General features: G+C 40.8%; 5 protein-coding genes across 11 annotated transcripts in view; 2 read left to right on the forward strand and 3 right to left on the reverse strand.

The window, feature by feature from the left end:
* The window catches only part of LOC307030657 (transcription initiation factor TFIID subunit 4), a 128,775-nt gene extending 115,581 nt beyond the window's left edge, over positions 1–13,194 (forward strand). For both annotated transcript variants that reach the window (XM_079667210.1, XM_079667211.1), the window contains one exon: positions 9,725–13,194. In XM_079667210.1, the coding sequence (XP_079523336.1) occupies positions 9,725–9,898 (174 nt within the window). In that variant the 3' untranslated portion in view covers positions 9,899–13,194. The remainder of the gene's footprint in view (positions 1–9,724) is intronic.
* A 3,745-nt stretch (positions 13,195–16,939) lies between these two features.
* kctd15b (potassium channel tetramerization domain containing 15b) lies at positions 16,940–71,129 on the reverse strand. 6 transcript variants are annotated; one of them, XM_079663232.1, is made up of 5 exons: positions 70,986–71,129; positions 52,144–52,319; positions 43,426–43,570; positions 33,411–33,716; positions 16,940–20,405 (listed from the first exon to the last, which is right to left on the reverse strand). In XM_079663232.1, the coding sequence occupies exons 2-5, from the start codon at positions 52,305–52,307 to the stop codon at positions 20,247–20,249; spliced, it is 774 nt and encodes a 257-aa protein (XP_079519358.1). In that variant the 5' UTR covers positions 52,308–52,319; positions 70,986–71,129; the 3' UTR covers positions 16,940–20,246. The 6 variants fall into 6 exon arrangements, with proteins under 6 accessions (XP_079519358.1, XP_079519357.1, XP_079519356.1 ...); XM_079663231.1 differs by lacking the exon at positions 70,986–71,129 and adding an exon at positions 54,732–55,469; XM_079663230.1 differs by lacking the exon at positions 70,986–71,129 and adding an exon at positions 54,374–54,696.
* Positions 63,679–65,487, forward strand: LOC307030030 (uncharacterized protein). The gene is made up of 2 exons (XM_079666265.1): positions 63,679–64,136; positions 64,372–65,487. Exons 1-2 carry the CDS (start codon positions 63,841–63,843, stop codon positions 65,285–65,287), a joined length of 1,212 nt encoding a protein of 403 aa, XP_079522391.1. The 5' UTR covers positions 63,679–63,840; the 3' UTR covers positions 65,288–65,487.
* Positions 65,625–66,762, reverse strand: LOC307030031 (uncharacterized protein; the record flags this gene model as incomplete). The annotated part of the gene is made up of 2 exons (XM_079666266.1): positions 65,625–66,315; positions 66,633–66,762. 2 exons carry the CDS (start codon positions 66,760–66,762, stop codon positions 65,723–65,725), a joined length of 723 nt encoding a protein of 240 aa, XP_079522392.1. The 3' UTR covers positions 65,625–65,722.
* Positions 71,130–93,942: 22,813 nt separating the features above from the next.
* chst8 (carbohydrate (N-acetylgalactosamine 4-0) sulfotransferase 8) overlaps positions 93,943–144,179 on the reverse strand; it is a 160,409-nt gene continuing 110,172 nt past the window's right edge. Inside the window, exons 2-3 of the mRNA XM_079667212.1 lie at positions 102,902–102,939; positions 93,943–98,305 (exon numbers count right to left, since the gene is read on the reverse strand). Of these exons, the coding sequence (XP_079523338.1) occupies positions 97,094–98,305; positions 102,902–102,939 (1,250 nt within the window). The 3' untranslated portion in view covers positions 93,943–97,093. The remainder of the gene's footprint in view (positions 98,306–102,901; positions 102,940–144,179) is intronic.

Consider the following 144,179-nt stretch of genomic DNA (forward strand, 5'->3'; position numbering starts at 1 on the left):
GTGTAGCTGTTTTTATGGTTTATGTGGGTATTAAGATGCTCTGCAACTGGCCATTTTTGAGATTTGTTGTTCTTTAGCTGTGATGCAATTGGAAGTTGTTTGTTTTGAAAGTAATTCCCTCATTTTTTTGCCCTGATCAGAATGCTAGACCTCACTCTCATGCTTTTGTATTTTCCCTTTTATTCTTTCTGCTGTTCCCAAAATGACAAATTAACAAAGGCATGTACGAGACGAGAAAAAACAGATATAGCAAATGTGTTTCAATCTGCTTTTTCTCCTGAGAGCACAGTGACAAGGGCAGCCTCTTGTTTGGGCTTTTTCACCGAGAAGCAACCTGTGATGGGAACAAAGGCCGTCTGTGTGGCTGCCTGAACACAAAGTGGCAGTATTAGTCCATCCTGACCTTTGTGATTATCAGCGGGCTTAACCAAAACCCTTTTCATCCTTTCCCCTAGTTCTGTTAATCTTGGCTGCCTTGTCTGCTTCAAAGAGAGGCTCCGGCATATAATCTGGCTATGTACATCTGTGAATTATTATTCTAATTCTTTATACGTTTATTAGAGCTGAATAAACTCCACATCAAATACATCACTCGGGCAATGTCAGAAAGCCTGGGGCAAATCAGCCGACATCTGTTAACTCTTTCAAAATGGCCTCATCCAGCATGTCTGTGGGCGTAGAGGAGCGAGAGAAAGGAGCGAGAGAAAGGAGAGAAAGTCTCTGTTGCTGATTAATGGCGGCCGAGAGGAGAGGCGTTTCAGGCCGAGCGTGGAGATGAAGCGGGGCCGCACTCCCACGGCTGGGCTCCACACTGTAAACAAGGCGAGAGGGCCGATGCAGCGTTCCCCGACTGAAATGCGGCATGGAGGAGAACATGTGGGAAAGCTTTGCTTACTGGCGCAGAGTCAGTCAACCAGTCAGCAAGTCCTTCAGTCTGTAAATGAGTCAGAGAGCCAGGCTGTCCGTCAGTCAGCAGGTCAGTGAGGGCGTCAGTCAGCCAGCGTGTAAACTAGTTCATCAGTCCGTAAGATACTCCTAATGATGGCAGGACCATCAGAAGAACAAGCAAGCCACTGTAAATGTCTTTCTAGAATTCAACCTGATCACCAAATCATGGCTACCTAAGGTCTGCCATGCTATGTTGTTCCTCCGCTTCCTTCACTGGTTACCGGTAGCTTCCAGAATTTGCTTCAAGAAAGAGATCAGATAAGATAAGACTTTAATCATCAATAAACACAGCAGCACAATAATAATACAACTGTACACTAACAGTGCAGTAAAAAGAGCTATTCAATAACCACAGGAAACATAGACGGTCACATTACATGACACTTGTTAGACGCTTTTATCCAAAGCAACTTACATACTCAATACTGTGGGCAATCCCCACAGGAGCAGTTTGGGGTGAAGTGTCTCAGGGACACAACGACATGCTGACTGCAGTGGGGTTTGAACCTGTGCTCCCCTGATCCGAACACCAACGCACTAACCCACTACACCACACGCCTCAAATAATTAATGTAAATATTAAGAGTATTTAGTTGTGCACTAACCATAGTGGTCAATACATTGGTAGTGTCCTACCTTACGAGGACATTACTTCATCCACGATATGTTTAAAACACACTCCAGCACGCTCTCCTCGATGCTCATTGGCCAATCAGCTCACCTACTTCCTCACTGCGAGCAGGACTCATGTACAGTTCAACACAAACTTGCCAGGTTGCTATTCTGGCTCCAAAATAGTGCAACAAGCTCCCCATTGATATCACCAAGCAACATGTCGACACATCTTTCATTGCAGAGTAGAACCCACCTGTTTCTAATCTAAATGGAAGAGCAACATGTTGTAGCACGAAACATTTTTATCTTACTTCAACGCACTTGTGGGTTTTTTGCTGTTCTGAATGCATCTCCTCTTATTTTTAAATATGTATATTTGCATTTTAAGAAATGATAGGGTTACATAATAAAATGTCATACAGTTACGACTAGTGTGCATTAAATAAAGAATAGATTATTCATTAAAATTCACAAATTGAAGATAAGAAGAAAGAAACGTTCAATTCTGTAATAATACAGTATATAGTTAACAAATAACACTCAAATGTATATTCATTCTCACTCTATTTCTTTGTGTCTTTCTTGTTGCGTCTCTTCTTAGTTGACTGAAAAAAGATTTGGACAAAAGTTGAAGCTAAATGTGATGTTGACCTTCCACTGTCCAGCTTCATACAAATGAATCAGCATTATTTAGTTGCTAATTTCTACCCTGGTTTCAACTTTTGAAAATCAAACGACCACCACCTGGTTCCAGCGTCTTCACTTCTTTGTTTAGTTTGTCAACAGTCGGTCTGCGTTGTGCTATATGTGTCCTCCCCCCCGCAGCGCGAGAGTTTCAACGGATTTCTCCGCATCAAAGTAGTAACAACAAAAGAGTAATGTTGCATCATGAACAGCTTATCTGTTTCTGCACCAACACGGGGCGAGTCCTTATCGTCCAACATGAACGCTGAGCAACGTTTCCCCCCCCTCAGTTTGAGTTAACACAGTATGTTAGCCGGGGTGTCGTCACACACCACTACGTGTGTGTGTGTGTGTGTGTGTGTGTGTGTGTGTGTGTGTGTGTGTGTGTGTGTGTGTGTGTGTGTGTGTGTGTGTGTGTGTGTGTGTGTGTGTGTGTGTGTGTGTGTGTGTGTGTGTGTGTGTGTGTGTGTGTGTGTGTGTGTGTGTGTGTGTGTGTGTGTGTGTGTGTGTGACTTTGAGGAGAGGATTGCTGAGACAGCAGGTTGGCCTGTGCCTGGCAAAGTGGGCCATTAACCCACCGCCCTGAGGTGTGACCCGGGCCAAATCCAATATTGGCTCCAGCATCAAGGCACAGGTGCCACTCAGGGTTCAAAGCCACAGATCAGCAAGAACCCCCCCCCCCCAACACCACCACCACCAATCGACCCCCCGACCCCCTTTTCTCCTCTCAAACAATAAAGGACTGAATGTAAATTCCTCAAGACGCCTACAAGCATCGCTGCTGCCGCTGCACAATTGACGACAGGGAGTCAGACGTGGAGAGAGAAAGAGAAAGAGGGGGACAACATACATTATTAATCGAAAGTAAATTTAGCAAAATGGGATTTCATTTTAGTCCTCTCAAGCTCGAGGTGATTGTTGCTGGTCATCGGAGACGTGAACATGAAAGTGTGACCTGACGGCTTTGTCCTATGCAGAAATTCAGATTTCTCCGTAACTCTGAGAATCATAAACGTATAAGAAGCAAAGGATGAGATGTCCAAACATGGCGCTGTGACATAGAATAGCACAGAGAGCGAGTAGTTCTGATCGCTGTGATGTTCAGGAGCATTTCTTTATATTTTGATCAACATTTGTTTAATTGACCTTTAAGGGAAAAAGCCTTCGTGCATCCGAGGGTGACCTGCAGCTCTGACTACGGTGACTACGCTGAAAAGGAAATGCATTTACTCCCGTTTGGATAACATTAGATAGAAACTAATTCGAGGCTCTTTTAACATACTTTTCCTTTTCAAACAATGTGTTTGTTTGACATGGACAGTCAGAACATGTAATGCAATAACTCAAATACAGGATAACGCCAGCCTTGTCCTTTTTTATTTCATTTGTGCTGCCTCGAGTGAATAATCATCTTAGACGTTTATTATTTTACCCCGCTGCCAATAAATACGAGACGGGCTTATCAAGGTCAGGTGAGCGCATCTAAAAAAACGTTTTAGCTGGATGGCATTAGATTTCAGGATCCTTTTAGTTTTAATTTCTATGTCTTCTAACATTTTGGGAGGATATCGATAATACATTTTGAGGCGTTATCCTTTAGATCAGGGGTGGGGAACCTTTTTCCTCTCGAGGGCCATTTCAATTTTTTCAACATCCTCCGAGGGCCGTACGAATGATTGACCTCTGCTTAAAAATACTAAAATCACAGCCCATTCATTTGGCCTTTCTTTCATGCTGTGCAAAGAAAAAGCAACTTCTTAATCCAGATATCTCACCATGACTCGCGCATGCATTCACGTGCACGGTGTGGCATGACCACCAAAACAGAAAGATATTGGACACAAGACGTGTGCAAATGTATTTAGTTTCCTATCCATGTGGACATGATTTAAGTGGGGGGGGGGACCTAACCTCCTCTAGGGGGGTCAGGGGCATGCTCCCCCGGAAAGATTTCTTTTTTTAAATGTTGAAGTTAAATGCATCAATCTGGTGCACTGTGAGAGCAACATTAGAAGATCTATGGATACATCTCTCAACACCCATATGAAACAGAACTGTAAACCGATTTCTTTTTCTTTATGGATATTTTACAAATCACTCCCCTTTCAAACTGTATTCTTGTTTTGTTTTTGTTTTGTTTTGTTTTTGTTACTCTCATATAGTATTTTATAACCGTTTACTTCATTCTCTTATAACTATAATGATCATAAAAAGATGTGCCTTTCCCTCACTGGTTGGAGAAAAAGCTTCTTATATCTGTTAGCATAGCTAGCTAACCAGATGCTAATAACAACTAAGTTATTGACTGTATGATCAGTATGACAGATGAACAGATCGCCACTGGGCTTTCCACTAAAGACACAGCCACGCAAAAACTGCAGCATGTGTACAGCTCCTTATGGGTACTGCTTGGAGTTGCTGGAGTGGCGTTCTGGTGCTCACCATCAGAACTGCACCCCTGTCAGATGAAGACGTATACCACGTGATGACACGTTAGGCTCGTGTTGTGTTCAAGGACCCTGACCTTGGCCAGGAAAAACAGGCACTCGCTTTGTTTAATTTGTTTGCGGTCTAGATTTCTTTACATTTTTTCTTTTTTGCGTGTGTTTATAAATTACCTCGAGGGCCGTACCAAATGGTCTCGCGGGCCGTATACGCCCCGGGGGCCCGAGGTTCCCCACCCCTGCTTTAGATATTCTTGTGTGTTTGTCAGAGAATCCATAAATACATATCAGTTTATCAATAACATCTCTAAATATTGACGACATCATGTATAAGTAACCCTATTACATTAAAGTTGCTTACACCATGACTTCAATACTGTTGACTCATGGTCGGACCATTTATACATCTTTTTTTTCAAATAACACTAGCATTCATTTGCCAGATTCCCAGTCAGAATGGGCATATGTGTAATCTGTTTACTGACATCTGTCACACAACAGTCTATTATCCTAATTGTCAGCTACCCAAACACACTCAGGCGTTCTCTTTATGAACATGTGTGTGTGGTAAACCATGAAACATGTAACGATGTGTAAAGTCATGTGTCCGGCCACTTGGCACGTTGTCATGTGTGTCAACAAAACGTGGCTGAAGACCAGGAAGGAGACATCATTACAGACAAATTATCCCCCTCCTCTCCTCAGGATCCACCCCTCTCGGTTTTTCTCTCTGTCCCCCGCTCCAAACAAGTCAAATGTCTGAAGAGATGTATCGAAGTATCCCTGCGCGTTCTGTGAGATGGATATGTCATGTGACATAATGCCTCGGAGCGGCCATCACAGATAAAATGACAGATGCTGTTGTTTGCCTCATGGATCCCTCTTGGCTGATTTTGAGTCTTCTTTTTAGAGTAAGCTTTTGGTTTCAGGTTCATTTTAGTTTGATTTTAGATATTTATAGAATGTCTTTGTTGCGACTTATAACCTATTGGGATGACACAGATGATATACTTTGAGGGGTTGTCCTTTAGATAATCGGATAATTGATAAATACAATTGATAAGTAACCTTTTTGTATTAAAGTTGCTCACTGTGACCTTACACGCTGCCATCTTGTTTCTCGTTGAGTCTCAGACACACTTGCTGTGTAATTGCCGGCGACAGGGAAAGCGTTGTTGTTGATGTCTCGCTTTCCCTTTGTTAACTGACACTCAGCCATCTGCTTTTTGTATCGTCGTTCCTCCTCCACTACATGATTTCCTGCGTGTGTTGGCGAGAGCGATCGGTCTCCGTAGAAACCACAACAACAACAACAACATGCCCGTGTTTGTGTTGCTGGCATGTGGAGGACATATAAAGACGGAGAGTGAATTCCTGGACTGACCTTTCTGCCTGTATTTGGATCACTTACGGCAGACTCTGTGCCCGAAGGGTGTGATGCATTCTGGGAGATGTGGCACACTACCTGACCTGAGATATCTGGATATATTCTTTGTCTTTCTTTACCTCACAGGATATGTTTTGCTTTTAATTTCAAGCTACTGTACACTCATTTTAACGTACACTATGTTTAGTAGAATGGAATGAGGGAGTATTCTAATATATTTTGTATATTTTATACTGTAGATACTCCTCTGAATATAAGTATTTTTGACTATGAATATGTTGTTTTTATATTCTGTAACTTCAAATTTTCTTCTATTTTTAAGATTTTTTTGAATTTTTGTAGATTGACTGTGAACATGCTGCTGTGACAAAACAATGTCTCAACTTGTGATAAATAAAGTATCTATCTATCTACCCTCCACCTGCCTGTGGCTACTGCTGCCCATCCGTCCAGGTGGATGGATGGCTTTGATTGGTTCAGTCTGTCGCCCCGGTTACTTGTGAGTGGCAGTAATTGGCATGGCAGTCGGCAGGCCCATCTTTCACATGTGGTCAGCCATCATCGAGCTGATTGGGCCGCGGTCGCCCCCCCCAAAGGGAGGGCTGGTGTGCCCTGGGGGCGGGGCATGGAGAGCCTGTTAGCATGTTAGCATAACTGACCAGAGACCAGTGCTGGACTGATTGTAGTTAATACCTGGAAAATCAGCCAAGGCCAACGTCCACACATTTAAATCAGTTATACTCTGTAACCTTGATGTTACTCTGTCACCCTCTGTCTGAAACCAGAGCCCAGTCTGCTCTGATTGGTTCACTGGACGGCTCTGTTGTGATTGGTCAATCGCTAAGAGATGTCCCGCACTAGCCAATAGAAGCATACGTAGATGGTGCATACTGTATATGTTTGTTTAACACACATATGCCAAGAACAATTTATTTGATGAGGAAAACTGTTTTCTTTTGTGTCTAAATCTCTGGCCAGACAATCTGTGGATAACAATTAAAGCTAGTTTAACAACATTTCAACATCAATGTCAAGAACAATTGATATGATTAGGAAAGTGTACATTTTGTAGCAGTGTTTGATTACCACTGTTCTGATACTTCAAACAAATCACTGATAGCATTTAAAGCTACAGTAGGTGTGCTGTAGTTTGCTCTCATTGGGGGGAACAGTATCCTGGCTACTCTCACTCACCATGCGGGGTCAGAGAGTGTACCGAAGGAAATTTGAGACAAAGTTCGGTCATAGTGTTCACAAAGACAAGCACAGGAGGGGGTGGCTGCTGGAGGGGCTTTGGTTTTGTTCTTGTAAATCCATAGCCGTCATATGTTTGCAATTAAAGCCTGTCTGTGCTGTGTGTTTACAGAGCGGTGCAATCAATGTAATTGTGAGAGGGTGTTCCTGACTGAGACGTCTGTCTTATTTCTCTCTGCCTGGGTTCAAGTGGGCACTCGCTGGATTGTCGTTCCCAGTGTTTCTCATTTCCAAATGTAAATGCATCCCTTGATTTGTATCAGCCTCTGTATACACTCTCTTTCTGTCTCATTCTTCCTGGATCAAATACAAACAACCACGGCTCCATTTCAAGAGTCAGATGTCAGCTCAGATCTATGTCGGCAGCGTGGTTCAGTCAGAGGGAAATCTGTTCATTTACAAGAGGATGTAAAGAAACATGGAGCAAGCTTAAATAACAATGATGTCTTCCCTTCACTTAGCTTTTCTCGGCCTCAGTTTGTTTAAGAAAAAACGACTGCTGCACCTGAAGATCTGGACGTTATTATATTATCCGTTTGATCTCGCTGTGCATCAGGCATAACTTTACTTAATTGGAGGTGTGTACTTTGGTAGAGGCCACAACATTCCTTACTATTGAAACTGTCAATGTGTTAGCCATTCAACAACAATTACTTCATTTATAGGAAATGGGAAACATCGTTTTTTGCTCACTTCTGAACTGTTTCTATGCTTCACCATGGAAACTAAACCCTTGGCTGTGCCACACAGACAAAGATGTTTTTTCTTCCTCTAAAGGCAAACTGAGGACAACCTGCCTGAAGAGAGAGCGCAAGATACATGTTCTTTAGAAAGGAGAAATTGAAATTAGCAAAACCCAAACAAGTCACCAGTCATTTCATATTTCTGATAAAGAGCATAAGCACAAAAGCGTGATACATGAAGGGTCAATGAAAGGTTGCTGCAGTCATCAGTTGCAGAGCAGTGGGATGTGTTGTCTGATCATCACTGTACCACTGTTGATACAAATCAAGCACCTTCTCAGAATCTGAGTTTCTGAACAGCTTCAAATTTGTGTAATTCTTCCATGTCGGAATTTTATTTCAAGTTTATTTCAAGCCACAAGCTCTGTGAGGCATATGTATTTGACACTATAATCACTGAAGACAATATGACCCTCTCACCTACATCCGATCCAGGATTTTTTATTTTTTTATTTAATCGTTTATTTGGCAGGTATGGAAGAGGATTAGGGCCACATCAAAAAAAAATTGAGGAGGATTTGAAAATTAAAAAAAAAAATTGTTCTGAGATTAAAATCAGAATTCTGACTTTTTTCTCAGAACAAAAATGAAAATCCTCCCAAAAAAAAAAATCATGTGGCCCTAATCCTCCCCCGTAGGCAGGGACAAAGCACAGTAATGAACACTTACGGGCTGTCCACGTAGCAGCGTGCGTTGAAAGCTTCACCATTCACTTTGAATGGGGTGACGTCACTTTTCGCCAAACTGCATTGTGGGAAGCGACGCGGAGCTTTGCTGGCGTGGCTCGCTGCAAAAGTTGAGCAATGTTCAACTTTTGAAGCCTCGGCAGAAGCGTCAGCCAATCGAATCATATGCCAGTACAAGCTCTAACCAATCAAACCGCTGCTTGTGTGTCAGGGGCGGGAGATTCATGTGATTGGTTGTTGGTCGAGTTTCAGAACCGCCCACCGGCAAGCTTCAACGCATGCCGCTGTGTGGACGGGCCGTTAAAACATTCAAATGTATCAAGCGTAACAGTGCCAGATTTTGCTTTGAGCTAATTTCCCTCACATAAAACATTTAAGAAAATAACATTTTACAAACAAATACATGATATGCAAAAGAGCCAGAGCAGCACACACTAAAGTGCAGTTAGTGGTGATTGCCCGTCTGTTTGTTTCTCAACCATTCTTTGAGTTGACCTTTGAAGTTATTGAGAGTGGGACAATCCCGTATCTCAGTTGGGAGGCTGTTCCAGAATGAGCTGCCTTTAACGGAGAGGACACTTTGATTTTAAGAATTCTAGTACACACAGTGCTGCTGTCTAACTGTATTACATCTTGGGACACTGTATCTTGATTTGATGGTAACAATTCATACTCACTGTTCAAAACATGGTTAGGCTCAGGTATGGTATGTTGATTCAGTGTTTCTTAAAAGGTTGACCTACAATCTTTGAGCAAATGTTCATTTGGTGTAGCAGTTTTGCCGTTGAAGCAGTGGACACACAGTTGTACTATGTGGTGCTGCAAGCATTGTGCAGCATTGTTTCTTGAACCCTTGTCAAGAATTTAGGGCAATAATAACCCTTGAAACGATGGATTTCGAAATGTAAAGAAACCAGTGTTTAATCCCCCATCTCACCTTGTGCCCTCTGTCTTGTCTTGCAGGTGTCAGGCAGCTCGATGGGCTCCCCGTCCGGCTCCTCCGCCCCCTCCTCCTCGTCGCGTCAGTACGCACGGCAGCGCATCACACGCGTCAACCTCAGGGATTTAATCTTCTACATGGAGCAGGAGAGAGAGACCGCCCACTCCCTCCTCCTCTACCGCGCCCTGCTCAAGTAGCCTCCCCCCCCTCCCCCCGCCACGTGCCTTCAGATCAGGTCTAATTATTCAGTGTCTCCATCTGTACTGTAGTGACGTTTCATGTAGCTTTTAATAAAGAGAGAGAGAAAGAAAAGTACAAAAATAAATCCATGTTTTAGATTCACGATGAGTAGTTAGGTCATTGAGTTTAAAGGCGGCTGACGGGTGCAAAACGAACAAAAACGATTTCCATTTGGAGAAACGCGCAGTTTCAGAAACATGGCAAATATAAAACCAGCATTAAGAAAACATTCACCAACTTGAAGAAACATGCAAAGCGTTTACTAAATAGACCCTCCAGAAAAAAACGCGGGCTAAAATCCTTGATTATGCAATTAAACATGTGGAGTTTTTATGTGATTTTATGCTGTGAAATTGCGGGAAGTTGCGAAATATGCTAAATATGCGGGGAAAAGAATAAAAAAATTTTTAAATATTGGGCTGTCTTATTTATTCTCTCTCACACACAACCTGCCACTAACGTTAAACCCCTTTCCTATTCAATTAAACACATTCAATGTTTATTTATTGTAAAAGCAATTGGGCTATTTTAATCTCACACCCCCCCCCCCCCCCCCCACACACACTTCTCCGCCTCATTCTGTTTTCATTTACTCGTTCGTTATCTGACCAGCTTCAAGCTTGTAGGCTACTCACTTCGTTTCTTGTAGCCCTCTAAAGGGTTCTGGAGGTTGATGCCTCGGTGAACGTGAGTTGTTTGGCTTTCTTGTCCGCAGCAGCAGAAAGCATTTTCGAATGTTTGAATGAATCAAAGCGGGTCGTCACCGTCGATTTTCTCTTATGCTGCAACACACAGTTGCACGGGGTGCAGAATAGTTTCCCCCCACTTGTTGCCCGGTCTTTAGTTGAAATGTTCGTCGGTAAATGAGATGGATTAGATTTTTTCATCTTGGTGTTTTCTCTCTCGTGTGAGCTCCACACGTTCACTCTATACAGTGTTGTTTACATTCTGTGATGCGCGAGCTGATGACGTCACGTCAAGACGAGTTAACTTTTTTTTCTCTCAACTTTGTGTGGAAAAATGCGGGAATTATGCGGCCTTTTAAAAATCTGCGCCATTTTGCTGATTATGCGGTAAATTCTGCGATCACAGAATCGCGTTTTTCTGGAGGGTCTAACTAAAAGAGCTGCATAAATGACACTCTGCAAGGAACCCAAAACCAAACAGAAACCAGGGGACACTAAAAAGTGACGCACACAACTAGGACCAGAGCGATTGTTGACATTCAGGGATTATAAAATTAGTCAACTGTCGCAGAGTTGGTCTGTTTGATAATTGTGATTGGTCAGTATATTTGAAATGACTAGGTTAGCTACGTTAACTAGCTAACAGCAGATCTGCAATATGTCTGCATTGTGATCACATGTTTTAAATATGCTGATACAACTTACATTTTAGGTAAGTTTCCATTGGCAGTTACAGTTGGCCAACTTTATTATCCCTGAATGTCAACAATCGCTCCGGTCCCAGCTGTGTGCGTCACTTTTTAGAGTCCCCTGGTATCCGTTGAGGTTCTTGCATCGTTTTGTGTTTCCAGTGCTTTTAGTAAACACTGCGCTTGTGTTTCGTCAAGTTGATTTAGATGTTTCTTCATTTGCATGTGTTTTTGCACATTTTTGTATTTTGAATTGTAACGGAAATGTATTTTGGTCGTTGTACCACCTGTCAGCCACCGTACGTATGGAATTCGTTGTGTTGGATTTGTAATAGGAAAAAAAAGGGTTTTAAATGTTGCAGGATATTTTTATTTAACATCGTTGGCATTAGCTTCAATAAACCACCTCAAAGTAAGGACTATTTGGCGGAGATGAATATATTCACACCTCGATGCAGCCTACGATATTCTCCATGAGCTATTTGTTGAGCACAGTTCAATGAAAGTAGCTGAACTCATCAAATAAGAGATTTACGGATTTCTATAATGAGACATCGTTTTGATTCCAAATAACAGCACCGCGTTCAATTTACTGTAGACCTTATTACATTATTTTCCATGTTGATCACGTTCTCTTTGTAGGAAGTGGAATATTCCCTGTGTCAGTATTAGGATGTTTTGTAAAATGAGAATCAGACATGACACAAAGTCCCCGTGACCTTTCTGAAAAAGGTCATTAAACTAAATTATAGTCTATGACACATGATTGGTCACCCTTGTCAGTATATTTTAATTTACCCTCGCTGAATGTGAACTCTTTTTTTACGACTAGATGTTGTGTAGTGTTCGCTCACTTCTTTAAACACTTAGAAGTTTGGTTATTATTGTGTGAAACCTCAGATCAAAAAAGACATTCCTTTCTCCTTCTCGCTGTCCTACCTGCACATAATTGGCATTTCATTTCAACAAAAAAGCAGCTATTTTTCAGTGTTGCTAATGTGTCCTCATGTCCCCTTTAACCCCCTACCTACTTTGGTAATGACTGAATGAACAAAGCACTTCAACATGTTTTTATTTTTGATCCCAGATTAAATATCACTGCTGTAAATTCATATTTAATTGTAGAAGGAAGACGTTTATTCCAGCCTCAAATTAATTTGTAATATCCCAATTTGTTTCTATCTTTGTATAACCGACTGAAGAAAGGAAAGGGCCTGTCGCCTTGTCATTTTTCTTAATTTTATCGTATTCTGTAATATTGTCAATGATGTTTTCTTTCTATTTAACTAAATCTCTTGGCCTCTATGCAGCTTTTCTTGTCATCGGTGACATTTTAAAGAATTGTTGTTCATTTTGACAACACTTTTTTTACCTGACAACTCGAAGCTGTCGCTGCAACACAGCAAAGGAATTATTCATTTTAAATTGTAAACAGCGTTGCCAACTTCTAACAAAAGATAGTTATTTTTAACGATTGATATATTAATTAATATATTTTTTTGATTGGCTTTTAAGCTCAACATTCATATTTTCTATGTCCCAAATACCATGTTTTAAAAACAAGCACAACAATGATTATTGTGGTGACAAAAAAAAGATTTTATTAGTCATTTCTATTGTTTCTGTTTCACAGGAAGACATTTCTACTCTTATTATTACAGCTTTTTAGCCAAAATATTAGGATAATTTTACTGATGTAAACAGATGGGGAAAGGATGATTTGTAAATATTGTTTACAAAACTATGTGTTTATTAGAACCACGTTATTTTTGGTAAACTCTTGTACATATCTTGAAAATTTCCTGTTTGTGTGAAAAACAATACTTATGTATTTGTACCTATTTTGTAAAGGAATAAATAAGCTGTTGACTAAACTGAGCATTTGCTGACTTTGTCCATTTCTTCTTTTGTTTAACAGCACTCACATAAACAATATAATGAGGGAGGCTTAAGAGAGGTAGATAGTAATGAAGTACATTTACTAAAGTATCGTACGTAAATTTTGAGGTAATTATGCAACTTCATACTTCATTTTGGAGGCAAATATTGTACTGTACTGTACATGCAGGGCCGCCCCTGGCGAACTTGGGGCCCCAAGCGGACTTGGGGCCCCGACACCCCCCGTGACTTGGGGCCAGCGACATTGTGAAATGAGGCCCTGTGTACATGTATCTAACAGCTGGTAATGGCGGAGATACCTTTAATGACTTTTTATACTGCAAGGTATTTTAATCCATAATATTACGTTTCATAATCTATCATTCAGGAAAATCTATACCTGCAAAATAACTAATCTTGTCAAATAAATGTGGTGAGAAAAAAGCAGAATGTTTGCTTCCTAAATGTAGTGGAGTAAAAGTTCAAAGTAGCCAAGTACCTCACAAATGTACAGTACTTGGAGTAAATGTACTTAGTTACTTTCCACCTGTAATTTAACTGAATTTAAACACATTTTCCTACATCTGAGTCTTAACAGGAATAAAGAAAATGGAAATGTTCCTGAAAGATGACTTCATCACTGAGCAACATTCCCCTCTCTCTATTCCTCAGTCTTTAAAGGGAAAAGCTGTTATGTTTTTGCGAGACAGTTTTACTAAAGTCAACCTCTTATTCAGCCGTCTTCATTTCCATTTTTTAACATCGCAAATGCTAAAGTACAAGCGCCGCTGCTCAACTATGAAAAGTCCCCCTAGGTTTCTGCTGCTAATTAAGCAGAAGCATTTTCAAAAAGACCAAACTGTTTAACTCGGTGCAAAATATTGGAGTTTGGGAGCATATTGGTTTTTCTCAAGATGTCGTCCTATTCCTCAGCCGCTGATCTGGATTCAGCCCTGAAGACTAAACGCAGAGCCCCCATATGGTACAGTAAACTGGAGATATTTAACATATTTCATCAGTTCAATTACAGGACATTAAGAGATGCATTTACTGAACACAGCGAGATGTAGGGGGCTTTCTTGGGAGTGTTTCTGAACATTGCGAGGGTCTAAAGCAGGGGTGTCCACGTTTTCCATTTTGAATTGGCCCTCAGCAAATTAAAAACGTATAATGACATATGGCCCAGAAATGAAACCTGAGCTTGTCTTGTGTTGTACTTCTTAAATATATCTGTAAGCATGTATTACACAGTAGTGTTCATGTGTTAATAAGACTACTTTCAGTCAATTCAAGTTGAAAATATGTTCTAACAAATCTAAGTTGATAAGAAAAAAGCCCAATAACTTATTTACATAACTACCTTGAAATCTACCCTTCCTATTTCCTCTTATGATAAGCAATCTAAGGTTTCTGTTTTAAGGAATAAATCAAACCCTATGGAAAGCTGTGATGTAGGCTGTTGAATCAAGCATAATGTACTTACATTTGATTGATTGTGCTAACTTATAACTTAACTTATGAGGCAATATACCTCTAGTGAGTGGCCCAGCCCTTCGAATATTTTTCTGTATGTGGCCCTTGTGAAAAAAGTTTGGACACCCCTGGTCTAAGGACAGAGAGAATTGCTTTCTGTTCCCACTGTAAAGCCTCCTGAGATAAATGGGATATTTGTGATATTGGGCTATATGAATACAACTTGATTGATTGATTGGTTGGTTGGTTGATTGATTATCCAAAAACGTCAAGTACGCCAGTTCCTTTAACTTCAATTAGAAATATTACGGTCTTTAAACGCCCCGTTAGAAATAACAGTCCTTATTTGGAAATGACCTATACAGGCCATACCTATACAAAACATGTCTGTGACATAGCCATGCCTCATACTGCTCATACCCCTCTTTTGCAGCCCTGTTAGAGGGTGTTTCTCAATGTCGAGGACGCTTCCTTGGTAGCACAAGTCCCTCCGAGTCAGGTCCTTCAGAAACGATGCAAGAATCCTTCCTAGCCTCGGAAAACGAAGAATGGTGGAACAGCCTAACAGGTGTGCGTCATATGCGAGGCCCCGCCTTAAATGGAGCGCGATTTCCGCCAAAGATTTAGGAAATTGGTCCGTGCGCAAAGCATTGTGGGGATTTTAAGACCGCGGAGGATACACATGTGCAACCTCGAAATTTCCCGCAACGAAGGACGCCGGCCTCGGTAGAATTCTAAGCATCCTGGACATTGGAACAGTCCTTCGGCGGGACTCAATGACGTAGCATCCTTAAAATAGTGGCTCTGGAGCAGCTTTCCTTGACATTGAGAAACACCCATAGAAACGTGGATTTTGGGTCCTTAGCTTAAAAAAATTAAAAGAGGAGGCGGAGCTAATGCCTGATCAGAATTCGACCAGAGATAAAGTTAAATTCTGCTGTGATAAAACACCATCCTGTTCTAAACCACATCAAGGATTATTTCTGAAACAGTACGGAGCTCAAATGCTTTTTCTCTTGCGGGTTTATCACAAGGTGAGTTCCTTTTTTTACTTCCTGCTTTTCAAACACATGTGCTCTCCAGTGCAGGTTAGCTCTGAGTGTTAGCGAGGCTTGCTAATGTAAACAAAGACGAGATCGCGTCCAAAACACGTCAGGCATTGTTTCTGATAGCAACTTTCTGTGGGTCCGTCGCCGATATGACGTCATATCGGCAGCAAATCTGTATCCGCTCGTTGCACCCCGGTTTTTAAAAGATTTGGGTACGGAGGAAAAGAGAAAGGTTTTTATTTTCTGATGCTGCGTGAGTTCCCCGACACACCAGGGACACATCTTTATGTACAAAAGACATCAAAAAGTGCATTTTGCATGATAGGTCCCCTTTAAGTGGAAGAACAGAGTATCCAATTCAAAATGTACTTCAATTATCAAAAGTAAAAGTACTCATCATGCAGAACGGCTCTTATATAAAATATACAGTATATGTTTTGTATTATTATTTAAGTGTTTTCTTCTGTCAATATTCAGCCAATGTAAGTACGTTTTTAAATATTAGCTACATTATTTTTAAATACTGCATCATATTACACTGTATCATGTTGTGTTAAAGGTGCAAGTGAAATAAATGTAGTGGAATTAAAAGTACTGTATTTGCCTCCAAAGTGTAGTGTAGTAGAAGTATATATACAAAAACCATAGTAAAAAAATACTCATAAGTAAAAGAATGCAATTGGAAATGTTGAGTTAAGTGGAAATAAAGGTATTTTCAGCAATATGTACAGAAAAAGGACTCAGTATGCAGAATAGCTCTTTTTACATTATTATAGAATCTTCTGATTTTATTACCAACAAATACATTTTTATTGTCTGTCAATGTTGAGGCTATTTTAGTTACTTTAAATACTGGGTACATGTAATACAACATATCATACAAGGATATCATGTGTATGTAGAAAGGTAGCAAGTAAATATGAATGTGAAGTAAATGTAATGGATTACAAGTACATGTGCCTCCAAAATGTGGTGGAGTAGAAATATATGGTGTAGCATAAACTGGAAATACTGGAGTACAGGATGTCAAAATAATACAATACTTGTTAAATGTGCCTTTTAACATTCCTCCAATGCATAGGCATCATCTGAATCTCCAAAATCACCAATTAAAGCAAAATGAAGCTGTTTCATGACTGAAGTAAACGCTCAAACTACTACTACTTGATTTTTCCTTTTGAAAGGTAAGTGGAAGAACATGAGAGCAAGGAGACACCGGTCAGTTATACATCAGTACATCCTTTTATTATCGCAAATATGCAAGAAAAGTCAAATGGAGACACTGTAAATGAACACATGCCCTTTAATACCACAGTCTAATTGTTTTAAACACTTTAAATAATATACATTTGCACCTTATTATACCCTTTGAAATGTTTTAATCCATATGTACACAATGTAATGCTTTTGAATTATTTCCATTCTTCTTCTTTTTTTTTGTGACGAGGACTTAGAGGTCTCTTAAAAACACGAGGGTCCCGTTTGAAACCCAGAGTCCTGATAATTCAATATACAATAACTGTACAACTGACCCGCCTCAGAGGTGGAGTGAATGCCATGTAAAGTGGCTGAAACACTGACCAGCACTTCATCGAAAACGTGTGAACAATATGAAGTTCTCTTAGCTGTGTAATGAACCTGTCATTGAGTCAAAAGGTTTGGTTATTGCACAGAATGACAAACTCCAAAAACTGCATTTTCTGTTCCTTTTTCTCACTCCATTTAAGTTTTATTATAATGTGCAGCCCTTCAAATCTGTTAGACGTCCATTTGTGACTTCTCATTGCAACATCAGTGAGAAAGCATGCCTTTTTTCCTTCCTCCCAGATGTTTGGTTTAAATTCAACTCTGCTTCTTAGTTTTCGCTGAGTTCTCCACACACCAAACTGGCTCAAAGGTCTGTACGGCAACTTCTGATCAAATTTCACTGAGAGCTTTTGGAGAGCTCACCAGCAAACGGATTAAATGCCAATTTTGTGATTTGCAATTGCAACATCAGTGAGAAAACATGCCTTTATTCCTTTCTCCCTAAAAAAAAAAAAAAGGGTAATTCCTGCAGATGTTTGGTTTAAATTCAACTCTGATTCTTAGTTTTTGCTGAGTTTGCCACACCAAACTGGGTCAAAGATCCCAGGATCAGCAGCTGTACGGTAACTTCTGCTCAGATTGAACTAGTCTGGTTTAATCTCAGCTCTGATTCTGAGTTTTTGATGACACCCAACTGGGTCAAAGATCCCGTACAGTAACTTCTCCCCAGATTTGACTCATCAGTTTGTTTGTTGCCGTGTGGTCCAGTGAGCCGCGGAGTAGGAGGGCGATTTTTTTTACAGAAAGCAGGGCATGGGGATGACACAGCAGCAGGGGGTGAGAGCCGAGTTTCTACTGGCACCGCTGCGAGCCTTCGGGGAGGCGGAGGAGGGGGGGGGGGGGGGTGAGGATCGCTGTGAAGAGCCCAACATGCCTCTGAAACATGAAAGCCCCTGTTGACCATTCCCTTTGAGGCGACTGGATGCAAAGGCGCAGGCCACTGGCAGGTCAGAACAAAGATGGGCTTGATTGTGAGCGAGACCCCCGGGGAGGAGGGGATTTCTGCACTAACACCCAGCTCATCTTCCACCAATCACTGGCCTTATTTAATCAAACCATCCAGAGCAGATATTAGCACAGCACGGTCCAAAAACCTACCTCTGATTGTGACCTAAATAAAAAGCAACCCCAGTTTAACTCAAACAAAAGCCAGAGCTCACAAAGATCAGAATGGACTTTCTTTTTTTTATATATATATATATATATATATATATATCAGTCTTTTGGATTGGAAGAAACAGCATCTGTAAGTTACACACAAATACAAAGCATGGAAAACTTGGCCTTTCTTGTTTTCTGTCTTTGATCCAGACATGTTGAGAATAAGACCAAAAGAATGAGAGCAGGATAGAGTAAATGCCGCCCACTCGCCTCTTTGTGAGTGAGACGCTGATGCTCGGAGTTTACTTTGGGTTTTGCCGTACGTACATGTGACAAACCAGAGAAAATAATCTTGGCTTAGAAGTGACAATATTGAAACAAACAAGAGACTTTGGCTCTCAAACTTTGCACTGCGAGCTATTCTCCACAAAACCAGAGGCCCTGGAGGAACTCATGTTGGTATTTTTTGTATAATGCATTGTGTATTTGGCTATAAACTGCAAAAAGAGATGATGCTATTGTGTTTTTACAATCAACAAAATATGCACCTCGTCTCCTTTGGTACCTTTTCATTCTGTTGTAACGTGTTTTTGAGCAGCCTGACTTGGCGCTGGTCACGGGGTTCATCAAGTGTTGGCTGGGAAATGTTTAAGTGCAAAGAAACATTTAGAGTACGTCTCTTGCTGATCACGAGACATACTGGCTACCGTCCTCAAGTCTTTAACCTTCTCCCTCATCAAACTGGAATACACTTAGAGCTTGTGCAACATTTCAAATTGACGTAAACTTCTGCTGAATAAAAGCAAATGTTTCGTGCCCGTGAGAAAGAATCCGATCAGAGACCCGAGATATGTTTTAGAGCTAATAAGCAGAAATTCCAGAGCACGTTTTATGTGTGTTACACATCTGACTATAAACTATTTTGAAAGATCCAGGTTCTCTTCCTTCCCTCGTTTGAACAATGGGACTTTTCCCGGCTCTGAATGCACTGCCAGCCAGATCGCTTTAGCCACATAGCCTGCAGACATCTGAGTTTCTGCCTCTACTGCCAAGAAACGCTCCCTCACAAGCTCTCAAAGCCTAATGAATACAACGTTCATACATCCTTCATATTGGAGAAAGGAAAAAAAAAAAAAGAGACATTAAAAATAATCCTATTAATAATAATTGTTTACACCATGTCATGATAAGAACAGCAAAAGGAGCAAGAAGAACATACTTTAGAAACAACAATGAAAATTGTAATAAACAATCAGTTTGGCAAACGATGCAGCTTTCGGCGAGGCGACGCCGTCTGTAGCAAAGCCTGTAGGGGTGGGGGGGTGGAGGGTCTTGGGGGGATTTGGGGCCTTTTGGGGGACACGAGAAATTATGGGATTATGTCCTCTTCCTGTTATCATTAACAGCATCCTGTCTGCCAAAGCTTTATGTCCCACAGCAGGCCAGACAAAGTTGGAGTAGGTGTGTGTGTGTGTGGAGTTTTCTCAGTCCAAAAAGGGTCAGGATACCTTAATCATGAAGGAACCAGTCACGGTGCTATAAATTGTTCAAGTGAGCTGCTGTCGAGTCCATTTGTTTTCATCACAGTCTCTTTGGGAGTTGTTTAAACATAATCAAAAACTCTTGCTGCTCCTGCTGCTGCTTTCTTTCCTTTGTTTGGTACTACATTCCCCTCAGAGTTCTGCAGAGACGTGAGGTTAACAAGCCTCTGCTAATACTTAGGTATGTGGGGGGGGGGGGGCGGTGAGTGTCCTGTTGGAGGGTGAGGGGAGGGAAGGGAAGGTGGTGTGAGAAGATGGAAGGAGTATTGGTAGGGTTGACAGTCCCTTTTCCCAGGATGCTCTAGTCCAGGGGCTCCTGTTTTATCCTGATGGACGTGTTCATTGAGAGGCTTCGTCGGTCCTCGCGACACAACACGTACTCGCTGAACTGGGAGGAATCAACGCCGCCTCCACAAGACGCCGACACGCTGAAACCCTTCTGGAAGAGACGCTCCAGGACCTGAAGAGAGAGGAGAGAGGAGAGAGGACAGAGAACGCCATTAATAACAGAGCTGCCATATCAATGGAGCTACATTAGAATGAGAAGTGCTATTATTGATCGAGTTGAAGGATTCAAACTTTGTAAAGAAAAAGCTGAACATTTTGGAAAAGAGTTCAACACTTTCTAACAGTAACATTAGAAACATGGGGCTCACATTTAAAGTTAAAAAGGGTAAAGGGCTCAGACACCTTCTTGCAGAAAGTTAGATGAGTCTGTTGCTAAACATGAAGCTACCGCTAGCTGACGGCTAACTTAGCTTCACATAAATACTGGAAACAAGATAAAAGATACCTTTGATTTTCTAAAGTCAAATGGTGATCTGGAACCTTTTTATACAAATTAAACAAACAAGATACATTGTGTGAAAACTGCTGAATGTTAGAGGTTGTTGTAAGTGGAATTTGCCACCGTTCGAAAGAGCTAGCTTAGCTGTTAGCCTGCTGCTAGCGGTAGCTTCGTATTTGTTGTAAAGACTTGGGAGTGATTTCAATCCTCTCATCAAACTCTGAAAGCACCCGATTGAGCCCTTTCCCTTTTTTCCTTTAATGTGAATCCATTTATTAGCATGATAAATACTTTTCTGCATGAAATGTGGCTCTCCAGAATCAGAGTTGTTTCCTCGATGAAAATAATGACGACTTTTTAGAAAGTTTAATGATATCTCATTACCATCACTTAAAAGGTTGTTTTTTGTATTTCAAACATTAATCATCATCTAAAAATAGGCATAGATAGATAGGCATCACTTTATGACATCCATCCATCCTCAACCTCAGACCTTTGTCACAACATACACTCTCTGTGTCATTAACCTCCCCCTACCAATCACACGTAGACATGGAATAAAACCAGAGGGCTCTCCGACATCACACCACCTCTGCAATATTCATGCCGCTTGTGCTGGATTGGCTCCTGAACCGAGGGCATGAGCTCAAAGGGATGAGGAGAGCGGCGTGTGAGCGCGAGGTGTGTTAAAGGGGCTGCGTTGAGCCGAGCGCCGTGATTACTGGAGCTCCTAATTTGAGTAATGAGGCCGGGGTGAGAGGAGAAGGGAGGTCCGTGAGCTAAGGAAGCAGCAACGTGTTGGGAATGAGGAGCGGGAGTTATGGGCGATCTGTGTGAGGACAAAGTGTTGGAGCTGCCAGGTGAGATGTTAGCCCTCCAGTCTGCACACACACTCGTCCAAATGCAGATTCGCAAAACACGTGAACTCCAAGATCTTTTTTCTCTCCTTATCTGCCCTAATCCTTGTGGGATGTTGTGTTTTTTTTTGGAGGGGGTATATCTAAATCCCAGTGCGAGGGGTTCTGTGTATTTACTTATTCCCCCGTCCTTTTTAATGTAGTGTGCAGCGCATGGAAATGAAAGGTCTTCGCCAAGAGCTAACCCCTTTACTGCCAGACACAGAGCCAGAGAAGCTCACACAAAATAGATCGGTTTCCTCAGATGCCCACACACAAACACACACATGCACTAATGACGCAGAATGACCTCGCTAATTACAAGCGCGAGGATCCCATTGAGGGCTAAATTGGGGCAGTTAAGCCTCAAGGTCGAAAAGCAACATTTGCATAAACTAAAATAATTTTCTCAAGAATGCAAGCTTACAAATGATACCACCTAAACGCACACAAACTTGAAGAACACACGTGATCCCTAGCATCCTGATTAAACTGAAATGCAACCCGACATGCTGCTTGTAAGCATTAAGAGACCACTTGGGAAAAGTTACCCCCTCCTCTCTTCGTCCTCTGGCCATACGACGACGACAAACTCTGTAATTTGTGAGACAGAAGGGGCGGCAGACAGCTGATGGTGAGGATGGCTAATTAAGAGACCTGCCCAAGCATCAAACATTCCCAAACCCATGACAGACGACGAGGAGCCTAACGATTATGGAAATGATATTACATAGCCTTCTTTGATCATTGCATCACATTGCATTTCCCCCCCCTCCATCATCTCTTAAAGCATGTGGGACTGTCATGTTCGGCAATGAATTTGGTCACAGAGGAGAATGGCCTGATCAATAAAGATAGTCTGAAAAACACTTTTATCATTAATGCATGGCAACACAAAAGACTTTAGGATATTATTATAGATAGTTAACTGATTCAAGGATACTGTAATGACTATAAGAAGCCGTGAAAGAAACTTCAGTTTGACACAGTGAATTAGTGCCATGGGGGGGATAAACAGTACACTGAATAATTAAGATGTATCCAAGCAAAAAGGTTTTAATGTCCACGAGACATCGTCCTGAAATCAATCCCGGCTGACGACAGAAAGCAAAGCACCCTCCTAAAAAGCTGAAACACGGTGGCTCAGATCAGAACAACACACTGCAGGCTGCATGCTCCACATTTCTCTGCTTACTTCCCTGCCTCATTTGAGTGAAACCACAACAAAAAACGAGTTCCATGTAAGCGATCGGATTGGTTGAAGTTTCTTCCAAATCTCAATGATATCCATGAAGTGGAATTACAGCTAATTATTCCTTTTCCTGTGCAATACTTTGAACTTCTAGCATGGCCACAACTCTGGAAAGGTTTCCTCTGATTATGTCATTACGTTACTCATTTCAAAACAGGAAATCAGAATACCAGCAAACTTTGAAAAGTGGACTCTGAAATAGGTGCTAATAGGATTCTTCTACCCTAGTTTCTACCTCGACACTTTCTGTAGGTTTGACCCAGAACCCAACATAAAAAGGTTAAAGCTAGAACCACATGTGGGGATCTTATCCAGAGCCTTTCCACCTCTAAATGGTTCCAACAAGTCCATGAGTTTCATGAGTGTATGAAATCAGAATAATACACATTTAATGATTCACAGGGTCTCACCTATAACCCTACTCTAAAGGGTTCTATGAAAAACCATGTTGTATTTCTACAGATGTGTTAAAATATTGAGTTTGTCTTTCACCTTAAATCCAACATAAACACGTTATAGCTAGAACCATGTGTGGGGATTTTAGATGTGTTTTTGTTAGGGTTTCACCTATAACCCTATTCTTAAGGGTTCTATGAAAAACCACAGTTTATCCTAAAGACTAGTTTTACTTTAACCCAAGGTTTACAATCTCAGTTTCCGGGTTGTTGGAGGATGCTTTTCAACGTAAAGGAACAATTGTTTCTTCCAAAATGCGTCCATTGGATGAATTAGTACACATCCTTTTCCAAAAGGACTGTTAAAAAAACAAAATGGTTCTAGGCTAAACCTCAATCTTTAAGGAATAACCCGTCTCATCTCTAAGAGTGTATTATCACATGACAATACTTCACAAAAGTTCGCTCATTCTTCCCCAAACTTCTCGTCCTGCGTGTGATCGAAGCAGAAAGCTGAATAAAAGCTTCGTCCCCGGTGGTCCTTACACATTTGAAACATAATAAACCATTCTCACTGTTACCGGGTTCAATTGGCTGCACAGGGATCTGCCCCCATAACACACACACACACACACACCACATCTCAGAGCTGCCACTCAATCTGGGGTTGCAGTGGGGATGAGGAGGGGGGGGGGGTGGGGGGTACAAGAACCTCACGCCTCTAACCTCGCAGCACATTTCCAACCCAGGGAAGATGGCGGGGCAAAAGGAATCAAAGGGGAAAAGTCTCAGGGCTGAAAACCGGAGCACGATGTAATATTGATGGCTGCTCTCTCAGGAGAAACTTGCTTGAGTTGATTGACATGTATGACACTCGTGTGATGGGCCCCTCACTCTGGGGGGTCTCTTTTGTTTAACTATGCACAGTCTTTAATATGCGACGAGGAGCTCTAACTCTGCATCGTATCCTCCGCTTAACACAAGCATCTGGCACAAAACAGCCGAGAAGCTCCAACTCTTTTCTCCGAGCCATCTGCCAGCTTTTTTTAAAAAGGAATCACAAGCGACAAAAACACTTTGACAGAGTAATATATCCTTATGGCATTTGGGCAACATTCATCATGTAGCTGTGTTACGGAGGCTGAGCTCACCATTACAAATGGACTCTTTGATTTCAAGTTTCCCTGAGTGGTATATCCAAACACACTCATTTAGTTTAAGGGACTCTTGTGGTAATGCAACCTCTAACCCGGACAGTGCAAATACCCTCAGAGAGGAGAGAACGAGTAGTTTAAGGTCAAGTCATTTCCAAGAGACTTTAGGTACAGTCAGACTAAAGTGAGCAGGTTAGGATGAAAAACTAATCTACCTCTCATTAATAACCCTTTTGTATTCATCTGTGGTTTCTGTCATTTTGATGTTAATACTACCGTTACCAGTGGTGGAACATAATATGAATTATACTCAAATACATGAATTACAATTTTAAGCCCTTAACCTTTCACGTTATTCTACTTTAACTTCTATTTGAAGGCAAATGTCAAGTAGGTTGGAAAACAGCTGTACGTTTGATTTGGATTTTCTTTTCTTTTGGATAACCTTTTTATTTATTTCAGTCAGACAACTCACGTGTTTCTTAATATGTTTATTAGAAGCAGCATAGTTTGAGTTTGGCATCTAGGCTCGGGCCTCATCACTCCACAGATTTAAAAAGACCATTGAGTGATGATTAGATAACTATCCCCCGAGCCTACAGGTGGAAGCTGGGGTGGTGGTGGGGGGGGGGGGGGGGGGATAGGCGAGCAGCAGCAACATGAAACACAGCAATAGCAAGTGAACACAGCAGTGCAGCATTAAGGAGGCAGAGGCAGGAAGACCTGGCAGCTTCAATAGAGCGGCATGTTTAGGAGAATGTGATTGGTTGGTTGTTAGAGGGACGAGGTGCGTCACGTGTTAATGTATCATTGGTGCTCGAGTTGACTGTCTGAACTCGCTCGCAGGCTTCGCCCCATTTGTGGTTTGTGTTTATCTGGCTTTGTGGTGCTACAACTACAATAACCAGTTATTATTTTAAGTACTAAACGTTCCACTGTATAGTACTTAATACTATTTTAAACCAGAAAAAAGTAGTAGCTTGTATTTGGATTTTACTTTAGGAAAGAAATTAGTGTTTCTCTTTTCACCTTTAATTTATTATGACGTTTTACTACACTAAGTTTATTTGACAGTAATAGTTAATGCTGTGGGTATTCATTTTCGCGTACAAAATAAATGTCCAGTTTAAAAAATATGATGCCGTCTTAATAATTAGCTCAAAGCGTAGCGTGAAGTCATTATTACACCTCGAACAACTGCGACATTTAAATGCTGCTTACACAGTCATCCGTCATTATTAATGACCCAATAATGTAAAACTCAAGGGACAGTCTGAGTTATGAGTAATTATAATTAGTTTAAGTGGTTAACTGAATATATTTGCACTTTAATTTAAGTATGATTTTGAATAAAATAATTTTAATTGAAGAGAACAGGAGAAGTGCTGATATCACTTTCCTTCACTGATCTCGTCTGCTTTTTAAACGTGTTCCTTTCTAGAGTCAAGTGTGCACTACTCTTATTTTGACTTTTGATTTAACTGCTTAATAATTTTTAAAAATCAGCTCATTAATATGACTTTTTCCTCCAGTGTCATTTAAAGAGGACGTATTATTCTCAATCAGTATGTAGTGTCTCTACTTTAAAGAGTCCTCTCCTGTTGATGTTCAGGTGTATATCAGTATGTAGTGTCTCTACTTTAAAGAGTCCTCTCCTACTGATGTTCAGGTGTATATCAGTATATAGTGTCTCTACTTTAAAGAGTCCTCTCCTGTTGATGTTCAGGTGTATATCAGTATGTAGTGTCTCTACTTTAAAGAGTCCTCTCCTGCTGATGTTCAGGTGTATATCAGTATGTAGTGTCTCTACTTTAAAGAGTCCTCTCCTGCTGATGTTCAGGTGTATATCAGTATGTAGTGTCTCTACTTTAAAGAGTCCTCTCCTGCTGATGTTCAGGTGTATATCAGTATGTAGTGTCTCTACTTTAAAGAGTCCTCTCCTGCTGATGTCCAGGTGTATATCAGTATGTAGTGTCTCTACTTTAAAGAGTCCTCTCCTGCTGATGTTCAGGTGTATATCAGTATGTAGTGTCTCTACTTTAAAGAGTCCTCTCCTGCTGATGTTCAGGTGTATATCAGTATGTAGTGTCTCTACTTTAAAGAGTCCTCTCCTGCTGATGTTCAGGTGTATATCAGTATGTAGTGTCTCTACTTTAAAGAGTCCTCTCCTGCTGATGTTCAGGTGTATATCAGTATGTAGAGTCTCTACTTTAAAGAGTCCTCTCCTGCTGATGTTCAGGTGTATATCAGTATGTAGTGTCTCTACTTTAAAGAGTCCTCTCCTGCTGATGTTCAGGTGTATATCAGTATGTAGTGTCTCTACTTTAAAGAGTCCTCTCCTGCTGATGTTCAGGTGTATATCAGTATGTAGTGTCTCTACTTTAAAGAGTCCTCTCCTGCTGATGTTCAGGTGTATATCAGTATGTAGTGTCTCTACTTTAAAGAGTCCTCTGCTGCTGATGTTCAGGTGTATATCAGTATGTAGTGTCTCTACTTTAAAGAGTCCTCTCCTGCTGATGTTCATGATGATGACCATGTACATGCACAACACACATTATAGGAAAGGGACAACCTTAGGGCCTCTCTAAAGGAACTAGATACTTGTTTAGCCTGGGGATACTGGGAGTATACTGGGAATACACTTTTATCATGGTTTAGTTATCCAGAATAGTTATCCTACCACTTTAAATTGGCATGAATCTTTTGATATGAAAGTTAAAAAAACTATAGCCATTGCCGTCATTTATCCATTTATGTTTTTGCTTTCGACTGCGTCCCCGGTACAGAGAAGAAGTGTTAATCCGGGTGTAAAATAAATGTGGAATGCCCCCTTTAAAAGCTTAGGATGAAGTACCCAAGGTTTCTTACTCTTAACTACCAAGCGGTGCACTCCCAAAGCTGTGTAATGTTGGGGGATACTGGGAGTATACTGGGGATACTGGGAATACCCCCCCCTCCCTTACAATAACAGTGTTAACATCCCGTTCTGCCACTGAGGAGCAGCTGAAGGTGTTTGTGTGGCCGCGTCTGCTCTGAAGAGCTTTCTCTCTCTCTCTCTCCAGTCGGTGAAGGATTGATGGAGTGGCAGAGTGACATGTAAGAGTGTGTTGCGATGCGTTGCGACTCGTTGCGTTCCCGCCCGGCCGCAGAGGGACGTCTCTACGACCGCCTGGCTGTCACTCTGATGGAGGACGGATTGGCTGTGGTGTGATCCCAGCACTTCATCACGGTGATGAATGGAGCAGCAGCCCGGTGTGTGTGTGTGTGTGTGTGTGTGTGTGTGTGTGTGTGTGTGTGTGTGTGTGTGTGTGTGTGTGTGTGTGTGTGTGTGTGTGTGTGTGTGTGTGTGTGTGTGTGTGTGTGTGTGTGTGTGTGTGTGTGTGTGTGTGTGTGTATACACCTCTGTGGCTCTTTGGCTAAATGTTTTCTTCCCGTTAAGTGCCTCTGCCAGTCTCTGTTTCTCTCCGCTGGATCTACCTCACGGCGCAGGTGGTTCGCATTATTCCCTTAAATTCCAGTCATGACTTCATGGACAAGCTCTCGCCAAGGTGGGGTTGTTTATCCTAACATCTGAACACACAGGATGAAGGACTAAAGACGAGGCTAAATTAAAAAAAATTACTTTGTACTACTGTCAGAGTTTCCTTTACAGAAATTCTCTCTGTAGAAACAAACTGTTAGCGTTGTTATTTCTAACTGTACGTCCCCCGCAGCTCTGGATATTGACTGACTTGCACATTAGTCATTTTATTTATAAAACTGTCCAAATTGGTTATATCTTCTACAGTTACTCATATTTACTCATATTATTTATACAAAGTGTGTATACTAGTCTACTGGCTGTTATATATACACACTACGTTAAGTGTCTATACTTCCACTCATACTGTTAATAGAGATTATACCTATTAACACTTTCTCTGTGTATACACTCAAGCTTCTATACCTGTCATATTATTAATGTAAGTTATACATCTCCTGCTTCTCTTGCACTTCTGAGTAGATACTTACTGCATTTCCCATGACTTGTATTCAATGTGCAATCGAGGATAAATGTACAAAATTATGATAAAGTTTAATCTAATATATAATGTACCAGAAATCTTGAAAAAAGTCTACAATTTTTTTTTAAATATGCTTGAATGAGATTTTTAACTCACATTTATTTGACCTTAGGGATGTTATCTTAGAGGCCTTATTAAGCTTTTTGCCTTTTCCCTTTCCTATAGTGTGTTCTATAGGTTTGTGTGCATGTAAATGGTCTGCAAAGGCTATAAATCCAGTTTCTCAAAATGCAAATATGAACCTGAAAATGAGCATAAAAAGGGGTCCTTTAAGTGAATAAAAAAAAAAGATCAAAACGGAGAAATATGTTTTAGAATTTTGATAAGAGCCTATAAAAAGTGCTTCAAATATGTGAATTAGACGTTTCACTTTGAAGTACAACTACATTACTGACCTAAGGCATGTTACTTTATCTTTGAGTGAATAAAAAACAGATTTTAAACTCCGTTGCTTAGTGTACAGTAAAGTATTGGGAAACATGTTATCTCATTGTGACCGGAGTATCACAAGGTCTAGCAGTTTCCAGCCTCAGGCAACGCAGCAAACGTACCTTTACTTCAATAAAAACCATTTGAGACTAAAGTGAATTCTCCATGCCAGTGAGATATAATAAATTGAATAGGGAGTACATTTAAAAGCTGTCACATATCCATCTCTTTCCTGTCTTCAATAAAACCTCATAAATACTCTGTTCCAGACTTTAGGCAGGGTGTGGTTGTGTGTGTGTGTGTGGGTCGGGGTCCAGGACTGAAATCAGATCTTATTGTCTGGCAGGTAAGACGAGGATTACTTCCCTAACCTTCTCATACCTTCACGGAACAATGAGAGAGGACAGAATGAGAAAGTTGTTTAGAAAAATATCTGCTTACACCGTAAAAAACACATCCATCTGCTCCGTGTGTCCTCATCTACATCGACTCAATGAGCCGGACCCCCTTCTACTGCGCCTGCATATGTGTGAGGCGTTAAACATCATGTTGTTTATCTGTGTGTCTTAAAGGGGCCGCCAACAGACAGAGACACGGTGAACAGGAAACCGTACAGATCCTCTGTCTGCTCGCAGGATTTTCAGTCTACAGAGGAGCAACCTAAACCAAACCAAACTCATTTCAGACCATGTTAGTCAGACACATCCCATAACCATCCTCACTGGTAAACAGAGTAGGAAAATGTTTTGTTAGTTGATGCGGCCAATTAATTATATTGCAAGTCATTTAAAAATCTATAAAAGAAGTATAAACCGGTTTAGGCTGTTTGAGAAATTGTAAGTATGGTATTAAAAAATGCAATACGTGTATTTCAATCGCCCCGAGCGGTTTTATATTGGAGTCTTTTTATAAAAAAAACTAGCTGTGTCTTAAAAAGGAGTAAAGCGTAAATTATGCATATCATTTCCCCCCCTCTCCATTCCTCTTCTTCATTTATTCGCAGCAAAAACATGGCCGCAGTCCACGCCAGCTCTGTTCTGCTCGCTCAACTCTCCCCCTTGAAGGAGGTCTCTCACTTTGGGGGAGGTGGAGGTGTCATGGCGCAGTTACCTGCCTGGGAGAGGCGGCTGGGGGGGGGGGGGGGGGGGGGAGCTCCTACTGTATGTGTTGGCCTGTTAATGGCTGTTGGCACCGGAGTGTGTTACTTGGAGTGTGTGTTAGTTTCCCCCCCCCCCTCCCTTCCTAACTCACTCTCACAGCCAATATAGCCTATACTGTACACCCCCATTTACCTATATCAAAACACAATTGCAGGTAGAGCAGTTACACACAGTTTCATGATGAGTTTCCGGAGTGTGTTACTTGGAGTGTGTGTTGTGAGGCTGTTATGTCCCCGTCCCCCCCCCCCCCCCCTCACTCTCACAGACCTCTCGGGGTAACGCAACTGTAAAACTAGATTTCTGAAGTTTTTTTTTTTAATGTCTTACTGCTTCACTCAACTTAGTTTTTAAATGAGATCTCATTCAGAGTGTGTAGAGGCAAAGCCAAATCTGCCTTGAGTCTCCAGGTATGATGCACCAAACAAAAGACGTATTTAAAGAATAAATGTTTAATTTTAAGCAAAATATTTTGTGTCAAATAGACCCAAAAGCTGGCTATAACTACCAAACTAATACGTACAAAAAAAGGCTTATTTACTGACAGAAAGTGAGATCATGAAACTGTGTGAAACTGCTCTACCTGCAATTGTGTTTTTGTATATAGGTATATATTATAGGTAAATGGGAAAATGGGGGTGTAGCCCCACGGGAGGCTTCGTATATGCTTCCCATAACACAATATAATAATAATAAGGTTTTTAGCAAGACATTTAAAGTAAGATATGTCAGCTCCTATAAAGTGTTTAAAAAATAATCTACAAAGAGAAGCTCAGATTTCACATTGCCAAAGCCATGAGCCACTTGTAAGACGCTTCAATAGCCCATCTTAAAACTAAATTAAAAACAACATACACACCTGACATTACCTCTGACTGTGCCTCCATCAGAGTGGCTATTGTCTCAGTTAGTGACAGCAAGCTGTTATCTCTACTGCGGCAAAATGAATTACAACGTTTTAAGGTGCAATTTCAGCATTTACAAAATAACAAAAATAGCTTTTACACTGGCTAGTTATCTACAAATAAATCTGCAAACCAACACAGGATCTCTTGACTGATAGAGTGACAGTCTTATCTATCTCAGTGAATGCTATGCTTTGAGTTGAATATCAAGGCTCTGGTTGTGCAGTACAAATGCCATCCAGGTGTCTAAGTGTGCATGCAAGTGTTGAGAGATGGTGTGCTTGCTCAGCAAAATCCCTTCCTGGATAAATAAAAGTACAAATAAAATGGTCTCTACTTCGGCAACAGGCCGAGTGCAGAAACACACATCATGTTGACTGACTTGTGGAACGGTTTCTCGGTCCTACGGCTAACCTCAGAGACAGGACCGATGCCATAAAACACACACAGCAGCAGAGCAAACTTTAACAGAGGCAAAGCTACGGTGTTTAGACGAATATGCACAAGGGTTTCATTGTAGAATCACAAGGAGATCTGACTGTGCTTTTTAAATCATTAGCTTCACTTCCTTATGCAGAAAGGCTAGCTACAGTGAGCACCTCAGGGCAGAAATAGAGTTAATACTAAGAAACACTTTACTTGAAGTCCTATATACACACCGTTACGTTTTTCAGCACTATTGTATTACGCTCACATTACAAATGCATGCATTACATGATGTGTTTTGACATCTATTTCAACACCTTCTCTGTTGGGAATGTGTTACTGTACTTGCCCCAGGAATTACACAGAGTGTGTGTGTGTGTGTGTGTGTGTGTGTGTGTGTGTGTGTGTGTGTGTGTGTGTGTGTGTGTGTGTGTGTGTGTGTGTGTGTGTGTGTGTGTGTGTGTGTCCAAGCATTACGATACTTGTGGGGACCTAAATATGTTTACACAGTCACGTATGGGGACGCGCCTCCCTTGTGGGGACAAAATGGAGGTCCCCATGAGGGGAATCATTCATTTTAGGGTGAAGACTACTTGGTTAGGGTTAGGCATGTGTTGGTTATGGTTGAGGTTAGGATAAGTCTCCAGGAAATGCATGCAAGTCAATGTCCCCTGAAGTGATGTGTGTGTGTGTGTGTGTGTGTGTGTGTGTGTGTGTATATGTATGTGTGTATGTGTGTGTGTGTGTGTGTGTGTGTGTGTGTGTGTGTGTGTGTGTGTGTGTGTGTGTGTGTGTGTGTGTGTGTGTGTGTGTGTGTGTGTGTGTGTGTGTGTGTGTGTGTGTGTGTGTGTGTGTGTGTGTGTGTGTGTGTGTGTGTGTGTGTGTGTGTGTGTGTGTGTGTGTGTGTGTGTGTGAGAGAACTTAGTGCAGAAGTATCACTCGCCATCTGAAACATACAGGTACCAATGCACAAACTAAAAAAGCACTATAACAAATGGTGTAGTAGGTTTTCCTTTTACAGTTTAAAACACTTCATTTGTTGGTCAAGTTTAAATCTGATACCATGATGGTAAATGAAGCCTGAATGTAATGTTACATAAGACTGCTTTGAGATGTAGTGATTGCAACCCACACACACAGCAGGCCCTACAGTATGATACTTGATTTTCTCTTAGGACATCAAATATACTGTGTCTCCTGGACAACACGATGAAAACACTCTTATTTGTGTTGCTTCAATGCCTAATATGATTTACACAAAGGATGTTCTTGCCTAGACATTGGGTCATTTCCCTGCATAAGATTTGCTATCTGGTGAATCAGCTGCAGTTTTGTTTTGAGTGAACTTTTAGTTTTAATTATTTTTGATTTGCTATCACAGTATTAAACATGCCACACACACAGAGGAAGAAAACACCACCAAATATAGCGTGTGTGTGAGTGTTTGTGTGTGTGTCTGTGTCTGTGTGAGATATGTGAGAGTGTCGGTGAGAGTGTGTGTGTGTTTGTCTGTGAGAATGTGTGTGTGTGGGTGTGTGTGTGTCTGTGCGTCTGAGAGTGTGTGTGTGTGTGTGTGTGTGTGTGTGTGTGTGTGTGTGTGTCTGAGAATGTGTGTGTGTTTGTCTGTGAGAATGGGTGTGTGTGTGTCTGTGCGTCTGAGAGAGTGTGTGTGTGTGTGTGTGTGTGTGTGTGTGTGTGTGTGTGTGTGTGTGTGTGTGTGTGTGTGTGTCTGTGAGAATGGGTGTGTGTGTGTCTGTGCGTCTGAGAGAGTGTCTGAGAGAGTGTGTGTGTGTGTGTGTGTGTGTGTGTGTGTGTGTGCGTGTGTGTGTGTGTGTGTGTGTGTGTGTGTGTGTGTCTGAGAGTGTGTGTGTGTGTGTGTGTGTGTGTGTGTGTCTGAGAGTGTGTGTGTGTGTGTGTGTGTGTGTGTGTGTGTGTGTGTGTGTGTGTGTGTGTGTGTGTGTGTGTGTGTGTGTGTGTGTGTGTGTGTGTGTGTGTGTTACCTGCACGGAGTTGAGCCTGCAGTATCCGTTGAGGGGGAATCGGATGACGTGTGTGGGGTCCTGGTTCCAGCCGGCGTTCACAGAGTTGCACATGACGTCTCCGGTCTCGGGGAAGATCTCCTCGATGAGGACCTTCTCCCCACTCAGAGCGATCCTCTCTCCCAGGTCGGGGGTCACTCGCACCACCAGGCAGTCGCACGGCTGCATCGTCCTCCGCTGCTCTCGGTCTTGCTTCCAGCGCTCCAGCTCCTTGATCATGGGCATCAGCTGGTAGTAACGCGCCTCCTCGTACAGCAGGTGGAAGTCCTGCAAAGAGGAGGAGAGCAGTGAGTTACGGAGGTGGGAAGTAGTGGAGTACAAACACTTCGTTACTGTACTCAAGCACAGTGAGGTCCTGCAGAGAGAGGACTGAGGTCCAGAGGTGGGAAGTAGTGGACTTAAACTCCCACTGTACATTTTACATTTATTCTCAATTTCAAAGTCAAGTCAAAGTCAAGCACCAGACACTTTCTTTTACGCTGCTATGGAAAGTCTTGCACTAATGGTATATACATGTCTGCATAAACATTTTTATATATATTTGTTTTTGTATTTGGGATTGTTGGAAACGGTATTTCGATCTCTGTCTGTACATGCAAACTGAAAGATAGACAATAAAGTTGACCTTGATATTTTGGACTGTTTATTTCTAGTGTCTTAATTTCTCTTATGTACATTGCCTTGTCTTTTATGCTGCTGCAACGCAAACATTTCCCAAATTGGGATCAATAAAGTACTTATCTTAAGTAGTGGAGTACAAATACTTCGTTACGGTACTTAAAGGTGGGGTATGTAATTTTGGAGAAACCAGCTCGAGTGCGCTAGAATTTGAAAATACACAGTCGGAAAAAATCTGCCACTTCCTTCCAGAGCCCCTCCTCCAACACACAGGAACGCGCACATGACCAATGAGGGCACGAGATAAGTTTGTGCACAGATGGAAGGCTGACAGGCAGGTAGGCCATCCAGTTATTTTAGCTGGGCCGGCTCAGATGATTGGTCGTGCTTTTTACAGCGCCACGGCTTCCACAGATGAAATGTTTTTTAATGGATTTTTTGTCAAAGCACTTCAGATATTCATTGCTATCGGGATGTTAAGAGCATTCCATGGAATATAACAAAAAGTGTATCTCGAGCCGGTTTCTCAAACTTACCTACCCCACCTTTAAGTAGATTTTTCTGGTATCAGTACTTTACTCCTACTTATTTTTCTGACAACTTTCTACTTCTTACAGGTTGAACTCAAATACCTGTACTTTCTACTTCTCACATTTTCCAAACAGGCTGGTTCCTTTAGTCTGAATGTGTGTTTGGTGGCGTGATCATTATTATTTAGAGTCATTGCGTGCCTATTGATTTGAACACGATCCGTGTATCCATCATTTCCTGGTCTTCTCTAAAGAAGAGGGACCAATGAAAACGTTGTCATGTTGCCGTTGTTCAGCATGGAAACATTCATTAGCTAACAATGACATTATTGCTCTATTAATATAAAGGGAGGTCAGGTACTCTTTAAAACAGCTGCTAGTTATGGGTACTTTTTACTGAAGTACATTTCAAAGCCCTCTTTACTTTGGTAAAAGTAGAAGTACTGACTAAACTTCTTTACTCAAGTCAGAGTATTTTTAAACACGAGTATCCGTACTTCTATTTTATTAAACGATGTGTGTACTTTTGCCGTCTCTGGTGAGTTCACATCATCCTCCAGGCCATCTGAGTGACTCACACACTGCGAGGCTCTGCATTACAGTTCAGCTCCAAGGTCATCAGGACGAAACCCTCCACACATCGTGCAGCTTTAAGATGACAGAGGAACGTGTATTTACAGGCGATCCTGATGGCTTCCCCGCAGCAACTAATGACTAAGTGTCCTTGAGCAAGACACTTATCCACTAATTGCTGCAGGAGTGCTGTTCGGGCTGCATCTGCACTTTGACCCCTCCACATGAGTGAAACACCAAGCGTGTTGTACAGGCATGCACTAAAGAACAGAAACTATTTCCTCAAAACGCCCTTTATTATCTCTGAATATATTTAGAAAACATTCATATATGTGAGTCAGTCCTTTGTCCTTGCGGTCTACTTTTATGTTAATTGAATGGGTTTTTGTCCCTCATTGTAAAGCTCTATATGCTGCATTTCTTCTATGCAAGGTTCTATAGAAATACAGTTGCTATACTTGTAATACCAAAGGCACCATTACTGAGGAATGCACCATGTTTTCGACCTATTCACTTGTTAAACTAGTTTAGCAGTGTTTAAATATACTCAATATCATTAAAAGTTGATCTGGATACAAATCAGACAAATACCCAAATATAAAAATCCAACTCCAGTTTGTCCTTGTGAAGTTAAGGATGTCTAATCACACAAAGCATAACAGTTGGAGGTCTCATTCTAACCATGTAGTACATCTTCTGGAAAGAACAGGAATACACCCAGCTCCAGGATGACCTCCGACCAGCAGCTCAGCGCTAAATAAACAAAGCGTAGCCATGCTGCAGCTCTTGGCACGGCCCAGCTAGTAGCCTTTAGCATGTTTTAGCGCACCGACTCCAGAAAGGCTGTCAGTGAAGTGGGACGGTGCATTCCTGTGTGCAGACAGTCTGCAGCAGATTGCCTCTCCCTCCTGGGCAGGTTCTGCTGGAGGCCATTTGCCCCCGTGCTCCTGCCTCTAATTTCCCATAAGACCAGATGGCACTATCATTCCCCGCTACCATAGAGAATACACGGAGGAGGACGCGTGCGATTGGAGGCAGACGGGAAGTGAGGAAACGATATGTGCAAGTGAACATGAGGACACTGACTTTAATGTATTCCTCACATTGAGGGAGTTTTATGTTAATGAGGCCCGATGTTAAGCTCCTATTAGAACAAGATTTAATTAGGTTACACCTAAATGCTGCAAATCCTTTTTTTTTGCTAAACAATTAATAAATGTGTGTTCTGATTAGTGTTTCACGGTGACCAAATAGACAGGTTAATTCATTTTTAGTTTAAGAACTTCCATCACTGACATTTAAAGTGTTTGTATGTGACATTTCCTTCCTGGTTCCTGCTTTGTTTTAGTGCATGGACACTGCCACACCTCAGCATTAAAGGATTGTTGGTTACATATTTGTATGAATATCAATACATTATTGTTTGTTATGTGAATTGATTGAAACCTTTCTGGTTGGAAGCAAACTGCATTTCGTTTTACTCTGAGCAATGACACTAAAGTTGAATCTAATTTAATATTTGATACAGATAATATTTTGCTCATGTTGCAACGTCCTTAAAAAGTTAGACTTTGAGTGTTTACTGTGGAAACGTTCGTGGTGTTTGTGGGTTTTCAGCGCCCTCGTCTAGAAGTGCTTCCCCTTCTCTTCTCACCTCTCCTCACCTCTCCTGGGTGAAGAAACAGCGCATGGCAGCAAACAGCGTATTCATTAACCCCGCTGCTTCTCTCACTCTCTAGCCTTGAAAACTCTCCCTCGCAGCTTCAGCCCCACGTCTAAACTGCTTTTCATCTGAGGCGTGTGAGCGACACATCTGCACGAGCGTTGACGCAACACATCTTAAGCTGACGGTCTAATATTTAAGATTTCAGAATGCGAGAGAGAAGAGTACGGGGGTCCTTTTTCTCCCTTTTTTCTTCATCCTTTCTCCCCGTCTTTTCTCTCCTGGCCTTCTCGCTGCAGCTGACAAAACTCATACTGAGACGCCCCCCTTCAGGCGGCTCTCTGTATCAAAGTGTAGCCCCTCATCCTTCACAGGTCTGAAGCCATGGATGGATATGTTTTTAACAGGGGTCTGTCTGCGAGGCGCTTTAGTCATCCTGAGCAGCGTGGAAAACAACAGAGTAATCTTAAGCGTGAGGTGAGGATGAGAGGGAGACAACAGCTCCGTCCTGCTGAAACGCTGCCAGCTCTACGTGACAATTCATCCCCCAAACCCGTGTCCAGACAGCCCGTTTGAGCTTCAAAATAATGATCCGACCTGATCGCCCACCGGCAAGGCAACATCTCGGGGAAGGACAGAGGGATGGAGAGACAGAAAAGGAGAAAAAAAGGGTCCTCTATGAGGGAGGAAGACGACTGATGAAGATGTACGTTTTGGCGAAAGAAGGACTAACGCCACACGAGTAGTTCAGAGGGTGATGATTAAACAAGCCACCAACGGAAAATCTATGCGATTCTCATCTTTCATTCTCAGAAAACAACACATATTAGCTCTGTCCTATTTTTTTTTAGCATTCAAAAGCCAAAGTAACAAAGAGTTATTGATTGAAAGAGCAATATTAAAGGGTAACCGCGATGCAACAACCACAAACTATAATCATGGCTTCAATGTGACTGAGCACTGCTTAGAATAAACCCTAAATGTAAATGTTAAACCACTTCTGTTCTCCCTTGTGATATCTATATCAAATTGCGAGAAAGGCCACCGAGAAGAAATGTATCCGATTCTCATCTAAACAGCCACTGAAAAACATAACACATTAGCCGTTTCCTATTGTTTGTTAGCATTCAATAGCCAAGGAAACAAAGCATTATTGATTTGAAGCGCGTAAAAAAAAAAAAAGAGTAAACCAATGCAAAGACCACAAACTACAGTAATGGCTTTGATGTGATATTCTTGTGATTAATTATAGTTATAAGATATGGGAGAAAATGAATAGTGAGTATATCCAATATAGTTTCCTATTATGTGTTAGCATTCAATCGCTAAAGAAACAAAGCATTATTGAATTAAAGTTCGATACAAAAGAGTAAACTGACGCAAACTCAAACATTTAATTCCCTCAACGTGACTGAGCATTGCTTACACGCTCGTGATTAATTGTAGTTTGAATAATGAGATGAGGGAGAAAATTGATAGTGAATATACCCACAAGCTGACCGTTAAAGCACTTTGGTTCGTCCTTGTGCAGTTAAGAAAATCTAAATTGCCAGAGAGGCCACCAAATATATCCGTTAGCTGCTAATGTTAGCGGCTAACGTTAGCAGCTTCCTATTGTTTATTGAGCATTCAATAGCCAAATAAACAAAGCATTATGGATTTAAAGTGCGGTACAAGAGTAAAGCGAGGCAAACAACTAACTGTTTATAGCTATGTCTGAGACTGAGCATGTATTTTCCCTTGTGGTTTAATGTAGGTAAAATAACATTAGCTGTTTCCTATTATGTGTTAGCATTCAATAGCCAAAAAAACAAAGCATTATTGATTTAAAGTGCGATACACTGACGCAAACTCAAACATTTAATTCGCTCAACTTGACTGAGCATTGCTTACACGCTCGTGATTAATTGTAGTTTGAATAATGAGATGAGGTGGGGAAATTAATGGTGAATATTTTTGTTCCACTGATGTAGGCTGCAGCAGAATATCTGTTTCTATTCTGCTCAGACTTTCACATTGATTTAGCAAAGCACACAGCGCGGTGTCTGCCAGCAGCAGAACAGACCGAGGCCTCGGGCGACGGCAGGCTGATTGTGTTCAGATAAGGACATGCTCAATTCCGCCTCGCACTATTTGCATTTTCCCCCCCCCCCCTTCCTCCTCTCCCCGGCTTCACGCAAATTGAAAGGTATGCAGATCAACACAGGCTTATGCGAGGGGATCGTAATGAGTTGAAACAATGAGGTCCAATGCTTTCTCTCTGATTGGACTGTCAAGACTTCACCGTGATGGGAGGGGAGAAGCAAGACTCATTATTTTATTAATCTAACATGCTTCAATAGCAATATTTATTTTTACATTGGTCTTCTTGATGTCTTAATCGTTTAACCTTTATTCGAATTATGGCATTTTTATTACTATTATCTTTTATTTCTGTTGTACTTATATGTTCACTTTGTTTTATATTGTTGCATCGATTGACTCTTATCTGTCAGAGAGAAACCATTATATATTTTATTATCATACATTTGACTGCTTGTGTCTATTAACCTGATAACATGTTATATGTTGCTGCATGTACAGATTAACGAATAATCTGAGTGGAATTTCTTGTGTATTTTGAACTTGTGATGTGTCATTTTGTAAAGCACTTTGAGCTGCATGTGTTGAATGAAAAGTGCTTTTATTATTAAAACTAATCTGTACCGAATCAGGCCATAATTTGCTGGAAATATGCAGGGCTTTCATGTGGTGTTGTCTGAGGTCTGGCTCTGGTTCAGACTCTCCGTGAGGCCTGGAGAGTTTTGGGAGAGTTTTTCCCTGCGGCTCCGAGGCCTCGCCTTGTTCCCTCGCACAGAAAGAGGAACAAGTGCCAGCCTGGTGGAAAGGTCACGCGAGGTAAGGTGGAGTAGAAGTGAAGAGTAGAGAAGAAAAAAGCACCTAGGAAACAGTATCACTGGATAAAAACCTTCAAGAGCTTTAGGCAGAACTTATAATCATTCTGACAAAGCCACATGTGGTTGTGTGGATATGTATGAGGTGAGACTAACTTCCTAGTAACCAGGTTGCTTTAAGGCTGCACTGACACATATCTTTAAATCAACATCGCACTGTGACTAATGCACTGGACAAAATGCTGCTCCAGAAACAAGTAAATACAAAATGGCTTGGTAAGATCACTTAAAGTCAAGATGGGATATTTAGATAAATGAGATCTTGTAGCTGGGAAAACTTATTTTGAACTATGTTTGACCAGAATTAGGGAATGTGTTACAACAAGAGCCAGAAATGCTTAGATGTTTTCTGATGTGATTTTCCTGTAAAATAAGGTGTTTTTAAGAGACTTTGACTAAAAAAGATGCCTTGTTTAAAAACAAGACGCAAGTTATTAGGTCTTATATGAAGTGTAACGACATATTCTGTCTAGAAATTAGACAAATGTACGTGGCAAGATTTTACATTTTTGCAGTTTGTAAAATAGTTTGAAACTCAGAGGACGGTCATTCAGCTTGTCTTTGGTTTTACTTTGAGTTATTTTTGTCAGCTGTCCGTTTTATTTAGTCTTAGCAGTGTCTCAAATGTCCTTGGTATTTGTTGTCATATTTACTCTAATGCAGTTATACTGTAGTAGTCGAAGAAAATATCAATTTATTGGAGAAAAAAATGTGAACAGTATGTTTTTAACAGTTGATTACCCTGAACTTTAAGTGTAATTGAACTGAAAAACCAAAAAAAAAAAGTATTTAAAAAAAAAAAAAGTAATAATAATAATAAAAAAATAATCTTTTTATTTCGATTACGTTGTTTTCGGTGCAAGCCATAATCGTAATCGCGATTAAAATATGATTAATTGAGCAGCCCTACTTCAGATCAAAGCGATGTGTTAGTGCCATGTTAAAAAAGCAACACTTGAGGCCTTACAGTGAAATGGAGTAAAACTGAAAGGAAATATCGTGAATGCTAACGGTAAAAGATGAGATATTGTTTGCTGTGTTAAATATGGTCATCAGCACCGGAGAAAGAGTAACTAAAAGAGAAAGGAGCCCGTGCAGATCTGTCGACTAACAAGACTCGTCTACAAGGAGAAAAATATCACCTGGTTTTTCAAAAGCTCTGTTGTTGTTATTGTTACCTTTAACTTAGGTAATGTACTTTAATTCATACTGACTGTGCTAATTGTGCTGCTGTAGTCCAGTGGCAAGTACAGGAAATGGAGCATTACAAAAATTAAATCAATCATACGATATAATCTTTTCTTTTTGAAGCGCAATACAGAGATTTTGGTAAACATTTTCATTTTCTGTCATGTACAAACGACTTAGTCTTGTCTTCTTGAATCAACATCACTGCATGATGTCGTCACAGTTCAGTAGCCGCTCAGTCTCAGTGTTGTTTTCAGTCAAATCAAACATATTTAGTCCTAGTAGTGTTAACACATTTGACAGTTTATGTCTGTCACGCAATTTTACTGTTTAGTCAAATCTCTCAACCACCGTATTTTGAGAAGAAGACACTAATCTGAAGAAACAGCGGAGAGATAACACTAACAACTTCAGGTATTTCTTATGAACGGTGGAGACCAAACCAGAGCTAGCAGGAGAGCTTACATCTGTCAGACTTCAAATAAATACTAATGTTGACCCATGTCTAATAAATACACAACATGCTCTCAAACTACTCAAATACTGCCATTTTGCTTAACATACTTATTGATCAACATGTAAAGCTCACAACGTGGACATCTTTAGAACCAATGACCTTAAAATATATTGCATCCGTGGGAAATCTACAGCTACGCTATGAAATGTATAAAGCAGGGAAGCATTCAGTTTGTTTCTATTAGCTTTGGGTTCTTTAAAATATATATAATGTATTGTATGTAATATGCAATATAGTACTTTTATAAAAGTAGATTAAACAGAGGCTAGTGTGTGCATCTGTCTCACACAGGTTCCCACAGAGATTAAAGTGTGTGTACACGGGCTCAGAGTGTATTAGGTATTAAACTGAAGCAACAACAAACAGTTTTTTCTCAGAGTACCCCTCGACTCACAGCGAGACTTCCTGTCTGAGAGAGAGCAGTCATCAGAGCGGTGGGGGGGGGCGGTTTTACCTGGGCTCACCTCTATAGAAACCACTCTGAGTGTAAACAGCTCAGGGCTCACACACACACACATATCACAGGGTCACGCTCCAGTTAGCCAGTCTTGCGCTATTTCTATTTTATTTGTATCTACTTGATCTGTTTTATTGTGTTGCACTGTTGGAGGAGCCCGTGACCTAAGATTTTCATTGACACATCTACACTGTAGCTATGTACGTGTGACGCCTTGCATTTTGAATCTAGCCAGTTAGCATTTTCCACCACTGTGTTTGTTCCAGTGGTGGAGAGTAACTAAGTACATTTACTCAAGTACTGAACTTAAATACGAGCACTTACTAAAATGTTTCCATTTAATGCTACTTTATACTTCTTTCCCCCTACATTCAGGGCGCAAACACACGTATGGTGAAAAAAGAGAGAACTATTCAAAGCAACGTGCTATAATGTTATTTTTAACAACTTTTTTGTTACCGTCATATAGTATTTTATACCCGTTTTTCATATAGTCTCTTAATTTTTAATAACTAAAATGATCATATGAAGGTGTGCCTTAACCCCTCACTGAGCTGAGGTTATTTGAGCCTCTCAGTCCGTCAGGAGCTGGTCATAGAAAAAGCTCTTAATATTCGTTAGCATAGATGCTAATAACAACGGATCGCCACTGGGCTTACAACTAAAAGCCACGCAAAAACTGCGGCATGTGTACGGCTCCTTATGGGTACTGCAATATTTGAAGCGGCGTTCCAGTGCTCTCCGTCAGCACTACACCACGTGATGACACGTTACGCTCGTGTTGTGTTGTGTTCAAGGAACCTGTCCTTGGCCAGGAAAAACCGGCACTTTCTTGTTTAATTATTTTTGCGATCTTTTGAAGTGAGAAGTTGTCCGTCAGTCCGTAAAAAGTTAAATCATGCATCTCTAACGATTAAACCAGTGACGTAAGTTTGATATATCCAATATATTACAAAACTATACAAAAGAAAGTCAGAAAAATGTATAATTTGAGACTACAAGAAAAATGCTACTTGAAGCAACATTAGCATTCTGATAATGTCATCTAATAATAAATCACATCTGGATGCCATTTTTCAACAGATTGAGATTCTGTTACTTGTAATGGAGTACTTTCACATGAATGTAATACTTAGTAAGGATCTGAATACTTCTTCCGCCAGAGACCCTAACACTAGTTTCCTAATGACTGCTTATGCTTGCAGGTAATTGGTGTGTTGAATGGGAGGAAGTTGATTATAAAAACAGATCTCTGTTGTGGTATCAGGTCTATTGTGAAAACACGAAACCCACAAGAGCACTGTAAACATTAATAAAAATCACAATAGGTGTCTTATCTCGTGGAAGATCTTGTGTTTTCACATCACACGACTGCATGTCTGGGCAGATGGCTTTACATACTGTTCTGATGTTCCCCCGTTGTTTAAACTGATGGTGCGGACAAACAATGGAGTGTGTTGTGGCGCGGGTATTTACCTTGAAGTCATCTGGAAGGAGCAGTTTGCTGGTCCTGAGGAAACTGAGGATGTAGCGGAATATCTCTCCGTCCCGATCTATGAAGTAGTGCTGCTTCAAGCTGTCCAACACGATGGGCTCCGTGCCATTGAACAGACGACTGATTCTGAAAATTGAAAATAGACATACACACACATGCACGCAAGCAGGCAACCGCACACACACACACACACACACACACACACACACACACACACACAACAGAGTCAGCCAGCTCCCTTCAAATGCATGAAACAATTACCCTCCATTTATTTTTCAATTTTATTAGCACTAAGCTTGAAATGCATTAGCATCCTAGGTTGAAACAAGGGGCTTAAGGCACAGTTCCTCCATTTCAGACTTGTTTGAAGTGTCCCTTCTGCGGAGAGATTACAACAACACACACGCGTGCTGCTTGTACTTACAGAAATTAATAGCATGAATGTAGCATTACAGCTCTATTATTCCATCTGTCAGAGGGCTGGGAATGAAACGAGGTAAGAAACGGTGGAGGTCCACACAATAATGTAAGGGGAGAGAGACATTTCTTGACTCTTGTGAATTTAAAAAAGGGATTTAAACAGCTGCACCTCCACTGTGTGTCATTCTGACTGTACTCAATGCAGAGTTATGGTATCACATGCTGGGTTTCCTTTATATACATTTCACTATGTAATGCTGTGGATGTACATGAGTCTTTGAGGACAACCTATTCTTGCAGTGGCCTGTATTTAAGTTTGTTTTCAATCTAATCTAAATGTATACTCAAATGCATATTTTGGTGATATTGGACCACCATAACAAAATAAAATCAACATATTGGGACTCTACATCATATGCCATCACAAAAATATGTTGATTCTTCCTTTTTTATGATCTCTTATTATACATTATATATCATAGTATATATCCGTATCGATCAGGTTTATCAAGAGCAGTTCTTTGTTCCATTAGATGGCAAAGAAAATATTGAAAACACATCAAAATCATTTGTAAAAGCTGGATTAATGAAAATAACATTACGTACAGTAGATAATGTTCTCCCACTAAGAAACACTATTGAATAAAAAACACTAGTATGCATTTACCAAATATTATTATAAGGACTGTAGCGTCTTATTATATCATAGGTCAGGCTGACTGAGTAGTTATTTGTTCCATTGAACGAAAAAGTATAAAAAGCATCTGAAAAAACTACCTATAAAAGCTGGAATCACATCAAGATGGTTTTCCTATAGCTAATAATGAATTAAAAACACAGCATTTTCCAAATATTATCAGGACTTTGGCATCTTATATAGACACTTGTTGCTGTCTCAGTTAGCTCCTCCCCCTCCGAAGATGAAGGGTGTTAGAGTTGGCTACAGGCGCTCACCATTAAGAAACAGTCTATTGAATTAAAAACACTCAATATCATCAGGACTGTAGGGTCTTATTATATTATAGGTCTGGCTCACTGAGAAGCACATTGAAAGATAAAGTAAGTATAAAAATCATCTGATAAAATAACCCACATCAAAATTGTTTTCCGAGCTAATAATGAATGAAAAAACACTCGTTATTTGAGTGCATTTTCCAAATATCATCAGGACTGTGGAGACACTTGTTGCTGCTCGGTGTCCTTCAGTTAACTCCTTCCCCTCCTAAGATGAAGGGTTTGGTTAGAGTCGGCTACAGGCGCTCATCAAGGCAAAGAGAGAAAGGAATTGCTGTTATCTTTAAACTTTCATCACACCGTGTTGGCCTCCAGATACCTTTGGACAGATATTCATTTCCACTTGTCTTTGTGAGGTTCTCTTGCAGCGTATACCTGCAGGTCCCTCTCTCTTTCACTGACTGGACTCGATCTATTTCTTCATTCCCATTATGCTAAGTATACCTTTTTAATAGTTAAAAGCAGTGTTTTAACATCTGATATATTGGGGAAGGTTTGTTGAATTACATTTGTGTCCCAAAAGCTTAAATCTGTTAAAAGAATTCGCTTTTTATGCAACATTTCCCTCACCAGGAATGCCTTTGCGGTGCACGTAACCTCTCTCCACACATTTCCCTTCGCCTGGCTGAGGAACGCCTGGCTGTCATTATCATCACTTCCGTGTAATCTGCTCCTTAATCACGGTAACAGCTTCTACGACGGCTGACTAAGTTGCACGACAAAGAAAGCTATGTGCAATAACGCGCCGGCCAACGAACCCAGCACCGCCTGAGCACTGTTGTTGTCAAAGCGCATTAGAAGGAGAGCATGGGAGCCGCAGTGGGAACGTGAACAAACAGCGGGGGCTGGCTCCACTCATCTCTCTGCATTTACAAGCCTCTTACTTTGTAAAAGTGAGCGTGGATCTAATGGTTGTATCAGGTATCTCCTGACCCCGATGTGTCGACTCCACACACTGAAGCTATCACGTCAAATGTATTTTTCTTTGACTTGTGAAGAAGCAAAGATGGTTCTCCCTCGCTTCCACTCTTTCTTTCTCTTCCTCCGTCTCCATCCTTCTCCCTTGCTCGCTTTCTCTCTGGAAATCGATGCAAAATGCTTTATAAAAAACCAATACTCATCTCCCTGTTTCGCCCGAGGTGTTCCTTTCTCATATGGTCTTGCAATTCTTCCAGCTAGAATTTCACCATACCCCTCCAGGCTAACTCTGTTTTTCATCTCCACTTTTTTAAAAAGCAATTAAAATGCTGCCTGTTTTTCTTTTTCTTTCCCTCTCTTCTACTCCCTTCACTCTCGCTCTCTGTTGGTCTCCTCATTTTTACCCTTTCAGTTAAATCCCTGAATTGGATGGTTGGGAGGAGGGGGGTCATTTTAACAGGTAGGGAGAGAGAAAAAGGTGTTGGGGGGGGGGGGGGGGGAGGGAGGCATGCATGGAGAAATTAAGATACACACAAAAGCAGATTGATGAGGAGAAAGAAGAAAGGGACTAGACAAAGAAATCAGAAGAGAGAGGGAAAGGACGCAGAGAGAGAAACAGAACACGAGAAGAGATGGAGAGAGAAGTGGGAGAAGATACAGACACAACTCCATATGCAGAGAGGAAGAGTGAGGAAGAGGAGGGAGGGTGTGGGAGGTTATTGAGGACAGGAAAAGCTCAGATCTCCCACATAAAGTGAGGGCAGAGAGGGGTCAGGAGGTGGAGGGGCGTTCAGGTACCACTGATTCTACGGGAACGGACGCTAATGGGCGCCTAATAAAAGCAAGCAGCTCCATGCAAAGTGAAACAAACGCACCCGGGGAGTGTGTCCTGCCTCACATCACACAGTAGCTTTGGAGTAAGGCGGGTGTGAAGTTAAAAACTAGATTGAAAATGTGCTTCTTTTAAAAAAGGTGAGGCGAAAGAAGTTCCAAAACAAGGACTACTTTACTTTAGCTAAATATGTGGTTAGGGCTCGTTACAATCAAATCAGTTCATGTGTAATATTGTCTCTGTTATTTTGCAGCTACATAACATTACTGTTCCTGCACCAGAGCTACAATTAACTCTCATTATTATTTAATGTTAAGCGATTAAAACTAAACAGCTAATTTTACTTCAGATCACAGCGATGTGTTAGTGCCATGTTAAAAAAGTGGTTAAATATGTGATTACTATCAAATCAGATTCATGTGTAATTTTCATCCAGGTTTTTTACATTAAATATAAAAACAGCAACAACAATTGTCTTACATGGTTATCTTGGAACATATAATCATTTAAGGCTTTGTTGTCCAATATTCCCAGATGTGATTGCATTGAGAAAACTCAATTTCACAACCACTGATAACCGTCACTGACTCTTATCCCCACAAGTTGTGTTGCTAGCTATCATAGTGTCTGTCTGCAGATTGCCAAAACATTTTCTTGGTTATTTTGCAGCTACATAAAATGACTGTTCCTGCGCAAGAGCTACAATTAACTCATTATTATTTAATGTTAAGTGATTCAAGCTAAAAGCCAAACAGCTCATTTTACTTCAGATTAGGGCTGCTCGATTATGGCAAAAATCATAATCTCGATTATTTGGGTCAATAATTGTATTTGCAATTATTAAATGCGATTATTCATTGACTTTGAAAACATCCATTTATTGTAGAAAAAAATGTGAACAGCATATTTCTAACAGTTGATTACCCTGAACTTTAAGTATAATTCAACTGAAAAAAAAAAAAAAAAAGTATTTAAAAAAAAAAAAAAAAAAAAAAGTAATAATAAAAAAATAATCTTTTAATTTCGATTACGTTGTTTTCGGTGCAAGCCATAATCGTAATCGCGATTAAAATATGATTAATTGAGCAGCCCTACTTCAGATCACAGCGATGTGTTAGTGCCATGTTAAAAAAGCAGCACTTGAGGCCTTACAGTGAAACGGAGTAAAACTGAAAGGAAATATCGTGAATGCTAACGGTAAAAGATGAGATATTGTTTGCTGTGTTAAATATGGTCATCAGCACTGGAGAAAGAGTAACTAAAAGAGAAAGGAGCCCGTGCAGATCTGTCGACTAACAAGACTCGTCTACAAGGAGAAAAATATCCAGTGGTCTTTTCAAAATACTTTCCTCGTCTCTGAAACATTCCCCCTTTAATCCCCCAGCTTCTGTTGAACAGAGACTTTCCTCTGAGAGAGCGGCGCAGCGAGAGCATCAATGTTTCATGACCCCTGTCCCTTAATATGGCCCGCACAGAAGAAGATGAATAACCACACATTACTTACTAGACTAACTTTCTCTTGGCATGCTGCATTATTTAGGAGGCAATCTATTAAAAGTAATCATCAACTCTAAACTCTTTAACCCTGCTCTGTTAGTTTCACTGATGGAAAGTAACTAAGTACATTTTCGACTTATTGTTGAGTATTTTCATTAAGAGTGGGTCCTGTTATACTCATGTTCATGTCCCTTAAGTGTCTCTACTGGGACATGTCTCCATGCTTTAATGTTCAAAAAGCTTTTTTCTCATACTGTCTGTGCTGCAGCACCTCTTTTCACCCTCTGTCTGAAACCAGAGCCCAGTCTGCTCTGATTGGTTAGCTGGCCGGCTCTGTTGTGATTGGTCAACTGCTTAGAGATGTCCCGCCCCTTAGCCTATCACGTATAATGTGTTGGAGCGCTAGCCAACAGAAGAGCTACTGTAACTACGTGCACAATAGGGCCCCTTTAATGCTACTTTCTACTTCAACTCTAGACTATTTTAACACTCACTTATCTACAGTCTACATGTGGTCCACATGAACTACAATGCTAAGATGCTGTTACATGTATAACAGGTTAATGTAATAAACATAACAATATAAGACTCTGAACTTATCCATGAGTACTTTCACCTGATAACCCAAAATGAGTCATTGTCCTAATGAGTATTTATATGTTTTGGTTCTTTGAGTACATCATGATGCTTATACTTTTGTAATCGTACTTAATCATAACCAGGACTTTTTCATGTAATGGAGTATTTGTAGACCATACTATGCATACTTTTATTTAAGTACAGGATCTGAGTACTTGTTCTAACACTACTTAGTTTCCGGTTTTGCCTGTTTGACCGGACATGACTGAATGCAGCGTCTATATAAATATATATATCCCTCTCTCTATATATATATATAAATATATCTATGCGGCTTTGCCAGTGTAATTGTTTTGCTTTCTGCTGTCAGCCATTATCCTAATTCACACAAAAGGGCCCCTCCTTCCACGGGCTCCAACGGAAAGTGGAGCCCTGAGGCCAACTGTACACTGAGGAGGCTGGAAGAGAGAGAAACAGAGAGTGTATGCGCGTGTGTGTGTGTGTGTGTGTGTGTGTGTGTGTGTGTGTGTGTGTGTGTGTGTGTGTGTGTGTGTGTGTGTGTGTGTGTGTGTGTGTGTGTGTGTGTGTGTGTGTGTGTGTGTGTGTGTGTGTGTTTCAAAGTGAGAAAGTAACAGAAAGAGATAGAGAGAGAGGGGGCAAAGGAGCATGTGTGAAAGAGAAACACTCACAGTGGTATCCGGTCTTTACTCTCTCTGTGATAACACTGTTCGGGGGCTCTGACATGACTCTCGGCTTCATTTGTGTTATTCTTCTTCTCCCCATATGAATAACGTCTTTGTAACATGTGAAGCTTACACCGGAGCATTACGAAAAAAAAAAAAAAAAATGTACGATTTTCATGAACAATAGAGCTGGTTTTACACAAGATGTGTCATTTCACAATTTTTACTCCAAAATCTGAATATCATTAGCATTCTTTCATTAGAAAAACTGCTGTCTTGTTGCCCCTGGATACACCACCCTATTAACAGAAACAATTATAAACCCTTGTCTGCGATTGGCTTTATTTTTCGTGTTAGATGTCAGGAACAAAAGGGATTTCCTGTCAGCGGCTTCTGTGATTATCAAGACTTTAATATTTATATTACCAAGGGATTAAGGGGATCCTGTAGCCAATTTGGCAGGTTTTCAACAACCTGGTGAATGTTTACGCTGGCCCACATGGGACTGTCAGCTGACGCAGAATTGAGGAGTGTATCATGGAGTGAACGACACACTGCATTAGCTTTAGGAGGAAATGTACAGCATGGAAATCAGCGGAGAACAGAGATCATTACTTCTCCTTTCAGAGCTACCTCCGCTGGTGTCACCTTGTTTGAGCATGGAGCTAAAAGCGTGATGAAGTGGGAGGGTGGATTACCAACAGCTCTTACACAACCGGAATCATGATGACTAAATCTTACAATGGACACTGATCATGAGAGAATCAGATGCCTCAGAAAGCAGGAGTTCCTTTCTCTTCCTGTCCAAACAAATACAAATTGAGATAATAGAAAGCAAGTGCTTGAGGTTTCAAAGTTTCCCTGAAACACCAGCCATGTTTCTATTTGAGACACAATCAGACAACTTTTCAAACATAGGGATATACTCATGAAAGTCCTCATGCTTTACTGTATCTAGTGACTGGAAATCAACCTCTAAGTTTGACCATAAATAATGACTTTAAATAAGAGGTTATTGTTGCAAAAGCTAGGTCTAAATTAGTCAGAGAATCTGTATTCAACACCCAAATGAGGTAGATTTGATCAGAGTCAAAGCTTTTATGATCCACACATTTATGTCATGTTTCCCTCCAAGGATCCCTCACAGCACTCTGATCTACTGACCAAATAGACAGGCTATGATAGGGGGCGCACGAAGACATGTTTGCATGTAAATTCACCACCATTAAAATCCCAATTAAAAACATGTGAAAGCATCTGCACTGGCCAGATTGACAGCAGCTGAATTTCCAAATGCAAATGAAAGCAGACAAAAAAACAAAAGCCCTGGAGGTGTATTAAAAAATAATCATGACTAAAACAAAGAAAAACAATCAAATTTATCGTTTTAGAGCCATGAGAGTTTTGAAATAATGAGACATTTCCCCAAATTGTTCGAAAAGACATTACAGTTGTGAAGTTGTGCTAATGCCAGGCAGCTAAATGACTTGTTAACAGCATAAATCCAATGAATCCTAATTAAGAAAAACACCAGTTCAATTATTTAATAACTGATTTAATGACTAAAATGCTAAATTAAGCTGTTAAATAGAGATATAGACTAATTCAAATCAACTTGAAGATTTAATTTGGAAAGGATTCCCATCATAAAGTAAAAAGACTGTCCCCATTTCATGAAGATCTCACATTTAAATCAATAGATACACTATTCAAATGGCTATAACAAATGATATTGATGTGAGATAAATAGGGAATTAATAACAAACTAATGCACATCAGAGACGTGTCTTACCTAGTTAGTGTAAGTGAAGTTAGATGCATGGAGGTCTCACATTTAAAATGCCAATGAATTGTATTATTGGGACAAACAGGGGAAAGTAATCACTAGAAGTAATGCATAGAGTGACCTGCAGTAAGTAAGTTAAGTTAGAGTCTCCAATTCTCACAAATAAATCAACATATGCCAATAACTCCTTAAATTGATGTTCGATAAATACGATTAATTACTAAAACTCTTTTAGTGAAAGACATGTCGTATGGAGTACATTAGTTAAGTTCGAGTCTGAACTTCATGAAGTGTCACATTTAAATCACAATATAAACTCTTTAAAATGACAATAACTCAAAAACTCTGATAAATAAGGACATTATTTACAAGAACTGATGCATTCAGTATGAGAGTGTGTCCTGCGTGGAGTAGGTAAGTTAAGTTAGAGCCTCAAATTAATGAAGATGTCACATTTAAATCAAAATATACACTTTTTAAAAAGCCAATACATTAAAAAAAAACTCTGATAAGGAAAGGAATAACGAGAACTGATGCATTCAGTATGAGAGTATGTCCTGCCTGGAGTAAGTAAGTTAAGTTAAAGAAGACATCTCAAATAAATCAACATATGCCAATAAATCCTTAAATTGATGATAAATAAGAAATAATTAATTTAACTAATGCAGTGAGAGACATGTCTTATGGAGTAAATTAGTTAGTCTCAACTTCATGAAGATTTCACATTTAAATCACAATAGGCTACTCTTTTTAAAATGCCAATAAGTCATAATATTGTGACATAAGATACATTAATATCCTATGCATAGGAGAAACTGTCCTACCTGAAGTAAGTAAGTTAAGTTAGAGTCTCACATGAATGAAGATGTCACATTTAAATCAAAAAGAAACACTTTTTTAAAATGCCAATAAGTCATAATATTGTGACATAAGATACATTAATTTCCTGTGCATGAGAGACGCGTCTTACCTGGAATCTGGGTACTTGGTGAGGGTTGCCAGGCTGCTGGTGTACATGTGTCCCCCGACATCGATGTGCACCGGGGCGTTTGATTTGGTCAGCTGAGCCGGCAGAGGGATCCCCTGCGAGGCCAGAGGAGAGACCGGGGACCGGGTCAGAGACAGCCGAGACATGCTTCTTCCCTCCTGAAAGCAAGTGTACAGAAAAGCCATGGGAGTGGTGGTAAGCATTTGGAAAAAAACACACAACAACACTATGCTGCTGGTGCACCGTGGAGCAGAGCCTCTCTGAATGCTATCAGATCACTTCCATGTCTGTCTGGTCGCATATTTAGCCTGGAAATTATTGCCACCGCTCTAATTAAGTATGTTTGCATCTTTTCATGCAGCACCGGAGGCGAGGATAGGAGGATGCTTATTAGAGAGAGAGAAAGAGAGGAGGGGGAGAGAGATGGACAGATATAAAGACAGTGAGAGAGAGGGAGGAATGCTAGGTGTCAGCCTCCAGGGGAATAAAACAAACTGCTGCTGCAATATTCTAATTAAAGGTCGCCGTATGTGTTAGACGTGATGCACCCAGACACCAAACCACCAATCTGAGAGCCAGAAAACACGACGGGGGTGGGAGATGAGGGGGGGGGGGGTAACTTTTCTTCTTCCTCTTTGCACACGTACATTCAAAAACAAAAGAGGTGATGGCTTGTTTTGTCACTTGACTTCTTTCACCAATAATAGATAGTCGAACACGCGGGAAAAACGCGCCAAAAGCACCACTTTACTGTCTACAGTAACAGGCCCAATCATGAAGCATTTCTCTCCATAAACGAGTTGACAAAATGTCAGAAAGATCACATTTTGTGCCATATAATATGACCTCGTGGTAATCTAAGTGCTCCAGCTTTGGGGAACTGATTTGAGATATGGTGCACGCTGAGGTCAGCAGCTGGGTTTGATTAGCTGCCGAAATGTTTGATGAAATCTATCTTCTTTAAAGACTTCGATATATGGTTCTGGAAAAGCAATGGATGCATTTGGGTCCAATTTAGCAGAGCGTTTTGTTTTCCAACATTAACGTGGACGCATTTTAGTGCCTACAAAGTGTAAAACACACAACAGGAGAGGATAGGATCTTTCTTACTTTAAGTTTCCCTAACGATCAGTGACTAAAGGTCACATTGTGTTATCATTACTCATCCGTTCCCCTGCAGGCGCTTTGGTCTGAAATACAGACCTTTCCTGACGCAACACACAACCAAACTTTGAATATTACTTTGAGCTCCACTGTGCAACTACACAACAGATTGGGGTAATAGGATTTCACCCTCCAGTAAATCAGCAGAGTTGATCAGTAAGTGTGGTTGCATATTATGGGCTGTTTGTCCTGCCTTATATGATAAACCAGAGGCCGGTGTGAAAGGCCAGATCAGCCCCTCGGCTCCGAGAGCACAAACGCCGCTGGGCAAAAAACGAGACAGGAGGGTTTTCCTTTTTTTCTCAGGGTGTTGCCTGGTTTACAGCAGTATCATGTTCATTTAATACGATTACAGTAGGACGGGATTACATTTCAAATCCCAGGAAAAAGAGGAAAAAACTTGTAAAGACTGAAGAAGTTTGGGGTCCCAACACCGGTATCCCCCCTCCTTCACTCCTTACCAATTCAACAATACATGCATAATATAATCGGAACAAAAAAAGAGAAAAATGCATATAAAGCTCCGAAATAATCATAATTTCATTCAACATCTGTCTCATCAAATCAATCTCTATCTCCCCCTACACAATCACACACACCATACATGACACATTCCTCCACAAAACACCGTAAAAGCATCAAGTTTCCCCTGCCTCCTTCCACTGACCCTCATAAAGTGTTGTAGCCAATTCCATCCTTTAGACATCCAAATAATATTAAAATCCTCTGCGTACACGATAGAAATACTACGCACACGGAAATGTTAGAATGGGGAACAACCCGGTACAACATCCCACTCCACACGATGTGCTCTGCCTTTAATTCGACCAATGCTCAACATGGCGTCTTATTCCATGCTGTACAATTAAAATCAGGATCCTGACACGTGTGATTCATCAGGCGCTGGATAAAAACTGCGAGAAAGAAAGGGAAAAGAGGAAGGTAAACCCCTCTAGTTTCCACGTTGCTCATTAGCACCGGTTCGACTATTCGACAGGCTGCACTGTGCGTAAACACATCAGATTATGTGAAAAAATGTTCACCATACCGTTTCAAACATCGTAGGGAATCCAGAGGAAATCCGTGCCGGCGGTCAGTCCCAGCTCCTGTCCGCGTAAAACCCCGGAAAATCTCAAATATTTTTCTCCAAATGCCCTCGAGTCTGTGGTACACTTACACCAGCATCCAGCTCCGGCACGAACCTCTACGCTGCCGCACCGTAAAGCCAAGTGTTTGCTGTGTATCCCAACACAAAGCTGCCTTCTAAAAACACACTACAGGCTGTGGCCGGGCTGGACTGCTTTTGCGAAAGAGTCTCTGTGGCTTTAAAGGGTCTTATTGCAAGGCTGGCTCGACCTGTCCTCAGCGAGCTTCTTTGTACCAAAGCGCACAGGAAGCATCCTTACCTTGTACATAGATGAGATGATCTCCTTCCTCTTCTGTGCTCTTATTTTGGATACGCGTAAAATTGTGCGCTCTTGTTGGATTCCTGCTTCGTTTTTTCGGCTTCTTCTTGTTCTTGCTTTTTGTTGCCTAAATGAAACTGCCCCTGTGGTTTGTTATGAGAAGAAGAAAGCCAATAATCCGTCTCTAAATAACAGAGCAGAGCTGAAAAAGAAAGATCTTGCTCCGGGCAGCCCAAGTGCCTCTGGGCCAGGGATTAGGCTACAATTAGCTCAACTCCACTCTCTCGCCCAGGCAATTCTCTCAAGGAAGAAAAAACGTGATATACCCCCTCCTTATTCCCGAAATTATGACTGCAAAGATATAATAACTTGTCTAATTTTTACCCCAGCTAAAGTAGACGGGTTCCCTTAACGGTGTGAAGTTGTAGGGGGTTGGAAACCTAACAGGCAACTGTCGCTCAATGGATTTAGAGCAGCAAAAAGCAGATTTTAATCATTGTCATTTCGTCTGATGTAATAGTTCCCCAGGCAGTTCCAGCTAGTAGGCATACATTTCCATCTCCATCTCCAGCCTGGATCTAAAGTTTAAAGCCATAGTCCTTCACTCAGGCAGCATGCAATAAAAGGCGCAGTAACTTGTTGATAAAGTCCCAGTAGGAAAAATATGTTGAAAATGAAAAGATATCCTTGAACCAATATCTTTCACGCGGTGATTTCCCCCCTCTGTCTCTCCCTCTCTCCCTCTCTCGCCTTAATGTCTGGAGTTGTAACACCAAATTTCCTGCAGGCCGTTAAAATCAAATGACGTCTATGGACATGCATGCTGCTGCAGAAAGCGCCCTCACAACCTGCCTGCAGCCAAATGCGCCATTTCAATTATAGCGCAGGGCTTAGATGGAGATATTGCCCAGAACAACCCCCGCCCTTCCTTCACTCTCAAATGAAAGCAGTCAGCCTCCAGACTTTTTTTTTTGTTGGGAAAATAAGACGCTGGATGACAATTGTTATTTTTTAAACATATAAAGACACCATGCAGGTGATGATGAAGCGCGTAAAAGTGATGTGCCAAATTTGGTGAAGGATAAAGAGGGAGACAAGCAGGTGCTCACACCAAGGAGAGCATTATTTATTTATTTGAATGTGTGTTTATTTGCGGGTAAATAACTGTGAATAATTGATGCAACATTGAGCCCAGTAATTACTCTACCAGCATCCTGAGAGGTGGGAGGCTCGTTTCTTGATATTTGGCGCCAACCAGTGTAGGAACTTGTTATTGGTCCACAGAAAATGTAGTTTAACTTTTTGGGAGAGGTCTCTATTGTTTAAAGACGAAACATATGATATCTTATTGATCCTGTGGCATTTTAAATGGTCTTTTATTTTCTGTTACCATAATACTCCAATAATATACTATTAATCATAAGGATGGATCATATGGAGGTTAATTTAAACATGTACATTTAGTTACCTGTGAAATCATGTAATCTAACTCATTTTAAGTATCTCAATAAAGTAACCTGATTACTTTCGTGACCATTGGATTACTTTTAATATTAAACACCAATACATTTTAGCGATATTATTTTAGTTTAATACATCATTTGAATACACAACACAATCTTTTGTTTAATAAATGACATGTCCACATATATTGAATTAAAATACGTTATATAAAGAAAAATAAGTTAAGTGTTGTCATGAGGCTTGTGGAGTAACGGATTACATTTAACAGGATTACGTAATGAGTAAGGCAGGTTTTCCTATAAATAAAATATATTTTTAACCTAAATATCTTGATTTCTTCATTTCTAAGGTGACATTGTCCTGTAGTTTTTCTAATAAAACACTGAAGCATACTTTTGATATGTATTTCTCTTGTGTTTATTTGCATTTGATATTGAGGTCATCTATAAGTAGGCCTAATCAGGTTAAATTACGTTATATTGTGATACTCAGATTAGGTTAATGCATTTTCTTTATAGGTTACATTTTTAAATTAACCCAGTGCTTATATGTCGTTCTTAAATGTTTTTTTAATATTGTAATCCTGCTAGTTACCCCCACTTAAAAAATGTAACACTAATCTGATTACATATTTTTCGTTTAACTGTAAAGAGAAAACAGCTAACTCTTATTGCATCCTGATTATTCCGTTACATGTAATCCGTTACTCCTCAATACTAGAAGTTACGGTACCTTCCTACATCTAAAATGTCAATAATTCTGATATAAAATAAAGTAGTGATACTGGTGGTTTCGCAGCAGCATAGTGGGAGTGTGAAAGCGTCTCTCCTTGAAGCGGTTCAAGTCTTTGTAATTAGAAAGACTCCGCGCCTCAGAGCGATCCCATCATCCCTCGCGGCACAGATTTGTTGTTTCCAGAGGTACGAACTGCAGGGGGAACTGGATTTTTTTTCTCATTAAAGGAAACAAGCCCCGAGTTAGTTCAATTACATGAAGTATGCAGGGATGTTGTAAATTTAAAGATTTAAATAGCTTACAAAGTGGCCCCGGGCCCCATCAGTTAATTTCCTTAATTTATGGATTTTAGCGGAGTGTCTATGTCGAAGGGAAGAAGTAGGTCATCTTCAGGATTTGCATTCGGCTTTGAGATTTCACAACAGATCGAAACATTTGTTCTTCTGACCAGCAGGAGCAGGTGGAAGGAGAGGAAGTAGTGTTCCCTCTATAACTGAAACAAAAACGTCACCATGAGTCAAAAACATTGCTTTTCAGTGGAGAAAGAAAATGCAGACGGTTGTAATATTTGACCCAAGTAATGAGATTATTGATGTGTTTGTCTCCTTGAGATAACCGCTCTAACCTGGCATTCATTAAAGGATTGTTCAACCTAATTTCCCCAAAATTGTAATGTTTGCCTTTCTTAAAGTCAAATCCATATAGATGTTTGCTTAATTTTTAGGTAAAATGAATAAGCAGCAAAAAGAAAGATTAAACTGCGTAGATGAAAGGAACAACTGTCCTTCAGACAGCATTATGTAAATGAAGGGTATGAATTAATGCATGACCTTAGAAGAGTAATAACTTTGCCTGTAGGTTCAAAAGCAGGTGCTAATAGTGGGGTTTCATAAAGTGGCTCAAAGGAGGACAATATTATTCCTTTCTCTAAGATACTTTGTCCTTACACTAACACATTAAAAACAATTCCCTTCCCTATAGTGTGTTATGGCTAGCAACCCAACACATTGTACGTGATAGGCTAAGGGGCGGGACATCTCTAAGCGGTTGACCAATCACAACAGCTAACCTATCAGAGCAGACTGGGCTCTGGTGTCAGACAGAGGGTGAAAAGAGGTGCTGCAGCACAGACAGTATAAGAAAAATTAAGAGCTTTTTCCACATTAAAGCATGGAGACATGTCCCAGTAGAGACACTACATACTGATATACACCTGAACATCAGCAGGAGAGGACTCTTTAAAGTAAAGACACTACATACTGATATACACCTGGACATCAGCAGGAGAGGACTCTTTAAAGTTGAGACACTACATACTGATATACACCTGAATATCAGCAGGAGAGGACTCTTTAAAGTGGAGACACTACATACTGATGTACACCTGAACATCAGCAGGAGAGGACTCTTTAAAGTAGAGACACTACATACTGATATACACCTGAATATCAGCAGGAGAGGACTCTTTAAAGTAGAGTCACTACATACTGATATACACCTGAACATCAGCAGGAGAGGACTCTTTAAAGTAAAGACACTACATACTGATATACACCTGGACATCAGCAGGAGAGGACTCTTTAAAGTTGAGACACTACATACTGATATACACCTGAATATCAGCAGGAGAGGACTCTTTAAAGTGGAGACACTACATACTGATATACACCTGAACATCAGCAGGAGAGGACTCTTTAAAGTAGAGACACTACATACTGATATACACCTGAATATCAGCAGGAGAGGACTCTTTAAAGTAGAGTCACTACATACTGATATACACCTGAACATCAGCAGGAGAGGACTCTTTAAAGTAGAGACACTACATACTGATATACACCTGAACATCAGCAGGAGAGGACTCTTTAAAGTAGAGAAACTACATACTGATATACACCTGAACATCAGCAGGAGAGGACTCTTTAAAGTAGAGACACTACATACTGATATACACCTGAACATCAGCAGGAGAGAACTCTTTAAAGTAGAGACACTACATACTGATATGAACCTGTAAATGAGCATGATATGGCCCCTGTAATGTATAACGTTTGAAGTAATACACAATGCTATACAACTCTGTACGGCCCTGTACTTATATTACGTTCTACTGAGAAATACTCAAAAATGTAACCTCACTTACATATGTCAATCATAGTCCAATTGCTGCATTTATTAAAAACACAATCCAACACTTAATTAGATCTAAATTCAGTGGTTTGTAACTAAATGTGTGTTTTTGTGTTGTGTGGAAATACAGAAGGCCATGCAGGGTCCTACATTGAGGAATCAATAAATGCTGCTTTTTCCATGTACACATAATAATGCTAGATAACAGGAAGTGAGGACATAGTACCATCTGCTGGTTAGCAGCAACACTGTGAATGATCACTGTTTTTATGGATGCACTCATGCAGAAAGGTCGAGCTGTTTATGTCCGGGGTTATAGGTTTAGTTTCCATGTGGTCCCTAAAAAGCATGTATTTACCGGTGCTTGTTAGTGGCCCTAAATGTCAAGTCAATGTTATTTATACAGCCCTGAATCACATATTTGCCTCAGGGGGATTTACAGTCTGTGCTGCATACAGGGGTGGAAGAAGTACTCAGATCTGTTATTTTTAGAGTAGAAGCACTCATATGAGTTCTGCTAATAAAGTAGTTTTGATGGTAAGTGTTGTTATGGAAGTCAAAGTACTTGTGATGCGTAGTGTCCCATTTCAGAATTACATGCCTGAAATATGATTAGATGAAATGATGAGGCTATATAGTGTGTAAATGTGTTTGATACGTGTGTGGACCTAAATCAAGAATGGCTTATGGTCTTGCTATTCTCCTTAAGACGTACAGTATACTGGATAAGTAAAAACTCCCCCCAAAAAATCCTTTAACAGAAAAAATATTAAGACAAGGAAATGTAGAAACATCTTGATAACACATTCGCACCATTTAAAAAATATTCACCAACTTGACAAAACCTTTACAGCATTTACTAAAAGCACTGCATAAACAAAACCTTGGTTGCTGATTGGCTAATGGTTACACAAGACAAAACATCGTTATGACATCATAAAGTGGCCAAAATCTGATCAGCTCATTTTCAGACAGGTTTTTATAGAAATGGATCAAAAAGAGAGAGAATCTTTGTTCCTGAAACTTTCAGAGTCTCTTCACACAGAGGGGACACATGTTGATGTAGAAGAGACATGAAGAAGAGGGGACACATGGTGATGTAGAAGAGACATGGAGAAGAGGGGACACATGTTGATGGAGAAGAGACATGAAGAAGAGGGGACACATGTTGATGTAGAAGAGACATGAAGAAGAGGGGACACATGGTGATGTAGAAGAGACATGGAGAAGAGGGGACACATGTTGATGGAGAAGAGACATGAAGAAGAGGGGACACATGTTGATGTAGAAGAGACATGGAGAAGAGGGGACACATGTTGATGTAGAAGAGACATGAAGAAGAGGGGACACATGTTGATGTAGAAGAGACATGAAGAAGAGGGGACACATGTTGATGTAGAAGAGACATGGAGAAGAGGGGACACATGTTGATGTAGAAGAGACATGAAGAAGAGGGGACACATGTTGATGTAGAAGAGACATGGAGAAGAGGGGACACATGTTGATGTAGAAGAGACATGAAGAAGAGGGGACACATGTTGATGGAGAAGAGACAGGAAGAAGAGGGGACACATGTTGATGTAGAAGAGACATGAAGAAGAGGGGACACATGTTGATGTAGAAGAGACATGGAGAAGAGGGGACACATGTTGATGTAGAAGAGACATGGCGAAGAGGGGACACATGTTGATGGAGAAGAGACATGAAGAAGAGGGGACACATATTGATGTAGAAGAGACATGAAGAAGAGGGGACACATGTTGATGTAGAAGAGGCATGAAGAAGAGGGGACACATGTTGATGTAGAAGAGACATGAAGAAGAGGGGACACATGTTGATGTAGAAGAGGCATGAAGAAGAGGGGACACATGTTGATGTAGAAGAGGCATGAAGAAGAGGGGACACATATTGATGTAGAAGAGACATGAAGAAGAGGGGACACATGTTGATGTAGAAGAGGCATGAAGAAGAGGGGACACATGTTGATGTAGAAGAGACATGGAGAAGAGGGGACACATGTTGATGTAGAAGAGACATGAAGAAGAGGGGACACATGTTGATGTAGAAGAGACATGGAGAAGAGGGGACACATATTGATGTAGAAGAGACATGAAGAAGAGGGGACACATGTTGATGTAGAAGAGACATGGAGAAGAGGGGACACATGTTGATGTAGAAGAGACATGAAGAAGAGGGGACACATGTTGATGTAGAAGAGACATGAAGAAGAGGGGACACATGTTGATGTAGAAGAGACATGGAGAAGAGGGGACACATGTTGATGTAGAAGAGACATGAAGAAGAGGGGACACATGTTGATGGAGAAGAGACATGAAGAAGAGGGGACACATGCTGATGTAGAAGAGACATGGAGAAGAGGGGACACATGTTGATGTAGAAGAGACATGGAGAAGAGGGGACACATGTTGATGGAGAAGAGACATGAAGAAGAGGGGACACATGTTGATGTAGAAGAGACATGGAGAAGAGGGGACACATGTTGATGTAGAAGAGACATGAAGAAGAGGGGACACATGTTGATGGAGAAGAGACATGAAGAAGAGGGGACACATGCTGATGTAGAAGAGACATGGAGAAGAGGGGACACATGTTGATGTAGAAGAGACATGGAGAAGAGGGGACACATGTTGATGTAGAAGAGACATGAAGAAGAGGGGACACATGTTGATGTAGAAGAGACATGGAGAAGAGGGGACACATGCTGATGTAGAAGAGACATGAAGATGAGGGGAAACAGGTTGATGGAGAAGAGACATGAAGAAGAGGGGACACATGTTGATGTAGAAGAGGCATGAAGAAGAGGGGACACATGTTGATGTAGAAGAGACATGGAGAAGAGGGGACACATGTTGATGTAGAAGAGACATGAAGAAGAGGGGACACATGTTGATGTAGAAGAGACATGAAGATGAGGGGAAACAGGTTGATGGAGAAGAGACATGAAGAAGAGGGGACACATGCTGATGTAGAAGAGACATGGAGAAGAGGGGACACATGTTGATGTAGAAGAGACATGGAGAAGAGGGGACACATGTTGATGTAGAAGAGACATGAAGAAGAGGGGACACATGTTGATGTAGAAGAGACATGAAGAAGAGGGGACACATGTTGATGTAGAAGAGACATGAAGAAGAGGGGACACATGTTGATGTAGAAGAGACATGGAGAAGAGGGGACACATGTTGATGTAGAAGAGACATGAAGAAGAGGGGACACATGTTGATGAAGAAGAGACAGGAAGAAGTGGATTTTGCATAATCGGTGACCTTTAACTAAAATATGAATTTCTTGTATTCTAATCAAATTCTTTTCAACAATCATGTTTTTTTGTTCTCAAAATCTCACTTTTGAAGTGATTTACATAAAAGCCGACGCTGTGTTTCTGTAATCCACGTGTCCCAGGTCACCTTCACACTGTACTTCTGCACCGAGGTGAAAACAGCCCACTCTGCGTACAGTCACATCTTCCCTTCTAAATGCGGGGCATTTGCAAGAGTCTCTTTCAAGCATTTCAAATCAGATCAACACTCCTGCTTTGCCCTCTGGCGTGTGGAGAAAGTTGCAAAAGAACATTGAGAACTTGCTTTTGGTAATCTGCATGCCTGCTGGAGCCCACTGTCAATCGCTGCCTTCTTCCAGCCATCTGACATTCTGCTTGATGTTGCTGTGTGTCTGAGGTGCAGCAGCAGCGACACTTATTGTTCGTTATTTCAGAGACAGATCGAGACACAGAGAGAGAGGGAGAGGGGGGTGTGGGTTTATTAATAGACCGTGTGGGGTTGTGATGCACACAAACACCTAACAAGCACACTGCAGACTCCCTCAAGTGCTTAATGCCGGCAATTAAGTTTCAGAAAAAGCTGAGCACTAAGAGAGTGTGTACTTTCTGTGTACTTTGAGAGTTGCTGTTATGAATCACTTTACAAGTAAAACTGCAATGACCCTGCTGCTGTCAAACTATCTCTTTGAACATCATCTGATACATAAATGAACCCCCATCACAGTAGACTTGTAGGTCGATACTATAACTATATATCAATGCTCGAATTATACATATAACTATAATTCAACCATTGCAGAGTTATTGCATAGCGGTGTAGTGGAAAGTACATTTACTCAAGTCTGTACAAATTTGAGGTTTTGTTGGCTTCGTTTGTGCTTTTTACTAAACCGTTCATGCTGCTGTATACTTCTACCCGACTAAAAGAGAGTTATAAAGTACTTTTTTTTCTAAAAGCTACATTTATCTGACATCTGCAGCAACACTGAAATGCTCGTTGATCTATGGGCACTTGTAAATGTCTATAACTATGTAAATGTATCCTGTAAATATAGTGTATGATGTCCTTTATTGTTTTATGTTTCATGTGGAACCTATATGCTGCAGGTCTGCCTTGAAAAAGAGATCTATGATCTCAATGGGACCAATCTGGTTAAATAAAGGTTTGAAATTAAATGAAAAACACACAAAATCAGCTCATAAAATATAAAGCATTTCATAAAATACAATTAGCTCCTTATTAATAATCCAGTGATATTATATATTATAACACAAGGGCCATTTCCTGCATTGAATATGTTTCACCTTCACACTTACGGTACATCTACACTACAGGCATCAAAAAATCTTGAAGCTGGGCGTGTCTGAAGCTTGGCGATTTCTCGCGCCCAAAGCGACCAACAGCCAATCAGGAATCTCCCGCCCGCCCCCGGCATACAAAGCGAAAAAAAAGCCCTCTTCTTCTCCACTATTGCCAAAATGGATGCCGGTTTTGTAGGAAGGGTAGCGTTGGTTTATGCAATGTCTCGCAGGAGGCCACGTATTGTGCGTCGCTGTTGGGTACATCCGATACTCAGAAAACGTCTGCAACGGGGGGAATACCACGTTCTTGTCCAAGAGCTCCGCCTGGATGGTGTACTGTTTCAGCAGTACTTCAGGATGAGCAAAGACGTGTTCAACGAGTTGCTCGGGAAAGTGGGTCCACTGATTGCAAAGGCAGACACCCGTATGCGTTTGTCAATCCGACCCGCCGAGCGACTCGCCATCTGCCTACGGTACGTTTTGTGTATTTCTACTTCTTTAATATGACTCTGTATATAAAGAGAGAGAATGCATGCAATGGATGAATTATGAATGAAGTCTGTGATTTAGTTCAGATGAATGACATTAATTAAGATAGCTAGGTAAACACAGTATTGTGTGTGTGTGTGTGTGTGTGTGTGTGTGTGTGTGTGTGTGTGTGTGTGTGACATTTTTTTTTTTTAATCATGTATATTACTTTTTTCTCAGGTACCTGGCAACCGGTGACTCGTACAGGACCATAGCATTCAGCTATCGGGTCGGGCATGCAACAGTGGCTGTCATCGTGAAGGAGGTTGCGAGTGCCATCTGGACCGCGCTGGTTGAGGAGACCATGCCAGTACCACAGACGGAGGACTGGAGAGCCATCGCTGCTGGGTTCCAGGAGCGCTGGAACTTTCCGAATTGCGTTGGTGCCATTGATGGGAAGCACGTGGTGATCCAGGCTCCGGCAAATTCTGGGTCCCTCTACTTCAACTACAAGTCCTCCCACTCCTTGGTACTGCTGGCTGTCGTGGATGCCCAGTACCTCTTCACGGTAGTGGATGTCGGAGGTTTTGGAAGGAGCAGCGACGGTGGGAGCCTGCGAAATTCCGCTTTTGGAGAGGGCCTCCGAGATGGCAGTCTGCAGCTACCAGCTGACAGCGTCATCCCAGGAGCAGAGCGGCTGGGCCTTCTTCCCCATGTGTTTGTTGGGGATGAGGCTTTTCCGCTGCTGGACAACCTGCTGCGTCCATTCCCTGGACGTCAGCTCACGCGTGAAAGGAGGCTGTTCAATTACCGCCTCAGCCGGGCCAGGTTGGTTGTTGAATGTGCGTTTGGCGTCCTTGCATCACAGTGGAGAATGTTCCGGCGTGTCATCAACACCAGCCCGGAGGTAACAGAGTTGTGTGTGAAGGCCACCTGTGTGTTGCACAACTTCCTCCGCAGGAAGACAATAGGAAAGCCATCACGCACACCTGTCGTCCCTGTAGTCGCAGAGTCGAGTGATGACGCTCCAACCCTGCGCGATGCACCTAGGATGGGCTCAAACAACGCCACACGCCGATCCATCCAACTGCGGGAGACCTTCTGCTCCTATTTGAATGAGGAGGGTGTAGTGTCATGGCAGCATAAAGTTGTGTAGGGTCACCATGGCTCCTCCAAACCAAAAGCTCTTTTAAGAGCTACCCATTTTCTTTAAAGAGCAAATATTCCAAATGAGCCATTTTAAAATCAAACATTCCTAATAAACATGTTTCTTGAATTGATATTATTATATTATGAGATGACTAACAACCTTTTTCTTTCAGCCCTGTTTTTACTGATAAACCACTCATAATTTCAATAGGTTTTCACAAGAAAAATTACAGAAGAAAGCACATATATATATATATACATATATATACCGACATACATGAAGCTTCTGGTATGTTGCAACTGACAAACCACATGAACAAGTGAAGAAACAGTATAGTCATAACATACTTTAATGTTTTATTTGGTAATGTTGTGAGTGAAGTGTGTGTGATGAGTGTAAAAAAATGTAATGTGGATCAGTATGTGTGAAAAAAATTTTTAATTATAAATTGTCCTGATCCACCTCAAAAATTAGCTGGTGTATCCCGAGGCGGACTCTTGCCCTCTGTCCCCTTGTCATCAGCCTCATGGTGGGCAAGAGGCTCTTAAAGAACTGCAAGTCCTCGTCCTCCTCCACCACTGGTGGGGTTGGCTGGGCAATTGCTGGGTAATTGCTGACAGCAGACAGCAGACTTCGTTCAAACGAGGACATCTCCCTCTCCCTCCCCCGTTTTTTGCCCCGGACCTCAGCATTCTCCTCCTGGCTGGCTGCTGCTGGCTGACTGGTGGGCTGACTGGTGGACTGGCTGGTGGACTGGCTGGTGGACTGGCTGGTGGACTGGCTGGCTGGCTCACTCTCTACCTGGCTCTCTTCCTCTTCCACCAGGGTGGATGGAGGCAGGGTCTGCCGGGGGACATTGCTGGACGTCGCACGGTCTATGATGAATGGGGTTAAAAACCCCATCACTGCCATGAAACGCCAGGGTTTGTACCACCCTGCAGACCCTGCCCCGCTTCTTTTTGCCTCCTTCTCCATATTCTTCTCCTTGCGGAACCTGTCCCTCAGAGTCTTCCATCTCTTTTTGCACACATCCTCTAATAAAATGAAATAAAATAATAAAGTTAATAAATAAGTTAATTTCTTGAATTTACTAAATTATTCCTCCAATAATGAATGCTATTTTTATGCTACATGCTGGCTAAATATACTGTCTATGCTTGATAGCTGTGCATGTATTATACGTTATGTTATATATTTTGCTTATACTTATTATATTATATATATATTATATATATTATTATTTTATTATTATATTAATATATATTATATGTTATGCTACATTACTAGCTGTCCATTCAATGTTAAAAAGAAGTAAACTGGATATAAACTCCCCAAAGAGTTGAAAACCTACCAGTTTCACCAACTGTCTCTGCCACCTCCCGCCATGCCTGGTTCCTCCGGTTTAGGTCCCGGTATGTGAACAGAGTACAGTCATACAGTACTGGGACACTTGCCACGGCAATGATTAATTTATCCTCCATTTTATGACATATGGAAAATAGTCAAGACCTGCGGTATCAGCATACACGCGGTTTGATTGGCTTGCGCTTGTACTGGCGGGAATTGCATAAACGGGATTTGATTGGCTGATGCCAAGCATCAAGCCTCAAAAGTTGAACAATGTTCAACTTTTGATGCCGATAGATGCTCGTGATGCTTGCAAAGCCATGCCATGCTCCCCACAATGCAGTTCGGCGAAGATTCAAAATCTCCTACGTCACCCCATTCAAGTGAATGGGCGAAGCGTTGAAAGCATTTTTTGATGCCTGTAGTGTAGATGTACCGTTAGAGATCAATTAACTGCTATTATTTCTATAATTTGGCATTGCTACTTTGGCGTGAGTAAATATATAAGTATGTCTATTTGTATTTTAAGATGTTTTCCCCCTATATATGTATTAAAGAGGTAAAGAGGGGGTCAAATAATCAGTTTTGAGTTACATCTTAACTCTCCAAGGTCCCATGTCATGCTTCTCTGGTTATTACCCGTCCCCTTGTGTGTTATGAAGCTTTTTCTGCATGTAAACGGTCTGCAGAGTCAAAACCCCTCAAAGTACACCCTGTAGGGAGTAAAACTCTAACACAGAAAAGACCTGTCTATGCTGCCCCAGAACGCCTCGTTGGAGATTTCTCTTTTTCCATTGTTTGCTTCCTGGGTTCTGTGACGTGTGAACACCCAAATCAACAACAAATGACCAATTCACGGAGCACCTCACACACCAGGACCCCTTGGCTAACTAACAGGGGCCGTTTCTCAATCGCGAGGATGCTTGCTTGGTAGCACATGTCTTCCGAGTCACTTGCTTCAGAAGCTAGGCAAGAATCCTTCCTGGCATTCGGAAAACGAAGAGCGGAACAGGCTAGCAAGTGTGCAGGTGTGCGTCATATGAGAGGCCCCGCCTTACATTTTCCGTCACAGATTTGGGGAAATTGGTCCGTGCGCAAAGCATTGTGGGGATTTTAAGGACGCGAAGTCTACCCATGTGCAGCCTCGAAATTACCCCCAAACCAAGCACGCGGCCTCGGTGGAATTCCAAGTATGCTGGATATTGGAACAGTCCTTCGGCGGCACTCGATGACGTAGCATCCTTGAAATATTGGCTTGGAAGCCAGTTTCCTCGAGATTGAGAAACGGCCAGAGAGTCCCCATTGACTTGCATGGAGCTCCTTCGTAGGTAATAGACGAGTTGGGATTGCGGAGAAATGCTCTCCACAGACCCATTCTCACAGCGTCATATTTTTCTTACTCAATATCAAGCCACACTTATTGTTTTTACTTCATCTGTGAGTGTTTGTGTGTGCTCAGGGTGAGTGTTCCGCCGACCCGGAAACCTGTCCGCTCCTCGCAGCAGCAGCCTCGCAACGTTCCGACCAATGAGCACACTGGGCTCACAGGGAGGGGGGGGGGGGGGGGGGGGGAGCTCCAACAAGCCGTTTAGGACAGAGAGTGAATACCTGGTGAATACACATACTACACAGAGATGCTGTATGAGAATTTGGAAAATTGCACAATTTAAATCTATTCTAGTAGACCTCAACAATGGAATTATGATCAGTGGAAATGGCCATGACATGGGACCTTTAATTAAATGCTGAGTTCTGACTGAAACAGATATAATTTATTAGCTAATTTCCCAGCTATAGACGTAAATTCTGATTAAGAACAACCTTTAAAAAAGTCCAATCTTTACATCTCCTTTCCACTCTGACGGATCATCAACATCTGTATCAGTAGCTGAGATTTGGTTAAAGAGTCTCTTCTGCTGCCATCCTGTGGTCTGAGGCTCTAATCACAGAATATACACGCAGTAAGTGAGAGCTCAGCACCTGGCAAGTAGGCCTTCAGATAAAAGAGGCCTTTTACATGTTTGGAGGAAGATCGCAACCAAATGTTGTGGGCCAAAGAAGTATAATGTTTAAATGTAAGGAGAACTTTCAAAAATATTCCCAGAACATAAGCGTATCTTTATCGGGGGGGTTTGAGAGAGAGGTGATACTATGGCTTCGTTTTGTGTCCGTTGTCAAATCCTTCTCCTAACAGCCTCTTAATCTAAGCGCAATACTCTGTGAAACCCTTCAAAAAGCCTCTGAAATGTGTTATTGTGCTTCTGGCTGAAACCAGTCTTACACATATCCAGCATCATGCTTTGAATGTGTGAACAGAGGGGGGAAAATGGCCTTTTTTGCTTTTTGTTGCTGCGACTATTTGCTTAAGCAGTAACAACGTGAACTGTGTGATGCCTCCAATCACATCTGGTATGCATCACATAGCGTGGCTCGGGGGGGAAGTCCCTGGCACCGGAGAACCCACAGTCCTCATTAGAGTGCATGTGTCACGGTGGCATCAACCGCCAGCCTTGACTTATGCTTTACATGAAAAATCATCCATCACAACACTGTCGACAGGAAACACGGAGCACGTCTTGAACGGTTTGAGCTTGTGTTTGGCGTCCTCAAGGGCCTTTTTTTCTCCCGTCTTCACCCATGTTGTTGGGACTAGTAACGGCCCGAGACTCAGACTGGAGTCCCTGTCCTTTTGTTGTGCACTGAGCTCTCTAACAGGGACGGGGTTTGATGTGTTTCTTCTGAAGGAGCGCTTGCTTTGTCAACACTGAGGCCTCGGCACTGACACTATGGAAGCTCGACGCCCCGGGGTGACAGCGAGGGGGAGGGGAGGGTGGGTCACTGCACCCTGGTGAAAGAGGAAAAGAGAGGCGATGGGAGGGGGGGGGAGGGTGCCAGCTAGTGTGGCCAGAGCCCAGGGCGAGAGGAGGGAGGAGAGGGGAGACTGCCTGGTGGGACTGAGGCTGCTGGCTGATGACATTTTATGGTCACAACATGCAATCCCACCCAAAATACAGCTTTCATAAACTGAACACTGGTGCGGCTTTTTGTTGCAGCCACACAAAGAACAACGCAGTTTTACGTGTCATCATGTCCTTTGAGTTTCACTTCTTTAACAATAGACAAAGCAGTGGGTGGGCAAAATATTTCTAAATTCTGACCATGTGAAAGAATACTAGACACTTTCTAAAGCAAAAAGAGATCAAAATAAAAAATGTTTTACTATTAATTTTTGATAAATTAACTCATATGCTTTTTAATATTCAAAAGTACCAGCTCGATAAATTGGTGGCACCTAATTAGGTACTTTCCTTAAGTTATTCTAGTATATGCCACATTATACTTCAATTTCACTACTTTTGGAACAAACATATTGTACTTTTGGCTCCATTAATTTGACAAATAAAACAAATGTTTAAAAAAAAACATACAGTTCAGTACATAAATTAAACAACGTATGTGCGTTTATAAAATACCATACATGGTGAACTAATAAACTTTGGTTTCTAACCTTGTTGGCGTATAATGCAGAGCTAACGGGGTTCATTAGAAGTTAGAGTTGTGAGCTCAACAAAAGGTCTCACAAATAGATTAAACTAGCAGACAGTCGACTAACGGCAGCAGTAAAATGCACAGATGCAACAGCATTAACAATGTAACAATGCAATATATAACATGGGATTTTTCTACAGTATTTGACTTTTGAGTGTTTGAATACATTTAGCTGATAATAATCGTTACTTTTACCTATGTTTGAATGCAAGACCTAAACGCTTAATGCAGTATTTTGATATTTTAATGCAAACTTCAATACAATATTTGAGCACCTCCTCCATCCCTGGATAAATACTGATATTGCACCCGTTGTTGAAATTATTCAGTCTTCCTATAAGTAGCATTTTTCTACATTATTTCACACAACAACCAGAGCCAGCGTCTCTGTTTCTGTTGCATATGGTGCTCCGCCTGTTAACCCATGATATATGTGTTTGTTTGCAGTGAAAGTCGCTCTCAGTGTGTTCTCCGTCCTCCAGAGGGGAGACGGAGCCGGGGGCGAAGATCTCTCGGGTCGCCCTGATACAGAATGAGACAACGAGCCCCAAAGACACGCTTTCTTTCACCAACACTTTGTGTTAAGTGGCCATAAGTAACTCTGGGTTTGCCTTGTGCATGCAACCAGAGTTTATTCTCTCACACATCATTATGGGTCACCCGTGTGTGTGTGTGTGTGTGTGTGTGTGTGTGTGTGTGTGTGTGTGTGTGTGTGTGTGTGTGTGTGTGTGTGTGTGTGTGTGTGTGTGTGTGTGTGTGTGTGTGTTCCCCTCTGTTTCAGCTCTGACCTCATCCTGTCAGTTCCTACCTCTGATATGGAGCATTACTTCTGTGAAGCCACTGTTCAGACGTCAGCCACAAGAGGGCTTGGATCTTCTTTCTGTTCGTCTGGACGTATTAATCCTCTGGTCGCTGGGTCTGTCTCTTTTCTTTGTCTCGTTCGAAGACATGTTTTCACTGTTAAATGATGACAGTAGAAAACAAAAAAACAGGGTTTAATCTCAAAGTATTTTATTTTCTTGAGTTAAAGATATTAAATGATTTGTATTTAAAGCTGTGCCGATCAAAATGTTAAAATGAAAAGCTATGAAATGTAAGACGGTCACTTGACATTAAAGCAACACATATCACCTGGCTGCAGTTCCCTCTCACTACAGAGGACTTTCGTGTCTTTCATCTCATTTATTTTCGTCAAGGACCCCTAACACTACTGATTAGGGGGCTGCATTGGGTTAAAATCACCCCTATAGTACATCCTGTGTCTTCCCTGCCATACCCACCCACCATCAAAATAAACAATTCTGATCAGTGGAGGAGAGGACAGAGTCATGAAGTGATCCAATGGTGTCGCTGCTATTGATGACCGTGTGAAGGTCTAAAGGCAAAACTATTAGATTTAATGATTAAACCCAGGCTGTTGAGTTATAAGGTGGTATTTTGGTAAAGATTAAATCACCTTATTTTCAAGCAAGAGGGTCAAAGTTCAAGGTACAATGTTATGATGATGTCTCAACTGTATGCATTTCAACATGTTTCTCAAGCCAAATACGGGTTGTTCAGCACAATTGTAATATGCATCTATTCCCAGCAAAGGGTATTATTTCCTTCTGGGAACCCCTCTTAAAACTTTAAATCCCCCCCCTTCAAGTTGCTGTTGGTTTCTTCTCTACTCTAATCAACACTATAGGCCACAGCAGACCGTTTTCATCCATAAACCTGCTGTTCATAACTGCTAAGATCGAAATGCAAAGCAAACCAAGTTAGAAACTATCTGGTGAACATCGTGGAGCATTTAGCAGCTAAAGAGACAGATATTTCCCTCAGGAGCCAATGGAAAGCAAAGCAGATGTAAGAGGATACAAACTGGCCAGAAACATTTAAAAGACTGAAAATGTTGCTCCATGGACACTGCTCGCCAACACAATCACCATATCAACAAGGGCTGGGAAACACAAGAGGCCACACGACAAGATATTATCTCGATACTTCTTACAGCAATGTCATTTAGAAGCAGTTTTAAACATTTTGCTTAAACAGTGTATTATGCCTACAGTATATTGCAACTGCACCTTCTCAACTTTCCTATAACCTCACCAGTAGAAACAGAGAGCGAGCGGTCACCAAAGAGTTGATTTGTATTTACCATATTACTAGTTTGTTTAATAAAGTATCAATACTTGTGTGTTAATACAATATTTCCAGACAAACTATTGTGGTTTAAGCTCCATCGATATATTACGTGACCAATATTTGACCTCTTTGTAACAAATTGTCCATTTTGTGCCTACAGCTTAAACTCCATCCACCAAGTGTCTTAAGATCAATTACTGGGAACTATATCGTTGAAATGTACGATGGAAATTCAACATTAGTTTTCTCATTGGAACTCAGCTAGAAACCTCTCTATCTGATCCATTTCTTTACTACAAGTTCTCCCCGGAAAACTCTGTCACCTTGTAAACTCTGTCTCTGGATTCATCATCTCCAGAGTCTAATGAAACGCCCTCCGCTGTGTTTCAGCCGCTGAGAGTCGGCGTGATGCACCTGCCTTCTGCCAGCCTACAGGCGCTCCAGATAACTCCTGTCTGATTAGCTCCTTAGGAGGACATTGTTCCAAAAGCAATTCACTCCACTCCCAGTATTAATTTAGTCCCGAGAGAGAGGCCCATCCATCGTGGGCCTCGCTGAGGGTCCCCCCTCCGGCCTGCTAATAGCACGGCACCTCCTGGCCTGTCACTATAAGTGATAGTCTCTCTCCAAGTTTGTTGCCTCGTTGTATTTCTCCCATCAGGCACTGCAACCTCTCTCCCTCCACTTCTCCCCTTCAGAGATTGTCGGATGGGTTTCTAACGGTTCTTGGCAAATCAAATACTCAAACAGAAACAAATAGTTTTTGTCGTCTGAAACTGAGACTCCTTTGTATACTTCGGTAACATAGGGACATCACCATGTAACACTCTTCTGGCTAAGGGGCGGGACATCTAAGCGGTTGACCAATCACAACAGAGCCGGCCAGTCAAACAATCAGATGATCTTTTGTCTAAACCTAACCAGTCATTACACAATGCTAATCATGTTGCATTGTGGGTTTCTACAAGTGTGATACAAGGCTGATTTGAAACCAAGTTAATTAATGAAACGTGTCATGTTACGTTTCATTAATTAAATAATCTGTGGGTTTGCAAAAGACCCACGAAACAAACATTTATTTAAGTGACTTTTTTGTCAAATTAGGTTTAAACTGTCAGGATAACTCAAGTGCAAATTTGAGTGAAACAAAATCACACATTTCTAGAGTAAAAAGAAAGTGGCCGTTTTCTCCACTTCATTATTTTCCTAATCAAGCTTCTGACAATGTTTTGAAATAAAGAGATTGTCGTTGGGTTTCTAACGGTTCTTGGCAAATCAAATACTCAAACAGAAACAAATAGTTTTTGTCGTCTGAAACTGAGACTCCTTTGTATACTTCTGTAACATAGGGACATCACTAGGTAACACTCTTCTGGCTAAGGGGCGGGACATCTAAGCGATTGACCAATCACAACAGAGCCGGCCAGCCAAACAATCACATGATCTTTTGTCCAAACCTAACCAATACTTACACAATGTTAATCATGTTGCATTGTGGGTTTCTACAAGTGTGATACAAACAAGGCTGATATGAAACCAACGCATTAATGAAACTTGTCATGATGTGTATCTGTCGGTTTGCAAACGACCCACGAAACAAACATTTATTTAAATGACTTATTTGTCGAATTAGGTTTAAACTGTCAGGATAACTCAAGTGCAAATTTGAGTGAAACAAAAACACATTTCTAGAATAAAAAGAAAGTGGCCGTTTTCTCAACTTCATTATTTTCCTAATCAAGCTTCTGACAATGTTGCAAAGAAAGAGATTGTCAGTGGGTTTCTAACGGTTCTTGGCAAATCAAACACTCAAACAGAAACAAATAGTTGTTGCCGACCATGAGGGAGAATTTGAACATCTTAACCATCACAGTAAAGCTATTGGGAGGCAACATGGTATAATTCATGTTGATCATTTGCTAATACAAGCAACTCTGATAATCGGACAAATACTGAATTACAAACTAGTGTGATGTCTTCTGAGTGTTTCTCCGCCAACAGATCGTTGCCATGCTCAGAGTTGGAAGGCATTGGGAGGAAAAAACAATAACGCTGCGACACAAATAAATATATAAGCCTCACACTCTTTGCTCCCATACCACTGAAAGAAATAAGAGAAACGATAACCGTCTCTCCTACATATCAATTATGATTTTGGGTGATTGGACACCTTACTTTAACAATGACAGGAAGTATATACTGTACATACCCTTTGGATTAGGAATTTCATTTCAGCCCTACTTCATGTGTGTTTAAGAGTACATATAACAACAAATGGAAAACGGTTTTGATGAAATATTTGGTTTATTTTATGCTTAAAAAATATAGTCCAAACGCTGCGACACAAATAAACTATAAGCCTCACACTCTTTGCTCTCATACCACTGAAAGAAATAAGAGTTTGTTGCCTCGCTGTGTGTTTTGTTTTCCCATCAGGCAGTGCAACCTCTCTCCCTCCACTTCTCCCCTTCCTCTGTAGGCGGAGGTTCAGGGCAGGTGTCTTCTCCGTCACTTCCATCACTCACGCTGGGGGTGATTCATCGAAAAGCTCGCCTTAAAGAGAAACAGTGGCAAGCCTCTCTTTTTTGTTTTGGGATGTTTGTGAGAGCTACCAGCAACAAGGATATCATAGAAGAAAGTGAAATAAAGCTTTCAATGTTGTTGAGTTTCTACAAAGTGAGTATAACTTGAAGGTGTTCTCTGATGTGGGGTGCACCTTTATTGATACAGAAGCTAAGATGTTTGAATCAGCAGGGGGCCGCAGCTGCTTTATGGGGAGCACAAAGTGTTTCCTCCATGTTTAATGTTTCTGTTTGAGAAGCTGTATGGTTGGAAATAGGGGAAGGAGGAGACTGTAGCTCTTCAGGTGTTAAAACATTTATTTTGTTAAGGGATTAACTTCAATTTGTGAGGCATTCATGTCGAAAAGTACAACCAATCAAATGCAACTAAATGGCCAAAATCCAATAGAGAGGCGAAGTCCCTCCCTTTCCGGGGGAGCTCCATGGAACCTTATTTCGGAAAAAGTATGTATTGAAGTCAATGGGGAGAGAAAGATTATCTCTCGATCCCGTTTGAATTGTGCCACGAATTACACATATGATGTTTGTCAATTTAAAAGATAATTTTGCAAGTCAAAAAAATAAAAATATGTTGTAAAACTGTGAAGTAACACATTCTTTGTGTGAAACCGCTCAATGAACTACAACTCCCATCTCGCACCACACACCAAGAGGCCGTCACGTTGGCACATTTCACTTCTTTCTTTCAGAATGAGGCGGAAAGTATTAAAAGAGGTGAAAATCACTCCAAGTCTGGGCATGTTGAGAGCTGTACATACACACAAGGGGAGTTAGTCGGTTCCGTAAGAGCCAGCATGCGGGACCGGGATTCTGGGATTTGTAGTCTTTCTAGTTGCATGTTTTTCATAGTCTTATATTTCAACAGTTTCACGACAAACTGTGACTTTTTTGACATGGAAATTATTTTTTAAATTGACAAACATCATATGTGTAATTCGTGGCACAATTCAAACGGGATCGAGAGATAATATTTCTCTCCCCATTGACTTCAATACATAATTTTTCCGAAATAAGGTCCCATGGGTCGGAAGTAGATGGGCGGGACTTCGCCTCTCTATAACATTTTCGGCAATAGGTGGACATTCGTTTAGTACCCATTGTAGCCGAGTCCCCAGAATTTTATTTTTGGCATTCAAGGTTTCTGTCGACCACGGATACTTTAAATGTAAATGTTTTTGCAAGTGATGTAGGAAAACGAGTGGAGCTCAGAGTAACTGACTTAAAGGGGCCCTATTATGCATTTTTGTGCTTTTCTGCAATGGCTAAAATCCCTGTGTTCGTGAGAATTTTAATATCTTGGATATTACAATAAAGTTATTGGGAGGCAAAATGGTAAAAATCATGTTGATCATTTGCTAATACAAACAACTCTGATCATCGGACAAATACTGAATTACAAACTATGTGATGTCATCTGACTGTTGCTCAACCAACAGATCTTGCATCGTTGCCATGCTCAGTGTTGGAAGGCATTGGGAGGAATTACAAACATCGCTGTGACACAAATAAACTAAAAACACACACCTCTCATGCCACTGAAAGAAATAAGAGAACATTTAACAGTCTCTCCTACATATAAATTACGATTTGGGGTGATTGAATCTCTTACTTAAATGACAGAAACTACCTTTGGATTTTGAACTTCCTACTCGATTTCCTACTTTAATTCATGCGCGTTTAAGTGTATATATAAAAGACATGGTAAAAAGTTTTGATTAACTCTTTGCTGTATTGTACGCTTTGGCTCTGTGAACATCTATTCCAAATTTGGTGACATTGTGTCTGAATGTATCTCTGAAAATAATCATCACAGACAACTTTAGAGAAGCCTACATTTCACTATTTTCGGTTATAGGAAGAATCCAAACATCAAGCACAACAAATCCTTTTGGTGTGTAAACTATTTGAGTACAACCATCCTTTTTTAAAACTAGGCTTTTTTTCCACTACTAAATTGACAAATGAGTGTTATTAGCATTAGGTCTGTTAATCATTGATTTATCTCCAAGACAGTAGGCGTTACCACTAATACATTCACATGAATAACTTAATTATGAAAATGCAACATTATAGTTTGATCCAGTCTTCTCCAGATGATGGTGTTACAGATGTGTGTGAAAACATTTCAACTAATCTTCTCAAACCTCCTTCCTCCATCAGCGTCACTACCATACTTGTCAACCCTCCCGATTTTCGCGGGAGACTCCCGATTTCATTGCCCTCTCCCGGTTTCCTCCCGGGGTCATATTTCTCCCCCATTTCTCCCGATTTCTGACAAAATCAGATTTACACACGACTGTTTCCACTCGGTCTTTAATACAGCTACACCATTGTTTGGTTTCCATGGTAACACGTCTCTTCAGTAGCGCGCGCAACTCAAAGTCTGAGAGGGTGAGGCAGATATTCACAGAAAACAGAACAAGAATCGACAACTGCTCTACTCTCTGCTCACTCCTTTCCTGTAAAATACAGGTCCAGCCCACACATATGCTCCATCAAGGACGGTGCTACAGGCCGCAAGTCAGTGCACTTACAAATACAATAAGCATGTTAATGTTAATCTAACAGCTCCGGCGATCCACTAGCACCCCCCCTCCCCCCCAATTTTGCATTTTGAAATTCTCCCGATTTCTGAGGTCTAAAGGTTGGCAAGTATGGTCACTACCCAGATGTTCTCCTCAAATCTTGATGCATTTTTACATAAAAAATACATCCTAAATATGCCGTCATTGGAGAGGTTTTTTTGGTCGGGCGGCCATGTTGTTTACATATAAAAAAAGCAGAGATGAGGATAATCAACCAAAACGCTTCAGGTAGAGATTTAGCCCCAAGGTTAAAGCAGCGCTCAGCCTGCAGCGGCTTCATTATAGATCCTATGGTTATTGATTGGTGTTCATTAAAGCTTCTGCATAATTCATTCCAATCCCAGCATATCACTTCATTAGAGGACTCGCAGTGGCTTTCATCTGTGTTTTAGTGTCAAAAGGAGGCGGTGGTGACTGTGGCAGCAAATTGGGTGCCACGACATTACACTATACTGTATGTGCATTAAAGAGGGCAGAGTACTACCAGAAGCAGTACCAGTGTTGGTGCTTCAAACATTTCAGATGCAGTACTGCCATCATGTGGTTATAAACAGCATCTCTACAGTGTGAGACACAGCAGGGCATCCTAGCTTTCAGTAACAGAACTTGACCAACACCGTATACCTTCTTTGGACACGCAGTTGCACATATAGATATATTTCTTTATTTATATGTGTAAATATACAGTGTATAATAATAAACTTAACGTCAAACAACACACCACCGACACCCTCACAATGAGCCAACAAAGATGGTCCGTCATCCTTAAACTCAAAGGACTGTATGTTTCCCCCCCTCTTCTCCTACTACTGTGACAAAGCATTATCCAACCCGTCCTCATGTACTGCCCCGCCTGCTTTTTCAATATAATCGCTGTCACCAACCGGACCAAACTCACACACACTGCTGCCAGGGTAACTGGACTCCCTACACCCAACCTCACAATACTTATCAACAAGGCCATCTCACGCGTTGCAACCACAATAAAAACTGGACATCACACATCCGCTTAAATCAGTACCTCGCCCCACTGCCATCCGGGCGTAGGTACAGAACACTGAAATGTAGAAAGGGTCACTTTGGGAAAAGCTTGATTCCTGCAGTCATTGCTGATTTAAATAACAGGCCTCACTGAGTGTAACCGCCATGTGTGTTGTCTGTGTTATTATTTATATATTGTATGTAAATAGTGTTTGTGTACAGTGCTTTAAAAATGAATTTCCCCATCTAATATAATCTTATCTAGTAATTATCTAAATTCGTATCCGTATACATGTAAAATCAGCTACTCTGTGATTTACCAAATCCCATTGTTGGATTTTTGTATCTATATTCTTACTTATATTTGTATTCTTATTATCATTGTTTTTCACCTGTCATATCCTGCATTTCTCACCACTGATGTGCAATACATACTATTTACTAATGTTATTACTGCTGTACTTTGTATTAGCACTCTTTGGTTTTAATTCAAATTAACATGTGCTTGCCTCTTTATTCAATGCGTTAGTCACAATATCAATTTCCCTACTTTGGGACACAAAGGATTTCTGAATATTACTCCGATTGCTGTTGGGTTCCATTAAAGTTCATTATCTTATAATATAACAACACACGTTAACTGCATTTGTGTTTTCTCAGATACACACATTTGAAATGGTCTACTGTGGTGACCACGTATTGATACACTGGTTCATAATTCACACATGGAACTACAATTGGGGTTTTGTTTCCACACGGACCTGTTGTGTGTTCCTTATATATATTGTGTGCCCTCCTGGCTCTTCCTCTTGTCCTCCCGGGCTGCGACCCGACAACATGTCCTTTGCAGCTCTCTATTAAAGACAACTTTGCACCTTCGATGCACCGCCTCTGACTCCCTATCTCTCGGCACTACATTGGTGACCCTGACATATAAGTCTCGCAGAAGTTTCCGAGACGGACCCGAACACGGCAAAGGAAACTCAGGTTTCTTTCTCGAAATGCCAGGGATTTTTGGAATCGTCCGTTGCTGCCACCGGCACGCGGACTGAGGCTCGGTACACGCCTCGCAGAATGGCTGGGGACGTTGCTCGCCATTCCCGCATCGGTCTTCCAACCAACAGGGAGACGATGCACGACCCGCTGGGTAGGGATGAACCCGATTGCTACCTCCTGGGGCTGTTTTCTTCTGCTCGTGCGGCTGCACGTCCAGGCTGCGCTAGCCTTCGACGACTAGCAGCTAACCTCGTTAGCTAACGGCTACGGCTAGCGGCTACCGACGGCTGCCAGCTAGCGGCTAACGGCTAGCTGCTAACGGCTATCGACCTTTTGAGTTTTTTTTTTCGTTTTTTTTTTCTCCCTGGTGCCTGAGAGGAGGTTCAACCATGTCTGGTCGGCCTCGTGTGGATCCTCTCACGATTTCACCTACCTTTTTTGGACCGTGGACAGTACGGCCCTTTTTGAGCTTTTTCTGGTGCCTGAGAGGAGGTTCGACCATGTCTGGTCGGCCTCGTGTGGAACCTCTCGCCGTTTCATCACCTCGACGGCGGCTTCTGACGCCACCCGCGCTCTCATCGGCGCCTGGGTGGCACGCTTCTGGACCCCGTCTCGCCTCGGCGGTTTCGGACGCCGCCCATGCCTTTATTGGCCCGTGGGTGGCGCGCTCCGGGACCCTGCCTGGCCTCTTCCTTCGCCTCGGCGGTTTCGGACGTCGTCCATGCCTTCATTGGCCCGTGGGTGGCGCGCTCCGGTACCCTGCCTGGCCTCTCCTCTTACCGCGGCTCACGGTTGGCCTCGACGGCAGCTTCGGACGGCGCTCCGTCTGGCTTCTCCCCTGTCCACGGCTCCTTCCTCCCGGGGTGACTGCTCCTGCCTTCCTGGGATTCCGCTCCGTCCTTCCGGAGGTTTCATGCCCGCCGCCGCCGTGCCTTCGCCTGCGGCCGGGCAGCGTTTTTTCCTGCTGGGTTCGCCACGACACCTACTGCAGCCCCCTTACAACGGCCCGTTCCGGCCCGCCCCCGGTGGGGGTGCCCTCGCCCTCGTTAGGGTCCCTACCCTCTCATGCGGCCTCCTTTCGTCGGCCCGTTCCATGGCCCGGTCCTCAATTGCGACCCCGCCCTCCTTGGCCCCTGTGGTGCTTCCTCCACGGACGCGAGGATTTATTTTGCCATATTTGAATTCTGGGGGGGCTTGTGTGGTGACCACGTATTGATACACTGGTTCATAATTCACACATGGAACTACAATTGGGGTTTTGTTTCCACACGGACCTGTTGTGTGTTCCTTATATATATTGTGTGCCCTCCTGGCTCTTCCTCTTGTCGTCCCGGGCTGCGACCCGACAACATGTCCTTTGCAGCTCTCTATTAAAGACAACTTTGCACCTTCGATGCACCGCCTCTGACTCCCTATCTCTCGGCACTACACTACTCAGTAAAACACATTTTAATCATTCTGTAGAAAGTCTCCAGTTTGAGAGCAGTTAAACACAATCAGTGTACAATTTAAAGCGAATGATGGCATTGAAAGTTCTGCTGGAGCACATAAGGGAGAAATTAAATAACGACAGATTGAGACTTTATTTCTCTAAAGCCATTCTCATGATATTATCGCAGGCTCCGTCCTGCCAAATGATAATAAGTGCTTGTTTCCAGCAAGAGACGAACGGGGCCAACTCAGTTAATCAAACGAGATGTTCAGAAAGCACGTGTCCTCAGCAGGACTTTGAGATTTCCTCCCTAAAATTATTTCCCACTTGTCATTTTGCTTTGCTTGATTAATAACAGAGCGCCTGCAAATCATTTTAATGAGGTTTATATCACAGTGCCGAGCGTGCCGCAGCGCATTGCCAAAACAAACAGGGGTTCCAAGTGAAAGGGGGGGGGGATTAACCTGGCATGCACGGGACTCAGAGAAAGTTTTGTGTTTGGCGCTTGGGGAAATATGAACTGCCTCTCCAATGTGGCTCCAACAAACCCAGGAGTCGACCATTTAAGTAGTTTTTGTTCTGCTAATGGCATTGATGCAGTTGTTGCCATTGTGTGGGAGGCTTAGTGTGAAAGTGTTCGTCAGAAAACCAGCAGAAAGCTGTCATCAGCCATGGTAATGCTGTCTCTAAGGCAAACATGAAGATTAACTGAGGAACCTATACTCGAAAAGAATTTTTTTACAGTCCTCCCAACCAAGCCGAGGTTGTTTATCACTCTGGGAAGATGTTTGGTTGCCTTCCTCGTATGTCTGCTTTGGGCCCTTAAGCTGATTTAGCTACACAAGCACGTCGTCTTCAAAGCATGTCAAGATTTTCCACGCACACTAATGAGGTGAATGGATGGCTTTTGTTTTCTTCCCAGTTTTTAACTTCCCCCCAAAGTGCTCTCATGACTTATACAAGAGCTGTTGCGGAAATCAGCCTTCAGCGTTTAATCAAATTTCAAACTCTACAGAGTGATCAATTTGTGCTGCAATATTTATCTGCCACACAAACAAAGAACATCATGTTCACAAATGCACACAACGACATCTAAAGAAGGCTGAACCAATGTCATTTTGGAAGTAAAAATGGGACTGTGACAGATTTAAATGCAGGTGGAGCGTGTGAGAATCATACAAATCAGAGCACAATCAAGCTCCAAACAATACCTACTCTGATCTCTTCACAGAATGAAGATGAAGGAAATCATTTCTCTCACACCTTGAGGAATAAAAGCCCTGATTTGAAAAGCAAAATGATTGAAGTTCTAGTACGTTATTTTTTGTTATGTGGCTTTGTGAGGTTATGTTAGGACTCTCACCCTCAGGGGGCTATATCCTCAATGTCAACTCTATTGGGGGGGGGGAAGTAGTGAAGTACAAATACTTTGTTACTGTACTTAAGTACATTTTTCTGGTATCAGTACTTTACTCCACTACTTATTTTTCTGACAACTTTTTACTTTCTACTTCTTACATTTTGAACCCAAATACCTGTACTTTCTACTTCTTACATTTTGAACTCAAATACCTGTACTTTCTACTTCTTCCATGTTGAACCCAAATACCTGTACTTTCTACTTCTTACATGTTGAACACAAATACCTGTACTTTCTACTTCTTATATTTTGAATCCAAATACCTGTACTTTCTACTTCTTCCATTTTGAACACAAATACCTGTACTTTCTACTTCTCACATTTTCCTAACAGGCTGGTTCCTTTAGTTTGAATGTGTGTTTGGTGGCGTGATCATTATTATTTAGAGTCATTGCATGCCTATTGATTTGAACACGATCCGTGTATCCATCATTTCCTGGTCTTCTCTAAAGAAGAGGGACCAATGAAAACGTTGTCATGTTGCCGTTGTTCAGCATGGAAACATTCATTAGCTAACAATGACATTATTGTTCTATTCATATAAAGGGAGGTCAGGTACTCTTTAAAACAGCTGCTAGTTATGGGTACTTTTTACTGAGGTACAATTCAAAGCCTCTTTACTTTGACTTGAGTAAAGAAGTTTAGTCAGTACTTCTACCAGAGTATTTTTAGACATGAGTATCTGTACTACTTGAGTCAAGGATGTGTGTACTTTTGCCATCTCTGCGTAGATCAGACTGGATCTAGAAATCTCTGTTTGCAAACTGTGACTGAACTGCCATTTGTTCATGTGCATTTTACTGTAACAAGCTAATGTTAAGAGATGAAATGAAAGTATTATATGAATACTGGTAAATTATGCGAAGGTCACACAGTTGCAGTTCAGTTTATTACGGTTCAAATTAGTCACAAAAAATAGGTAGGCCTACAGTATAAATAAAGCTTTTAAAACCCATTTTATTTAGCCTTTAACCTGAACTTTTTTACAGCTTATGATTCATATAGTATAAATAATGACCCGATTTTAAGTGGTACACTTTCTCATTTCAATTCATTTTAATATTTCACAAGTTTTTTTTATTTCTGTAAAACTATACCCATTTTCTTTGTTATAAAAAGCTTAAATTAAATAATGCATGAATGCTTTTAATTAGAAAAAAAAACTAATCCCAACTATATGTCAATTAGGAGCTCGTCATTAACTGTTTCTTGCAAAAAAAGTAACCTGAAATCATCCGTGTGATTTTTATGGTCGGATATTTCTAATTTTAAAACATTTCGAAATGGGATCAAATTTGACCACAGGACAAGAGGAGGGTTGAATATTACATTATAATTCAATATAACATTATACAGATACATGCAAAACTAAAGCACATCAGTGTGTTATTGCTGCTTTAAAAGACTTCTGAAATGCTGCCTGTGTTTATCATTTTGTAGCAAAACACATTATAAAAATGTGTTAAAGGTAGGGTAGGTAAGAATGGAGAAACCAGCTCGAGTGCGCTAGAATTAGAAAATACACAACCGGAAAAAATCTGGCCCTTCCTTCAGACTTCCTTACAGAGCCCCTCCTCCAACACACACGAACGCGCACATGACCAATGAGGGCACGAGAGAAGTGTGTGCACATGGAAGGCTGACAGGCAGGTAGGCCATCCAGTTACTTTAGCCGGGCCGGCTCAGATGATTGGTCGTGCTTTTTACAGCGCTACGGCTTCCACAGATGACATTTATTTTATGTATTTATTGTCAAAGCATTTAATTTATTCATTGCTATCGGGATGTTAAGAGCATTCCATGCAATATAACAAAAAGTGTTTCTGAAGTGAATTACCTACCCCACCTTTAAATCCTTATGGAAAGAGTTTATCTTTGACTTATAAGTGTTGTGTATTGTGTGGCTTGTGTGTAGGGTCTTGACACTTTAAGTCACATTTCACAACACGTGTGCAAGTAATTACAAAAAGAGTTAAGGGCACCAAATTGCTTCCAAGACACAATTACTGCAAAATATATCCTGCAGTGAAGCTTAACACAAGCTAAACTTGTCTGCCTGTTTGTTTCTAACTATACTTGGGTTAATACTCCTTCGGATGAAATGCAAATACCTCGGTGTAATAATGAAGTGTGTTAAGAATCACTGTTGGTAGAGTCGAGTAGTACTGCTGAAATGTTGTGAAGCTACTGCTCCAAAAACAAGTTAAACAATGAAAACAAGGTGTTTTCATTTGAAATAAGTACAGTAACAGTCTGCCAATAGAACAAGTGAAAATGTGCTTGGTAAGATTTATTGAAATAAGAACGGGATATTTAGATAAATCAGATCTTGTAATTGTAACTAATTTTGAACTACATTTGACCAGAATCAGGAAATGTTGTGTTACAATATAAGCTGCAAATACTCAAAAGTTAGTTGTAATAAATATGTAAAGAAATATGTGTTTCATCTGATATTGATTGAATTAACAAGATGATGCATTATCTAAAAACAAAACCCGATATCTCACTGCAGTGTTACTTCTGAAGTTATTATATCCTATATCAGGTGTAAAGACATACTGACTAGATATTAGACAAATATACTTTTTTGTCGAGTTTTCGTAGTGCAACTAGGCTATCAGACCTGTTTCAAGTAAATGAGGTAGCATACTGAGCTACTGAGATGCTAACAAGATAAGCTACTCTAAAGAAGGTTAACCAACATGCAGCTACATTTAAGAGCTTATGTCTTCATAATTTAAAATACTATCATGGTGCTGAGAAAATACTGCACTACTATTGGATACATTACTGACCCCCTTTGTTTCTCTTGGGTTATCCCTCCTTCTTTGTCTTTATTCTCAATATTTCAAAAATAAAATCAGCATTTTCTACATATTTAGGAACTTTATTTAATGATAATCAAATCAAGTTTTCTCCAAGTATGCTTATCTTACAGAAGACTCATGTTGTCAACATTCAGTTTTCCCAGCAGGGAGCCCCCCCCCCTTCCCGACAGTTTACAATCAAAGATGCATTTGCCCGACAATGCAAACATGTTGGTGTTCCTTGCTCTAAATCTTTGAAATACAGATTTGCAAATGGCCTGTTGAGGCATCTGGGTCTTTGTATGGACAGTGGACTGTACACTTGACTGTTGTTTTAAGGAGTTTGTTTTTGCTTGGGCTCATATATATATATATATATATATATATATATATATATATATATATATATATATATATATATATATATATATATATATATATATATATATATATATATATATATATATATATAACAAAATGTATTCTTTGGGATAAACCCCTTGAGATGCACCATCTCGTTTTCAAGGGGGTCCCGACAATCGCAACAACTTACAGACATACATAAACAAAAAGCAAAACATGACACACAAGACAAACCACATACAGTCTGTTCAGTGAAATTCAAGCAATGCACACAATCATTACACTTTGAGACAGTCGAGCAAATCAGTTTCATCAATATCAGTGAATAACAAGTGCAGACCGGTTGGAAGTGAGATGACAATGCATGTTTAAATATACCCAATGTTGCAAGAGATCTAATAGCAGCAGGTAAAGTATTCCAGTCTGTTGGGGCTTTGAACATGAACGCTCTTCTGCCAGTCAATTTTTTAGCAGAGGGGACAGAGAAAAGAAATCTGAACAGAATGTCTAACTTGATGATTTGGTGAGTAGGGTACAAAATACTGCTTTAAATAAGGGGGATAGTTAAGATAAATGCATTTAAATATCAGCTGGAGCCAATGCGTGTGTCTTCTTACATTTAAAGAAGGCCATTTAAGTTGGTTATACATTGTGCAGTGATGTGTACGAAAAGGACAACCAAGAACAAATCTGCATAGTCTGTTGTAGGCTATGTTGAGTGGAGCAAGATCTGATTTATGTGCATTTTGGAAGACAACATCACAATAGTCCATAATCGGAAGAATAAGTGGAGAAGCAATTCTCTTTCGGACACTGAGCGTAAAACAATTGCGAGAGCGAAGTAAAACACAGATTCCGTAATTGACTTTTTGTATTACATGCTTTATATGTAGTTTAAATGAAAGTTCAGAGTCTAGCCTTACACCAAGGTATTTAAAGCTATCAACTTTATGCAGTGCCATCCTTACATGTTATTACTACATTAGGTTTGGATTTGAGCTTCTGCCTGGTACCAAAGACCATGGTATAAGATTTTGTTTTGTTAAGCAGTAGTTTATTGTGTATATCCTGTAAGATATTAAAATCCGATTGAAGAGAGATCTGAATTTGTGAAAAATCTGATTTGGATGTATATATGACAGTGTCATCAGCATAAAGGTGAGTACAACAATTAATGAGACAAGAAGATAAATCATTTATGTAAATAGAGAACAGAAGTGGACCCAGAGTTGATCCTATATATATATGAGAGAGAGAGAGCTCTGTTTTCCAGCCTGAGTCTATTTAATTGATTGTTTTGGTTGTGTGTGATTTTAATTAATTTGTTATAATTAAATGTAGGCTATTTTTTTTATTTATTTGAATATTATTTCACATTTAATTTGCCATGTGGAATGTTTAATCAAAAGTTCTGTTTGAAAGGATGTACTTGAATTATTATTATTATTATTATTATTATTATTATTATATATTATCATTATGTCAGTGGTCTAAAATGGTCTTACAACGGTGAAGACAATATTACCGTTTATCGCAATAATTTCCGGAAAAATGTATCGTCCAACAAAATGAATTATCCTGACAGGCCTATATATAAATATAAATATAATGGCACTGTTCTAGCGGTAAACACTTAAGAAAGAACATGTCAAGCTATGTGCTGTATCAGAAACAATGCGCGGCGTGTTTTGGGAGTAATATGCTGTGTGTTTACATTAGGAAGCATGCTAACACTCAGAGCTAACCATGGAGCTAACGCTGTAGGCTACTGGAGAGAATATGTCTAACGTAATGTCCTTGTGGTAAACCCTGCGAGAGAGAAAAGTTTGAGCGCCATACTGTTTCAGAAATAAAGCTTGGTTAGTGGTTAGGAGCATAACATGGCATTTAATCACCGCAGCATTTAGCTGAGATCTCCCGGTAGCAGGGGAAAGCTGCGTGATGCTACAAAGGGGCGTGGCTAGCAGCAGAATCAGCCTGTTTGCAACAGGGCTGCAAAAGAGGGGTATGAGCAGTATGAGGCATGGCTACAATGGGTGATCTGTTTGGTAATTTAAGCAAAAAACTTCACAGACATGTTTTGTCTGGCCCTACAATATATGTTTCCAATATAGCATATCCACTTTAAAGTTCACCCAGTTTTGCAGACTTTGAAATACATGGGATTTGAAATGAGATTTATCTACTCACCATTCAACCAGAATCACTTCCTGGTTTGAAATGTTGGGGGTGTGGCTTTATACCCTCCTTAGCCAATGGCCTGAGAGTATTTATGTTTGGGTTGTGACAGGAAAACAGGGAACAGCATTATTAACATGTTTACAATTTCCAAAATGAAACCAACTTTAAATCTAAATCATTTGATGTCTGTATAAAAGTAATTAAAAATATAAAAGATAAATGAAAATGTTAGTTACTTCACAAAATATGACTGTATCCAGTAAAATCTTCATGATTCATGTTGTTATTTTAAGTACATTTTTCTGATTATTCCTACATACTTTTGCTCAAGTAACATTTAAATCCAGCACCTTTACTTCTAACACATTATTTTTATAGTGTGCTGCTTTACTAAGTGAACAATCTGGAAACGTCTTCCTACACTGAAGTAACAGTCAGTGGTACACTTAATAAAGTGGAGCATAGGAAAACACATGTCTCTCTGTGTCTGCTAACATTTAAACCGCAAGACGTCGATATGTTGATGTAATACATTTGTAAGCGTTATTGTTGGGAGTTTTTAGTTTAATTTGTGTAAGTAGGAAATAAACAGAGAATTAAATGTGAGCTTGTGGATATATACAGTATACACTACCAGTCAAAGTTTGGACACACATTCTCATTCAAAGGTTTTTATTTATTCTTGATAATTTTCTACATTGTAGATTGACACTGAAGACATCGAAACTATTAAAGAACACATATGGAATTATCTAGTAAACAAAAAAGTGATGAACAATCCAAAGTATGATTTTTATTGCATATTCTTCAGAATAGCTCCCTTTTGCCTTGATGACAGCTTTGCACACTCGTGACTCAAATAAACAAAAACCGTTGAATGAGAAGGTGTGTCCACACTTTTGACTGGTACTGTGTGAAAAGATTGGAAGTTAATAAATAACTGAAAGGTCAAATCCATCCTGAAACCTTCAAGCATCTCTTTACAGCTGCCATCTTGCACCACTGCCAAGTTTACACAGAGGAATCCATCGCAGAGGAGCCAGTGACATGACCTGTATTGTGTCTTCGTCAACACTTTCTCTGTTGTGACTATAACACTTAATTGTTGGAAGCAGACCTGAGGAAATTGAAAATGGTGTTGTTGTTTCTCTTTCCTACGTCGTCTAAAACCAGCAGCTCCATGAAAGGAGTTCCTCTCTGGGATTCTTCAAAGGCCATCCTGGGAAATTTTGGAAAGCCACGACAGCAGAAGTAGGTGAAGCAGACTGAAGGAACCTGGTGCGCCGAAACATTAAACAATCACAAAATCTCCCCCGGCGAACATCACAGACTGATGACACATCACTGACTGATGACACATCACAGCGTAAGAGCCTAACAGAGAGGATTACTTCAAATTGAAACCAATTTCTTGGCAGCAAAAACGCTATTGCTCTTTTATCCCTATATCTTTTGATACTAGGACACATTCACCAGTTCCAGAAAGAAACCAGCTCACTGCTACAGAACCATGATTTCATCTCATGATTTTGAGGACATTTTGGAGCTACCTCAAGCTGGCAATTTGGGTGACTAGCAATTGAACCTGCTCTATAGTTTTGTAACTTCAATTCAATCCAGTAAAGCTTCCCAGTGCCAACAGAAGCTCTCTGTTGGCACTGGAAAAGGTTTGAGCTCCATGCTGTTTCAGAAATAAAGCTTGGTTAGTGGTTAGGAGCATAACATGGCATTTAATCACCGCAGCATTTAGTGAGATCTCCCGGTAGCAGGCGAAAGCTGCGTGATGCTACAAAGGGGCGTGGCTAGCAGCAGAATCAGCCTGTTTGCAACAGGGCTACAAAAGAGGGGTATGAGCAGTATGAGGCATGGCTACAGTGGGTGATCTGTTTGGTAATTTAAGCAACAAAAAAAATTGGTACAGAAGCTCTCTGTTGGCACTGGACATCTGTACACTACACAAACTGGAAATCTTGCCAAGTATATTTGTCTAATAGAATATGTCTCTACTCCTGATATTAGACATAATAACTTCAGAAGTAAAACTGCAGTGAGATATCGGCTCTTGTTTTTAGGCATCATATTGTTAAGTCACACAATCTTATTTTGAGTTGTGTCTCAAATGAAACACATATTTTTTTACATACTTAATAGAAAATCACCAACTGACATCAGAAAACAGAACACTTTGGAGCATTTGCGGCTTATATTAACACAACATTTCCTGATTCTGGTCAAATATAGTTCAAAATGTGTTCTCCCATAATCACAAGATCTGATTTATCTAAATATCCCTTCTTATTTCAATTCTCTTACCAAGCTAATGTTCACTTGTTCTATTGGCAGATCTTGTACTTATTTCAAGTGAAAACACATTGTTTTCATTATTGTTTAACTTGTTTTTGGAGCAGCATTTTTTCCAGGCATTTGTTTAGATTTTTGGATGCCAATCCCTCTTGTAAGAATTGCGCTGATTTCCTTGACAAAAAGCCAATTGGATTTTTCCATCAGTCTTTTTTAATCTAATACAAAAGCATGACAAATGAACACTCACATGGTTTTTCTACTAAATCTGATCACCAGAATAAAAAAAACATCAAGGCCAATAAACAAACAAAACCACTGTCGCTTCATAGCTTTCATGAAGATACTAAGCTGAAGGCACTCTTATGTTTGGTGTGATGAAGTGTAGTGGTCTCATTTAGTCACTTGTTAGCAACCAAGGCAAAATAACGCTTTCAATTACACAAATGATCTTCTCTTGAGCCAGCGCATACTTTGTTTCAGGCATTGGACCAAAACCCATTGACTTTTAGATGGAAACCAGAAAAAGACTACCTTATTTCTGTATTAAAAACACATTTCAGCAGAAGCACACATGAAAGGCTTCTCAATTCTCTAATTTCCCTTCCTCGACTCCCCGATCCTCAGAGGTGAACAGATGTGTTTCAAAGAGGCGTGATACACGGCCGGACTTATCTCAGCCACTTAGCTCTGCATGCATCCCCTGGATATTATCCTACTTATTTGATTCTGAAATTGTATATATTTATATAAATATATGTGTGTGTGTGTGTGTCCGCATCTGTAGCCTATTATTGTCTCATTATACCGCACTGTGAATGAATTAAAAGTAAATATATAAGTCATCATGAACACATCTGTCCATCAGACAGAGGGCTGCTGCCTCCTGTCATCATTAATGGACGTCTCTTTAAAATGACCGCTCAGAGGAGAGGAGTTGTCATTTATCTAACTGCCTGCTGCTTCCCCTCCTCTCTCCTCGGTTCCCCTCCTCAGACCTCCGCTCGCATCTCCTGTGGGCGGGACTAAGACACGAGGATAGGAGTCGAGGAGGGGAATTAGAGAATTGAGAAGCCTTCATGGTGTTAGTGGGACCAGTAGTGGTTAAATAAAGTTATAAAACGGACAAGTCAAATCAAGCAATCTGATTGGTTCTTAGCCGTGATATACTGAGCGTATACCACGGGTAAATTGTAGTTACTTTTCACAACAAGTCAGTATCCCTCCGCGTCTGAGAAATACTGTATACAGTTGGGCTGAAAAGCAAACTGCCTGCCTGCTTCGCGTCTGGCCGAACCACGCCCCTTAGCTGTGATATAATGCGCATATATCACGGCATGTCGTGAGCTATTGCTTAAGTATACAAAATCAGTTGGTTCGTACACTATAACTTTCATCCTGACTTCATCCTTTTTGTGGAGACCTTCATGTTCCCGAGAGGATAGCTTTTAACAACACCCTTACATGTTTCACTTATGCTTTGTGTAAACAGGCTTTTGCTGCATCACATTCTGGCTCCTTCACAGCTCCTGAAAACAATGAATTCCTCCATTCAAATAATTTTGGTTCACTGCGTTTGCTCCACCATCTTTATGCCCCAGCTCTACTGTTGCTGCAGTAGCTTTCTGAAGCATGACATTAACTTGTTTATTGACTGTGTTTATTGGCTATTGACTTTAAATGAATTCTTATTCAGACTTTTCATTTGTTACGGATGTTGTCTTCATAGTCAAAGCAGCTAGTGAGAGACACAATGTTTAGACCAATTGATGCATGGCAACAATGTTCTCTTTTCATAACAATTAAGCCCCTTTAAATTGAATTGAGAAGAAGAGATGTGTCTCTTTCTCTAATCCTCCTTTTACTGGCTCCTTATCTCTCTCATCTCCAATAATGTGTTTAACTGGAGCCAAATTCACAATATAGTCATTCTCATTTACATATTTTCAGTTACTGCCATCAACAGGATGATTGTGAAATTGGATCTCACAAAATACTATGTTGACCAGCAGGCATTAGCGAGCTGCCGCAGCTGCAGATAGCATCATTACTGCACGATCACGCCATCATCAGAGTAAATAAACAACTATATTGACATTTAAAATGAGTGATCACAGAAGAGCTTTGAAACCACACACATTTGTCACATTGAAGTAGGGCCAAAAAGCATCTGTTGCCACATAGAAATGAGCTGTGAATGTGTGCTTATGTTGGTGAAACACAGAGAATGTTGGTTTGAAGTCAATGGCACAGCTATCGGATGGATTGCCGTGGCATTTGGTTCAGACATCGATGTCCCTCTCAGGATGAATTTAAATGACTTTGTTGATCCCCTGATCATTTATTCAGCTCTATTATGAGGTTACTTGTCCAATACTTTGGTTAAATTATCTGCAAAATTGTCCCATAAACACCAGCTGCACCATGTGATGAATACAGTGGGAACATTAAACCAGTAATACTGCTTTTTTTTAATATATTTTGAATGAAAATAGTCACTTATTCAAATACACAGAGCCAAAGCTAAGCCCAACACTACTTATTCACATGCTGGAGTTCTTTGAGGAGGCCCTGTGATGCTTTTTGGGGTTTTCCTTTAAAGGGTTTTATAGGTTTTGGTGCATGGGCTAAAATCCCTGCCTGAAACACCTCCATTGGACTCCTCTGTATACTTCTGCAACAAAGTGACATCACTACGTAACTCTCGCACTTCTATTGGCTAGCGCTCCAACGCATTGTACGTGATAGGCTAAGGGGCGGGACGTCTCTAAGCGGTTGACCAATTACAACAGAGCTGGCCAGCTAACCAATCAGAGCAGACTGGGCTCTGGTTTCAGACAGAGGGTGAAAAGAGGTGTTGCAGCACAGACAGTATGAGAAGAATAAAGAGCTTTTTGAACATTAAAGCATAGAGACATGTCCCAGTAGAGACACTACATACTGATATACACCTGAACATCAGCAGGAGAGGACTCTTTAAAGTAGATACACTACATACTGATATACACCTGAACATCAGCAGGAGAGGAATCTTTAAAGTAGAGACACTACATACTGATATACACCTGAACATCAGCAGGAGAGGACTCTTTAAAGTAGAGACACTACATACTGATATACACCTGAACATCAGCAGGAGAGGACTCTTTAAAGTAGATACACTACATACTGATATACACCTGAACATCAGCAGGAGAGGACTCTTTAAAGTAGAGACACTACATACTGATATACACCTGAACATCAGCAGGAGAGGACTCTTTAAAGTAGAGACACTACATACTGATATACACCTGAACATCAGCAGGAGAGGACTCTTTAAAGTAGAAACAATACATACTGATATGAACCTGTAAATGAGCATGATATGGCCCCTTTAATGTATAACTTTTGAAGTAATAAACAATGCTATAGAACTCTGTACAGAATAGTACTTATACCGGGCCGTCCCTCCCTACAGGCCGATCATGCAGACTGCGTGGGGCCTCATCTTGCGGAGGGGGCCTCACCTGAGCCGGAAATGTGGCGCACTTATGCGCTACAATTAGTGTGGCACGGCACGGTTTCGCTGCTGCGAGGCCCCCCCGTCGACACTCGCGAAACAGAGGGCCTCATCATACAATTTGCGTGGGGCCTCATGTTGGCCAGGGCCGGCCCTGTGCTTATATTACGTTCTACTGAGAAATACTATTAAAAAAAAATAGAAACATTTAACCTCACTTACTGATGCAACAGAATCATAGTCCGATTGCTGCAATTATTACAAACACAGTCTAACTCTTAATTAGATCTAAATTCAGTGGTTTGTAACTAAATGTGTGCCTTTTTGTGTTTGAGTGGAAACATGTCCCAGTAGAGACACTGAATACTGATATGAACCTGGAAAGGAGCATAATACGACCTCTTTAAAATACTTTTTAATCACATTGGATTTGAGTTACACTAACAACGCAAGTGGAAGAACACGAACAATGAAAACACACATTGAAAATGCTAAAGACAATTTATTAGTAGACACTCATCAGCCAGAAATAATAACCTCCTGTAGAATGTCTTCCTGAAATACACCATTTGATTGGCAGTGTAAAATAAGGCAAAGGGCTTAAGATCATATTTTATACACTTTTGCACCGACAATTAACAGTTATACATTCACTTGTTACTGTAATTACGCTTTTGATAAATCTGTCCATACACCCACATACCAAGAAAACTTTATTAGCAGGGGCGGGGCGGGGGGGACGGAGTATTTGCAAGAGTAATACTCGTCTTAATGCAGTAGCTTTTTGCTTTTGGCTATACCTAGCTACATAGAATCTGACCACAAACTAAACAAGGATTAGATTTTGGAATTGCAAAAGCCAACACAGTATACTGACAAAAGTTTATACAATTACCATCACCGTGAAAGGGTACTACCACCAAAATTGTTAAAGATTGATTATAGTGTGTATAGGGTAGTATTTTGTTACATAAAACACATTTCCAGTGAGCTGCAAAGCGTATAGCTACTATAGGGGAGACTAGCCATAGGTTGTTCCCAGCGTCACAATTAATAACGTTTGCATCGTGCCCTCTTAAAAAATATCCTCCTACTCACTTTGGTTGTTGCCGGGCTTCACACTTTGACTTGATTTAAGTTATTAAATGTATTTTCAATGTATTTACTCCAATATATTAATTTGCATGTTTGATTTTTGTATCATAGTCATCATATGTGGTCACTCTTTCATCACACTCACTGTACAGTAAGCTTACACCAAGATTTAAACTCAGATCTTTGGGGGACAAACCTCGCCTTTCAGTCAATCTAATCTTGGATGTTTACAGTACGTGATCATGTGCTGGATTGTCCTTTTTTAAAACCTCATTAAACCTTATTGTATCCAAGACATCTGAGTCTTAGAAAAAGTGTTATGAGAGCCCTAATTTAAAACCGTTTGAGTGCTCTCTGCGCTGATTTTACTTGTGCACATCGTCAGGTGATCTGACCTGCATGAAGGAATAATTCATGAAATAAAGATTCTACTTTTCGTGCCAGCTGGGAGGTGTGTTGGGAATTTACCTTAGCAGTGTAGCGTGTTACACACACACACAAAATACTATACCTTCAAATTGTGTCTATAAGCAGTTGTGTTTACAAGTATCCAAAAGATATAGGAAACAAATTGTAAAACATACACATACACTAACACACTCTCTCTCTCACACACACACACACACACACACACACACACACACACACACACACACACACACACACACACACACACACACACACACACACACACACACACACACACACACACACACACACACACACACACACACACACACACACACACACACAGGAGTTGCTATGTGTAAAAATGTCATGGTGGTGGAATGCAGCTCATCTGTACAGGGTCTATTTTCATATTGAGAAGAACAGATCAGGGGTAATAATTACAGAGCTAATTTCCAAAAATGCATATATCCATTATCATTTCAAAAGAAAAACTATTCATTAGTTACAACCAAAGCACAGAGGGGAATCAATTCTTCAATGCAGTCATTACGTTTCCTCAGAGTTAGCATGTGGTTTGTAGCTGGTGGATATTTCGTTTTGGAAAGAAACTCCTCTGGCACACAACAACTCTACACTGGTATTACTGAAAGAACAACAAATGACATCAAAAAGGAAATAAATGTACTACCTTCACCATAACCACGGAATATATACTGTATATTTTAGAAATACATATAAAAATATAGAGTCATCTGAATGCCCATTATACAATTGTACACAGTAGTGTCAGAAAAAAGCCTATATGGTGGTGTAGAGTAGATGTGTTACATACAGAGGGTGGAGAGAGGCTGATGGTGTGAGAAGTGATAGCTGTTCAGGGCGTGTTTAGTTTGCACACACTCTTTAAAAATATCCAAATCGTACATTTTAAACTGTCAGAAAGTCTGTTTTTGTGTTTTTTTGCTGTTGACTTTTACCCATTTGCTTGCCAACGCCATCAACATAATCTAGTAACTGATTGATTACCAAGTCTGTAACACTGATAGGCATTAGTTAATATTGGCAGCCACACATAATACCCTGTAAATACCTGGATGTCCTGCATTAAACTACAACCACCCAAGTAAATACCTCTTAGTGACCTACAGCACAGCACATGTATGTGTTAGACAAAAGCACAACGTTAGAAGTACAAAAATGCTACAATAAGTGCACACAGCTTCGGAGTGGGCCACACTTGACAGATTTATACAATTTATAGTGTTTCATTTTCTTAAAGTTTAGCATCAGTAAAACCATTCACATGAAATACCTGCATTAGTATTCATTGATACATAGAGGTATAGTTATGCCCAACATACTGTAAGTCAAAAAGAACATGATTACATGAGTCCAAATTGCAGGTTATTGCGTTGATTATTAGATGACCTCATCTGATTTCAAACAGGAACCGTGCCCACTATTGTTTTGAATTATTTACGGTTGTTCTCATAAATTGTATGTAGTTACATCTGGAACAAAGAATGATTTTTTCATAAACTTTACATTCAAGTTTTGTTGCCGGAAGCGAATCAAGTTTCTAAAGAAGTTTATTTAAAAATGACTGGATGCATTTAACACTGAACGTCTGAACATCTGAACAGAAAAGCTCAAATAATTATTGGTATCTTAAAGGTAGATAATAGGGGCTCATATAACATACTGTTTTGTATAAATCACTTCTGACTGAAGCAATGTGATAAAAACCCAAGTGGAACCTCAAATCATAAAAAGCATTTGAAAATCCGATTTGACTTACAGGATATTAGGCATCATTTTAAAGCTTTTCACAAGCATAACATTTATCAATTTAATATTCTACCTCACCATGTGCTAGAAAACAACTTCCTACAAGGGCAATTTAGGGTATTTGATAGTACAAGAAACTTTCATCTCATAGTCGTCCATGACAACGAAGAATCTTGTAGAAATGTTTACACAAAAGGCAGCTTCTTGAAAAATTCGGAGGAAGTTCAGTCTCTCTGATGCCTCCGCTTAGATCCATGTGAGCATGTGAATTATGATTTCTATCATGGTAGCGATGAAGACGTGGAATGTAACTGTGATTCAAGAGTTGATAGGAGTTAGTTAATATAAATCTTTAAAAGGTTTAGTGTAGTTAAACATCAAATAGTCTGTGTAGTAGAAGTCATAGATCCGCTGTCTCTCCAACGTGCTGACCTGTGAAAAGTATTTCTCTGTGATCTGCGTAGAGGTCCTCTTATCGGCCGGGTTCCTATCTTTAAAATTTGGCAGCTTGACGTTGGGTGGCGCCCCAATCAATCGCAGGAGAAAGTTGGACTCTTCGTCCATGTTCTCGAACTTGCCGATGAAGTCGTAGTCTATGAGACACGGGTTGCACAGCTGGTTGGCTTGATCCCAGTGGATGTCCATTCCCACTGGCCGATGGACATCCAGAAGGTACTGCACAAACTCCTTGAACGTGACCCCGTTGCCCGTCTTCAGCGCTTCTAACGACGGGTTCACCCTGTACTTGGAGATGATGGGTTTCCCAAACATTGAGTGGTAGTAGTTGTTAGGGTTCTCAAACTTGTCCCGGTACGCCGACACCATTCTCTCCAAGGGTTCTCGGACAAAAATGACTTTGGTGTAAGTCTCCAGACGGTGCATGATTCCCTTTCGGTCGAAGGAGTTGAGTTCCTTGAGGTGGTGGCCGTCATGAACTGTGTCGTGTTTGATGCTCTGAGCATTGGGAGCCTTTCCCGCCAAAACCATCAGGGTCCTCTTCCAGTTGGAGCAGCCTGCCTTGGGCACCTGGCAGTACAACAACTTGTACTTGTCCTCCACGAAGAGGTTTCTCACGTGGTGGCCTGTGATGGTCTTAGAGATGCTGCTTTTGTACTTGGCGCACATCTCTTTCATCAGTTGCCGGCGCGCTTCCTGTATAGAGACGAGCTTTTTCCACTTATCAGGGGTGAAAGAGCCAGAAGCAGAAGGGGGGACGACTGAGGATGAGGACAAGGAAGCAGACAAGGAGGATGAGGAGGAAGAAGAAGAGGGCGAGGAATCACTTTTACTGTTGTGATGGACAGGGGGACTTGTTTTCAGCAGTTTGCGGTGTCTTTTGGAGACATGCAGGGAGGAAATATCCTGCTCCCGAGACACAGGGGTGGGCGTCCGTCTGCTCTGCTCTCTGGACCCAGGAGCAGCCGTCTGTTTACTCTTCTCAAAGTGAGGGAACTGCATCGGAGGGATCGGACTGGATATGATGACTTCTGTCGCCTGGTGGTCCTGGTAATTGTCAGATTTGCCTCTTTCTCTCTCTTGCGTCGAGAGAGTCTGTAAACAAATGAGCAAAACAGATTGTAGTAGACAGTAGAAGATATGTGTATGGACCATTCACATGTTTACATATACCTACACAAACATAGAGTTAATACTTTGTACCTAATCAGGTTGTAAATCCAGCATTTTTGCCTGAAACAGCATGTATTCCCACATCCTGCCTGCAGTACTCACACAGGCCACTTGGTGGTGCTGTTTCACTACAGCTCCACCAGAAACTAACTTTGTTACATGCTAATGTCACACACTATCCAATGCCATCCATGAGCTATCCATAAACGGTGCTGTAACATGAAATAAATGTCGTATAAACACCTAATGAAGAATGTAAATTGGACTCATCTACTGCCTGATTGCCATCAGATGATGCCTGAGGCCATTATGCATTCTGACATTTTATTTCAATTAAATGGTGTAATGGCATCATAAAGCCAATGGACTGGACGTATAATTTTAATTTTACAACAGCCAAGGTGATGGGACCATCATGAATCTTGGCTCATCCCCCCCCTGACTTAAATGGCCGTATAGTTTCATCTGCAGGGACATCTGGAGTGGGGGAGTGGTCCCTCCCTGTCTGTTTAATGTGCAGCAGATTTCTCCACAGCAGATTCTGCAGGCTTTGCGCTGATGTAAGGCTCTCATTGGTGCTGAGTATCAGAGAGGAGAGGCGGCGAGGGTCAGCTGAGAGCAGAGAGAGTACGAGCGCTGCATGTCTGACACAGAAACCTACTTCACAGAGTCAAACATCTCCTGAACTTATCTGTCCGACCCTGGGTGCTGTCATACATTAATAATGCTCTAATGCAGGTCAAGAAAAGTTACCCCCTGCAAAACTTGGAGCCTTAAAAATGTTTCTGTTTTTGCCGTTTTGGGTTTGTTCTTTCTTTCTTTCTTTTAAGGCATAAGGTTTTGGTGTTGTTTCATTTAGTTAATGTTAAGAATAAAGAATTTGTCTGCAAAGAGCAAAGTTGTGCGTCTGCAAAAGAATGGATAGACTGTTATCCAGTTACTACCAATGTTTACAAAGCTTAAATGTATAAGAAGTGGTTGAATGTATTTAAGTATATTTACACAATAATTGTCTTTAGTGCAAATTTGAGGTACATGTTCATAACCCTAGTATTTTTTACCAGTCACGTCATACGTGTACTCCACTACAGTTCAAAGCAGAGTCAAACATCAACTCATCTGTCCGACCCTGGGTGCTGTCATACATTAATAATGCTCTAATGCAGGTTCAGAAAAGTTACCTCTTGCAAAACTTAGAGACTTAAAAATGTTTTGTTTTTTTTGGCTGTTTTTGTTTTTGTTTGGTGGTTTTTCTGTTTTTTTTCTCAAGGCATAAGGTTTTGGTGTCGTTTCATTTTGTTACTGTTAAGAATAAAGAATTTGAAAATAAGAATTAGCGAAAGGAAGGGATAGTCATAAAACTGTTAACCAGTTACTACTAATGTTTAAAAAGCTTAAATGAATAAGAAGTGCTTGAATGTATTTAAATATATTTATGCAATTATTGTCTTTAGTGCACATTTGAGGTACATTGAACCGCTACAGTTCAAAGCTAAAGAGTATGTGTTTTATAAGCTAAGCTACCCAACAGTTTATACCAGAGTAGCCTTTTTCTTTTGATTGAGAGAGAATAAATAAGAACATGTTAGTAATTGTCCAATTTATTTAGAATAATTTAATGTTTTGAGGTGATTTGTTATTTGTTTTTAAATGTTATTATTTATTTTAGATTTTTCTGCATTGGGAACTTTTGCATTTAATAATTTGCTCCTCATGTTACTGACTTGTGCTTAAGTTATATTTTCAATGCAGAACTTTTACTTGTTGTGTACAGTGTGGGATAAGTATTGGTTTGACTTCTACTCAGGATCTGAATACTTTTTCCACCACTGTGATCAGGTGAGCTTCCTGTGACTTAACATTCATTTGGTTTATTTTGCTAATAAATGAAACTAACCAAAACAACAAGACAAGAAGCGACTGCTGAAGTTATTAAAGGACAAAAGTGAGATCAAATGATTCACAGACTACTCTCTAACTAACCAAACAATGAGTTTACCTAGCTGCTGTTTCTGTTTGTTTTGCTTGTATCTTTATCCGGTCATTTGGATGAACTTAAAAATAGATAAAAAAAGCTTTATATGATTATATGATAATAATAATGACAATAATGATAATAATTATGATTATAAATACTATAAGAATTACAATGACTATTATCATAATTATCAGTTCACATAAAAATAGGATGAGAAATGAAACTATCTGAACATGGACTTGTAGGAAATTATTTTAATTATTGTTTCTTATTTAGTTTTCACCCGGGAAGTGGGTGTATGTATGTATACGTGTACATGTGTATGTATATATAGCATTTTGTTTATCTGTGTGAGTATTTAATTACGGAATTATCTGTTTAAAAAAAGATATACCGTAATTTTCGGACTATAAGGCGCACCTGAATATAAGCGGCATACCACTCTCGGTTCCACTTTTACTTTTGCGCGCTACCTGTCTCACTCTTTTCCGGCCTCCAGCTTTTCCTGCTGGAGCCCGCCGCTTAAAGGTGGGGGTCCGCGGACCGGCCATAGAGATCATAGAGTTAAAGGTGGTGGACTGTAACCTGTAAAATCCATAGATTTAGGAGGTCCCCTAGTGGCCGTTAGCTGTAAAAATCCATAGATTAGCCGCACCGTTATATAAGCCGCAGCGTCGAAAAATAGGGAAAAAGGCGCGGCTTATAGTCCGAAAATTACGGTAATGACATGATGTTAATGAGATACGGGGATGACGCTGTTTAATCATAACTGGTTGTCTATTCATTTATTTGGTTTGTTATTTTATCTTTTCTTGAATATCATTGACCTCTGTTATGTATTTGTGAGTTTCTTTGTTTGTTTATTTATCGGCTTATTTGTTTGTTTATGTATGTTGTTTTATGTTTTTGGAAAATAAATAAAATGTATAAATGTTAATAATTTAGTTTTTGGGAGAATGGGTGGGATTAAATAAGTGTAAAAAACTCCACCGGGGGCTCTCGGGCTAAACAGGTTGTCTAATTTATTTTGAATAATCAAATGTTTGTTTCTTTATTTTATCGGCTTATTTGTTTGTTTATGTATTGGTTGTTTTATGTTTTTGAAAATAAATAGAAGATGTGGGATTAAATAAGTGTAAACTTCTTCCCACCCCTTCTCCGATGTGTAATTAAGTAGATCATTTGTTTATACATATTTAGAATCACTAATATTTCTGAATATCAATTTGACACTGCTTAATTTTGTATTGTATAATAATTCTCATGTTACATTTTTGTATGATTGTTTTACACATTCTAAATAAATCTAATCAAATACAAAAAATCTAACTTTATTTACTTCATCCTGCAACTGGATGACTAACGGGAGAGCTACCTCTGTATAAGCTTTGCTTTCTGCTTCTGCTAAGTTTGTTTGTTTTTTGGATGTATACCGTCTGGGTACCACTTAACAAAAAGACTACTCTTATAAAGGATTCATAAAGGGTTTCTAATTAGGTTATTACTTAGGTTATAAACACTTTATTAATCATTAAGAACCATTTATAAACCAGTTCTAACATAGTTTTCATACATCAACACAGGCTCACTATTTGGCAAGATGACTAACCCTTATATTGGCTACTTAGCGAGAATCAACTCAGTGAGTAACAGACGAAGTAAGCTAAGTAGCCAGGCTTAGTCATCTTGCCAAATAGTGAGCCCACATTTATCTGTACTGCTAAGTTTTATATTGGCTACCTAGCTTACTTCCTCTTCTTCATCAGCCAGCATCCTTGGTATCTGTTGTTCACTGAGTTTCTCCCCCTTTCCATCTTGATGTTTCTTGGCATCTCTTATGACCATTTATTTACAAGTTACTAACATTTAAAGTTGCCAAAAGGGAGCCTTATTTTAAAGTGTGAAACAAATCACCATTTATGAATGAGTTACTACCATTTCTAATAAGACTTAGCAGTACAGATAAATGTGGGTTCACTATTTGGCAAGATGACTAACCCTTATATTGGCTACTTAGCGAGAGTCACCTCAGTGAGCAACAGATACCAAGGATGCTGGCTGATGAAGAACACGAAGTAAGCTAGGTAGCCAATATAAGGCTTAGCAGTACGGATACATGTGGGCTCACTATTTGGCAAGCAACCGGTCACAGTTGCCTTGTTTATCTCATGTCTTATAAAAGCTTATTAAGGATTTATAAAGTGTTCACGACCTAATTAATAAATGAATTACAAACTATTCGTAAACCCTCTATAAGGCTAGTCTTATTGTAAAGTGGTACCAAACTGTCTAATTGTCGAAATAGTAGAATAAATAATACAAAATAAAACATCTGGAGGAACATAGTGTTGTTAAAGTGGGACTGTTTACTCAGTGAAGTCAGGCTGAAGGCAAAGTGTGAGGTCGGCCTCTCTTCACAGATACTATCAGACACGCTGAGAGCTACAAGGCCGACAATCACTACTTCTTTTTTTTTTCACTATAAATAACAGTTGGGAGCAACCTGCGGATGTGTGTGCAGAGACGGAGTAAACACGTACCTCTCTGGACTGCCGGGGAGTGCTTCCAAGCTTCACGCCTGGGAGAGAGAGGAGAGAGGAGACAAGAAAATCAGCACTTAGGTAAACAACATGTATTTTTCGTCCTTGAAGAAGAGAGTTGGGCGCCTCAGAAGCATCAGAGGCTGCAATAATTGAACACTTCCTATCACTTAGTAGACTCTTTTGATCCGTGGGAAAACCAGCAGTGCTTTACTAGTCCGCAGAGGGAAGACAGGTAGCTTTACCACGGTAATGAGATGCCACGAGCATGAAGAGTTGGTAAATGATGCTCAGTGAGGATAGACAGGGGAAGACATCTCAATAAAGAGGGGAATAGATGCAAGGAGGCAGTGTTAGAATCAAATAAGTACATTTACGCTAATAGACATTTGAGGTACTTCACTTTTTCAGTTTATGCAACAGGATCATTTTGCTCCACTACATTTTGGAGCTAATATTGTACTTTTGACTACACTGCATGTATGTGATAGCTTTAGTTACTTTGCAGCTAATACATATAAGCTATCAAACTTTATATAGAGTCATTCAAAGTAACCATACTTTTACCACAAGCAAAATGGAAGTCTATATATTCATGCATCACTAATTAAAATCCAATAATATATTAATATCTGGTTATCAAATGGGCTCAGTCTGTAGGGATTTGTAGGGCTTGGAAATCGAAGGGTCTTGTACCGATTGGACCAATTACACAGTGTATACTGATAGCTAGAGAGGTGACAGTTTGTCTCTTTGTCCCCTTCGCTCTGACACCTGCTACGACCCCCTCCAATCCACTAGGGGTCTCTGTCTTTGTGCTTCTGCTTGCAATATAAAAAATAATTGATTAATTAATTTGAATAACAATTCAAGTTAGTATTAAAGGCATAAAAAGACAGAAATGTATAATTCTTTCTTTAATAGAAATGTTTCTTCTGCCTGTAAAGTGTCCAAACCGGGCTTTTCTGGATAAGCGCATTTTTAAAACAGTCATTGTCCATGCCGGTTTCAGTTGGATTATTTGTCACAGTTGCTCCGATCAGATCGGTCTCCTCCATTTTGTAGATTATTTACAACTTTTGAATCCACATAAACACATCGGCAAAATCCGGCTTACTTTGAGCATGAGTTTTAAACAGTTTAATCCCTTTGTGAATTGTTTCCACTTCCGGGCCGTCCTTTCTTCATACAGCGGGAATCCAAATGAATTAATCCAGAGTCCAATAACCATCAAAGTCTCTCAATAGTGCTCCTTAGTTACGCTTTCATCCTTCTTTAACAACATACTTCACATTCATCCAGTTTGTGACAGGAGTTGTAGCATTTTTTAGGCTTTTAAACTTTAATTTAAAACCGTCATTTGGGGGGGCTCTTGGGACAAAAGGTTGGGAACCCCTGATCTTAAGTCATTAGTCTGATGAGCCACACCTGAGAGGTTTGGATAAAAAGCCATCAATCAGGGCGGGCCACTCTCCCTTCGGACACAGCTGCTGTTTTGTTTTGTTTCACACAACCATACATGTAAACTCTATTTACTGACTTTCACATTTCTTTTTGGTTTGTTAAGTTAAGTTTTGTAGTGTAAATAAACATGTTTTTTGTTACACGTAAACTCGTCTTGTCTCCCAACATTGTTGCAGCGTATGAGCCGGGTTCTAACAAATGGGGGCTCGTCCAAAAGGATTCCAATGTATTTGTATCTGTGCACGTTAATGTGTGTGAGTGCAGCTTTTTTGCTGATTGTAAGTGGTTTGATGAGCTGAGGCTGATTTCAGGAATCAGATCACATGTAGCTTATTAGACAGGTGCATCTAGTTTGTTTCAAGAGGTGGGTAATCTGGTTGTTCTGGGAGACATGGGCGAGAGTGGTGAGTAGTACTTTTGTTGGTTAATGTAAGCAGCTGTAATGAAATACACAAGTGTATAGGTCCTGTTAATGCATGTGTGTATGTGTATTTCAGGCCTACGTGTGTGGTGAGAAGTCATTTTGTTGGTTAATGTAAGCAGCTTTTATGAAATATAATGAAAAATATGAAAAATGATGTACGCTTCTGATGTTATGTAAACAATACAGGAGTGAAAATTAAATCTCTCCTTGATAAGTAGTTTTACTAAGTATATTTTGATGTTAACATTATTGTTCTTTTATTTAAACGTGGGGTAGGTAACTTTGGAGAAACCAGCTCGAGTGCGCTAGAATTTGAAAATATACAACCGGAACAAATCTGCCGCTTCCTCACAGAGCCCCTCCTCCAACACACACGAACGCGCACATGACCAATGAGGGCACGAGATAAGTTTGTGCACAGATGGAAGGCTGACAGGCAGGTAGGCTATCCAGTTATTTTAGCCGGGCCGGCTCAGATGATTGGTCGTGCTTTTTACAGCACCACGGCTTCCACAGATGATATTTTTGTTATGGATTTTTTATCTAAACACTTCAGATATTCATTGCTATCTGGATGTTAAGAGCATTCCATGGAATATAACAACAAGTGTATCTCGAGCCGGTTTCTCAAACTTACCTACCCCACCTTTAAGTACATTTTTAAATCAAACAATTTCACTAGAGTACACTTTACACTGCTTCACTATTTTAGTACTTTCCCCACCACTACTATGAAGAAGAACTAGAAGACAGCCCTCAAAGAGAACCAAAGTTTGAAAAAGATGTAGTTTGCAGACGGGAGGAGAGACAGGGGCAGATTGAGTTGGCTGAGCTTCCAGAGGACAGCCGCAGAGTGATGGAGACGTACAGATTGGTTTTGTGGCAGCCTTGGGGACAGGTACGATGTGTATTGGCAGATGTGCGTCAGCCGGACAGACGACATGTTTAGTGGTCTGTCTCCAGCTGGACATCTCCTTTCCTCAGGTCCCCCCGACCTGCTGATATATAATCAGGCTGACAGCTCTGAGAGGGGCTGCATGGCTGCTGATGGGGGGGAGCGAAGACACCTCTGCCTGAGTGGCCTGTCACTTCCAATTTGAGTTTGGAAGTGATAGGAACCTGCACGAGGGAGGGGTGCAGATGCAGGCCACAACCTTCCCTAAGTGATCAGCTCTGCAGAACCCTATCTCACACTTAGACACGCATCAGTGGGGAGGAACAGACCCGATGTTGTTCTACATTAGTATGCGCTGGAGAGCAGTGTCTGGCTCTGTGCATTGAATCTCCTCTCGTCTCCATTCTTCTCAACGAGACACTGGAGGAGGAAAATGAAGCGGATCGGGATAAGAAGGCGGCGTGTGACATTTTCTAATCTTGTTTTGGTGCTGCCGTGCCATTTGATCCCCTAACCCTTAATGATAGCTCGCGTAGGATGTGCATCTTTGATATCAATTTGCATTGGCACGAAGAAATACGCATGAATATTTATCACGACACACACTGATGCCATCGCTGGGGAGACACATCAACAACAACAACAACGATGTTTCATTGTCGTTCCGAACTGATGGAGCGGCACGAGCCCCTGGTAACCCTGACCATCTTGTCAAAATACACGCTCCGTCATTGATCTTGAAAAGCCAATCAGGGTGGTAATTGAAATCTCCGAGAAGGTTTAATTGGTTCCTTTTAAGAGGTGTTCGTCGGGCTGTTGTTACACGTTTGTCACAGCTGGTGATGTCTCGACTGTTCCCATTCAGTGTGGACCCTACAAGAGTAACACTTTTGAAATGTGTTTAGTTTAATATTTGACATTTGTGTTAGGGGCTATTACCATACAATTAAGCGAGGTTTGTCCGACCCGCTGTTTCCATATTTTAGATTTATTGTAAAAAGTCCAAATAGTATCCATGCATGACGTTCTTTTAAAAACAAAACAAAAATAAACAATTGAAATCGTGTAGCTATTGAGATTCTGTGCGATCATTTGCGTTTGTGGTGAACAGAAAGAAAGGCTGCCTATATTTCCCACCTCTTCGGAAACAAACAAAACACACACACACACACACACACACACACACACACACACACACACACACACACACACACACACACACACACACACACACACACACACACACACACACACACACACACACACACACACACACACACACACACACACACATCGGAAAATATTGGAAATATTTACTCGTGCTTTCTTTTCTATTTCAAAGTAATATTCGGTAACCTTTCCTGAAAGCGTGTTATGTAGCATCACCTATAGTTAAAAACATGTACAAACAAGGCACCATTTTTTTTAAATAGCTATAAAGTCCCCCCATAAAGAATGCAATCATGTTTGTGCTATTGGTTTTGCACATTCAGATACAAACCTGTTTTGTCTGCACCATTCAAATCTAAAATCTGAAGAAAAAAAAAAAAAAAAAAAAAACCTCTCATTTCTGTCCAGAGCATTTTAAAAGGTTTGATTTATCTGAAGCTGATGTTCTGAATTTGTTTCCTCAAGGTTGGAAAATAAATGTAATGTACTGTGCGTAATAGCTAACCTTCACTTTAAGCAAAAGAAAGAGTTCTATTATTGTAAATCCGGACCTGCTAATTGAATGATGAAGAGTTTGATGACGGAGAGGTTTCATGAGCAATGTGTCCTCGCACTATAGTCCCTGTTGTGGTGAATAACATAAAGGAACTTTGTTATACAACCCTGTGTTAGTGTGACGAATAAATACAACTTCTACCTTGTACATCAATTCGGTCTGATAGTGGGTGAATGTAACCCCTTGGCGCTTTTCGTTATGCAGCGACCCTGGAAGTTCTTTGTTAAATTATATTCAAGCCCAGGGCATTGAAGTGAGCGCACAGGACACCCAGCCGTCCTTCGGCACTCTGTGACAACGGTGTCTTGTTAAAACTGATTTGAAAGCGAATCTGACATGGCTTGATTTGATTTGAATACATTCTGTCTCTGAAAACACATTCCTCACTCAAGTGGGCAGCCAGAATTACATTTCATGAGAAGGACATGTTTCCATGAAACTGAAACAAGAAATATAACAATGCAAACTGAATTTCGGGGGGATTGTAAACATCATTTATCTCTGTAGTGTCTATTTGGTTGCGGGTAATAGTTGCTGTTTGATTGCAATTTCACAGTCAGTCAATTCCACTCAGCATAACTATGCTATTGATTTTTACTGCTGCACGCTGGAACGGTGATACATTGTAAAGACTGAGGGTTCATGTTGTGAGATACAGAAAAGTCATCCGAGTTATTTCACATATACAGTAGATGTAGCAGCTACAGTAAGTATTTTATAAAACTGATTTTCTAGAGATATAATAACTCACGACAAGGTCATATTCTTGTAAGGAGAATGCTATACAACTGTTATGTTACTCCATACTTTAACATGTGATTCTCTACAGCACAAATGGAGAGATTCAAGATAAATGCACCAAGAAGTGATTCTGTAATAGGAACAAAACTGTCAAACACTAAAGCCGAAGTATGGTGTGGCTCAGTGGATAGAGAGCTGGACTTAGAATCAGGGGTATAGCAAGTTCGAGTCCCTCTGCAGTCAGCATGTCGTTGTGTCCCTGAGACACTTCACCCCAAATTGCTCCTGTGGGGATTGCCCAAAGTACTGAAGTCAATGTAATGTATGGTGTCAAACTGCTTTGGTTTCTTTTGTTGGAAGCTAGAAAGTACGGTGGCTGACAGATGCAAACGCGCTCCAACGGCCCAAAACATTTCCATTGGGAGAAATGTGCTTCAGCTTCAGAAAGGATACAAATATAAAAATACACTGTGCCATACACAAGCAAATGAAGAAACATCTTCACCAACTTGAAAACACATTTAGAAAACATTCATCAACTGGAGCGCTAGTTGACTTCCTGTTTCATAACTGTAAGTGTTTTGTCTGTATATTTGAAATGACTAGGTTAGCTACGTTAGCTCACTAGCTTACAGATCTGCAATTATATCGGAAGGAATCTTGCAAATCATGCACATTGTTGAAATAAGCCAACACAGTTAACCTTTTAACGTTACATTACATGACACTTGTTAGACGCTTTTATCCAAAGAGACTTACATACTCAATACTGTGGACAATCCCCACAGAAGCAATTTGGGGTGAAGTGTCTCAGGGACACAACGACATTCTGACTGCAGTGGGGTTTGAACCTGTGACCCCTGATCCAAACACCAACACACTACTCCACTACGCCACACGCCTCCAACACAGTTAACCTTTTATTTTATTTTTTTGCCTGTCCTTGTTTGTCTACCCTCCCTCAAACTGTAAAGCGTCTTTGAGTTACAGAAAAGCGCTATATAAATATCATTTATTATTATTATTATTATTAAGGTAAGTTTCCAGTGACAGTGGACTAACTATATAATCCCCGAACATCAACAAGTGCTCCAGTCCCGTCTCTTTTTATTGTCCCTGTTTCGGTTGTGTTTTGAGTTTTATGCAGCGCTCATACTAAGCAATGTGCACGTCTCGTCAAGTTGATGTTTCTTCATTTTACATTTTTTATATATTATGTTTCGCCTACAGTAGTAAGTGTTTTGGGTCGTTCACACAAAAATAAAACCCCCTGCTTCAAGCATCTATCAGTAAGTAACCATCTATAAGTTACGCTTTGATTTGCAGGTGTTTCTCTGTCATTAGGGGCAGCTGAATTAAAAGCAGACTGCTCTTGAGCCGCTGTTACCCTCTAAAGTAACCTTGAGCTTCCACCTCTCCCTCTCTTGAATCCTCTGAATATTCATGCAGACGACCCAGTCTTTCTGCCAGGATCCATATGAGCGAGGGACACATCATTAGCGGATCCATTATCATCCTTACCTCTCAAAGACCCTTGTTCAACTCTCTAACAGAGACACGCATCAAACGCTCTTTTCCCTGCCACCGCCAGCAAAGGACAAAAACAATGTGAAATAATGAGCTTATTAAGTGAAGGATTGTGGCCCCTGTGTTCAGGAAGAACCTATTAAATGCAGACCGGGAGGGTGCTAGAAGCCAGACAAGGCGTGTCCTCCTCCACTATTCATGCTGCGCCACCATAAACCTTTCATTAGTCATTCTGCACACTGAGCCACTGTGACCCCAACCAGCTGCACCCCCTCTCCACCCTCACCTGCTCTCTGCACACCTCCTCTTGACTCTGTGTGGGAATAAAGGGGCTCCGAGGTTTATCACAGGAAAAACGCTTGAGAACAGAGGCATTAGGGTTTTAAGCTCTGCTCCATTGATGTTTTAACTTGTTGTTGTAAGAGATAAAACCACGGTTCAGTTGGGGTTGCAAATCCTCTCAGGACGGGGCCGGAGAGAGGAGGTGATGAAGAGGATGAGGAGGAGGAGGTGATGGGTGAGCAATTAAGGATTTGGGATTGAAGACGTGCTCACGGACGCACTACTCTAAAGTCCAAGCACCAAGCATCTCAAATGTGTCTGTACTACCATCTGAGGAATGTGAAGAGAAGCCCTTGGAAGAATCTCTTATGTGTTCACCACTCAAAGGACACGGTGGCCAAGAATGAATCAATAACAGGTCTTTAATCCAACCAATTAGGATGAAACAAACAACCAGGACATGAAGAAACACATTCCTCCCACTGTTTCAGAGACAGGGGCCATGGTGCCACACCTAACTCATTCAATCAGTAGGATTTAGAATTACATTAGATAATTGCCAACAGTGACTGTTGTCTAATTTGATGAATTTAGGAAATAATACGTCTGAACTGATGCATATGAAACACTGTGCATTGGAGTCCCAGGGGTTAATTACACAGGGTCAAGGGCGGCACAGTGTGAGAGGAACTAAGTCCATCAATTAAGTCCAAAGGTCTGTCAGAAACCTGCCAGCAACACGTCGTCTTCTCAGGCCAGAAAATATGCATTTTACATAATGTCATTTTTCTCCTGAGCGTATTGACTTAGGTTGGTTTATAAATAAAGCTGTATGGTATTGATACCTTGACACGCCTGTCCTGTAATGTTCTGATAACACGCCTTTATTCTGTATTTGTTTTGTGTTTAAAGCAAAGGGTAATTAATTACAGATTTAAGATTTGTTCAAGGCTGGGATGTACAGGGACTGAAATTCAGACTTTAACGTGACTGGCTTTCTTTGGCAGCAATTTTAACACTAATACAATTCTTCAAGTTGAAAATAGAATATGATGAAGCTGAATAATTTCAAGACACTTTGGAATAACTTGCTGACCACTTTCTCCTTAGTTTAGCGAGTCAGCACTGCACTGAATAAAAACAAAACCAGGTCAGGCAAACCAAGTTGAGCTGGAACAAAGTCACAGTAGGTACACTAAATATATATACACTGCCAACCTCTGATAATGTATGCACCATAACGTGCACAGTCAGCCACTACAACTAAATAGAGCTCACACATTCATGCACATTGTACACTCAATCTATTTCAAAATATATAATCAAAAACTACAATGCAATGTAAAATAATTAAGCCGATCGCATTCAAATAGAAATCCGGATCAGTCCAAGTTGGGAGGGGTGGCTTGTATCCCCCTTCAATATTGAACATATTAGATTGGCCCAGATTACGACTTTTCGCTTTAAAAACGATACATTATAGTTAATTAGAATCTGGTTTATAGTAAGTTTACACAAACAAGACATTTGATTTTGTGTTTGTTGGCCAAAACATACATTTAACACAATAAGAGGTATAAAATAATCTGCTCTAAAATATCAAATCTAATCTCATTAAGTGAGCTGATAAAGAAGTTTTGCTTTATTGAGGGGGTCTTGGGGGGTCCGAAAACCAGTCAGTATCTGGTGTGAGGGTTAGGATTAGGGTTAGAGTTAGGGTAATGTTGTGAATCGAGTGGCCTGTGTTCATCGTCCATACCATACGCCTGCCCATACCATAACCCCACCACCACCATGGGCCACTCGATTCACAACATTACCCTAACCCTAACCCTAACCCTAACCCCTCACACCAGATACTGACTGGTTTTCGGACCCCCCCCCCCCAGACCGCCCCAATAAAGCAAAAATGCACGTTTCAGAGTGGCCTTTTATTGTGGCCAGCCTAAGGCACACCTGTGCAATAATCATGCTGTCTAATCAGCATCTTGATATGCCACACCTGTGAGGTGGGATGGATTATCTCGGCAAAGATATCACTATCTCACTATCACAGATTTTTTCAGATTTGTGAACAATATTTGAGAGAAATGGTTATTTTGTGTACGTAGAAAATGTTTTAGATCTTTGAGTTCATCTCATGAAAAATGGGAGCAAAAACAAAAGTGTTGCGTTTATATTTTTGTTCAGTGTAGTTCAAAAGCTATTTTAAAAACTATCATACCATTTAGAAAAACAAAATAGATGATTGAATATTCACAAAAGTAAGTACAATAGGAGTATGACAAATGTCTTTAAAACATAAAATACATAAACAAGTAAAGGAACTAAACTTGAAAAAAAAGGACGATTTTACAAGTTCTTTTACTAATATACAATCAAAAAAAAAAAAGTATAATAAGAGTATCAAAAAATAACTGAACCGAACAATGTGCAGTATATCAGAATTTAAAATGTAATTAAGCCACACACGTTGATATGATACTATGACTTCACACTACATTTACGAGAGCCTGCCGTAAAATGAAAGTGGATTGTAAGTAGTTGTAAATAACTGTGTGTTTCAGTGCTGTATTCTTAGAAAGGTAGCCTCTAATACATGGAGGTAATTCCATGGTAAAGGAGAAAGTCATTTTCCAATCAGTGGCTTGTTAACCAGCTGTGTTTATTAACCTGCCTCCGTGACATTCCCCTGACCTCCTCAGTCCAATTTATTTTACTGCTCCACAGAGGAAAAAAACATGAGGACAGGAGTTATTAACAAAATCCATAAATTGCACAATCTTCACAATACCATGTTCTGCCTCCACCTCTGAGGTCAAGTGTTGGGAAGTCTCCAGGGATGTGCTCTCTTGTTAGATAATAATAATAATAATAATAAAGCTTTATTCGTACGGCACTTTTCATACAGCACATGCAGCTCAAAGTGCTTTACAAAATGACACATCACAAGTTAAAAAAAATAACAAGAAATTCCCCTCAATTATTTGTTAACAACTTTAAAAGGTACATGCAGCAAAATATAACATTTGATCAGGTTAGTAGACACAAGGAGGGATGTGCTCTCTTATTAGAACACCAGGAAACATCGGAGAGGCCAACTCAGTGGACATTTTTAAACACCAGCTAAAGACACATCTTTTTAGATTAGATTTGTTTTAGCAACCCCCCACTTGAAATGTTCTTTTAGTCTTTATTATTTACCTACCTTTATATTGTTTTATTTATTTTATGGGTCTTAAAGGATTTTATCTTAACTTATTAATCTAACATGCTTCAATAGCAAGGTCTTTTTTTATTTCTTAATCGTTTAACCTTTATTTGAATTATGGCATTTTTATTACTGTTATCTTTTTATTTTCTGTTGTTGGGGTTTTATTTGTTATATTGTTGCATCGACTCGGTCGTCTTGAGTCTTATCTGCCAGAGAGAAAGCATTATTATATATATTTTACCTCCTTGTGTCTATTAACAAATGTTATATTTTGCTGCGTGAACCTTTTAAAATTCTTAACAAATAATCTGAGGGCACTTTGAGCTGCATGTGCTGTATGAAAAATGCTATATAAATAAAGCTTCATTATTGTTATTATTATTATTATTATTATTACTAAGTGTTGGGAAGTCTCCAGGGATGTGCTTTCTTATTAGATGAAACTCAAAAGAAAAAGAGCACACCCCCCCGCAACCATAAATAACACATGTTTTGGCTCATAATTGTCGGTGGCACATGACAGGCTGAGAGCGCATCAACATTCAGTGAGATATAAAACCAGAGCGCAGAGGAAACTTGTGACGTGATGCTTTCACACCTTTGCACTATTTCCAGAACACTCTGCCTCCCTGCTCAGAGGCAGCTGCCGGGCTCATGCATCGTCACTCTCATCACTCCTGTGTGAGTGTGTGAGTGTGTGGGAGGTCAAGGACGGTACAGTATGCAGTGGTGTGTACATACTGTACAGGTTTTCTTTTGTAAAATATCACTCGTCACCGGCTTGAGCTTCAATCTCAGGATCCATGTATCTGTGATCCTCTCAGGAATGGAAGGAGTCATCACATACAGAGCATCAACTAGTTCCTGAACAGTGTCCTTCACATGCTGATATCCAAGAGAGGGAGTTACCCAGTCACAACATGGAGGAATACCGGTTCTTGTTATCATACATCCTGTCATGAAGAAAATACTGATTTTTTTCTCGAAATGTTGGCTTGTTTTCTTCTGAAAATCAAAAAATTCTCAAGACTTTTCCTCAAAATTCTGACTTTTCCTCAAAAACTAAAAATTCTGACTTTTCCTCAAAATCTAAAAATTCTGACTTTTACTCAAAATTCAGATTTTGTCTCAAAATTCTGACTTTTTCTCAAAATCTCAAAATTCTGACTTTTTCTAAAAATTCTGACTTTCTCAAAAAAATTCTGACTTTTTCTCAAAATTCTGACTTTTTCTCAAAATCTCAAAATTCTGACTTTTTCTAAAAATTCTGACTTTCTCAAAAAAATTCTGACGACTTTTCCTCAAGATCTAAAAATGTGGACTTTTTTCTAAAAATGTTCACTTCCTCTCAAAATTCGGACTTTCTATCAAAATTCTGACGACTTTTCCTCAAGATCTAAAAATTTGGACTTTTTTCTAAAAATGTTCACTTCCTCTCAAAATTCGGACTTTCTATCAAAATTCTGACTTTTTCAAATTTTTTTACTTCTTCTGAAAAGGATGACTTTTTCTCAAAATTATGACTTTTCCTCAAAATCTAAAAATTATGACTTTTCCTGAAAATCTAAAAATTATGACTTTTTCTCAAAATTCTGAGTTTCTCTCAAAATTCTGACTTTTTCTCAAAATCTCAAAATTATGACTTTTTCTCAAAATTCTGACTTTTTCTCAAAATTCTGACTTTCTCCAAAAATTCCGACGACTTTTCCTCAAAATCTAAAAATGTGGACTTTTTTCTAAAAATGTTGACTTTCTAAAAATGTTCACTTCCTCTCAAAATTCGGACTTTCTATCAAAATTCTGACGTTTTCCAAAAAATGGACTTTTTCTCAAAATTATGACTTTTTCTCAAAATCTCAAAATTATGACTTTTTCTGAATAGTTAAAAATATTAATAATCATTCGCCCCCAGTTTGAGCTTGAATCTCAGGATCCATGTATCTGTGATCCTCTCCAGAATGGAAGTAGTCATCACATACAGAGCATCAACTAGTTCCTGAACAGTGTCCTTCACATGCTGATATCCAAGAGAGGGAGTTACACAGTCACTAGATGGAGGAATAGAAAGCAGTATCAATGTTTACTTCAGATTAGCTCCACGTCAGAAATGATCATGCTTGTCATATGTCTCTCTCCATAGAGGCTGAATCATCATGTTAATCACATAGCTATCATATGCCTCAAACAGTCCTGATGCTCTTCTAGGTAATCACACATCCTGTCATGTTCACAGCTACAGTTGATACCTTTGTTATCATGTGACTCTCATGTTGGGAGAGGACATTCAGTGTTTTCACAACATTTTCTTTTGTAAAATACAGAAAAACTGTCTGATTCATTTGAAAGCTGTGACATCGGGTTTTGCGTTACGGCTGTATCTCAGAGTGATTAAATGATGAGAGGTAATGGGATTTTCTACCTTTAAATGGACATGCTTTAGCAATAAAACCATCCATATGAAATGTGGGATTGCCATTTAACGATAAAGAAAGAGCTCCTCTGTGGGGCAATAGAAGCTCTATGAATCCGTCTTTAAGTTGCTCCAATATCGAGCTTCTTGTGCTGTGCAATCTTCAAACTCTTTTCTCCTGCTGCGAACGCCGGGCACCGAACACAGCAGGGGGTGGGATAATGAACTCTGCGGATAGGAAGCTGCTAAAAGGGGGAAATCAAACTCAGAACTGATTACCGCTATGACAATTCATTTTGACAACGGTATATTCTCACAGGCGAAGATGCAATTCAAGGTTAGGCGATGCTATGACTCCTCAAGGCAGATTTCCATGGAAACAGGCGGTCGGGAAGCTGTGTGAGGGGTTTCTGTGGGAGGCGGATTGTTTTATTACCACATAGAAAAGGGGGTTTTGCAGCTTGCATGGAGAGGGATGTGTAAACAAATGCTACCTGTCAGCTGTGAGCCCAGGGTTAAGTGAATTATCTCAGCGAGACGGAGTGTAATTGGCAGATATCTTATTCAGATGCTGCAGAGCGCTTGACCCAGGTGAGCACACACTGCAGCTCTGTCTTTGGAAACCACTCCCTTGCCTGTGAAGCGTCTACATCATGCAGTGAGGGAAGATGTTATAAAGTTTTTCTGCTTGGAAGCTTGGATTTGGGGGGGAGTTCAAACGGTCAGGTCTGCAGGAGGAGCGGCTCGAAACTGAGCTGCTGCTGGTGACACACACGCACAGACAGACAGACAGACAGACAGACAGACAGACAGACAGACAGACAGACAGACAGAGACACACACACACCACACACACACACACACACACACACACACACACACACACACACACACACACACACACACACACACACACACACACACACACACACACACACACACACACACACACACACGCCCACTGTGTATTTGAGTTTGACACCCCTGCTTTAAAGACAAATATGTCACTTAGCTGCCATATATATATATTTTTTGATATTATGTTATACTTTAACTAAGTTATATTTATCAACCAATATCAGTCCTAACCAAAACATTAATATGTTAATTCACATAATGCCACTGATTTTTTACATTTTATGCATTTCATCAAACAGTGCAATGTTCCATAATAGAGCAGAAACAAGATTACATTGTAGATATATTGGATTTCAATGGGGACGCTCTGGTCCTTAAGGGTCTGAGTGTTTGGATACTAACTTCATCATAAACTTAGTAATAAACTTAATAAGGCCTTTCACAAAAATGACTATGCTCGAAAACCAAGTGACTTGTGCATTGATGTATGTGTGTGAATGTTGTTTGTATGTTGTACTTGTTTGTTATTTGTTTTCTTGGGACCCCCTTGAAAACGAGGTGATTCACCTCAAGGGGTTTATCCTAATAAAGAAATTTGAATATATATATTCAGTCCTGCAACACATAGCCGTTCACAGTAACCACAGAGGACGGCTCTACATTGATTTCAGCTCTGCTCTCAGTCAATTATTGCAGTTTAAGCAGCAGACTTAAGTAAAGATTGACACCCCCCCCCCACACACACACACTGTCACCATCAACATACAGGGCTCAGAGGAACGGAAGTACTTACAACTATTCTTGGAGTCTTTTTAACTCAGAAAATAGACGACGTTTTCATCAAATCTATTTTCTACCCTGGCATCGATCACAACAAACACATTGAAATCAACAAGGGCTGTCAACAACAACGTTCAATCATCTATAAATAAAGAGGCTGATCCTCACCATTTGCTTTCTCTCAACATAAACGAACAACTTCATAAAGAGGCCATTAGGTTGTGTGCTTCTGACACACATTTGCTTGAAACATGGACATTTTACATGTGTGTGTGTGTGAGTAATTTCTCACTATAATGTTGCTTTACTCTCTCCTGCTCTAAAGGCACGGACACACCAAGCTGACACCAAAGAACTCACACAGACGGACTCTGACTGTTGTGTCACCACGCGTCTCTGCATCTTGGCCATGTGTCGCACTCATACTTGCCAACCTTGAGACCTCGGGAGCATTTCAAAATGCAAAATGGGGGGGGGGGGGGGGGGGGGCTGATAGTGGATCGCCGGAGCTGTTAGATTAACATTAACATGCTTATATTGTAGTTCTAAGTGCAATGCCTTGCGGCCTGTAGCAGCATCCTTGAAGGAGCATATGTGTGGGCAGGAAAGGAGTGAGCAGAGAGTAGAGTAGTTGTCGATTTTTGTTCTGTTTTCTGTGACTATCTGCCTCACCCTCTCAGACTTTGAGTTGCGCGCGCTACTAAAGAGACGTGTTACCATGGAAACCAAACAATGGTGTAGCTGTTTTAAAGTCCGAGTGGAAACAGTCCTGTGTAAATCTGATTTTGTCAGAAATCGGGAGAAATGCGGGAGAAATATGACCCCGGGGGGAAACCGGGAGAGGGCAATGAAATCGGGAGTCTCCCGCGAAAATCGGGAGGGTTGACAAGTATGGTCGCACTGGAACACACCGCAAAGACTTCAGCCGACGGCCAAGTAGCACGTACGAACTGCGCATGCGTGAGTGGCAATAACTCTCCTTACCAGCAGGCGGTGGTAGTGTGTATTCGTCATTCAAAAGAGGCAACAACAAATAGCGTGTGCGTTCCATTTTCACTCTACAGCGAGAAGCTCACGGGGCTTTCCCCAACCTGTGCCGAGAGCTGGAGTCACATTAAATCTCAGATTTGCCTTCTTAATAGTTTGTTTGGGTCCCTCACTTCCGATTCGCTTCTCATGCACTGATTCGCAAGCTGAACAGCCAGTCAGAGTGATTTATTTGACCGACACTTTTTCGGCCAAAAAGGTGTCGGCACGGCTGAAAAGACACGACGGTGCGGGACACAGCAATCTGAGTAGGGCGTGTTGACGCTCATCGACGGTCAAAATCGGCTTGGTGTGTCCGGGCCTTTACAGCACAGGACGGCCTGCTTACGGCCCCTACGCACTTTTGCAGCGAGCACCGCGAGAGAAGTTACGTTTTGCTCCCACAATGCAGTTCGGCGAATCGTGACTTTACCCCATTCAAATTGAATGGGCAGAAGGGTTGAAGCGGCAACGCACGCCGCCGTGTGTAGGGGCCGTGAAGGCTCAAATAACCCCTGTTCCACTATATCTTTGTGAGAAAAATAATTTGCAATCAAAGGGAGAGGGGATAAAAAACACTAGTATGGAATTGGCTAACAAGTACGGCTGCACATAATATAGTGATTAGCGATATAGGGAAATGGTGACTAACACATATGCAAAACACTGGGATGCTGCATTTGGGATTTCTTTAAGTTATTTTAAAGATAGCAGTAGTAGTGTTTTGTTAATGAAGCCTTTAGTGTTCAATTCAATGTCAAATGTGCTCAACACAATGAGGTTGGAAATCATTTTCTTTCATTCAAAAAGCTGTTTTGTTTTATTGAAGAAGTAGACTTAAAGCCGCAGAAGAGCATGACTGATTACACTTGAACATCTGTTTATCCATCTCAAGCACCATTAGTATGATTATATTTAACAACATAATGGCACCTTTTATTCTTCTCATCCAGCCAAGGGAAACCTTTATTTCTATTTTCCATTATTCTTGGCTTAATGTGACAGCAACCTGATATCTGAAGAGCTTCTGACTTTGACTTGACCTTTTTAACAAATACAATAATTACAATCCTTTTTTTCTCCTTTCCACAAAGCCATTTCATTTGGAGGGGATTGAATGAGTTATTTGATGACCTCTTTCATTTCTCTTCCCCCCCCCCCACACACTTTTTTCATTTCTTCTAGATTAAAGTCAGAGCCAAATCCTTTCATTGTGACCTGCTGGCACTCTGGTGTTGGCTGAGGTGCTGCGATCAGATGCTGCTGCGTCTTCGTTAAGCCCCCCCTCTCCCCTGATCACCTCTATTTGCAGAGAGATTGGGAACTGGAATTGGCCCTGTCACTGTTTACCCTGGCCTCTCATTTGAGTTAGCTCCACGTTCTCCTGCACAGCCGCTGTTTTCCTGTCAGAGCACTACTGATTACAGCAGAAACTGATGAGTCCAGACATGTGAGTAAAACACAGGGTCCCGTGTGAATACTAAAGCATCGGCATACACATCAGTTACATTCACATGCAGAAAGGGGATTTGGGTTCAAATACAATCAATGGCAATCTACCAGTTTCATGTATGTGATGAGAGTTGTCGTGCAATCGTTGAAACTTATATTGATTTTGGGGCTATAGGCGAAAATATAACATCATCTAAAAAAACGTTCCTATTTGCACCAAAATAAAATGTCATAGATATCAAATTGCTTCTGAAAGGAGAAATATGGAGTTTATGTCACCTGAAGGAAGATGATAAATAAGAAATGGTATCACATTGAGTCGTCGCTTCTGTAAAGGACGTAACAAAGTTGCCTTAATCAAAAAGAACAACACAATTGGTTTCATAGTTGAATTCAATAAATAAAACTTTATTTCATGTTATATTATAATTGTTAAATATGGCATGATTTAATACAGTTTGTTTTAGATGTTAAACCAATATGCGTAAGTGTTTGTTGTTTCTTGTGCAGGAACTAATGTTTGTTCATGTACTGGTACTCAGTGGCGTAACTGTGGGCCCAGGCCCCACCCACATGCCCGTCTGGCCCACCCACAGCCAATCAGCATGTCATAGCTATTTTGACGTTCCTGACAAGCCCAGAAGGAAGTGCCACAAACTGCAGTTCCTCTAGTGTCCGACAGGGGATGGATGCAGAAAGGAGCCATTCCCATAGACCCCCATGTTAAAATGCCCAACTTCACAGCAGAAATAAACATGTTTCTAGCCTGGATCCAATAAAACCTATTCTGGATATAGTTAGATTCCACCTTCATGACAATGGAATAGGGAGTGCATTTTTTTACCGTGAGTAAATTAGTAAGTAAAGTACGTTTTGCCGTGAGTGAATGAAAGTCTTATTTCTTCTTGAGGTCTGCAGTGAACCGTGCTGAATACGAAAACACTCTCAGTGTGTGCCCACTGTGCGACTGTCAAGGATAAACAACCTGTGGCCGGCGAGCCAGTCATGTGGATGTCACACATTCTGAGGCCGCCGTGCCTATGTTTGTGTTTTCACTGCTAGTTTAGGCTTATGCTTAATTAGTGCATTAAAACATAAATAAAATCATTAATGAAGTTTCAGCTCATACCCCAAGCTTGATAAGTCTCCCCCACCTACATTTCTCCAGGCCCAGCCACACAATAATTGCTGGCTACCCCACTGCTGGTACTGCGTGTTTTGTTGATACACTGGACAACTCAACGTGACGTCTTTATTTGAAGCTCTGCTGAAGTCTGTGACAAAGTTATCATTTTGACAAGGTTATTTCACGACAAGCGGCCAACGAGGTATTTGTTTAATGTTTTCATGTGTCCTATTTTCATTTATATATTTTCATTCATATATGTGTAGCACACTATGCTAATGTGTTTGGCTGTGTGTAATTCGTTGTTGTAGTTCTCACGGCGTAACGGAAGAGGGGAGGCTACAAGATGAAAACTCCAAGAATTAAACGCCCGTTGTAAAGAACCGACCTGTGTCTGTGTCGTGAAGAGAGCTACACCTTCAGTACAAATGGGTTTCTAACTTAAGGAAAGAGCGAATTCACAGTTAAAGTCACTGATTAAATACGATTGTGAAACATCACTCAACTATCCGGGCCAATATGTAGCGATCCTACATGAACATTATTTAAAGGAGTACATATTTATCTGTCCACACTTTTTTATGAATTTAAATTGTACATTTTCAGAACAGGCAAACAATCTTGTGATTCATCCCATTTTTTGACAATATTAGAACTTTTGATTTGTGATTGACATGTAGTGTGTATTGTTTGCTTATTACCAGTTAGACAAAACAGACTGAGCTACTTTTAAGTACACAAAAAGTGCATTTCTGAAGCTGCATTGATTCTTGATGAGCTCTTAGCCTGCCGCCAAGTTGGGCCCAGAAAACAGCTACTTAACTTAAAGGGGACCTATCATGCAAAATGCACTTTTGTATGTCTTTTCTACATGAACATGTGTCCCCGGTGTTCCAGGGAACTCACCAAGTGTCAGAAAACACAACCCTCTCTATTTTCCTCCATACCCAAATCTCTTAAAAAGGGGCTGCAACGGATCTGATACAGACTGATCCAGATTTGAACACTTCTGTGACATCACAGAAGTGGCGCTACGGCTATTGGGCCAACTCCACCAATCAGGAGGAGACAGCCACGGACATTGCCGTTGGAAAGCGCTGGAGAACTTGTAGTACATATGCCAGGCCTGTAGATGGTGCTGTTCTCACAGAATCAGCCCATGATGCAAAGACAGTGTTAAATTGAGCGAAATGAGGAATGGCTAAAATGCATGATCTGTTTGGTATTTTGAAAAATAAAAAGTATAAATATGCCTTATATAGGTATGGCCCTACACTATATTATTCAAATATAGCATGATAGGTCCACTTTAAATTGTTTCCTCTGCTAGTTTGTGGAGCGAGACACACCTGACACCTGTTTAACATGTTGAACTAATTTGAACTTTGAGCACAGCTCTCGCAGATCATTTCGAGCCGTGTCTGACACTGAGGGTAGCGCTTTTACCGAGTCAACTCTCTCCTGAGAAAAACTACAAAATAACAGCGCAGAGCAGTTTCACCGCGTGTCACGTTAATGCAGCTTTAGAGGCTGCGCTTGTTTTGGGATAAAGAGTTGATCAATTATCAGCTCGTCCAACACAAATTTGAGTGAAATCGAATCCTGTAGGAACACTTCTCAGTGATTAAACATATAGTGCTAATAAAAATGGCATATAACCCTTAAGGCCCGTCCACACACAGGCATGAAAAAAATCTTTCAAAGCTTCGCCCATTCACTTGAATGGGGTGACGTAGAAGATTTTTAATCCTCCCCGAACTGCATTGTGGGGAGCGGAGCATGGCTTTGCAAGCATCGTGAGCATCGAAAGTTGAGCAATGTTCAACTTTTGATGCTCCCGATGCTTTCGAAGCTGGCATCAGCCAATCAAATCCCGTTTATGCAAATCCCGCCAGTGAAAGCGCTAGCCAATCAAACCGCGTGTACTGTATGCAGATACCGCTGCGGTCTTTTCCATATGTCATAAAATGGAGGATAAATTAATCATCGCTGTAGGAAATGTCCCGGTCCTTTACGACTGCTCTCTGTTCACCTACCGGGACCTAAACCGGAGGAACCAGGCATGGAGGGAGGTGGCAGAGACAGTTGGTGAAACTGGGAGGTTTTCACCTGTTTGGGGAGTTTATATCCAGTTTACTTCATTTTAACATTGAATGGACAGGCTTTGTATGCCGGGGGCGGGCGGGATATCCCTGGGAGATTCCTGATTGGTTGTTGGTCGCCTTGGGCGCGTGAAATCGCCAAGCTTCAGACACGCCCAGCATCAAGATTTTTCAAGATGTTTTTCATGCCTGTGTGTGGACGGGCCGTTACGCAGCGTCCACACGGCGGCGTGTGTTGAAGCTAGCCTGTGGGCGTGTCTGAAACTCGACCAACAACCAATGACATGAATCTCCCGCCCCGGACACACAAGCGCGCGGTTTGATTGGCTAGAGCTTGTACTGGCATATGATCTGATTGGCTGACGCTTCCGTCGAAGCTTCAAAAGTTGAACATTGCTCAAGCGAGCGACGCGAGCAAAGCGAAGCAACGCTCCCACAATGCAGTTCGGCAAAGCGTGACGTCACCCCATTCAAAGTGAATGGGCAGAAGCGTTGAAGCTTCAATGTACGCCGCCGTGTGGACGGACCGTTACCAGTTAAAGAATACAAGCTCAGAGAAAAAGACAGTTGTAGAACACTGAGGTGTAAACAGCTCGGATTCTCTCATAAGCAAACGCACTTTAGTTGAGTGGAATAGCACCTTTTCTGACTGATGCTTTAACCTGAGAGCTCACCTCTGGGCTCCAGCAGAGCACAACAACACCATCGCAGGCCTTAATCTGGCTCCTGATTAGCCTTGAGCTCTTTCCTGTTTACTTCCTCCTCGCCTCTATATTCCTCCATCATCATTCTCTCCTCCCTCCAGATGCTGGTCTTTTACTCCAGCCTCCCCTAAGTGTCTTATCTCTTCCCCTTCCCTTTACTCTGCTCTTCTCCGACGCATCACCTCTGGCCTTGTGTTTCCAACCTATAATTTCCTCTTCCTCCGTCTGCAGCCCTCTGCATCGCTCCCCAGCCACATCCTCCATACCAAGACAATAAGAGAAGCACCAAACAATAAACACAAGAGGCCTACAAAGCTTTTCCATTACAGCAACTACGAATAGCTTGTCCTTGTCTTCTGCATGCGTATACAGATGGAACATAATGACGTTAACGCAGTGCTGTACAGTAACTAAGTATATTTACTCAACAACAATTTTGAGGTACTTTACTTAAGTATTTCAATTTTTTGCTGCTTTGTACTTCTACTCCACTACAGTTCAGAGGTACATGGTGTACTTCTCCACTGCATGTATTTAATACCTTTAGTTACTTTACAGATGTGGATGAATGATGTGAAATATAATCAAGTGTTAAATCAGACTTTAGTTCCACCTGGAGTAAATCCACAAGCTACCCTGCAGTATACAAAGTCATTCAAACTAGCTGCACCTTTACCAGCTCTGAGAACACTTTCATGATCAATCATTATAAAACATATCATATATATTATTCTGAAATGGACCAATCTGCACAACGACTACTTTTACTGTCGCTACTTTCACTATATTTTGATGATAATACTTTTCTACTTGAGTAACATTTTTCAATGCAGGACTTTTAATTATAACACTCTTGTACTTTTACTACTTTTTCCTTCCCTGTGTAAAAGTTTCTCAGACATTTTTGGTTTGTTAAGAAGCCTCTCTTCCCACAGTGTGTCTGGGCTCCGACAGGCAGTGAAGTGTGTGTGAACATCTGAACGCAGACGCACTTACACAACCCCTCTACAGCGCTGTGCTAATGAGAGATGTGCGTGTGCATGTGATTTCTGTTGCACTGACTGACACTCCCTCACGCCTGAAATAACTCTCTCACTCTTCAGGTGGCTGTTGCCACGAGGTTCCTGGAGCTGAGGTGTCATTTAAGAAACCCAGCTTGTTTTTGCTGCAGCTCACAACACCAAAACACACACATTAAGAAATGCAACAAGGCTGGGGAAGAGATTGACATTGAATACGACCCAAAAATGTCTGGAATCTGCAGATAAAATCAAGAATGTCACTTTTTCTGCTTCTATTCCTTGACTTTAATGTTGCACAGGTGCCTTCTTCTCATGTGCAACTCAAGCTAAGCACATTGCTGCCTACTGTGTAAGAAACAACAGAATAAAACCCCCTAAAAAGGTAGAGAAGTGTTTAGGATACAGCAAAAGGGAGTGTTTTCTTTATTGTGCATTTTGAGAAGGATGTTGAACCGCTATGGTGAGAAGTTTGATTTATTCTTGACATTTCGACTATATTTGACGTCTTGATTTACCTTGAAAATTATATTTGAATTTAATTCTCAGCATTTAAACGTTTTTTCGAAATGTTTGTCCTAAATTAGTCTCAAGATTTCTACCTTATTCCAAACATTTTGACTTAAAAAAAACAAGCTAAACAAAACATACCCTCTCTGATTACTGAATGTTTGACCTTACTCACGACTTTTCGACTTAAGTCTCAAAACAAAAAACGAGTATCCCTCCTCTCGATTCTTCCCATTCTACCTGGCTGTAACACTCTTCGGGACACAAGAAAGCATTTATTCAGTTTGCATGTTTTTTTTACTTTCACTTTGTCCCTAAGTTAAGCACCTGGTCAGATGCATTGCCGGGACAACCGCTGAAAAGTATCCGTGTCAAAAAGTCCTCAATCCCACAGTTCCCTCCTGCTCTCCCGGAGTCTGTCTGATTACCTGGCTTCAGCATTTAAAGTGCTCATTGAGCCCCGAGCCCTCCCTCGTTCTGCTATCTCACACTCCTTTCTTCTCACTGTCAGGGAAAATGCCAGAGAGCCATGCTCCGCTCCCAGCGCTGGTAATTTGACAGCAAGCAGAAAAGGTGCAGAATAATTGGAATAGCATTTACGTGCCAATGTGACACTGACGGGGAGAACTCAACATTTAATGCGTCCGTTTGGAGAGGGAGGGGTAGGGGAGGGAAATGCATGTCTTAGAATCCTGAAATAGATTTCACAAGTTGTCTAGCTAAAGAAGTTGCAGGTTAATCTGACGAACTAGACATCTGGCCTTTTGTCAGAGCTGTTTGTGCGAGAGGCTCTGGGGGAGCAGACTGGGGGGAAATAATGATGAATTTGGCCAAACTTTGTTTTTTGTGAAAAACAAGTCAATGCTGGCCAGGCCTGCTGATGGTTTCAACTGACTCAATGGGACAGATGCACCCCACAACTATACTGTGATATGACTGGCAGCTTTCAAAGAGCTTCCTATTATCAGCTGATGCAATAAGTGAAACAGCAGGTAATGTTTGTTTGAAAGTTTGCCTGTGAAATCCACCGAAGCAACATTAAAAAAGCAGTGGGATGATACGAGTCTCCGGTTTCACAGAACTTTTTAATTGCATGCTTTCCTAGAATAGTATAGACACACAGCTCCGAATGTCAAGACTGAAACTTCCCGTTATCAGATGGAGGAGGAGGAGCAAAACAACAAGTCTCTATTACAAGATACAGAAATCCAACAAAAACGTACGTGTCAGAAGAACCAGACAAAAAAGGCTGCCATGAAAAAAAAACAGTCATTTTTTAGAGCTTGCTTCCGTGTGTTCAGGTCAAACAAAAGGTCTAGTTAGTGCTCAAGTCATCTTGGAGACAAATGCTGCGTCTGAATTTGGATACTAGCCTTAGTCCAATGCCATGTTTTACGCTGTCTGTGAAATTCGAACAAGTGGTGTTGTCTCAAATCGCACTTGGCAACTGTGCCTCACCGTAATGCTACGTTCACACCGGACGCGATGCGACGTTTGGGGGCGGCGTGATTACATGTAGAGTCAATGCAGAGACGCGATCAGACGCGAATTCGCTCCGATGGCGTGCATGAAGCGGTGGACACGGCGCAAATCACGCGATTGGAGGGGGCCACGTCAAACGCGAGAGTTCAATTTTTTTCAACTCGAGCGTCAAATTCACGTGACGCGTTCTCGCGGAAGCCAATCAGAGGTGAGGATCTCAGCCTGCAGTCACTGACGTTCAACCAGAACACATCAGCCATTAGCTGTTAGCAGTTAGCACACAGAGATCACAGCCCCTCATATCTGTTCAGAAACTGTACAGAAGTTAAACAAGTACAAACCACAGACTGTCTGTGTCATGGCGAATACAGTCGCTGGTTTATTTATGTCTGTAGGCCGTTGTTATGAGTGTGGAGTGAGCATATACAACGTTAGCTTAGCCGATCTCCGTTTAGAAAACACGCATTTTAAAAGGTTTTTCGCCTGCCGTCTGTCTGCAGACTTGTCAAGCATTAATTCATGGTTTTTACTAACCGGTATCAGTATGTTGTTACTTCGGCATCATTTAGAAACGTGTATTACAATTAAATCATGGTAAAATATGTTCATCTTGTTGTAGTTGTAGCTCCCGAGCCAGCGCGTCTTGTTTGAATGATGCGAGTAAACACAGCTGGCAGCCGCGGTGAAACTCGAGCGATTAGAGCTAAAGCGAATATTCGCATCGCGTCCGGTCTGAACGTAGCATAAGTAACAATCGCCACTGTTAGCTAGTTAGCTCTAGTAAGCTAGCTAGCAACGTTTCTGCTTTGGCAGCAAATCAGCAGCTCAATTAACTCAATAACAAATTACGATGGCTTGGAAAAAAACCTATGATTCACTTGTATTTGTATAGTGCTGTTCTCTCTGGAGCAACCGCAATGACGGCTAATCAAAAAAACTTCCGCCGGCAAAGATGGCACTCATTTTTCTCTCATGTTTTTTGGTGTCCAGCGTTCCACACTCAAACTTTTCTAACGTCATGAGTCCACAATCTTGGAACTCAAAGTGCATTTTGCCATCATTTGCATGGCGATCAAAAATAACAAAGGTGAGGAATAAAAGTATGTGAATTGAGACGTAGCAAAAGACCACTATGTTCTCAGCCTCTCCTCTGTGTTGGATAGACTTTCTGTCCTTCCTGTTCTGCTCTCATGCTGCTGCTGCTGCCAGTCTCACAAAAGAGGGACAGCAGAGCGTAATGAGCAGGATTACCAAGGGAGACTGGCAGGAATAGTATGGTATCAAAGGAAATCCAGTCAGCGAGGGATATTCAGACAGCACTCCCGTTCTTTTATTCATTTCCTGCGCGCCCAGAGTGACTCAGCTCACTCTCCTGCTGTCAAACCCTGTCATTATCCATTAGTGTGTTTCTACTCGCCGGGGACCGCCCACCGCTAAGGCTGCCATGTGTGAGGAGTGTGTGTGTGCGCTTTATGAACAGGTGTGCGTTGCGTAGGCATGCATGTGTGCGTATGTTTGTGTGTGCATATCAGAGTCTTTGAACACACACTTGAGGTTAATGTTTGCCCTGCAGGCTGCTGCACTGATTGTTGTATCCGTGGTAAAGCCTTGTTAAGCACTGTGAGTTTGATAAGCAGTAACAAAGACTCCATTAAGTCAATTCAAACTGATAAAAAGAGATATATCACTATCTGGGCTCTGGGAGGATTACTTTGCATGACTGATTTAGAAAAAATACCTGACTGTTTCACTGCTATTCTGCATTTACATTATAGGAAAGGCTTATGTCTCAATCCAATTTCTAAAACAGTAATATTTAATCGTATGGTTTTACATTTCTTAATAATGTCCTTATGCTGTTCTTGGAAATTACCCAGACATTATGATTATATAGTGTAATTATAATATCATTAGTAGCTAGAGAATGCAATTCCTGAAGAAATTGCTAGTGGGAATGCTTTATGCTGAAAATCTGACGCTAAACTGCTATGCTGAAATGTAATGTGTAAGAAGAAAGTGAAGAATTTAGATTGAAATGATACATGAACACTGGGGGCTAGAATGTGTGATGAGAGAAGAAAAGAAAGTAAAACAGCTTGGATAAGCAGCAGAATATTTGAACTGCAAACTTTTGAACTAACTTGATGGTGAATGATCTGTCGCCATGCCAACGTCATTTGATAACATCCCATAATACGCTTAGATGCGTTGATGGCTGCATCGTTACAAAACCTTTGAAGTTTTGGGCCTTTTGGAACATTTTCACTGAAGTTATGAGAAAACCGTGTTTCATGGCGAGCATTGTGTTGCCATGGCAACGGCATTTGAAGAACTCTCAAAACTGTCCCGTAGATGTCTTCACGGCTGGACTGTTAGCACACATGTGAAGTTTGAGCACTTTTTGAAAATGTTCATAGGAGTTAATTTATAGCGACATCGTCTTTTGTGGCGAGGGATGCGTTTCCATGGAAACGGCATATGATGACACCCCATAATTGACGTAGAGCTGTTGAGGGCAGGACCATTAACCTTTATCTGAAGTCTGCTGCTCTGAGCATGTCAGTTGGAGCGATGACATCATCGTGTTCCATGACACAGGTGTTTATAGTTGAGCTAACGAGGTGTCCAGAGATCAGAGGTTTCCATTGTTCTGAATGAGAGATAAACCTCTTACATGTGAACGTTTTGTGGAAGAACCGTAACAGATATCGGTGAGATTTCAAAGCGTGAAGCATCTCAAGGACCTTGAGTATCTGAAGTGTAATTTTTGTGTACTTTCGGGTCAATAATGTGGCCTTTTTAGCAGATTAACTAAAGGTGCTGTGAGGAAATATCAGCCTGAAATTACAATGGGCTTTAATGGAGACATGTTGAAAGTTTTTGTCACTTCATGCCCTCAAGAGGCATTTAGTTTTTGTTTTTTAACAAAGCAATTTTTTTGCTTAATTATTTGTCATTTTTCAAGCTACGAGATGTGTTCCTACGTTTGTCACGAAAAAATTAAGTGTCAGAAGTGTAGGGTTTGGGAAGTATGGCAGGTTTAAAAAAAATATATGAAGGCGAATTTCAAACTGTCCTCCACTCTAACTCTGACATCATGAACTCTACGAGCTGCACAATGTTAAAGTTAAAATGTTAAACGTTTGATGAATTATGGGCTATATCTCGGGAATTATGAAAGTTATTAATGAGAAAAGTAATAGCAATCGATTCCCGACCGAGCTGAACGTTTTGATGTTTGAACGGAGTTTCTGCGATGTTGAATGTGGGAGAAGAAGAGGGCCAAAATAACAGGTGGAATAATAAAGAATTTTGTGCGTAGAAGAACAGATAAATAAATAATTGTGGAAGATATGTATTTCTTTGAAAAAAATATAATGTCAGTATCAAGCTGCAACACGTGGTGATGAAAATTAAAGCCAACATTGAAATGGATAGAGCCAATGAACAACTGAACAGCAGAAGTATACATGTCTCTATAGTTCCTTTCCTTATAACAACTGTATGGAGGTTGATTTTTTCAATAATGTCCATGTAAACAACATTAAGTCTTAATAAAACATCTGTCTAGGGACTACTGATAAAAAACTGCCTCTTGGCTGACTGGTGCATTTACAGAATTATCTATTAACTGTCCCTACTAAATGAATCTACCAATAAATCAATAAAGTTATACATGGATTAGCAGGGAATCTTACACTGCCAAGATAGCAAAGGCAGTATCCAGATTAAGATTACAAATCTTCAGAAATGTATGAGGCGTCTATACTATGGTTGTAAGGAATAAAATCAATACTTATATGTCGTAACTTAAAATGAATAACACTGTTTTATTCTGTAACCCGAAGTTCACGACATTGTCAACACACTAGACTTCCTGTATGCTCAGACGGTGTTAGCATTAGCATGTAGCTAATATTATGTTTTGTGTACGTGAATTTAAGGAGAAATTAAATGTGGTGTTGCACACTAAACCCACTGTCTTTAACCCTCACTCATTGAAGCTGCAATACTATTATTAGGGAATGTTTAAATGACCAATATATATTAGAATATTGTAAAACTAACATCAGAACACGACAGGACGTGCCTTGGACCCGCCCCTGTCAACGCTAAGCCAATAGGAGAAGACTACAGATGATAACATGGGAAACCAGCAGGAAGTCGGTCTCTTTCCCAGCTGTCCATCAAAGTGGACGGAGGAGCACTCGGCCAAGTCACCATTTTGTAATTCCCTTGTATCACTGTATCATTGTTTAATTAAACGCTGTTAACTTGTAAATAAGCTTGCTGGACTCTTTTCAGCTAATCCTGGACTCAGGGCTAAAATACACTACATGGTCTAGGGTTAGTATGTAACTTTGAACAGAGTATGAGTAACTTTTTCAAAACAGTGCAGGGCAAGTTCATTTCTCTAACTGTCTGTAAAAAGAAAAGCATCACCCTATGTCAAGGTTTCTGAATTCACTATCAAATACTGCTGTCTCTTCACTTATAAGTGGAGAATGTCAACACTTTTTCCTGATGGCTTGCTTGTCAGCCAGTGTAAGGCGAGGTCTTTCTGAATCCGTCTGCAAGCGATCTCAACGACTCTTTCATGAAAAAATGTCCCCTTTCACAAAGTAGCTGTCTGCTCTGTCACCCCTATATGGAGGGCAGAGGGACTTCACTTCCCTGTCTTCTTCGGCCCATGTCTCTGCAAGACCAGTTTGTTGAAATTGTGTCAATTACGTTCATTCAAAAACTTAAAAAAGAGAGAGAAAGATGACATTTGATTTGAAATGTAACTTTAAAGGCTTTGCAATTTTGTGAAGTTGGACGGATCCTTATTTATATCTTGAGTGAGCATATGACAGCGTGTGTGTGTGTGTGTGTGTGTGTGTGTGTGTGTGTGTGTGTGTGTGTGTGTGTGTGTGTGTGTGTGTGTGTGTGTGTGTGTGTGTTTGTGTGTGTGTGTGTGAGATAAGGCTAAGGAGGCCGGGCTATAGGCGCTGCTCCACTATTCTCTCTGCTCAGCTGTGTTTCCCCGAGGAGGACGGGCAGCGGTCCAGAACTGCTGGGCGGGTAGAGATCCAGAAGAGATGGACAGAAAGAAGGAAGAGGATGTGTGCATCGGTGCGTGAGAGTGTGCACGTGTGAATGAGGCTGGAAGGGCAAACATACAGTACGTCTTGTCAGGGAAAAGAAAAAAAGAAGAAGAGTGGAATCAGACGAGAGGAAGAATGCAAAGTGAGAGAGACATAACACCTGAACTAAGAACATACATAACATTCAGCTGTTTGCAACTTACACATGATATATCACTTGTATATAGACTCTTCTGGCACTACTTCTATTCCATTTGATTCGATCTACTTGCACTATTTGATCTGTTTTATTGTGTTGCACTGTTGGAGGAGCCTGGGACCTAATATTTTTATTTTCATAACTACACTGTAGCTAGGAACGAATCACAATAAAAGCCTTGACACTTGAAAGAGAGACAGATGAACGCTTGAACGAGCTAAGATGTAAGAGAAGAAGGGATGGAGATTGAAAGACTATAAAGGGAGATACTGATTGGTAGGAATAAAAGCGTAAATGAAATGGAGTGAGAGAGTTTGATGCCAGCCAGCGGTGGATTCTTGCAGGCCTTCTGTCAGCTGTGTGCACCTGAGGGGAAACTGCTCTCTGCACATCTGGATCACAAAGCCTCGGCAGTCATGTCTTATCTTTTTCAGTAACAAGTAGGGGGAAGAATTACAAGTAAGGAATAAAATAACTGATTACCATGTCAGCTGTTCTTTTTCATTAATGGCCGCCTCTTTGCACATCATCCCTCTTATTACACGGCTAAATACAAAATAAATCAAAGACTTGACTCACAATATTGAGTCAAAAATGATTTTATCAACAAAAAAAAGTAGTCCGTTTCACTGCGTACCAACAGCTGGAACTGCGGATAAAGCAACGTAACTTAAAATGACGGCAGCACTTATTAAAGTTTTCTCTAACTGTCCAGTCTGTTCACATTTTATTTTCCATTAACCAGTCTTTAAACAAGTCAGAGCCCATAGCGTCCTCCGTTTAGTGTTTACTTCCTGTCTGGCTTCTTCTGCTGTTCCCTTTAGTGTTTACTTCCTGTCTGGCTTCTTCTGCTGTCCCTGAAGTGTTTACTTCCTGTCTGGCTTCTTCTGCTGTTCCCTTAAGTGTTTACTTCCTGTCTGGCTTCTTCTGCTGTCCCTGAAGTGTTTACTTCCTGTTTGGCTTCTTCTGCTGTCCCTGAAGTGTTTACTTCCTGTCTGGCTTCTTCTGCTGTCCCTGAAGTGTTTACTTCCTGTCTGGCTTCTTCTGCTGTCCCTGAAGTGTTTACTTCCTGTCTGGCTTCTTCTGCTGTCCCTGAAGTGTTTACTTCCTGTCTGGCTTCTTCTGCTGTTCCCTTAAGTGTTTACTTCCTGTCTGGCTTCTTCTGCTGTCCCTGAAGTGTTTACTTCCTGTCTGGCTTCTTCTGCTGTCCCTTAAAAGTTTACTTCCTGGGTGTTTCTCAATGTCGAGGAGGCTTGCTTGGTAGCACATGTACCTCCGAGTCAGTTGCTTCAGAAGCGAGGCAAGAATCCTTCCTAGCCTCAGAAAATGAAGAATTGTGGAACAGGCTAGCAGGTGTGCGTCATATGCGAGGCCCCGCCTTAAACGGAGCGCAATATCCGCCAAAGATTTGGAAATTGGTCCGTGCGCAAAAGCATTGTGGGGATTTTAAGACCGCGGAGTCTACACATGTGCAGCCTCGACATTTCCCGCAACGAAGTACGCCGGGGTCGGTAGAATTCCAAGCATCCTGGACATTGGAACACTCCTTCGGCGGCACTCGATGACGTAGCATCCTTGAAATTGTGGCTCTGGAGCAGCCTTCCTGGACATTGAGAAACACCCCCATTCTGTCTTCTTCTGCTGTTACCTTTACTGTTTACTTCCTGTCTGTCTTCTGTTGCTCCCTTAAGTATTTACTTCCTGTCTGTCTGTCTTCTTCTGCTGTTCCCTTTACTGTTTACTTCCTGTCTGTCTTCTGTTGCTCCCTTAAGTATTTACTTCCTGTCTGTCTGTCTGTCTTCTTCTGCTGTTCCCTTTTGTGTTTACTTCCTGTCTGTCTTATTCTGTTGATTTCTCTGACGTCCATCTCTCTGTCTTTTAAGCACTTTCCTTCTTTTGTGCTTTTTATAATCTCTCTACTGGGGACAGTTAAGCCATCATGAATCCAGTTATGTGCTATGGTCTGTTGTCATAAGCAGATCATTAACAACCTCTGAAATGTACAAACTGACCAATCAGAATCGAGTATTCAACTAATCTGTGTAACATCTAATAACATCCTTTTTGTCAAACCAAATTCCTGTAAACAGGCATAGATCACATTTTCTCCTTTTCAGATTAATATATTTTCATGAATCATCAATGTTAAATTAAGACTTAACAAATAATGTTATTTTCCATGATGATAAGTAATGATTACTTGCCAAACGTTGACACACACAAACAGAGAGGCAAAACACACTTTAAATGTGGTTCCTTGGTTTCCCCCTGAATGAACACCTCACTTTATTGTGTGCTTAGTTTCCGTAAACCTCAGGCACGTCCACATATAATGAAAAGATGGAAGCACAGAGAGTTAGGTGTCGATTTAGTGAATTTAAACCAGCGGGTTAAGTTCTTTACTTTCTCTTATTTGGGATTGCTCGTCCAGAGAATACACAAAGGGAGATTATCAACTCAGATCAGCATACACAAAAGATAGAAAAGGCAGCACAAACTAATCTAAATGGCAATTGACAATTGTAGCACTTCTTATCCAAGTGTCTCAAGTGGAGGAGAGATAAGTGCTGCTCTCAATTTGAACAAGTACTGTGCATGTCAAATGTTCTCCTGAGAGCCTTGTTTTTTTAGGAGTAGCTTTTTTTCTACGCATGGGTGTCGAAGAGGACTGGTGAAGGAACAAAATACAAAAACAATCGAATACTTCTGAAATGGTATTTAATTTGAGCTATATTAGAAACGTTGATAAAGCATGGAGACAAGGAAAGGAACCCTAAGTTAGATGAGACATATTAAACCGGTGCAGTGATGTAATGTCTTGAAATTGAAATCTTTATGATTTAAACATTTCAAACTTTTGTTTATCAGGATAATCTCCACATATTAACATTACTTTTTAATAGTTGAATGCATGTAGCATGAGTAGAAATGTTGCATCATGTCGCTAAGCTAAAGGCAGCTAATCTTTAGTAGTCTCAGTTAGCTGCTTGTTAGCAACCATCGTAAATAAGACACACAAAAGTTGTCATCAGTCAGGTATTTACTGACATATTTCATGTATAAGAACAAAACTTGAAAATCTCGTAAGTCTGTCTTAAAACCACAGACATTTCATCATGCTTCTAGGAAAGAACTCATTCAAAAAACGATGCAATAAGGCAGCCCAGAAATGCTTAAATGCTGACTCATTTCTGGGTTAAGGACTCATTCCTGCACCACTGTGTATGGACTACTTTTAGAATAAAGTTTTCCTTCGCTTCTCAGCAGCTTCAGAAAAGCTTATTTGCGGGTAAACATTAGAGGACTAGAGCTTTGACGGCCAGCTGAGCCTCGGTGTGTGTGTGTGTGTATGTGTGTGTGTGTGTGTGTGTGTGTGTGTGTGTGTGTGTGTGTGTGTGTGTGTGTGTGTGTGTGTGTGTGTGTGTGTGTGTGTGTGTGTGTGTGTGTGTGTGTGTGTGTGTGTGTGTGTGTGTGTGTGTGTGTGTGTGTTATTGTGTCTACTGTGTGTTACTGTGTATCTCCATGGCCAGTCATCTTAGGTTGAAACTATTTGGCTTTTCCCAACATTGTTATTGTGCTGCCGGCTGTTTGAAGTTGCTGACCTAAGACTTTAAGCTTATTTTATCATCGCGCTCGCAGCATCAGTGAAATGTCTACACTGAAAGAGTAAAAGTAGCGATGCTGTTCCTCCCTGTTGTGGCTGCTTGCTTTCATAGCAAAGTGTTGTTGTCTTGTTTTGTGTTGTGCTACGAGAGCGTGTCGCAGAACTGGTTTCCACCCTCCCGGGTCGATAGACTGACAGCTCTGATGTTTCTTGAAAAGCAGGTTGGACTGATGAGGGTTTGGCCGGCGGTGCGTTGCGAGGCTCCAGCTGTCTGGGAGATCTGTGTTATTGAAAGCAGCCTCGCTTTGAACCCAGCGCCCTGCTCAGCGGCTAACAACGGACGGGTAACAAATGTACCAGTTCTTGAGTTTGTGCAACGTCGACTGGCAGGACAGAAACCCTGGTGGGCTGCACGTGGGGGCGAGGGGTGTAAACACAGAACAAAGGAAGTAAAAAGAAGAGACAGAAAGAGAGAACAGAGAAGAAGTGACACCAAGGAGTACAGTGAGAAAAACTGATGATAAGGAAGGGGAGAAAAAGCAAAGAAAAACAAAAACAGGAGACCAGTAGAGCGCAACAAAACAACATGTGACCCAAATATGACAAGGAAATCAAATGAAAGAGAAGAGACATGAGAGCTCTCCCCAGCCTCTCACATTATCATTATTCATGAACTGAGGCCAGTCATTCATATCATGGAGAGCCGTCTGATGACCGCATGCTGATCTGATATCAGTGACACCTTTCATCTCCTGTTTATCTCCATGCTCTGTCCTCCTGGGTTTTGTATCTTTGACCTAAAAGCTATTATTTTTCTGACGTTTAAAGATTGCATTACATTTGAATTATCTGTCAGGAACAAATCTACTGTTTACAACATGCAAATATAAGTGTATTGCCTTCCTTTCTGTAACTTTAACCAAAGTGTTAACCAGCCAAAGCCTCACCACAGTGTCTGCACTTTGCACGCCCCCCTTCATCTTTATCACTGACTTATCACAACTTCTGTGCTCTGACAGTACGAAGCTGCTCCATGAAAAAAAGAAAATTCAGAAATAATATTTCCGTCAGAATGAATAACAACAAATTAGTAGAATATGTAATTTCTACAAATCTCATGTCTTTTACATGCCTTGTTAATTTTCCAATTCAAACTCCTGCCACGACATGAAATTAAATCAATTGATGAGCTTTTCCTCGACACACCCAATTAATAACTCATTTGCATTTTGTTTTGCATATTTTCTGTCAAATGTGTGCTTTCCATGCACATTTCTGCAGAAACTAATGATTTGCTTTAGTTTCTTGAATCTGAAGATTAAAAGCAACAAAATGTAAGGCTGCAGAGATAATTGTTAGTATTTAAAGGTCACCTATTGTGCAAAATCCACTTCTTCATGTCTCTTCTACATCAACATGTGTCCCCTCTTCTTCATGTCTCTTCTACATCAACATGTGTCCCCTCTTCTCCATGTCTCTTCTACATCAACATGTGTCCCCTCTTCTTCATGTCTCTTCTACATCAACATGTGTTCCCTCTTCTTCATGTCTCTCCTACATCGACATGTGTCCCATCTTCTCCATGTCTCTTCTACATCAACATGTGTCCCCTCGTCTTCATGTCTCTTCTACATCAACATGTGTCCCCTCTTCTTCATGTCTCTTCTACATCAACATGTGTCCCCTCTTCTTCATGTCTCTTCTACATCAACATGTGTCCCCTCTTCTCCATGTCTCTTCTACATCAACATGTGTCCCCTCTTCTTCATGTCTCTTCTACATCAACATGTGTCCCCTCTTCTCCATGTCTCTTCTACATCAACATGTGTCCCCTCTTCTTCATGTCTCTTCTACATCAACATGTGTCCCCTCTTCTCCATGTCTCTTCCACATCAACATGTGTCCCCTCTTCTTCATGTCTCTTCTACATCAACATGTGTCCCCTCTGTGGAAAGAGACTCTGAAAGTTTCAGGAACAAAGATTCTCTCTCTTTTTGTCCTGATCCATTTCTATAAAAACCTGTCTGAAAATGAGCTGATCAGATTTTGGCCACTTTATGATGTCATAACGATTTTTTGTCTTGTGTAACCATTAGCCAATCACCAACCAAGGTAACCCCCCCCCCACACCTTATCACCTGAATCTCCTCCTAGAGCACCATTGTGTTCTTTTAACCAAATATCTCTCAGAGGGGCGTGGGGAGGGGCTCCTTATTTTCATCTAAAGGCCCTGACACACCTACCCCGTTTTGGGAGTCAGACGCTGTCAGAGGCATTCGGGCATTCGCGGCACCCAACTCAGGTGGGTGTGTCCCGCACCGTCGTTGCTTTACGGCACATTTTCAAACCTCCCACGGCCGATTCAAGAAAGTCGGCCAAAGAAATGACTCTGATTGGTTGTTGCCTCTTTTGAATGACGAATACACACTACCGCTCCCTGCTGGTAAGGACAGTTATTGCCACTCGCCGACTGAAGTCTTTGCGGTGTGTTCGTAGGCGGGCGGCGTAGCCAACACAGGCGACGTAGCGGACGTAAAAGTCGGGACGCCTTCGGTACGCCTTCTTTGGTCTCAGGTTGAAGTGTAGCGGCCTTAAAGTAACAGGCGGAGAATCAGCACTTTGGAAACAGGGCTGAAACAGACAGGAAGCTGCAAAGATCTGTTTGGTGTTTGGAGCCAAACACTTCAGAGACATGTTCTGTATATATCTGAGACCTGTAATATAGTGATGAGAAACAGCAAAGTAGGGGACCAGTTGTACCTGTGCTGGAACATGAGGAAGAGCTTCATGCCTGTGCATCTGGAAGCATCTTGTCACTAAACCATTAATCTGTCCTGTGCATCAGTCTAATAGCAAGGCTGTCCTTAAATGAACAACAGAGCGGGGGTGTCATCAGCTCCCGGGAAGATGAGCTGTCAGTCGGGTGATTGACACACTCACAGCCCCTGAAAGCTAAAAGAAACCAGCCGATTGCTCACCGAGGAGAAGAAGGAGGAGGGAATCAACAGCCTCGCCTGCCATCCCGCCTAATGATGGCAGCCCGAAAAACCCACAAACCAGGATGGTGTCAGCGCGGCAATATTAATGACAGACACTTAAAACCTTATTACAGCCTCAGCCTGCGGGTGCACGGCTGACGGCTCCGAGGTTAAGCCTGGCGGGGATTGGTCAGGTGATGAATAAATGACACGCTTAACCGTTCCACCAAAATAATATTGCGCTACATTAATATCAGCACGGAAAGCAGGGTGTTTGTAAAAGAGCAGCACAGCCTCCGTATGGAGAACGATGGCGGCAAAGTTACATTAATGACCGTCAGACAGAAGCATTGAGCAGGTGAGATTACGAGATAATGTGATAATGTTATTCCCCATGGCCAATTTTCATATTCAAAGGGATTTAAATAGCTGAAGTATGATATGGTTTTAGATTTAATACATGCCATTAATCTTCACAATGGTATCAAAGAAAATTGGATGAGACAGAAATTGACTTTTTCCCGGCTTTCTTTTTTCACAGCGTCTGTATTTGATTTGACTAAATAGTTCAAATTACTATATGTAAATTGACAAGAGGATTTTCGTAATCAGGGTCCTGAAGATAATTATTCCTTTCTATCCTGTCTTAATGCCTTTTAAATCACATGTTAATTAGATCCACTTGTTGAAAGGCGCTATAAATAAACTTTCCACACTTTCATTCTCCCACTCCCAAAATCCCAAATCCACACCTTTAAGTATTTCTGCCCGTGAACCCTTCACAGCCCTTCTCCCTATTTTAGACTGCGTTAACAGAAAATGAAAGTGCTCCAGCAGTGAGTGAGGAGACAGGAAGTTTTAAGTGTTATTTGTGCTAGGTTGCACCCTTCCTCCCCCACAGTGCAGTGCGGTAATTGCGCCGCCTGACAGCATGGAGCCAAGGCCTTCTATTGAGTTTTCCTATCATTTTTTGAAGGTTATTGCACTTTGATGTAGAGCAGGCAGCTTCATTTGAATACCTAATGTCATATCCAGCGTTTGAGGGTGGCTCGCTGGTGTACATGTGCACGGATTAAAGGTTTTCGACTTAAAACATTTACAAGGAATGCATGAAACACTGTGTAATGAAACCAAATAGGAACATAAGCCTGGTGCGCTGCATGAGAGCGGGACAAGCTGACCTGCAAGTTTATGGCTTTAATGTTCAGGAGCAGAGCTTTCCTTTCATAGTTATGGGTTATAAAGAGTGTACTGTAGAGGTTAAACAAGTGCTGAGCGGCAGCATGCTACAGAAATGTATTTACAGTCATGTTAATGCAATGCAATTCGATTTTACCTCAAATTAAGCATGTTGTATGTATATATTTATGTTTATCAGCTGTCAAACTGTGTCTGAGTCCATCCCCTCACCAGTGATGAAATGTATATTTACTCAAGAACTGTACTTAGGTAGAAAGTAAAGTTACTTGGACTTGAATTGAGTATTTCCACATGATACTACTGCGATGTTTAACCCTAAACCCACTGCATTTATTGTACAGCTTTAGCTATGCAACCTTTTTCAGTTTAATGTATCAATACCAGTGGCACACCGTGTCTATCACAACTGGACCTTCTGTAGACACACGCACACCCTCCGCCGCCGTGCCCTCCCCCCCGCCGTTATAATGTCCGTCTTTTCACTGAATTGTCGTCTTGAAAAGGGTACTCACAACAATATGATTGGTTGATCAACCTGTCAGTCCAAACGTACGCTCTCATTCAGTGCAACGGCCAGGGCATTCGATCAAGGATGGAGAATACCTTGGTTGAAGGATATTCTACCCAGAGACCCAGAAACAGATCTGATTGGTTGCTTTCTTTTCTAACACAAAACCACTGAAATGCGTAGTGCATGGTCCGAGAAGGACAAACAAATCAACGTAACACTGTGATATTACAGATCAATAACACAGATACCATTCTCATTTATTCTTTTTATATATATTTTATTTATATAATTAAATTGATTTTGTGTTTGTTTTATCTGAGTGTTCCCGGGTATTCTCTGAATACCTTGAAGGCCTTGACGGTTCGCTACTGATCAATACACAACAAAATTCAGCAAAAAGATAATGGTGTATTATTAGAGGGTTAAGCTAGTGTTATATTAAGTATTTCAAATTAGTTTCACCTTCACCAGATTTAACATTAAAGTTATGTGAATATATAAAATACAATCGTTTAAAGGGGCCATATTATGCTTATTTTCAGGTTTCATAATTGTGACATGTTTAAAATGTGCTTTATTTTTCTCTTATTTTGTAACTGAGTATTTTTACAATATAGTATTTCTACTTATATTAATATCTGAGTACTTCCTTTATCTGCCCTTCACCAAATGTTGGTAATTTGCTCTTAATGGCACTGTAACACAGAACATACTCTCAGTACTATAGCATCTCTGAAGATAGAAATTAGCTAAATCTGTTGTTTTTTGGTTAAAACTAAAGTTTGTGGTTTAGTTTAAAAACTAAATTCTCACTTTTCATATTCTCAATCATCAATTGAGTATTCCCACATTACTGTATGCTACTGCAATTCCTACCCCACTATATATATTGTTCTGCTTTAGCTAAGCAACGTTTTGCAGTTCAATGTATAAATACATGATGGTGTATTATTATAGGGTGAAACTAGTATTATACAAAGTATTTCAAATGAGTTTCACCTTCACCATATTTAACATTAAAGTGATGCAAATATTTAAAATACAATCGTTTGAAGGGGCCATATTATGCTTAATTTCAGGTTTCATAACTGTGACATGTTTCCATGCTTTAATGTTCAGAAAGTTCTTTATTTTTTTCTTATTTTGTAAATGGGGCGAAGCCTGCGAGTGAGTTCAGGCAGTCAACGCTAGCACCAACGATACATTAACACGTGACGCACCTCGTCCCTCTAACAACCAACCAATCACATTCTCCTAAACATGCCGCTCTATTGAAGCTGCTTTAATCTGGAATAAACATGGCGTTGTGGAGGCGTGTGGCGCAGTGGACTAGCGCGTCGGTGTTGGGATCAGGGGAGCACAGGTTCAAACCCCCCTGCAGTCTGCATGTCGTTGTGTCCCTGAGACGCTTCACCCCAAATTGCTCCTGTGGGGATTCTCCACAGTATTGAGTATGTAAGTCCCTTTGGATAAAAGCGTCTAAAAAGTAACATGTAATGTGTTATTTTTAGTTTAAACTAAAGTTTGTGGTTTAGTTTAAAAAGTAACTTCTCACTTTTCATATGCTCCAGAATTGCAGCATAACCGGATATGTACAAATGCATTTAATGGCTGAGAGAAAGTGTTGTAATTTGAGTGGAAGCTGTATCCGTGCTGTAATAGGAGCATGTAACACTGCTGTCTTCACACTCAGAGTGTTTGACAGAGTGTCAGTGCTGAAGCCACAGATCCTCCCACAGCTTCAGCCGCCTCATCCTAACAAGCCTCGAGAAGTGAACCTGTCTCTGCGCTGACTGACGGAAACACTCCGGCCTCACTATAGAGACCAACGTAAGCTAATTACCAGCATTGTCATTAGCTTATCTTCAGTGTGTGTTGAGTACCGGTCCGCTGGGTGTCCTTCTGTCTGAGAGAGGACCAACAATCCACAGCCAGTGAATATTAAAGGTGACTGTGCATCTGCCGATTAACCTTAATTGCAAATGAAACCTGGGAGGCATTCTTCATTATAGCGGCATACACTGGAGCTCAATTCAGATGTTTCAGCCTGTGACAAACAGCTCAGTGGGGACAGGCTCTGCTTATTTCTCAGCTTTTCACAGCTAGTTCCAATTGCCCTCGCTCCCTAAAACATTGCATTAGAGGAGAGATTGGCTCCTGAGAGACAGTCTGTCTCCAGAGAAGGTCATAATGTGGAGAAATGGAGGCAGGCTGGAGTTTCTTTCCCTTATGAGAAGGATATCAGAGCGAGGAAAAAACTGTTCAATCAGGAAGGCGACTACCGTTACGTTCATTCATTCATTCTCCATCTACTTTACTTCTCCTTTAGCAGAGGTAGAACAAGTACTCAGGTTTTATACTATACATTGTAAAAATACTCTTTTACTAGTCCTGCGTTCAAAATCGTACTCAAGTAAAGCACTTAAAGGTGGGGTAGGTAATTTTGAGAAACCGGCTCGCGATACCATTTTTTGTTATATTCCATGGAATGCTCTTAACATCCCGATAGCAATGAATATCTGAAGTGCTTTGACAACAAATCCATAAAAAATCTCATCTGTGGAAGCCGTGGCGCTGTAAAAAGTACGACCAATCATCTGAGCCGGCCCGGCTAAAGTAACTGGATGGCCTACCTGCCTGTCAGCCTTCCATCTGTGCACAAACTTACCTCGTGCCCTCATTGGTCATGTGCACGTTCGTGTGTGTTGGAGGAGGGGCTCTGTGAGGAAGTGTATTTTCAAACTCTAGCGCACTCGAGCCGGTTTCTCAAAATTACCTACCCCACTTTTAACTAAAGCACTTATTAAGCATTGTGGCCTATTTCAGAATCATATTAATGTACTGGATCATGATGATTGACACATTTAAGTTTATCACAGATGGTAAAGGTGGAACCCATTTAATAACTTAATAAACTCTTGCTGGATATTTTAAACTATAATAATATGTATAAGTGTAATTATTGGTTGATTCATATTTTGAATTAGCTAATACTCTGAGTCTATAGTTACTAAAGCTGTTTGGATATTCTATTGGAGTTAAAATGTACATTATTGGCTTCCAAAATGTAGGGGAGCAGAAGTAAGCATAAGAAAAATACTCTTAAAATACCTCAACAGTGTACTTAAGAGTAAATGTACTTAATAACATGTTACTACTGTCTTTGAGCCTTTAAGATATCATATCACAATGGGGTCTAATGGCCAACAAATATTCACAATTCCAACATTGTGCACACATCACTGAATACTTTCAAAAACGCAGTCCCTCCTGATTGAAGATCACCTCCGAATGTATCGAGATCTTTTTGACTCAAGTCTAATAATTCATTTCTCACCAGCGTTAATTCAGCTGTTCCTGTTCTGCCTGCACTGGAAGATATTTCATCTAGGTGTCTTTTTCTGCAAATCCCAAAGAAAAGTTTTACCCTCATGTCAAATAACACGAAGGGGGTTATACTCCTCGGGGAGAAGAGTTGGACAGACTGTGTCATGATCAAAAGAGTCTGAACACCGCTCCTTCTTCTCCTTCTCTTTGCCGATGAAATGTGAGACGGATAAGGAGACTATATTAACACTGGCAAGCTGTCTCCAAGTTGACGGACAGCTTTTGAAATTGGTGGTTTTGAACTAAATGTATCACAATGATTCTTGGAGTGAGCTTGTTGTCGACGGTGTCACATTTCCATTACAGTCATTTAGTTGATGTGCCGGTTCCTACAGTGAGTGCCGCAGTCAAATAAATGCCCAAATCACCAGAATCACAGTCTCAGTCTGAAGGAGGCGGCCAGAAGGAGCTGAGTGGGCAGAGGGACACAGAGTTTTTGGGCAGACTGCACCTCTGTGAATCTTCCATCGCTTGTTGAAGGCAGTGAGAGAAAACCTGAACCAATAGAGGATACAGGAGGCACTTACCATACCCCTCTGAAGGTCACCTATTATGCAAAATCCACTTCTC

Source organism: Notothenia rossii (genome assembly GCF_949606895.1).
Source record: "Notothenia rossii genome assembly, chromosome: 2".
NCBI lineage: Eukaryota > Metazoa > Chordata > Actinopteri > Perciformes > Nototheniidae > Notothenia > Notothenia rossii.

What these genes read in the sequence shown, in the direction of transcription:
- kctd15b (XM_079663229.1), bottom strand. Translation starts at nt 54,031, where the DNA reads ATGTCTAAAGGATGGAATTGGCTACAACACTTTATGAGG. An exon ending in ACCAAGTACCCAGATTCCAG is followed by an intron (nt 43,571 to 52,143) that starts GTAAGACGCGTC and finishes TTCAATTTTCAG; the next exon opens with AATCAGTCGTCTGTTCAATG. An exon ending in TCCTTCCAGATGACTTCAAG is followed by an intron (nt 33,717 to 43,425) that starts GTAAATACCCGC and finishes TCCTCTTTGCAG; the next exon opens with GACTTCCACCTGCTGTACGA.
- LOC307030030 (XM_079666265.1), top strand. Translation starts at nt 63,841, where the DNA reads ATGGATGCCGGTTTTGTAGGAAGGGTAGCGTTGGTTTATGCAATGTCT. An exon ending in CGACTCGCCATCTGCCTACG is followed by an intron (nt 64,137 to 64,371) that starts GTACGTTTTGTG and finishes CTTTTTTCTCAG; the next exon opens with GTACCTGGCAACCGGTGACT.